A 106,680-nucleotide genomic window follows, 5' to 3' on the forward strand; every position below is an offset into this window, starting at 1 on the left:
AAGGGACTGTTCAAGATGAATGTAATGACTGTACTTCGCGAGTTTGAAAATAATAAAGTTAAAGCTTTGAATTATTTGGTTGAATGTTCTAATTTATGGCATACTAGATTAGGACATGTAAACTTCAACACTTTGAGAAAACTCGGAAAATTAAATTTTATTCCAAAGAATAAGATTGATTCAAACTACAAATGTGAAGTATGTGTTGAAGCTAAATTAACTAAAGTACCTTTTCACAAAGTGAAAAGAAGTACGATACCTCTAGAACTAATTCACACTGATATTTGTGATTTAAAGTTTGTACAAACTAGAGGTGGGAAAAAGTACTTTATTACATTCATTGATGATTGCACTAGATTCTGTTATGTGTTTCTGTTGAGAAGCAAAGATGAAGCTCTAGAAGTTTTTAAAACTTATAAAAATGAAGTTGAAAATTGTAGTAACCCAGATACCATTTTAAGATAATAATATGTTAAACATGATTAAGGGTTGGTATTTAACCAATTTCGGAGTGTTATTGGACTTCAGAAGTAAAATTTGGGCTTTTTAATTTTGGGCCGGATAGTAAGCTCCGATCCCAGATAGTAAGCTCCGATCCTGGATAGTAAGCTCCGATCGGAACGGAAGCTCCGATCCTGGAACGGAAGTTCCGATCCCCAGCTGCCAGAAATGATCGATGACTCAGTCGCGAGTTTTGACAAGTGTCGATCATAGAGCAGATCGGAAGCTCCGATCGTAGATCGGAAGTTCCGATCCTGGCATGGCAGACATGCACGCAATGAGCTGGATCGGAAGCTCCGATTCCGAAATCGGAAGTTCCGATCCTGGCCGAGAAATTTGGCTATAAATAGGGCCGTTCAGAGTTCATTTTCAATTACGAATTCTCGAGTTTCCTTCTTCAGTTATATAGTGTGAGATATACACTTGAGGGCCCTATCGGTTATAATCGAAGTTCTGGAATAACCAAGTTGTGGTTATAGTCATCCGGGACTAGCGTTTTCAAAGGGCTTACTTCGGACGAAGGTATGGTCCGGAAATAGATTTAAGTTTTGGGAGTACTTATTAGCTTAGTTAAGGCTTATAGAATTTATGTAGTGATACGGTGAACTTTTGAATATAGGCTTGGAACCTAGGATCCTACTATACTTGAACTAGCCTAGAGGTACTTACACATTGACTGAGATTGCCAGCGAGTATACATGTTTATATGTTGCATTTATTTGGCATTATTATATGGCATGATGTATGATTTACCGTTTTCTATACTCATATGTCATGTGCATATACACGTTGAGCCTATACCTTGTTATACCTGATTATAGAGCCGCTCAGCTCTATACTCGATAGTCTGTCACTGAGAGTATCGCGACGGTGGGGGCATTTATGTCTGTCTACTCTGGTGTACTAGACGAGTGTGGTTGCACCCAGAGGTTGATCCGTGCGGTGGCAGCACTCATGTGGCACCGGTTCTGAGCATGACTTTTCAGATGACCCTGTACCAGTCATCATGTTGCATGCATTATATACATATGTTTACTCATGTCTATGTACTGGGCGTTAGCGCTCACGTCCTAGTTGTTATCTTGGACACCCTATTCCATGGGGCAGGTCGCAGGATGGACGGAGCTGGTAGTTCAAGGCAGGACTAGGGAGCAGGAGCTTTGAAAGTTTTTTATACAGCATGATTTATTAGATGTATAATGTTTACTTTTAAGAATTTCGATATGGTTGTATCACTACAGATTTAAGCCTGGATTATATTACTAAGCTGATATGTAAATTATGGTTAAGTTTCCGCACGTTTTTACTCTGTAAGTATTTTGCTGTATTAAGTTTAATGCATGCTATTAGTTGCCAGTTAGTAGATGATTCCATGCAGGGTCACTACAAAAATCAACTTGGAAAACGAATCAAGAAAATTCGTAGTGATAGAGGAGGTGAATATGTTGCTCCGTTTGAAGAATTTTGCAATGAATCTGGCATTATTCATCAAACAACTGCTCCTTATTCACCACAATCTAATGGTGTTGCGGAAAAAAAAAATCGTACTCTTAAGGAGATGATGAATGTCATGCTAATAAGTTCTGGATTACCCCAAAACTTGTGGGGGGAAGCAATCCTTTCAGCAAATCATATTCTTAACAAAATTCCACATAAAAAGAAGAATGAAACTCCTTACGAATTGTGGAAAGGACATAAGCCCTCATACAAATACTTGAAAGTGTGGGGGTGTTTGGCGAAAGTAGAAATACCAAAGCCAAAACAAGTGAAGATTGGACCTAAGACTGTAGATTGCATCTTCATTGGATATGCAAACAACAGTAGTGCATATAGATTCCTAGTGCACAAGTCAGTGATTCCTGATATACATGAAAATACCATTATTGAATCGAGGAATGCTGCATTTTTTGAGAACGTCTTTCCTTCTAAAGAAGGAAAAGAAAAGAGCTCTTCCAAAAGAGTTCATGAATCCACTAATGAGGAAACTTATGAAAGTGAAGAACCAAGGCGTAGTAAGAGAGCTAAGATAGCTAAAACTTTTGGTCCTGATTTTCTTAGTTATGCAATAGAAAATGATCCAAGGAAATTAAACGAAGCGTTATCTAGTCCTGACGCCCCGCTTTGGAAAGAGGCCATAAACAGCGAAATAGATTCCATCATGCAAAATCATACTTGGGAATTAGTAGATCTCCCACCAGGAAGCAAACCTTTAGGATGCAAATGGATCCTAAAAAGAAAATACAAAGCTGATGGATCTGTTGAAAAATACAAAGCAAAGTTAGTGGCTGAAAGATTTAGACAAAAAGAAGGGTTGGATTTCTTCGATACATATTCACCTGTTACAAGAATAATGTCTATTCGAGCACTTATAGCAATTGCTGCTTTAAATAATCTCGAAATTCATCAAATGGATGTAAAGACGGCATTTTTAAATGGTGAGTTGGAAGAAGAAATATATATGGAACAACCTGAAGGTTTTATAGCTCCTGGTCAAGAAAAGAAAGTGTGCAAACTCATTAAATCATTGTATGGGCTAAAACAAGCTCCTAAACAATGGCATGAAAAGTTTGACAAAATAATGATGTCAAATGGATTCAAGATTAACGAGTGTGATAAATGTGTTTATATAAAGGGCACACCTAACTCATATGTAATTGTTTGTCTATATGTAGACGACATGCTTATTATGGGAAGTAGTCATGATGTCATCATGAATACTAAGAAAATGTTGACAAAACATTTTGACATGAAAGATATGGGAAATGCAGACGTTATCTTAGGAATTAAGATTGAAAAAACGTCTGAAGGAATTACCCTAACACAATCTCATTATATTGAGAAAGTACTTAGGAAATTCAATGCGTATGATGTTACGCCGGTAAGATCACCCGTGGATTTAAATTTACATTTATCTAAAAATCGTGGTGAATCCGTATCTCAACAGCAATATGCAAGGATTATTGAAAGTTTAATGTATATTACAAATTCTACTCGTCCTGATATTGCTTACTCAATAAATAAATTGAGTAGATTCACAAGTAATCCTAGTCGTGATCATTGGAAAGCATTGGAAAGAGTATTTAAATACTTAAAGTATTCAATGGACTATGGATTACATTATGCATCTCCTTCTGTACTTGAAGGATATTGTGATGCAAATTGGGTTTCAGACACAAAAGACTCGAAGTCCACAAGTGGATATGTGTTCACCACCGGTGGAGGAGCTGTGTCGTGGAAATCCTCTAAACAAACGTGTATAGCTCGTTCAACAATGGAATCGGAATTCATAGCCTTAGACAAAGCGGGAGAAGAAGCGGAATGGCTTCGTAATTTCCTAGAATATATTCCGTGTTGGACAAAACCAGTGCCAACAATAATGATACATTGCGATAGTCAGTCGGCTATAGGTAGGACACAAAGTAGTATGTATAATGGTAAGTCAAGACACATACGTCGAAGACATAATACCATTAGGCAGTTGATCTCAAATGGGGTTATCGCAGTTGATTATGTAAAATCAAAAGATAACTTAGTGGATCCGTTAACTTAGCGGATTATGTAAAATCAAAAGATAACTTCATTCTATTCTCATTCCTAGGATAAAAGTGCAACCTGTGTAAGTAGTGAGGTTAAGTTTTAACAAACTTTTAATGATTCATATATTTCTATAAGTAATAGAGTATGACAGGATACTCATATAATAGGAGGTCACCTATTTAAGTGTGAAGACGGGCCGCTTCAATGAAATACTTAAGAATCCAAGATGTTGTCCAGGGCCAAAACGGACAAAACCGTGAGAACAAATAAAGTGTGAGAAAAATTATTGTGTGAATACTGTTGTCTTGGTTTACATCAACAGCTGAATAGTTCAAGACATCACGTTCACTAGGCAGCCTAGTAAATCCGATAGTATTTCACTAAGAAAGGTTCAAAGCCGCAAGCTACCTCTCCCCATGCAATAATTTTTCGTAAGAAACTCTGTAGCATATGCATACATATTCGCATAAATCACATTCATGTGGGGGATTGTTGGAAAAATTGTTTGACAATTGTTGTTGGAATAAAGGTGGTGAATGAGATATTGATGCTCATAGTCTCACATTGGTAAAATATGACAATAAATGTCTACATATATAGCTTAAATTGAGACAATGGGTTGGGGTCCCAAGGGGTACCCATGTTTGTTAAAGGGAGCGGACCTAGACTATGCTAGGTTCGAACCATTAGCCACACGCGCGCGCGCTCCGCCGCCGCCGGCCAGCTCGGCACGTTACGAACATGGGCGTGGGCTGGGCTTTAACATGATATAACTTTTTTGGACAAAAATCAATTAAATATTTTATTTTTGCTTCTGAATCAGTGCAACCATTCAACCCGAAACAGTGCAACTTTTCACAAACGGACGCGACCTTTTGGTCTGAACCAGTGCGTCATTTCGGCTGAACGGGTGCGTCTCTTCAGACCGAACCATTGCGTCTCCTCGGCCATGTGTGCAGTGAAGCGGTGCGATTGTCCGAGGCAGCCTTCCAACGTCTATAAATAGACCCCATCTGCATTCATTCCAACTCGCTCATTTCTGATTCTTTTCTTTCCTCTTGCATACTCATACTTCTGAGTTTAGAGTCTGTGTTTCTAAAACACTTTGATAGTGCTACTAATCGAAGTTGGAGATAGCGTTCTATCTTGAAAGACACTTTGATCAACCCGTAAGCACCTAGGCGGGCAAATTTGTCTTAAAGATAGAGAGTCAAATTCTCGGTCCGCTATCGTCTCTGTTGCTGCGTGCATGCTGTTGAAAAGTTCGTAACAATTATCTATATATAATATAATATATAATATTATTTATAATATATATATATAATATTTTATATAATATATATTATATAAAATATATATTATATAAAGGTTCGCGAGCCGGCTCGCGAACGTTCGAACAAAATATTTTAGGCTCGAGTTCAGCTCGTATAATAGTTCGAGTTCGGCTCGAGTTCGGATAGAGTTCGAAAAATTCGAATCCGAATCGAATATATTTCGAGCCGGCTCGAAAAGTTCGCGAGCCAGCTCAGCTCGTTTACAGCTCTACTTACAATCGAATATATGATATCATAAGTCAAACGTTGTGATTGCACTGTACATAAATGAAATTAAAGATTGATTATCACAAAAGAGAGAAGTAACTCTGGAGGGAAAAGGAAACGGCATAATTAAGTGATTTTAAGTCAGACAGTTGCTTGTGCAGACAAAATTAATTATGTTAGTTTTCTCTTAAAACCTCAATTAATATTTTAAGTACAAGATGAACGGGTCTGTTCAGCCAATGTTTATGCTGATTTAATTACATTACTAGTACCGTATTTCAGTGCACACATTTCGTGCTCATACAATCCGTTTTTTTAACGAAAACAAAAATTAAAAATTAAAAATTAAAAATAATGTTTTCCTAAACAAATAGTCACAAAAACGTAATATATATATATATATATGGTTCATAATCGGAATGATGATCGAAACGATATATCTTACAAAATTGGTCCAACCAGTCGGACCGTTTTAAACATAAGGCCGTACCTAAAAATCGTTTATATAATATAATATAATGAATAATATATTTTAAATTTATAAAATCCAAAATATTAATTAATTAAAAAAATCTAGGATTATTAAAATAATATTTTTAATGAAGTATAAATTACAAATAATCATTTATATATATATATATACATATAAATATTAATTTAAAGCTTTAAAAAAATTTAAAATAAATTGTCGAAAAAATTCGCAAAACTGGTTCGACCAGTTCAACCGGTGGAATCGGTTTTGGCCGGTTCTAGCCGGTTTAACTGTTAAACTTTTTTTTTAGAATGTTCTGGACCGAATCTGTGACTGGTTCTCGATCGAATCAATCGGTCCGATTTGGAAAACATGAATATCAACTTTACAAGATGAGTGACATTTTTGTAAATAAAAAAAAAATAAAATGGCACAAAGTGATTGTCACTTTGATAAATAATAAAACATCTAATATTAAAAAAAAGAAAGCCATATAAAATGAGTATAATTTGTCTAATAGTTTTTTGTTTTATTGCAAATTAAGTTATGATAGAATGATAATTTTAATTCAAATTTCATCAACTAATTGAAAGTTAGATAGTTAATAAGAAGTATATTATTCATAAATTCTAATTAAATCCAATGCGTTAAACGAGATAAATTTAATGATTAATTAAAACTTCCTTCTTATCCCAACGATGGTCCCATAATTAGCATCATGATTGGTTACGTACATACTATGATTCTCTAAAAAGAAAAAAATACTATGATTCGATCCTCGTAATAATAATAATAATAATAATAATAATAATAATAATAATAATAGTAATAATAAACGAAAAGTATCCACTCAAGACTCAGATCAATCAAAAAATTTTGAGGGATCCTTTTAATCAAGTATCCACTCAAATCAATCAAAAAAAGTATATTTCTGTACCATTTTTATGCGTTTACATCCAATATTTCGAATCAATTTTTTTCTTATTCGCAGCAATATTTTAATCTTATTATTATTATTATTTCGTACTATTGGTTAAAATGGATCGATTTAAAATTACACAATATTCATCTCAACATGAAATCATTAGCTTAATCAATTACGATCTTACGAATGCCCACGAATAATATGTTTAATTATATTCTTGAAACCAATTTATTGAAGACAAACACATACATGCCAACATATACTTAGAATTTGTTTGATCCTTTTACAAATAAAATATGACCATTCAAAATGGTTCACTGTTGCTTGATATAAATTAAGATCTTATTTTCTTGGATAACATCAAGGTATTCATGCAAGAGATAGCATTATAGGACTTGTGACCAGATGAATCCCGTCACTCCAACTGTACGAACCGTATGCGTATGCAAACTCGCTGGCATTGGTTCCGGCCGTCACGGTGATACTGAAGCTCTGCTTTTCCCCAAGGCTACTGAAGTTTAAAGTTTGTGGGCTGATTTCAATCACGTAACCTGGTGGGGTGTTTAGTATGAGTGAGTAGGAAGAGTTTTGCGTGCCTACATTTGTGACACTTCTGGTGACAGATAAAGATCCAATATTGATGAGGTTGCTTATTGCTAGTGATGGGTAGTTTAAATTGCTTGGAGAAGGTACATCTTGCGGACAGGTGAAATCTCGATCGAATGTGTTGCTTCTATTGTTGCAGAGGAAGAGGAGATAATCGGTGTAAGAAGCATCGTAGACGAGTCCAGGATCTACTGCTTTTGATGGCTGGATGTGGCCTGACCCGTAGTCAAATGGGCTCGCTGGATCACCAAGTGAATCTGTTATTTCGTTGCCTAAGTTGTTGGTTACTTTTGCTGCAAAAAAAGTAGGAAGCATGCAAGAGTACTGTCACGTTAGTATATATATATATGTTCAAGAAATGTCTTGAATATCATATATCATGACCTAGTGCATGCTTATATGTGGGGATTAATTCTTTACCGGTCGTCATAAGCGCGGATCTTATCGCGGCGCTGCTCCAATCAGGATGTATGGCTTTAAGAAGTGCAGCTGCTGCTGAAACATGAGGGCAAGACATGGATGTTCCGGAATCTATTTGGAACTTAGCTACTCGATTATCGGAAGGCACGTTTAGAGGAGAAGCTGCCTCACTCCATGCTGCCAGTATATTCAGTCCTGGAGCTGTGATATCAGGCTGCAATATATATATCCAGTAAAGAATCGTAAACAGAGTCGTTAATTTGATTAATTAGAAGAATGTTTTAATTAATTAGCACCTTGAGGATATTGGGTTCAATCAAGTTAGGGCCTCTAGAACTGAAACTGGCGACGAATGGGGCGGGTGCAGTGCCGATTAAAGTCCTGGCTGGAATCAACGTTGCGGATGGATTTAGTTGAGATTCTGTGTAATTTAAAAGGCCGGCTGTTTCATTTGAAAGGATTACGGTTCCTGGGATCAAATAAGGTCTGCCAATCACTCCTATTCCATCGAAACTATTTCCAAGCACAGTTGCTACGCCACCTGCCCTTTGAACTTCTAATGTTGCCAAAGTATCTCCTCTCCAACAGAAAACCGCTCTTCCTTTTACAAGAGAAGGCGAAAGTGTACCATTGCCGCAAAGTCTGTATGTGCAATTAACCGTAGAGTACAAAATATATAAGACTAATTACAAAATTTTCTATATATTAATTATATATGCATGTGAGTCCAGGCCAATTAATTACCCGGTGCTTGTATCGGTTGTTGTGCCTGGAATCTCGACGTCTCCTGCATAAACGAGTGGATAGGTCCCCTTCTGAAACGGAGTAACTGATTGTCCCTGATATATTGTAATAAAGAATTTAGTTTTGTGTAAACTAAAATATATTATATATAAGCATTCAATATTGTTAATAACGACTAGCTAGCTAGGTACGTATATAAGTACCTCCAAAACCATGCCGTTTCCAATAACTAGAGGAGAGGAGAAAACTCGATCGATGCTACTGGCCCCAACAGTGAGGATCCATGGCGCCACATTAGTCACCGTAGACGTAGAAGGACCACTGTTTCCAGCGCTGCAAACTACCACAATGTCCCGTTTGGCCGCATGTAATGCTCCTATAGCAACCCCATCTTCATAGTATGGGACGGCAACGGACTTACCTAGGGACGCACTGATCACTTGTACTCCATCCGCTATCGCATCGTCGAACGCAGCTAGAACGTCGTCGTCCAGGCAGGTGTTGCCCTCTGCCGGGATTTGGCCGGGAACCAGCCAACATACTTTATAGATGGCCAATCGCACTAGTGGGGCTCCCCCTGAAGCCGTGCCATTGCCGAAACCTCCGACCGCGGCAGCATTGTCCACTCGACGTCCACCTATGGTCGATGATGTATGAGTTCCGTGGCCATATATGTCCCTAGGTGATGGCAAGTCATTTGTCTGGTTTATGGGCCCAAAATTTGCTTCGTAACCCTTCAAGTAGTAACGAGCTCCGATTAATTTTCTGCAAATAATTAAAAACCATATATATATTTCCTCATTATATATATAGCTAGGTACATTAATTAATTGGAAGTGTGCGAATTATATATATGGGGAAGAAAAATGTATATATAACGATCGATTAGCTTTAATACATGCATCACGTACCTATTGCAATGAGAAGAATTGAAGGCAACCCCTTCCACACAAGTCCCATTCCAGGATGCTGGCACAGGATCCATCCCTTCGTCGCTGAAACTAGCAGACTCGGGCCATACGCCTACGATGTGACATATATATACGTACATCTTATGTTATATGTTCATCCATTTTTAGTTGAAAATTTAAATACAAATTCGGAGATTTTTAACTCATAAACAGGCCCTTTTTTTAAAAAAAAAAAAAAAAAAACCTCATAAACATGCTAAAATTATGGGGAGTAACACAACATTTGTTAATCACACTTCAACCTACCTTTTGAATTCATTAAAAGACCAATATTATACGGTAAATACCACTTACTACTCTTATTAATTTTTGTAGCATATGCACCCAATACCCTCTATTAAATTTTCTTGTGTTTATTCATAAAATTACATAACATGAATTTTATTTCTTTCATTTACATTTCCCACCAATTTACTGTAATAAAAAATATTCTCTGCATCATGTTATTTTTATATAATACGTATAATTATTAAATGCTAATTAATACATTCATTCTAGTTAATTTTTTTAAAAAATGTTTTCTAATTTTTATTTAAATATTTTTTTTACTTTTTATTAGTTTTTGTGCCATTATTTCTCTAGTTTTTAATATAAATAGAATTATAGCTTTAAAAGTATAAAAGTTAAATTCAATTCATGAATAGAAAAAATTTCAAATAAATTCTAAAATTTATTAAGATGCAGCCTTTTTCAGAATAATTATATATAAATGCATGTATAGAATTTCAATTCAATATATTTTTATTTTAAATTAAAAAATTTTGAAACTCAATAAAAAATTAAATTAATTAATTGAAAAAACTTTTGAAAATATTATTTGGTTCCCATTAAAATTTTGAAAAGTTATGACACATGAGTTATTAAAAAAACAAATTAAGAGTTAAATAAATTATGAGACACAAATGACATTATTTTGTATTAAAAAGTAAAGTAAATATTGAATATGTTATCATGTAATAAAATTCCAAAATTTTGAAAAAACTTTTTAGTAAATTGAGAGAAAAGTAACTCAAATGAAACGAAAATTCATATTAATATGGAATTGTAATTGATTATAAAATGGAAAGTATTTACTACCATTTTTATTGGCTTTATTTATGTCAAAAACTTAATTAGAATGATAAAAGGTATATTATGGTCACCTCGTGAATTTATAAAACGGCAAGTTTGAGTGAGATTAACAAAATTTGGGGTCAAATTAAATAACCCTCCCCTAAAATTATATATGTTATTTGAAAACTTACTATAAATATATTTTGTTTTTTGTTTTCCTCTGACTTTTTTGATCAATTATTTTATTAATTATTTTTGTCATCTTTCTTGTTCTCTTAAGTTATTGACCCTTACAATATGTTATACAGAAATTTGATGACAACATATGAATATGGGATTCAGTAGCTAGGAATTAACAAGAAGCGAAGGAATATGAAATATGTATGTCTGAAATAAATTTACCGCTATCAAGTACCCCAACGATGACATCCTTTCCATAACCAGCACTAGTCAGAAATCCTTCTCCATTGACTTGTGTAGGATCCCAATCTGCTTCCAGCAAGTTAATGAAATCCCATGATCTTGTCGTGTGAAGCCTATTGTTTCTGGGGTGACTGCGAAACACCGATATTACCCCATCCATATCTGCTAGCCGTGTATATATAATTATCAGCATATATATATATATATATATATATGATCAAAAGCATGATTAATATATATATTAGAAACAATATTTATATAATTTAAATGAAATTGAGCTATGTATGATCGATGATGAACTGACCTGCTATCATCTCGGCTTCTTCGGGGTAGAGCAAGGCTGAGAAACCATTTATAACGTTCTTGTAGCTGTAAATTATACATTTTTTAGCTTCTTCTTTCGAACCCTTTACGCTTTGCAAGTACGAATGATGAATATCTTCAATTTCTTGAAAAGTTTTCGTGCCACTATGCTCTCCAAGGTACACTATATAGACCTGGAAGGTGGAAATCTATGAGAATATTAAAGAGAACTTACAAAAAAAAAAAAAAAAAAAAAAAGTTTAGACAATTTCTAATTAAATACCTGTCGTTCAGCACATGAAATGCATGAGACATGCAACAGTACTAGAAATATTGAGAAAACAACGAACGAATAATTATTCATTTTCATCGCAAGCTTCAATATATTTACTGTATATATATTCTTGCAGAGATGCTGATTTGTTCAGACCGATGATGTTCTCTTGCAGTTTATATAGAAGCAGATGATCTCTCCCCAGGTTAACTTTGTTAGCCATGTTTCAATAATGGTGGTGGAACTTTTATATTTTAATTTATTTAGGTTTGATTATATATATATATAACAAATGGGAGGACGAAGATTAAGAATGCATGAGAGTTTGATTTGTTCTCTAGCATATATATACAATATTGTTAATTCATTGTTTGACATTAACAACGTAAACTAATGGATATATATATATGAAATTATCAACAACAAAAAATGGATATACATGAGATCAGTTTGATTTGTTCCTTGCAACAATATGGTTTATGCCATCGAGGGGTGTCCTAGTTAGTGGAGTAAGTGAGCAATTGACCAAAACTCAAGATCTAGAGTTCGATTCTTCCTACCAACAATTTCTTGGAATACTATAGTTTGTCGTACAGGGCTAGCCTAGTACGTACGGTTTATCTGGCAAACACAGTTTGCAGACTATTGCATTAATCCGGAGATTTATATCCAATGCACACCAAAAAGTAACGACTTGGAATTTCCACGTCATATAATAATAATAATAATAATAATAATAATAATAATAATAATAATAATAATTTGGTTCTCCTAAGAATTACTAGTGACTATATATAATTAAATGATAAGTTAAGACACTACAATGCTTCATACGAAATTTTTATTTAGACTTTGGATCAACTTTTAGGAATTGAATAATGAAAACTCAGTAATCATAACTTTTAGTGCTTAATGAACCCTGATATGAAACAAATACTACAATATTCAGTTCACATTTTGTTTAAAAATAAAAATAAAAATAAAAATAAAAGAGCGGCGGAATATTCTCATTTAATGAATTTAATTTTTAGACCAAAACCTTATTCAAAATTTTAATTAATTAATTAATAGTGAAAATGAAGACTAATGTCGTTAATTAAATGACTTTCCTTTCTTAGTCAACGGTGATAAACAAATACGATTAGGTAAGATAAATTTTATTGAAAAATGTATATATATACTCAGTCAAGTAAAAAAATTTTTTTATCATCGAATCTTTTCTTTTTAAATTGAAGCATTCTACCCCGGCCAATATAATAATTAATCGGTTGCATTTTGTTTGTTTTCTTTTCTTTTCTTTTCTTTTTCCCCTCTTTTTTTTTTAAAAAAAATAAAATTACTTGATGAAATTATCAACCAAGTGCACATACAAGTAATTTTTAATGAAAATTTGTGGTCAATGCTACTTTTTCACATTGATATTATCACGCGGATCATGCCTCGTCTAGACCCACATAAGCACAAATTTACAATGAGTTTAATATAACTATTTTTTTTTTTTTTATCTCTTCTCATTTTATGAAAATGATTGACACAATAAATTTCTATAAAATTACATTACAAACACTTATAAATCTTATAAAATTTTATTAATTGGGACGGAAACAATCAACCTCTTAATACGATTTTCTAAAACAACGTATAGTTCCCAACTTCTTATATGAAAATATAATTACTATCTAGTTCATTCATTAATTGATAAATAACACCGTGACAAAAATGTTAAATCAAACATTTTTTGGCGGGCACGTACGTTTCACTTGTATCCAAGGACCAAGATACTAGTAATTATCATGGTCAAATTCAAGGCAATAAAATCTGAATATTATGAAGTTATTTTGCCTCTTTTTTCCCCTAAACATTTAACAATATTCCGTATTCGGACTTGTTTCATTTTTTGTATGAGGACTTTTCAGATACCCAACAATATTTTCTCACCTCGTTTCCTTAGTTGTTTTTTTTTATTTTTCGCATTACTAAAACACGGTACCGGGTTTTAGTGATCGGAGACGAGTTAAACATCATTGATCGGGCAACTGAAAATTTATATATATATATATATATATATTCAAAACAACTAAACAACTAAACAAGAAATGATCAAACAGCAGCTTAAAAAATATACAAACTTGCGCGACCGAGTTTGCATAGGTAAACAAGAACTGAAACAAATGGCAAATTGGAAATAAAATACTTTTTCAACTCAAAACAAAAAACAAAACAAATATTAATGGCATGTTTTATATATTTTATGGAGTGAAAGTGACGTTGTGTTTTTAATAAATAATACTCCTTTTATCTCAATTTTATAGGTTTCATTTTTTTTTCGATTATAGCAAATATGCAGTAGTTTTTTTTTCTTGTATTTAACTCATTAACTAATAAGTACTGGAAATTAAAGGTATAATAATCTTTTGAATAGATTAAATAAAATTGAAATAGGAAGATTGTTCATAAACTTTTTTACAATGATTTTATTAATTGCATGAAAAGCAAACAAATTTGTGTAGTTGAAATGAAATGAGTTATTAAAAATCTAAAAACATTAGTTTTCTTACACGCGTGATGTTTTAACTTTTATATATAAAACCAACGACATTTGTGCCTCATGACCTTGTCTAATTCTATCAGTCTAAAACTTGTGACAGGTGACAACCAAATCATGTTATTAATTACAAATTAAAGTCAAATAATTATCTGATTAAGTAATTAAATTCTTTTTTTAATGACACAATGCATTGATACAATACTCGGAAAAAATGGAATTTTTTTTAATGTGGAAATGGATTTTTTTTTAAAAAAATTTGGGCTTCTTTACTATCAAATTGCATTATTAGTCAGTTATTTTGTTTTTCTTATAATTTTATCATTTCAACGTAGGATCAATGTAGAGTCGACGTTATGTAGATAATTGACATGCATGTTCTGTGCAATATTCTAGTGGAACAAAAGATTTAAATTATCAAAAATTTAAAAATATATATATGACAAAAATTAAAATTTCATAATTTATTATTAAAATTTCAAAGAGCCAACTAAACAGCATGTGGGAAAAATTTATTATTTTCTTATTTTATAAAATAACCTCCTCATTATATGTGCGCACCTAGCTCAATGGTACCAGGGATGATAAGAACTTGTACTTAAGCCTGGAAGTGGAAGGTTCGATCCCTGGGGAAGACAAAAACTCACTACCAGGAGTGGGGAGGTCATGAGTGCGATGTTTGTCGAACCATGCGATCCGAGCCCATGCTATAGGCTGGGGAGGGATGCGGTGGAAGGACGTGAGTCGTTACATAAAAGGGCGCCCTTTTATGTAGAGACCTATGTCTCTCTCATGATCTTCTCCCCCTGATGGGGAGTTTTTGCCCTTCCCAGGATTCGAACATGCACCTCCAGGTCTTAAATGCAATGTTTCCTCAACAGGGGCGGCCCTAAGGTATTGCGGGCCGGGCAACCACCCACGGCCCTACCTTGATATGGGCCCCCGATTATTTTTAAAAAATTAGTTTTAAATAAATATTCAGCAGACGTAGTTATCCATGACAGTTGTCCATGTAATCGAAATTATATATATATATATAATAAAGCACGATGGTGTCTTAGTAACTACTGTTTGGTATTTTTATATGAACTTTCAAGATTAAATTAAAAAAAATATTATTTAACAGTTTTAATTTAAGTTCATGCAATTTTCTCACCATTTCATAGTTCAAGTTTAATATATTTTAATTTTAAAATTCAAAAATCAAATCTCACATATGTTTATCCTTTTGAGTTGGTTTCTTATTTTTTTTTAAATTAACAAATTTTATTTATAAATTATTTAATATGATAATTTGATAAGCAACTGCGTGTGCAAAATGCTACTATCATTTATAAACAATCATATGATTTCTTTCTTCTCCATTCCCGAACCTCCTAGGCTAGAGGTGTCAAAATATGCTCTCGTCACGCCATACAAAATTGGTGGATTGGGTTGACAATTTTCCAACTCGTCTAAAAGATGGGATGGGCCGTCCCGTCCCACCTAATGATGGGTTGTGGTAGGTTGCTGGTTGGCCCGCAAAAACTCGTCAATTTACACGTGAACCCGCCGGATTGACCCGCTCTGTCATCTAAAATAAGTGAGTTGGGTTGGTGTTTTCATAACCCACCTAAAATATGGGCCGCCCCGCCCCGCGTAATGGTGGGTTACGACGGGTTATGGGTCGGCCCGTCCCATTGGCCCGTTTTGACACCTTTATCCTAGGCCAAGGCTTCTATTGGCCTGTTTTGACACCGACGGGTTGTGAACCGGCCGCCCGTTTGGCCCGTTTTGCCAGAGGTTTATATTTCGAAGTTGGTTTCAGTATAATGGTAAGTACTCCGGTTATACATATTCCACGGCCATAAATGGCGGCTTCTCCGCCGCTGATTCTGTTCATTTCTATGCTTCTGCTATCTACTACGCTGTCTCATTCCTTATTATTCGCCAATTACCGCACCCTCGTGTCCCTTTCCCATTCCCTCGCTTCTCGCGTAGCTACCCTCAGAGCTGCTCGCGGCGACGTTGCTGGCGCGGCACGGGCCAGGAATTTGGCTCAGAATATCGAGCATGCGACGGGCCTTGGATTCTACAAGTTTGTTTTGAATACGGGATGGGATTTTCTAAAGAATTTCGCGTGGAGTGATCCTATGTCATTTGGAACCCTAGCCGCCGTTCTGCCGGATCTGAAGGAGTTGTTGGTGGCTGTAGGCGACTTTAATCGAATCAACTCGGACGCGGGGAGGGTGGCCTGGATAGGTCGAAATTACGGGAATATCTTACGGGTTTCGACGTCGATCTTCACACGTCTGCTGAAAGTTTTTGGTCAATCCGTATGTCTTTCTGGTTAACTTGTTCCTTTTCTCTTACTAATTGCAGTACTTCTTTAATGTTTAAAATAACTGCTGGGGGCTGGCTGTTTTGTCTGCCACGCAATTGCATTTTGATGAAATGAAATCTATCTTGGACGGGCATTTCGGAAATTGTTCCGTGTATTTGTGCATGCGCAAATATCTCAAAATTGCTGTATGGTCTGTAGTTCACAATGCCTAATTACCGATATGTTCATTTTCAGAATACCTGTATCGTCTATGATATCTTTTATATGGTGATAATTTAATTGTTGGGTAATGGTGTAATGCTGGTGAAATGACAGGGCTCGACACGAAAATGGTTGGAGGTGCTGCAGAAAGAAGTTGTGGAGGGTGATTTGCTGAAGGACTGCCTTGAGTTGGGTGCTAATGACCTCCAGGGCTTTATCCAAGTTTTCAAGGACATTGTTAGTCAATATGCCTATGCCTCAACGAAGACGGAGCTGTGAGAGAAGTTGTATTGTGTGGTGAAGAACCATTCAATACGACGAAAATGAATTTTGTGCTATGGCTTGAATGAACTTCTCTGAGCCATGTGGAGTGCACCTTTCAAACACTTTTGTTGCCTCACAGATATTTCTCTGGTGGAGGATATATTTTTTGTAGCGAAAGTGTCTGACTAGAGTTTTCCATTTCCCTTCACCCCATTGCCTGAGAAATGTGAGGACCACAGGATGAGCATTTTGTTGCAGCAAAGAGTTTTTGAGCTATGTCGCTGTTGTAATATCTGCACCGGGTATAACCTTATTATATGCTTATGTAAATGGTGTCATGATGATTGTGCATGAAATTTCTACTTTCTAGCTGAATGTAGTCTATTCAGAGTTTTTTTCTTAAGAGTGATTGTTTGGGTCCACGATTTTATTTTCTGGAGTATTGCTTCTTTCAAGGATAAATTGTTGAATGGCATCTTCTGGCCTTCAAAGCAGCTTGTTTTTGTTTAATCACATGATTTGTTTTCAAGCCTATAGTTGAATATCCTGTGTAGACGGAAGTGAGTTTCTATGATGCAAAAGTTATCTTGTTACCCATGGGTAGGCAACTGGAGCCACAAGTCTGTTCTTTGGAAAAGGGTTCAATTGCATTGCAACTGTAGCCACAAGTCTGTTCTCGAATCAGTGCTTGACTATCTTGATTAACCCTGCGTTCTCCAATTGGCCCGCTCCTGATTTCTAACTGGTAACATGCATGAACTGTTTATTTAGAAACTGTTTTTGTTATCTTTCATGATCTTTGATTGAGCACATATCGTTTAGTCGTTTCTCAAAATGGCATAGGACAAATTACAATTGAACTGACATCGCATTGGATTTCTATTTTGCTATATCCCTCCATTCGAATGAAGTAGACTTGCTTTTTCTTGTATGTGTTCCTAGCATATTACATTCATACAAGCACACACGAGAGTCCTCCGTGTTCAAATCGAGTTCCATCCAAATTGCCAGATTAGGCCAGGACTAAACGTTTACGTAATGAAGAAGCTTGAGGTACCCTACAAAAGAGCGTTGAAATTTGGGCGTGCGGTGCCGGTGATGGAGACCGGCATCCTCAGGCACTTGCTTGTGAACCTTTTTGAAGTATTGTTGCTTCAACTGCCTCATTTATTGAAACAACAGCACCAAAAACTTCAAAGCCTTTATCCCATGTCCATGTGCAATCAATGCATGTCATCCTATTAGTCAATGCAATCATAGCCTAATCCGTGGCGCTCCGTTTGCTGTTTATTAAATTTATATTCATATTGAATCATTTATCTGTGATTGGTGTTGCATTTTCTACCGCATTAATCGTTTCTCATAGCCGGAGAACTACTTTAAACTAGTTGACAATTTTGTATACCGTTGCCATGTGAAGAAGGGATGGGGAATTAATAGCTTTCACTTACATGTAAACACTGGTAAAACACAACACGTTACCACCCACGACTTAGTCCTTCACATTAAATTCAGTGGTTGCTTTGCTACCTAACTTAATTACTAATGGTGTGCTCATGATCATAGTATCAAGTTTCTACTAATGCACAAGCATTCTTTATCAAATTGAACTGCCCGATTTAGACCTGATCGTGGTTTTTATAGTTTAATTGTTGAAAAATTAGTTTGATTACCCCACTTATTTTATCATTGTTTTTCCTTTTCCAGTGAAAAAAGATAAAGAATAAATTTTGATTCTAATCGTTTATCTAAATAGTTTGGCTCGATTCTTCTGGCTGGATTTTCTTAAAGTTTTGATTTGCTTTGTTATGTTTCGCTAGTATTTTGTGAATTAAAGTCAGTAATAATCTGGATATATATGGTCGAGAGATGATATATGGTCAATGATTATTCATGGAACTTGAAACTAATCACAGTAAAGTTGAAATGATTTGTGGTATGTTTTTATTTAAACACATAAATCGAAATATCATTCCATACACGACAGAATTCATGCTAGCATAAAAATAGGATCCTAATGTTGAATCTAACTATCTAAAATTGATTTGAACATACGTAGTTTATAACATGTATATTGCACAACCAAATTAAAATTTAACATTTAGAATAGTAACCTTGTACAAAAGTTAAATATTTAATATATCAAATTTATTCATGCAAGATCACTTGAGCTTCCAAATATCTAAGTTACAAAGAATCGACATTACCATCGATCACCGTCGAAATCTCGCATCACGTCCGCGTGAAATCAATGCATCTATCTATCCAACCACATTTCTGTAAACTCCAAACCTTTCCCAAAATGTCAACCCCGTTCTGAAAATCTTGCATGTCCCCCATTCCCAATACTATATATATGTATGCTCTCAACCTTCATTCATGCCACAGAAACATTCTTCCTCTTAACATATTCACACTTACTAGAGCACACAAGAATTCGCCGTATATACGAAAATGGGTGGTGGGATTCAGAGATGGATGCTGGTGGTTATTGCGTTAGTAGCCGTTTTCGCTTTGAATCGGGCTGCGGCGGATCCTCAGGTCCCCTGTTACTTCATATTTGGTGATTCCTTAGTGGACAATGGTAACAACAATAACATTCAGTCACTGGCCAGAGCTAATTATTTGCCTTATGGGATTGATTTCCCTGCTGGCCCGACTGGGAGGTTTTCCAATGGTAAAACCACAGTCGATGTCATTGGTAAGCTATTTTTCTACTTCTCTCTTGCATACTTATTAATAATTTCATGACTAATGTGAAGGGATCATGTTCTACAGCTGAACAACTAGGCTTTGATGATTACATCCCGCCGTACGCCACCGCCCGTGGCCAGCAAATACTCAGGGGAGTGAACTATGCATCTGCTGCTGCCGGAATCAGACAGGAAACCGGCCGGCAATTGGTATGGCTTTAATAAAAAAAAGGCACGTGATGCTTCACAACACTAGCACAGAGTAATAATTCATACCAAAATCTTGTTAAACAGGGCGCCCGGATCGATTTCACGGGACAAATAAACAATTACAAGAACACAGTCTCTCAGATTGTGAACATACTCGGCGACGAAAACACTGCTGCAGATTATCTGAGCAAGTGCATTTTCTCCATTGGAATAGGCAGCAACGACTACCTTAACAACTATTTCATGCCTAACTATTACCCCACCAGCCGCCAATACACGCCTCAACAATATGCGGACGTTCTCATTCAACAGTATTCCCAGCAACTCACGGTAACAACCCCTGTCTCAAGTTTTTAATCCTTTGAATCTTGTTACTTTTCTTGGATGATTCTTGATCCTAATTATTTCATTTCTATTTCTTGTGTAGAGTTTGTATAACTTTGGAGCTAGGAAGTTTGCTTTGGTCGGAATAGGCCAAATCGGGTGCAGCCCAAATGCATTGGCACAAAACAGCCCCGATGGAACCACATGCGTGCAAAGAATCAACAGCGCAAACCAACTTTTCAACACTAAACTCAAGGGATTGGTTGGTAGCCTTAACCAGAATACAAGGGATGCTAAGTTTATCTACATCGACGCTTACGGAATATTTCAGGATTTGATTAGCAGTCCTGCGTCATTCGGTAAGCATGCATATACTGAACATCACAACATCAGATCATTCAGAGTTGCAAGATTCATTACAGGCTAACATTCTTGTTTTCCCATGTCAGGATTTAGGGTGACGAATGCTGGATGTTGTGGTGTGGGGAGGAACAATGGACAGATAACATGCCTCCCGTTTCAACCTTCGTGCCAAGACCGGAACCAGTATCTGTTCTGGGATGCATTCCATCCAACAGAAGCGGCGAATATCGTGGTCGGGCGGCGATCATATCGTGCTGCTAAGGCATCCGACGCATATCCCTACGATATCAGTCGCTTAGCTCAATCCTAAAAACAAAGAGAGATTTTGATAGTATTCGTATTTTTGTGTTTTGCTCTATTACTTACTGTTTTAATTCGATCGTATGTTTTGAGGAATTTATGTATGTGGTGACGAATTATGTCATTTATCGTAGGTAACAAGAATCAATGGAAATGGTCAATTATATATTACTATTCTGGGGTAGAATTCATTGGGATGAGTCCATTTACACTTCACATTAAATATTCATGGTTTACTGTTTGAGAGAGTGGAATCCAACCAACGCTTGCAGTAATAATTTTGGTTTATAAAAGTCATTTTATGCTCAGTTTAAAGAAAAATACATCTTAAAAATTCAAAATACCTTTTCAATTGAAAATAATAGACAATATAATTGTTCTCTAGTGAACCAGGAAAATGGGATTAAAAAACAAAAGCGTTATACACCCGCGGGCGTGCCAATGTTACTTATAGAGTCATATTTCATGGAACTTAGACACGACTAATGATTTTCTTTGAAAATAAAAATTAAGCACTCAAAAACATATCATTGCGAAATTGTTTGGACATGGCCAACGAACAAATATTACAATAAAATTACAGTTTCATTAAAATCACAAGAATGAGCAAAAAAAAAATACCATACCCAAAAAGAATAACACCAATATGGAAAAATCAGCATTAATGAAAAATACGAAGCATCGTAGCCAAAAGTCTAAATGCTTCCATCAGATCGAGAGGAATGACCAAAGCTATTATCTTCCTTCTGAAAGCATTTCAATGGTCCAACCTGTAAACATATCAATGCATTAGGCTGCAGGCTTAAAGAGCATGGCTTCTAGTGGCAAGAAAAGGATCATAGAAAACCTTCCACCGCCTTCTGTGTCCAAAGCTGTTATATATGGCCACCAGTCGAGGGATGATTTGTTTGAATGTCGGTCGATTTGCTGGATTCTCACTCCAACACTCCTCAATCAACCTGCAGGAAATTCATAGACTGTGTCTAATATTTTTCTTATTTGTTGCACTCGCAAGCCAATCTCAATGGTTATGAGAGAAGATCTCAGAAAGACTAAAATATCGATGTTAAATGCATTTGACATGCACAAGAGTGATGGGAACATGATATAATATTTCTCATGATTCATGAATATATACGCAAACAAAAGAAACGAACATTATTGAGTGAAAATACGTACTCTTTCAGCCCATGGGCATACAACTTCATTGAGGCTCTAAAAGGAGGGCGCTCATTTGCAGCATGAGATGCAGCCACTTCATGGTCTTGCTTCGAAGAGAATGGTGGGCATCCTTCAATCATCTAAGGTTAAGTGCATCACAAAGATAAATTTATCAAATCCTGTTTATAAGAAGGAAATTCGTCAAAGACACATCTTTGACCCAAAATGATCATAAACTCGTAAAAAAGAGATTTAAAAAGATGAAATTTTCTGAAAAAATCCACAAACGCAGGTGTGGCTCCAACCCAAATCTATGTCCTGAAACTACTGGCTCTACTATCTTGCACCATCAAAGTAATCATACTAAGCAGACCCAAGATTTTAGGCGAAGGAGGTTGAAACTAGGGGGGATACTGTATTTTTGGGCATTGAAACTTGAATTTTTGGAAAAAATCATACATTCAAATTCATTTTTTTATAGATCAAGGATAGTGACTGCCCCCGCTCATTCTTCCCTGGATCATACTCACCATCAATTCATCAAATCACCTCACATGTTTTTATGTATGGATCTCATACATGAACAAGAGCCAAAGTGAATGGATAGTGCAATGAGAAAATCATAAATGTTGCTGCAATACCTTAGGGCCTTTGGCATCAAAGTTCATTGCCCCAAAATATTTGCTATTGATCGTTTCAATTAGAATCATGTCACATACTAATAGTAACTTGGCATGAATGAAATAAAGTCACAGTAATATGTTCAGTTATCAAAATACAAAAGAGTGTAAATATAACAAAAAATCGTTAAACATTAGAACCCAAGAAGAGGAAAATGAAATCGGCTGATTATACACTGAAACGAGAGAGAACATCCCAAGGAAACTTAACAGAACAGTAGCATTCACCACACAAAAACATCACCTCTCACAGATTAAACTGCGTCGGATTTTTAAATAACTATCTATGCCACACAGCAAGAGAAAAAAGTGAAACAAATAGCTAATATCAATTTACGGCACATAAACGTCTCTGTAATCTAATAAATAAAATCATCTGTTCTTCTTGTTTTCTTATCATCGCTATAGTTCATCTAGCAAATGCACTTTCATCATCAACATATTGTTAGGAAAGATTAGAGAGTTTGATGTCTACACCTTCTTCGCGCAAACCATTAATGCCTACATCCATTACCTCTTGCAAGATTAATGCAAACGAGAAAACATCCACTTTAGTGTCATACTCTTCGTTTCTGAAAACCTCAGGAGCTACATAGCGACCTGTCCATATGCAGAAAATATGTGAAAGAATTAGCCACCAATCATATTTCTGGCAATCATGTCAATGGCCAGACGAACCCATAAGTGAATGTACAAATAAAATCTTTTCAACTACCCATAATCAGATGGATTCTCAGAGTCAAATTTTAAATGATCTCATCTGAAAAGCGCAACAAAACAGTATACTAGCTCTAGAGCAGAAAAAAGCTTACAAGTGTCCTGAGAAGTCAGAGGCGTGACTTCTTTAACTCTGTTGGCAACTTTGAGAAGCTTGCTAACCCCAAAGTCTGCAACTTTCAGGTGCCCAGAATCATCCCGCAGTATGTTTCTGTTATCTTAGTCAAATATAAGGAAAAGACAATACTTCGAGAAATTTTGCAGAAGAAAGAAAAGTTAACGAATTATGGAAGGATAAAAACTTACGAAGGTTGAAGATCATGGTGAATAATTGCTTCAGGTTTGAATTCGTGCAAATAATTCATTCCCCTGCAAGACCGATTCTATAGTGAGACAAAAATGGCTCTCGTCATCATTCAAATGATTGGGGAGTCCACAAATTTCTGCATCTATGACCTATTCATCGTTTCATTCAACTCCAAGCTAACTCCTCGATAAGAACAAGTTCCTATTTTTATTTTTAGTTTTCCAGGTCAGCAAAATCAAATCAGCTTAATAACAAATTTCATATAAATAGAATTGCTCAGCCAGTTTATATGCGGTGACTCACATTTTAAAATAAAAAAAGAGGATAGGATCCGAATTGAAATAATTATTAAACAGAGTAGGCCACCTATATCTAAAACAAATCTAAACAGCATTTAGCACACACTGACAAAAACATATTAACTGCCTAGATGAAACAAGAGGTGGTAGGAAAATCTTGCAACAGAAAAAAAATTTAAAATCAACTTAGTATAAATACTAGACCTGGCAATATCCATTGCGCATCTGAGTGCAGTAGCTGGCTTAATCGCACCTTTTCTTTTTAAATATTCACACAAGTCTCCCTGAAAAAGACCGAGGAGTGTAAACCAAATCACGTCACAAATTCATTTAACTAATATAACATGATATTAGCACAGCTATAAGACAAAATCACAAGTTCTACAGAGAAGATATGGGAAGATAACTGCCAAAATTGAAATAGACATTTAATGAGTAGCTAGTCTTCGCCCATTTAGTAATATCCCATTCCCGGTGAATCACTAAGTGGCTAAGAAACATATAGTTTTCTCAATGAAATTGATAGATCAGTAATATGTACCAAATGCAACCAATTATCCATCATCAAAATTTCTAAGAAAAATATGCAACAATATCACAACCATTATGAGAATCACTTCGCAGTATGTAAAAGAACATCAAACATGAATTTTGGAATTCCCTTGATAAAGCAAATGCCACTCTGACTAAAAAAATAACAAAATGACAGGTGTCTACCAACTTCCAAGCATTGTGAGAGCCATGTAAGAAGTACAAGAAGAAAATTGACCAAGTTCACAACATGATAATTTCCTTCTAATGTTGCCTCAGACATAATAAAATCCAATTTCAAAATACAAAATATGACGATTCCCATGCAAGAAAGGATTAAAGCGTAAGTTATCAAAACATAGAAAATTTCCATAGAAAACTCAAGCAATGTGCAATATCAACAGCCAATCAAATAATTACAAGCTACAAAAGTGAATGACATGAAATCAAAAGCATAGAATCGTCATCCAGAACTGCTTCCCGTGATGGAAACCTTAGATAAGTATTCAGTCACAATCATCATCGGACTACTTTGTGTCACAGCACCAAGAAATTGAACAACATTTGGATGTCTTATTTTCTGAAGCAAAGCAAGCTCATCCCCAAATGCCCTCCTGCAAAAATAGAGCAGGTAATACAACAAGATGTTGAAAAGGAGTGCAGATCCGTCAGCTCGTTTATAAAAATCTCACACTTTATCCTCATCAGCAACTTGTTCCCATAGTATTTTCACAGCAACTTGTATTCCACGCCATGAAGCTATTGTATAGGTTCCCTGGTAAAATACACAAACAATTTGTAAGTGTGGCATGACATCAAATATGGGTGTTTGGTTATACAAGAATGAAATTGGTAAAGTACCTTGGTTATTTCCACACTGTTTGTAAAATCAAGTTCTTTGGGATTAATCTCATATTCCGGTATCTCGAGGGCATTTTTGACATGCATGGGAGTCCTCTAAAGGAAAAAAAACATAGAAGACAATAAAGCTCCAGCATAGAAGAGACAATGAAAAAGAGACATTTTACCAGTCCCGGAACTTTCTCATAAAAAAGAAACTATGAGGCCCAGAAAGAATAATAGGAAACTCACAAAATGTTTTGCACCATGTTTCTCCAACAGTTTAATCACGTCATGTTTCTTATAATGCACGGCATCTGCAAGAGGCTGTTTACGCAATACCAGGTTAGATTTTAGAGCAAACAAACTACTAAATGAATCAAATGAGCACATTCAGGGACAATTGATGTTCGAAATAATCAAACTTTACGCTGGCAAGCTTTAATTCATCCATTAGTTTTTATTATAAATACATTCAAAATTCAATGAGTTATTCGGGCCAAAGTTTCAGCATTTGCTTAATGGAGGAACAATAATTAAGTTTGAGCCAAACTAATTGAGCTCAATTTCAAACCTTAAGACGACTGAAGTTGAACCCTTTCTTTTTTTCTTCTTTTTTTCTTTTGTTTAAAATAAATCGAGCAGCCTAACAAAAAAATCTAGCTCCACCTGGAGTATTAAAAATGGCAAGTATTCAGCAGTTAGTTTGCAATCCCTCATAGGTCTATCTAACGTAGCAAACAGCCAACAGAAAAAGAAAGCACAAATCCAAGAAATAACAATGATAGACAAAGCCATCTAATTTTGAAATTCGAGTCATACCGTGCTTCCCCACCGATCTCTGGCATCAATTTCTGCAGCATTTTCGAGCAACAACTCGGCTACATCAGCGTAACCTTGGCATGCGGAAACATGAAGTGCAGTCCGGTGATCAATATCCCGGAAATTAACATCAGCACCCTCGTCCAAAAGCTCCTTAATGCCATCCAAGTCTCCCTCATTCACCAAATACATTAGCTTCAAACCCGGATCAATATCATTCACATCATCAGATTCATGTTCTCCCACCAAATCATCAAAGACCCCGTGGTCCCGCTCAGGAGCCATGGACGATTGCTTCCACAATGTTAATCCCACAGGAGGGGGAATTTTCGAGTCCATTGAAGATTTCAATCAAGAAATGTCTAAAAATGGAGAATTTCCTTGGCGAGAAATCACCAGCTCTTCAAGAAATTTCACAAACACGAAACTCCAAGAAGACAGCACGAATTCTTACAGCAAAAGTCGTAAATTAAGAATTACTTTTTTCAGAAAAACCACAAATTCTTGAATTGGTAGTAAAAATCCTTTCTTGGTACAGCTTTTCCTTTTTTTTTTTTACTTACATTCAAAACGAAGAGAACAAAGAAATTAAATCCAAACAAAAACATTTACCCCCTAAATCCGAAGTTAAAACCCATAAATTCGAAAAACCAAGATTTCGAAGATCACGGAAAATACAACTATACAAGAGGAGGTCCCCCGCTAGTTCACGAGTACGATTTCTACAAGAGACCCAAAGAATCGGAGATAAAGTGGGAAAAACTTTTAAGAATGAAGCAAGAAATCTGTTGGAAAAAGTTGGAAAAGGACTGGTAAATATGTTAATGGTTTTATGACATGTCTTGTTTATCTTTTTTTATTTTATTTTTATCATACTATATAGTAGTTATTTCCCATAGGTAACAATTGACCAAATAATCACTCTAAAAAAAAAACAAAAACAATTGACCAAATAATTAATGCCAATAATGTTTCGACACGACTCACGAATGCTTTATTAATTAAAAATAAAAGTTACCAGACGCATGAGGTAAAAATTCTTCTTCCTCTTCTTTTTGTTTTGTTTTTACTATTTTCTTGATCAATAACACAATCCTCTATATTATAGAATAAATGTAAATGAGAGTTTATGTTTAATTCTAATATATATTTCTCATAATTTTCCAAAAAAATCATTGATGCATTAAATAAACTAATCAACCAAATGTATTTTAACTGAACGTTACAAGAAAAAAACTGTGGAAAAATATTGCATGTGTACAGGAGAAATGACTCGAATAAGAACTCGAAATTATAATTTATATTCTACTATATTATATATATATATATATATATATATTATGACGTGAGATTCTATTCTATTCTATTATTATTATTAAATAAAGTGGATTATAATAAGTACTTCGAGGTTGTGATATTTATTTTTTTATAAATAAAATATTCTCATCTTCTCAATTATAAAACATTCAATTTTTATTTAATGAAAATAACATAAAAACCAACTTAATAGATTTACATTACATATCATAATAAAATATTTTTTTTATCTTTATCTTATTTTTGACTTTTAAATGATCCGATCACCATAACATAAAATATTATTATTAAAAAAAATTAATTTTTTTTGATTTTAATGTAATCTTTACATTATTTATTGGCAATAAAGTTATTATTAGTTCATGTATAACTTATTCTACCAAATCTCGCGTTCTTCTCGTCATACTATTTATTAATCTATTAATTATTTATTTTACGTCAATCAAATCATTAATAATTAATCATACATCAATCAAATCATTGAATTTAAATTACTATATTACTCTTATAAATAATATTATTCATATTTTATTTATTCTTAAAAGGACAAAATAATAATTTATCATTTTTATATAAAATTTAATCCATCAAATCAAATAAGTTATAATATATTATTCAAATCAAATACTATATTAACTATAATTGATTATTTATTTTTTTATTACATTATATTAATTATCCATGTATTATTTATCCTATGACTCGAACCAAAATATACTTAATATTTGAGAGCACGCATTATATGTATATATGTATTGAGCATGACACAATACATAATATGAGCACGATACATGCTGGTATGGGTTAGATGTGCAGAAGAGTAAGTCCAATTAGTTCATCCAATAATTATTAATCTTGAGAATTCCCACAAACAAAACTCTACAGATTTGAATTTTGATGAAACACCAATGAAGACTTGGAATAGATACAACGTTCGTTCATCGATCCGACGTAGAAGAATCTTATATATCCTTGTTAATGATCATAATTCGTGAGAATCAAATATGTAGTCTTCTCTTCGGCCAGACAATTCCCATGGTTTCTGCAGCCATTTTATTCATGAATCTTATGCCCCCCTGAATCTTGAATATGCTTGTTCAAATATGCACTAGTCTTGTACAATCTGCAGCTCATGGACCCTGCTACTCTCATTTGCACTGTCGGGGCTCACTTTCCTGTACTTGTACCTACTTGAGACGAACAGGTAGATGCAAAAATTGAACAAGCTCAAGAAAGAAAGCAGCCAATAGAAGAGATTCAAATGGCCACGGTTGATGTTGTTTCCAGCCAGCCATCCCCCACTCCCGGTGATATTCTTTGTAGCACTGTTAACTATCCTCACAATTATGGTGCTAAGGAAGTAGCCAAGCGCCATTGAACTCCAAAGGAAACAGCTCGATAGTGATTTGAGATCTTTCGGGGCCTGGGAATAGAAGAACTCGAGGAGACCCACGTATGTAAACATGTCGGCTATCCCGAATATGAAGTACTGAAACGACAGCCAGAAAACGCTGATTGGGAGTGGCGGCTGAAGCAGGGGGATTGAATCAAGCATGTTGTTATCTCTTGCGACTCTTTTGCGCTTTACCTCCATTATGGCAGCTGCGGCCATTGACAGTGAGGATAGGATGAGACCTACTCCAACTCGTTGAAGATATGTTATGCCTGTGGGAATGCCAGTTAATTTTCGTGCAAATGGGACGAATATCCGATCGTACAGTGGAACGCCGATTATCAGAAACAAGACGGGGAGGACTGCTATCGATGCCGGCGGAGAATTGAAATTCTTGGTCATGCTTGTGTCCATTGTTATTCCCTGTTGGATGGAGAAGGTTTGAAGCTGAGCCAAGCAAAGGGTCATGATGGTGGTGCAGCAAAAGATGGGAACAATGTTTAGTATTATTTTTGCATTTTCGACTTGCGTCACTCGACAGAGTTTCCATGGATTCGGCCTTTCCGAGTTCTGTGTTGATGTAGTCAGGATAGCTGCTTTATCAAGAAACCTGGCAAAACAAAATCACCAGAAAATGTTATGTAAAAAAGAAGCAATTTATGTCATATACATATTTAAATTCCTTTGAAAATCAGCTTGGGAACCTGAAAGCATTGGTGTGTGGTAAAACTTCTGATTGATTCGCTGCTTCCCTGTTGTTATTGATCTCATACAAGTCATTAAAGTCATCAGGAAGGTCAAGCTTTCTGTTCCGGATGGCTGCAACATACACCTTTTCGGACAAACGAAAATTAAATCAACTTTACTCCATGCAAGAATAGGAAGCAAATATTATTTTTTCATTTACTATGTTCACCTGTACTATTTCAGAGAGGGCACTACTCCCATTTGTTACATGGATACGATACCGTGGAATCCCAGAAGCGAAGATTAGTAAGCCACAGAACATAGCCATCGTGCTCGCGAAGAAACCCCAATCCCACCCTTTATTGTCTTGGATCCAAACAAAAACAGTGAGACTAATAGCACCTCCCAAGCATCTTGCCAATAGCAACCAGTTAAAGAAACTCGACCTCTGTCCCTCCTCCTTCGGATCCTTATCTTCGAACTGGTCAGCACCATGTGATGGCAATGCAGCTTTTATTCCTCCAAATCCAATGGCTGCGGAGTAAAGGCCAACAAACAGGAGCACAGCTTTGGTTCCACTGACTTGAACACAATGAGAGTTTTTATCATATATGTTGCAGAGAGGTGGCTTCAGTTTTGGATAATGAGCTTGCAGAGCTAGTAGCCCAAGTCCCTACATGAAGGAAAAGTTTAGTGACTATAATGTTTTTGAGAAATGAAGCATCTGAATTCATAAAAAACTAACCAGAAACTCAACAGAAGCTGCTAAAAGAACTGCTTTGTATCTGCCAACATATGTGTCTGCTAGGAAGGCCACTGCAATGGTGATAATGTAACTAGTCCCTAATAAGTTTGTCAGTTGAGTCGCTGCATTGGCTATGCTAAAGTGCATCACCCCAGTATAGTATGTTATCAAGTTTACTGCCAAGCCGAAAGTAGCCATGTGCTCGAAAGCAAACATCCCTTTAAACAATGTCAACGAAAGCCAACGTTAGTACTTGACAGATCTTCTAAATTATGTTTTTGTATTGAAAGAGCTGTGGTGGTACCTAGAATTAGTGATGAGACACCCATTCCACCATGCTTATCTTTTCGAGCCGTATTTCCTCTCCAATCCACGTTCCCTTCAACAAATTTGACCTTTTCCTGCATATTTTTGAGTACTGGTAGTATCAGATGCATATGGAAAACCAAAAATACTAAGTTACAACTTATAGTGATGGAATATTTGATTAAGAATAGAGGTGTTGAGAGTACCATTAGCTGGTGTAATCTTTTTTAACCCTTTTGCTGAAGATCCCAAGTAGCGAAATTGCAAAGGCAAGAATCAACGAGGCTATAAAAATATATCTATGATTCTAGTGATCAGATTGATACGAAAACTATGTATTATTTTGTGCATATATACCACTTTTACCAAAGGTCGGAGCATTTTATATCAGCTGAGTTGGCCTAAAAGTGTAAAGAGACAAATAAGAATTAAAATCCTAGCATAATTAAATCAAATTAAATGGGAATGAGCGTATTCCCTCTCAACTAATCAGATTCTGAAAACTATTATTCTAATATCATATATCTCATAAATTAAAAATAAATACGCATGCTTTTCGTTGCATGCAAATGGATTGCTCGTATAAGATACATAAAATTGGTTATAACAACGTAGAACGATGACCAATATTTATGCAATAATAACATGTTTTACATCATTTGCATGACATATCTTCCTATTCTAAATAATCTCCAAGAAAAAACCTTAACCAAGTATTATCCAACTCTAATCTAAACCATTAAATCAAGTATACGAAAAACAAACGGTTAGGAATCCAAAAATCATTCTATCTTCAAGCATGCTGGAGGAAGCGGCAAACTTGACAAATCGTATCGGGAAACAGTTCCCTTCTTTCATGGATATTCTCGTGCATATTCCTGGAATTTTGCCGACTTGGGGGTATATATTCTGTCATCCAGGTCAACTGTTGCAATAAAAGGGAAAAAAAAGCCGCACATGATTTCGATGTTTTTGATAGTTTTCAGGTAACCAGAAACCAAAACATCAACGTCAAACTAAAGTTATGCTGTTAGATTTAAGGTTGCTTCTTGGACACTAACATATTTGGATGGTTTAGTTAACTTTTATGGGAGTATATTCTTGAGATTATCCACCCCATTGTTTTTTAAATTGATTTTCTGCTCTATTAGTAGAATGCAAATGGAAAACCACCAAATATTTATGTTTTATTTGTTTAAATTAATGTCAGACTCAGCTTAATTATCTTGACTTCATCTGATTATTTTCCAAACTTTTGAAATCAAGTTCGATCTGAATTCTAATCTTTTACAACTTGAAGATTGAAGTTTTACTACCAAAGAATAATTCTGATTTCTGGGCCAGATACCAAGTTCGACCTGATAAAATCAAAACCAAAAAAGCAGATGAATAAAAAGAAAAATTAACTTATGAGAAACCAAAATACAAAAAGAAATGCAGTTTTTTGCCCTTTAACAAGACAAGCATCAAGTATAATCTCAATAAATATTCAAGCACAATGAATGACTGACTACATTGACATATATAATGTACAGAAGAATAGAGTGGCAGATCGCCTGATCAAGAAATCTATCCTGCTAATGGAGGTACGTGAAGAATCCTAGCTAGCACAATCATACATCAGTAGTTCAACAGCGAGTACTTTACACGTAAAACAATTTTCCCTTTATCAACTCCAAGTTTGGCTCCGGTTACCAACCAGTGCCCTGGCATATCTTGGGGCCCTTTCAACATTTCCGTCATATCCACAATTTTTGTCAGTTTTCCAAGCATGCTGGAACCATCCCCTTTTTCGTTTGACAATGAAGTAGACGAGCCATCGAGTTTTTGTGCAGAAGATAAATTTGAGGGACTATGATCCCACACAGATCGCCTTAAAGTACATCCTGGTACTTTGGAAAAGAGGAGTTTAAGGTGAAGCACGCTTTTTGCCCCAAAATCCCACACACCTAGCTGAGCCCCGGTGACGATATGAACGCCAGAAAGATCTCCGATGCATGTATCTGTGAACTCTATTGGTGCAGTGCTTACATGCGAGAATTTTTTCCACTTAATTGGTTCAAACCATCTGCTATCCTGCTCTTCGGGTCCTTGCCACTTCGGTGCACCTATAGCCATGTGGGCATCCCAATGGGGTTGAAGTATTTTCGGGAGAGACACTAGGTGTTGCAGGTTTATAGAAAGACGGTTTTGCTTGCTACCATCTAGGCTGAGCTTGAGTCCTGTGACGGGCTTACGTCCTACAGTAACCTGTAACCTCGTAGAATATCCAAATTAAACACTGAAATAAATAGTGGAAACTCGACCATGAAATAACATTGTAGCAGTAGACTATGATACCTGATCGGGGCTTATATAAAGTTTAGGACCCATTAAACTGAACTGAAGAGATGAACACACGGGTCCCTTCCTTTGTAGGTTGTTCTGCTCAGGAGCCCAAACACGAGGAATTTGGAAATCCAAGAAGTACTGTAGATCCTCGATAGGCGGCTTATCTGAATAAAATGAAAAATTTTCACAGAGTTGAAGATGTAAGACAAAGAACTCTAAGACACATCATAATATAAACACGTTCTTTAGCCAAATCATCAATTTCCCAGAATTTTGAGCTGATAATTAGAAGAAAATTCTACATGATTTCCAAATTCCGTTTAGATTGAAACAACAGCATAAGATAAACTCTTACATTCCAAGTACAAGTCAATAGCTCGAGCTAAGTGTTTTATCCCAGGCACTCCTTCAAGCAAAGACACAATGGGCATAAACGTCATGTTGATAACATCAGGCGCTCCTTCCACGGTGCTGGCCCACTTGCCATAGCTCTGTTCAAGGTCATCTCCTCCTCTTCTTCTGAAAATGACGGTAACGTCCTGCATAAATGAGATAAATACCAAAAATCTGTAAAAAAAAAAAATTGATACGTAAATTACCTAAAAGTAATCAAGAGGAAAAAGTATGTTTGATCAGCACATAGTCAGCAATATGGTACAAACTCAAAGAATGCTGCTCCACATACCTTGTCCTTGTATTTTAAGGCACCAGAACTCGCATAACCCTTTGAATCTGAGAACCTATGCTCTCCAATGTCTTTCACGTATGTTTCAATATCTGACATTGATAATGGTGATGACTGGTGCTGTCTGATGTAGACGACATCCCTTCCTCCAATTGTCGCGGAGGTAACGATATGGGTGCCATAGTTTTCAATAAAGCTGACAGAATATTTTATATAAGAAAATCGACGAGCGTGTATATTTCATTCTCATGTTGTGGGAGTAACCAAAAATTATAACTTCAGATACACTTCATAAACCAAATAAACTTGGAAAGTTCATGCAATATCCAAAAAAAGGGTGATATATCAGTGAAATTCACATGCTAAGTCTTAAGACTTTCATAGATGCTACCTTGCCAAGGATGCAGGGTCCCAAGAATATGGGACAGCACTTTTGACTTCTTCGAGCAAAATTAAATTTGGATTTGTTAGTTTGACTGTGTATAAGGGGATAATGAATCCGACCATTGCAAGGGATTGCGTAGCTGCCGCATCAAGCTGCCAAGAGCCAGTGAAATTAAACATCGCATTGAAGCTTCCCAGCGGTACATCACCGGGTATATCTGATTTTTCATTGAAATACTTAGCCATCTGCAAATGCAAGTACCGGATAAATATAAGATGAATAGCTAGGAGAGGAGATTTAATTTTTAAAGCATACAAAGAAAAATAAATCATCCGTAGCAAATGCTCATTTCAGACTAAAGATGGGCATTGATATTTTCAAGTCCATAGGTCCTATAATAAAGGTTTAAGGGCACGGTCACATCAGGAAATAAAACATGTTGAAGACTCAACCAAGGGAAATGCTCATTCTATGTAGCATGTGATAATTATTTACGCATTTAGAGCCATGGCATCATGATTTAATGAAGATGAATGAAGAAGGAATATTTCGAGATTTATCACAATTTTACCTTAGTCCATGATCAAATGTGAAACAAAACATAATCTCAAACAAATGGAGCAACACAAAAATGGGTAAAATTGTGGGGCATGTGATCAAGCAATTTGCCTAGTGCCATTTAACTGTGATGATGCAACTAAACTCCCCAATAAACACCACATTCTAGAAATAGGCAAGCACAATTTGCATGTTGCGGCAGCAAAAGGTATTCTCGAATTTCATCTCTGACACCACTTCTTTCAATCATTTTAAATCTCCATAAAGGAGGTCATGCGCCAAACTCTGATGGAAGCATTTTTTCCCAACCCCTTTTTTCGGGGCATACCTATAAATCATTCATTCTATGGATCAGGTCTAGAACAAGAAGTAGTTTCCAATAGTGCTTATTAGAAAAGCTATGTTTTTTAAGCCTGCATATTTAGCATTGGTCACGCCTTTAAAAGTCAACCCTCACATCTGGAAACTTCAGTGACCTATCAACATTGGTCACATTCAACTCAATTCAATCCATAATATGAGCATTGATTACATTGCAGGCCCTTAAACAAAGATAACACTTTTCCAGGTAGCCCCCTCTGCTACGTTGATTCATTGAGGAGCACCAATATTAAGCTATATAAACCAAACCAAACCAAACCAAAAAATAATAAGTCTATCGAGTGAAAAACCAGCAAGCTTATAAATAGCCCGCTTAAAATGGAACAGAGAAAGAAGACAATGTTTCCATCCAACATATAACCCGGACGATCCGTTGTCATGAAATGAATCGTAATTTACAAAAAACGTACTTAATTCTGACAAAGACAATTCATTATCAGCATTTTCAGTTCGAGTGTTCATTAAAAAGCTAAAATCTTGCACAGTCCCACTCAAGATTCAATAACCAACCAAGAACGAATCATCATCATAACCTCAACAATACAAAAGATCTCAATCGAACAGAATTTAGTCGTCCGGGCTAGAAACAAACCTCGTGGAAGGTCAAAACATGGGTCTTTTCATGAGAGCTCTGGCCTTTGGAACACCCAATGTCAACAGAAACATCTCGGATTGAATGAGATTCAGAAATTTCAAGATCCTCGGTGTTTTCTTCATCGATATGCACTAACGTAGAGCCAGGGGCTCCTTTACAATAAAGCAACCTAATGTCAGAGGTGACGTCAAAACCCCGTCCCAGAGCTTGGATTGAGTTGCAGAGAGTGGTGATCAGTGAATTTTCCGGAACAGCGGGGCTTGTGCTGCTGATGCTCTCCTTCGGGAAATCCATGGAAGAGCAGAGATTCAAGAAAGTTTCATTCAGTTGATTAGAGAAGAAAAAGAATGAAGCTTGGGGGGAATTTTCTGCGTTATTTTCTTGGGAGGCTCGTTGGGACTTTGTCAAAGATTGGACTTTGAACTCTACAATGTTGTTTTTGTTGGATCAGATTCGGTGGTTGTCTATTCAACTCAAATTTAATCAAAGGGAGGAGAGGCTTTTTGACTGTATGTATAATAATGGCAAGAAACGCGTTGTCTTTGTGTGTGGATTATTTTGATTCTGACCCATCTTTTCTTCTTCTTCTCTTCCATCTTTGAATTCAACATTCTTGGCCTATTTTGCTCATCAAGCTTTTATTACATCTCCCACTCATCACAAGAACTCAAAACAGTACCTTGGCCCCAATATGTTTGCCTTTGCAATTAAAATGTAGAATAATCTAACATTTATTTTCCACATTTTACATTTCAAAAGATAAAGTCATTGGAAGCAAATTGCTACCAATATGCAATTGCTGTTATTTACTTGAAGTTAACCTCATTGAAATAAAATCACAATATAGTTTTTAGCGGAATATGTATTTTTTACAATTGGATTTGAATCTACCCTAAAGTCTACTGTGCTTTGGTACCAGATATACGTCATAATAGCATTTTAAGTACGTTCAATATTCATCTCTCTTGTTTCAACCACAGGGCCACTTAAATTATTTTCTATCACTACGTACGTGATTGGGCTTTCCAAGCATATATATATTGAGCTGTAGTTAAGAGAGAGATAATTGGGCTATTCTTCACAAAGAAGAAATTGGACCTTACATTGTTTTCCCTGCTGAATTTTTTTAGTCGGCCTGTATGGTAGATCCATATGCTAATGTAGTTGCTCCAAACTATCGCTGGGCCTAAGCTCCTTCAAAGCCCCTGAAATGGGCCTCCCCAACACAATCAAATGCTTTTAATTTTAATTAAATAAAAAAGGACAAGAAAATACAGTCGTTCGTCGTGGTTTTGGCATAACAATTGATTAATTAATAAAACTGCACTTACTTTTTTTAAAAAAAATTAAATGAAGGGTGGGGTCTTGTTATAAAGTGAGATTGTATGAATATTGTTTATTTATTGAGAGAGGTTTATGTCACTGTATGGCAAGAAAATCGTATTTTTATTTATTTGATAAATATATTTGATACTCCGATGAGGAAATCACCTCATCTCAAAGACGACCCTAAGATAAAGATCAATCCTTAGATAGACAGGATGGTCCAGGAGGTCGGCTCGGGAGATCCGTCAAGCTCCTCCACCACCATCACCCAGCTCGGGAGCTCGGGAGCTCAGTCAAGCTCCTCCACAACATCATCCAGTTCGGCTCGGGAGCTCGGGAGCTCGGGACCTCCTTCAAACTCCTCCACCATCATCTCCATCTTAGGTTGGGAGCTCTGGAATTCATCTCAGCCCCGATGTCAGTAGGGAATTAGCTCGGTAGAGGGGTTGGACAACCTTGATGAGCTAGCTAAGATGTTAGGATCAGTGCTCGGGTTGAGTTCAGGGGTTCAGCAATAGATCACTCATCCCTTTTTCATATGACCTCAGACAAGATTCGGGCGAGATCTCAGCCTAAATATTCGGGATTGTGATCCCGGGATTCGCGGATTCTTGATAAGGAAGGTAGGCGTTAAATCCGGAGCTCTCTCCTATAAATACCAGGTTCATTTTCATTATTTGCATCCTAATTCTTCACTCGTGGGCACACACCACTCTCTATATTTTCGCTATCCTAACATCTGACTTGAGCGTCGGAGGGGATACGCCGGAACACCTTCCGGCCTCCCTTAACATTCTTGTTAGTGGTTTCAGGTCAGCAGCAGTTCATCTCTTATTTGGAGGAGTTTCTTCAGCTCGTCCAAGGAGATCACTTTATTGAGGTATATCAATTGGCGCCGTCTGTGGGAACATCGAGCTAAGACGTAGATATGGCAGGAAGAGGAAGAGGAAGGGGAAGAGGAAATGTGGCGGATATGACTGTAGATCAGCTCAGTTCATCACTCAAACGGTGCAAGCGGCCATGGGTCACAATCCACCACCTCCTCCCGTGGGTCCCAAACCCAATGGATGCGGTGTGGGAAGAGATTAGGAGACTAGGTCGGCAAGTAGGAGGTCGGCCTGGGCCTATACAAAGGGAAAGTCCTTTTGCTCGGGCTATTCTAGATGAGGAACTCCCTGCAAATTTTAAGCAGCCTACTTTAGGGGAGTATGACGGGAGCTCAGATCCGGAGGAACACTTGGGGAGATTTGAAAATGCAGCCTTGTTGCATAGATATTCAGATGCAATTAAATGTCGGGTCTTCCTCACTACTTTGGTAAGGTCAGCCCAGCAATGGTTCAACCTTTTACAGCCTGGTAGTATTCAGAGTTTCAATGACTTCAGCTCAGCTTTTCTACACCAGTATGCGAGTAGCAAGAAATATTTGAAGACTTCTCTCAGTTTGTTCAATATGAAGCAATCTGAGGTGGAATCGTTGCGGGAGTATGTTAAGCGCTTCAACACAGCAGCTCTGGAAGTACCTGCTGCCACGGCGGACACCTTGGTCAACTCTTTCACTCAAGGGTTGAGAGAAGGGGAGTTTTTCAGATCCTTAGTCAAGAAGCCTCCTTTGACTTATGATGAGCTCCTTAGTAGAGCTGAGAAGTACGTGAATTTGGAGGATGCACAGAGGCAGAGGAGACAGGAAGGAACGTTTGGAAGTAAGCCTAGTGCCAAGGGGGGAGCAAAGGCCGAGGGGAAGACAGAAGGAGGAAGGAAGAGGGTGGCAGAAGAGATGAACAGGGCCAAAGGACCCTACCCCTATGTACCCCTATCGGTGAGCCTGGAGAAGGCAATGCAAGTATGTGAGGATAGGCGAGCACTTGTGAGGCCCCGCAATGCTGAGAAAGGCCCGCGGTTACCGCCATCTGACAAGTTTTGCGATTTTCATCAGGAAGTATGGGCATATCACCAATGATTGTCAGAGGCTAGGTGAGGAGGTTCAAAGGATCATGTATGATGACCCTCGAATCAGAGCTGAGCTGACTCGAAGAGCAAATCCTCCTCGCCAAGGCCGAGCTCCCCAATGGAGGAATCAAAGGAATGAAGATAGAGAGAATCAAAGTGATCATCAGGGAAGAGCTCCTCCAAACGGTCGAGGAGATAGGGTGCAGCAGATTGCAAATCATCCCGATCGGGGTTATCCATATGATCTCCGGGGGTAGTACGGATGGAGATTCGGGAAGGGCTCGCAAAGCTCACGGGCGTAGGTTGGAAAATTTTGAGGTAAGTTCGCAACTCAGCTGTCCCACTGACCCGAACATCAGTTTCGGAAGGGAAGATTTAAAGGATGTGGTGCTACCTCATAATGATCCCCTACTGGTCACCTTGACCATAGCCAATTATGACGTGGCTCGTATCTTTGTGGATACTGGGAGCTCAGTAAACATTATCTTTAAAGAAACTCTGGACCAAATGAAATTGGAAGGATTTGAATTGGATCCAATCACCACAGAGTTGTATGGGTTCACGGGTCATGCTCTGCAACCATTGGGATAGATAGTGCTCCCCTTGTCCCTTGGGAGTGGAGAGCAGAGAGTAACCAAAATGGCTTGCTTCACCGTGGTGGAGGCACCATCCTCTTTCAATGGAATATTGGGGCGCCCTGCCCTGAGTGATTTCCGAGCCGTGGCATCTACCTATCATCAGAAGTTGAAGTTCCCAAGTGGAAGAGAAGTGGGGGTTGTTCGGGGTGATCAAAAAGCAACTCGGTTATGCTATGTGAATGAGGTAAGGATTGATTCAAAGAAGAATAAGAGGGAGGTAGGAATGGTTTCAATAGGTCGAACATTGAAGGCACACGGACAGAAGGTGCTTCTGATGTCCGAAGAAGGTCATGAGAAGGTGGAATTAATCCCGGGAGCTCAGATTGTCAAATTAGCTGCTGATCTGAGCCCATCAGTGAAGCAAAATTTGGTTGGTTGCTTAAGGAAGAACAAAGATGTTTTTGCTTGGTCTGTATCGGAGCTCACAGGGGTCAGTGCAGAAATTATGGTTCATCGATTAAATATTCTTGCGGGAGTAAGACCGATAAAATAGAAGAAGAGACACTTTGGTCCAGACAAGGATAAGGTCATTAAAAAAGAGGTAGAGGAACTTCTTAAGGCAGGACACATTAGGGAAGTGCAATTCCCTACCTGGTTATCCAATGTGGTCCTCGTCCCTAAGAGTTCAGGCAAGTGGAGGATGTGTGTTGATTTCAGGGACCTAAATAAGGCATGCCCAAAGGATTGCTATCCCCTGCCTCGAATTGATCAATTGGTTGATTCAACGGCAGGTCATCAGTACTTGTGCTTCATGGATGCATATCAAGGGTATCATCAAATTCCTCTGGTGGTGGAAGATCAGGACAAAGTAAGTTTCACCACCTCCCATGGAACTTTTTGTTACAAAGTGATGCCTTTTGGTTTGAAGAATGCAGGGGCCACTTATCAAAGACTCATGGACAGAGTGTTTGCCTCCCAAATTGGCAGAAATGTGGAAGTTTATGTAGATGATATTCTGGTAAAGTCTCAGGATGATGTGGGGTTGTTGGCCGACCTAGAGGAGACTTTCTCGACTTTGAGGGCTTATCAGGTGAAGCTTAATCCAGAGAAGTGTGTGTTCGGAGTCAGGGGAGGTAAGTTTTTGGGGTATATGGTTACTGAGAGGGGCATAGAGGCCAATTCTGAGAAGGTGCAGGCTATTCGATCCATGTCTGCTCCCCGTAACTTGCAAGAAGTTCAAAGGTTGGCAGGAAAGATTGCAGCCTTGTCTCGATTTATATCAAGATCAGCCCATAGAAGTTTACCTTTCTTCAAGGTGCTTCGCAAAGCCAAGAAGTTTGAATGGGATGATGAATGCGGGAAGGCATTTGATGGCTTAAAAAGTTACCTAGCTGAGCTCCCTGTGTTGGCTAAGGCAATTCCTGGTGAACCATTATACATCTACTTATCAGCTTTGGAAGGGGCCGTTAGCTCAGTACTTATTAGGCAGGAGAGAACAGCTCAACACCCTATCTATTTCTTCTCACATGCCCTTAAGGGTGCAGAACTTCGGTATTCAGAGGTGGAAAAGTTAGCATTAGCCTTGGTTATGACAGCAAGGAAGCTCAGACCTTACTTTCTATCACATCCTATTGTGGTGCTAACCAACAGCCATATTGGGAGGATATTAACTCGAGTTGATATTTCGGGAAGGTTGGTAAAGTGGACTACGGAGCTCAGTGAGTATGATATCCAGTATGAACCAAGGACGGCCGTTAAGGCCCAGACGTTAGCTGATTTCCTTGCCAAAACGAGACATATGGAAGCAGATGATTTGTGGAAAGTATACGTTGACGGCTCTTCTAATAGTGAAGGATGTGGGGTGGGGGTGTTTTTGATCTCCCCTCGTGGAGATGAGATCAGATTAGCAGTTAGGTTGGATTTTCGAGCCTCTAATAACGAAGCAGAGTATGAGGCTGTGTTGATTGGCCTCCGAGCAGCTAAGCAAGCTGGGGCAGCTCGGGTGCACCTCTACTCTGATTCACAGTTAGTAGCCCAGCAGGTAAATGGAACGTATGAAGTCAAAAATGAAAAGCTGAAGGAATATATGAGGACGATAGAGGAAGCTAAGGGTTTCTTTGATGAGGTGTTGTTTGAACAAATTCCGAGGGAGGACAATGAAAAAGCAGATTATCTCGCCAAGATGGCTAGCTCACTTCATAGCTGGAAGACCAGGAAAGTTGTTGTGCAAGTGGAATTGACACCCTCTACTGAGCTCGCACCATTAGCTCAGGAAGAGAGTGACTGGAGAAAGGAGCTCTTGGATTACATAGAGAAGGGGGAGTTACCAAAGGATCCGAAGAAGGCATATCGGTTGAAACAGAGGAGTATCCGCTTTGTGATGATGGAGGGAGTTCTTTATAAGAGGTCATTTGCCGGACCTCTTCTCAAGTGTATAGGCCCCAAAGAAGCTCATTATGTCCTAAAGGAGATACACGATGGGTGTTGTGGTAATCATTTAGGGTCTTATTCTCTAGCTCGTAAGGTTCTCTTGGCGGGATATTTTTGGCCCACTATTCTGAAAGATGCCATAACTTTGGTGACTTCTTGTGATAGTTGTCAAAGACATAGTAGACTTCAACACCAACCAGCAGCGTTAATGAAAGGGATAGTAGCAGCATATCCTTTCGATCAATGGGGAATTGATATTGTGGTTCCTTTCCCTCCAGCCCCAGCTCAAAAGAAATTCTTATTGGTTGTCATTGATTACTTCTCTAAATGGGTTGAGGCCGAGGCTTTAGCTCGAATTACTGAAGGGGAAGTCTTGAAATTTCTGTGGAAGAATATTGTGTGCAGATTTGGAGTACCACGTAAGCTCATATCTGACAATGGGAGGCAGTTTCAAGGGGCTCGAGTGCAAGCTTGGTGTAAAGAAATGAAAATTCAGCAACACTTCACATCTGTCCATTATCCTCAGAGTAATGGTCAGGTGGAGGTGACTAATAGGTCTTTGGTGCAAAGCTTGAAGACGCGTTTAGGCCAAGCCCAGGGAAATTGGGTGGAAGAGCTCCCTAGTGTGTTATGGTCATATCGTACCACACCAAGAATTGGAACTGGAGAGACTCCATTTAGTATGGTGTATGGAAATGAGGCCGTCCTGCCAGTAGAAATTGGAGAGAAGTCAGTTCGGATCATTTTCTATGATGAAGAAAATGGAAAGAGAAGGAGGGAAGACTTAGACTTTTTGGGTGAAAAGAGAGAAGCTGTTGTTATCAGGATGGAGGCATACAAGAACAGGATAGCTCGGTCCTATAATCGTCGGGTGCGCAGGAAGGATTTCCAGGTAGGAGATTTGGTGCTGAGAAAAGTTCAGGAGGTGGCTGTAGGGAAGCTAGACCCTAAATGGGAAGGACCATACAAGGTGGTGATGAGGCTCAGTTCTGATGCTTACTACTTGGAGGATTCAAAAGGAAAGATGTTGAAGAGACCTTGGAGCGCTTACAATTTACGCAAATATTATTCTTAAATGTTGCAAGTTCAATTTTCCTTTAAGTTGTAATTTGTACAAGCTACTTTCTACGTTTATCTATAAGCAGTTATTTTTTCAGAAATATTGATGTAAATGTGCCTCAGCTCATCACCTTAGTCACGCTCCTTGAGCCCCTGACTTGGGTTCAACTCATCACCTTAGTCACGCTTCTTAAGCCCCTGACTTGGGTTCAGCTCATCACCTTAGTCACGCTCCTTGAGCCCCTGACTTTGGTTCAGCTCATCACCTTAGTCACGCCTCTTAGGCCCCTGACTTGGGTTCAGCTCATCACCTTAGTCACGCTTCTTAAGCCCCTGGCTTGGGTTCAGCTCATCACCTTAGTCACGCTCCTTGAGCCCCTGACTTTGGTTCAGCTCATCACCTTAGTCACGCCTCTTAAGCCCCTGACTTGGGTTCAGCTCATCACCTTAGTCACGCTCCTTGAGCCCCTGACTTGGGTTCAGCTCATCACCTTAGTCACGCCTCTTAGGCCCCTGACTTGGGTTCAGCTCATCACCTTAGTCACGCTTCTTAAGCCCCTGGCTTTGGTTCAGCTCATCACCTTAGTCACGCTTCTTAAGCCCCTGACTTGGGTTCAGCTCATCACCTTAGTCACGCTCCTTGAGCCCCTGACTTTGGTTCAACTCATCACCTTAGTCATGCCTCTTAGGCCCCTGACTTGGGTTCAGCTCATCACCTTAGTCACGCTCCTTGAGCCCCTGACTTGGGTTCAGCTCATCACCTTAGTCACGCCTCTTAGGCCCCTGACTTGGGTTCTGCTCATCACCTTAGTCACGCTTCTTAAGCCCCTGGCTTTGGTTCAGCTCATCACCTTAGTCACGCTTCTTAAGCCCCTGACTTGGGTTCAGCTCATCACCTTAGTCACGCTCCTTGAGCCCCTAACTTTGGTTCAGCTCATCACCTTAGTCACACTTCTTAAGCCCATGACTTTGGTTCAGCCCTTTGCCTTAGTCTAGTCACCTCGACCCTGATTTTCGGGCGCAGTTCAGTTGCGGGTCACTTCATAGTGGTCTCATGTAGATGAGCTGGCGGTTCAGGAATATTGGCTGGGGAGCTCGGGAGTCCAATTAGGCAATCTGAGAACACATTTTAGGTCAGCTCGGAAGTTTGGTTCCAGAGGCTCAGCTCGGCTTCGGCAGCTCAGCTCGGCTCCTGCAGCTCAGCTCAGATTTCGGGTGTTAGTTTATTTTTTAAAAAAAAAAAAAAAAAACAAGTACTTTGCTCCCCTTAAGGAGCTCAGCTCTGTTCAACGCCTCCGGGTGTTAGCTTATTTTAAGACAAGTACTTTGCTCCCCTTAAGGAGCTCAGCTCTGTTCAACGCCTCCGGGTGTTAGCTTATTTTAAGACAAGTACTTTGCTCCCCTTAAGGAGCTCAGCTCTGTTCAACGCCTCCGGGTGTTAGCTTATTTTAAGACAAGTACTTTGCTCCCCTTAAGGAGATCAGCTCTGTTCAACGCCTCCGGGTGTTAGCTTATTTTAAGACAAGTATTTTGCTCCCCTTAAGGAGCTCAGCTCTGTTCAACGCCTCCGGGTGTTAGTTTATTTTAAGACAAGTACTTTGCTCCCCTTAAGGAGCTCAGCTCTGTTCAGCGCCTCCGAATGTTAGTTTATTTGTAAATCCGTACTGTGCTCTCTCCGGGGAGCTCAGCTCAGCTCACCTTCGGGAGTTAGTTAATTTTTAAGCATCTATTTTGCCTCCCTTCAGGAGCTCAGCTCAGCTCACCTGCGGGAGTTAGTTAATTTTTAAGCATCTATTTTGCCTCCCTTCAGGAGCGCAGCTCGGCTCACCTTCGGGAGTTAGTTAATTTTTAAGTATCTATTTTGCCTCCCTTCAGGAGCTCAGATCAGCTCACCTTCGGGAGTTAGTTAATTTTTAAGTATCTATTTTGCCTCCCTTCAGGAGCTCAGATCAGCTCAGCTCACCTTCAGGAGTTAGTTAATTTTTAAGTATCTATTTTGCCTCCCTTCAGGAGCTCAGCTCAGCTCAGCTCACCTTCAGGAGTTGGTTAATTTTTAAGTATTTATCTTGCCTCCCTTTCAGGAGCTCGGCCACCTTAGGGAATTCGGCTCGGCCACCTAGAGGTAAGCTCAGCTCAATGCCTTTTGGGTGTTCGTTTATTTTTAAGTGTTAATTTTGCATCCCTCCAGGGAGCTCGGCTCAGCTCATTTTAAGGTGTTAGTAATCGCAACTCAAATTGTGATAACCTAAAAGAATAATAATAGAACTGAGTTTGCATAATCTGACAAAAATTTAAATGTTTACATCTCCAAAAACCCTAAATTAACTCTCATTCTCTCCCTCGCCCTCATCCTCACCCTGTTCATCTGCGCCCCCATCCTCTTTTGCTGCCTCTGCTGAGGTAAGGGAGAGGGCAAACCCGTCTAGGTCCAGGAAGTCCACAGGGGTCCCTTCAGGAGGATAGCCTGCCGCCCTGAACTGCTGAGTGCAGCCGTCGAACCCTTTGGCCAGATAACCATAGGCTTGAGCAGCCACCTTGTCCATATACTCATCAGACTTCAAGAATGCCTCCTTGAAGCCTTCAGCTCCCTTGGAAAGCTCAGCTCGGGAATCTTATAGTTCTTGAAGGGCCTGAGCAAGTTGATCATGGGACCCCTTGAGTTCGCCCCGAAGATTCTCCTTCTGCACCTCGGAAACCCGGAGGTCATTTTGATGCTTCAGCCGCTCAGTTTGGAAGCCCATCCTCATTTCCTCCATCTGGGCTCGGAGATTGGCTACCTCCTTCTCATAACCAAGCTTCGCCTCCTCCGCTAACTGGCTAAGCTCAGCAAAATGAGCTTCATAACCTCGAGCATCCTTAGAAAGTTGCTTTCGAGTCATGGAAGCTCGGAGGGACATCTCGGAGTTCAGGACAGCAGCCTAGGAAAGGAAAAGAACAATTAAAAGAGAATGCAAAAGAAGAACATAAAGTACTGAACAAAGGATGGTTACCTCAGCTGAGGCAGTGTTAGAACGTTGCATCAGCTCAGCCCATCCAAGGCTTTTCACATAATCGGCATCAGCCTGGGAAATCATATCCCGGAGGACTGACCCAGCCGTGGGAGTAGGCCCGACCCCCACAATGCGCAGGGCATTGTGGTACATTTCGAAGAAATTGGTCCTGCACCGGACCACGGGAGTCTGAGGCTTCTCCGCCCTGAACTGACGAAGGGGTGCCACCTCCGGAATAGAAGACTTCCCGGAGTCCAGCTCCACTACCTCCGGGTGAGGGCTTGACGGTGCCCGCCTTTTGGAGCCTTTGGACGGGGTGGCAGAAGGATCTGGCTTGTTGGTGGCCCGTGGTGAAGGGGCTTTAGATTTGGCTGAGCTCCCTGCAGCTCGGCTCCCTGATGGGGCAGTTGTTTTCTTATTCTCTAACATTCTCCTCATTGTTGAGTCCATAACCCTTTTTTCTGCACGAGACATAAGGAAGGTCAGGACAAGAAATGAGATAGCATAATATTAGTAAAGCGGAGCACGGGCGGGGGAAGGGCCGTACCTAAGTTTCCTCGAACGAAAACATCTGCCGAGCTGAGCCCATGGTGGCAGAGCAGGTCCTCTGCCAAAAGGGCAGAGACATCAAAGCACCTTCCCCCTATAGCCCTTTGGGCTCCAGTAAACAATTCCCCTTGACAAAAGCCCGGGGTGGGAACAGGTAGGAGGGGGAGAACATCCCTCCAGGCAGAACATATGTCCCAATCGTCGGAGGGACATACAAAAAAGAAGGCATTTTTCCAATTTTTATTGGAGCTGGGAGAACCCTTAAAAAATTTACAGTTGGGTCGGCAGGAAAAATAAAAGGGGCCCTCCTCAGAACGTTTGGGCAGCAGGAAGGTACAAATGGTAAAACAGTTAACTTCAAAGCCTAGAGTCCTAAAAAAAACTACAAAACTACAAAGAGTTCGGAAGGAGTTGGGGGTGAACTGTCCTAGGTGAAGCTCATAATATCGGCTGAGCTGTTGGAAAGTAAGGGGAGGGGAAATCTAAGACCTGCCTCCAGCTGATCTAAATAAAAAGTATAAAATCCTGGAGGAGGGTGGTTAGCTCGGTCTGTGGGGTCAGGAATGACAAACTTGTAATTTTTAGGGGCGTGGGATAGAGCTCTTATCTTCTCCTCATCCGAAGCATCCAGCTCGGAGGGGTATTGCTCATACCACGGCACCACAGGGGCTTCAGGGTCGTAGCCCAGGTCATCATCCTGAGCAGGGGATGATGCGAAAGCAGGATCCTGGCCTGTAGGCTCTCCTGCAGTAAGAGCGAGGGAATCAAATCGATCCACCTCAGCAAATACTTCGTCTGAGCTTCCAGAATAAGCTCGGGAAGAAGTAGCCATGAGGAGTGTTTACTTACTTAGGGAGCTCAGAAACTTTGAGAAGGGAAGAAAAGCAAAGGAGCTCGGAAACTTTGAGAAGGGAAGAAAAGCAAAGGAGCTCGGAAAAAGAAAGGAATTCAAGAGAGAATTCACAAAAACAAGAGACGAAGAAAGTAAAAATGAATTTTTTACAGTGAGGCCTATTTATAGAAGTTCGGATCAATCCAGGTCGTTGATCTTGGGACAGGTGGACGGCTCAGATCGAGTAGAATTCAAAAAAAAAAAAATTACCGTTACATAGTACTGGCCGGAATGACAGCTGGGCTCGGTGAGGCACCTTAGCTCGGTATTCACTTAGGGTCATCTCAACATAAAAACGAATTTCGAGTCTTTTACCTCAATTCGACTTTTAGGGGAGGGACTTGTGATACCCCGATGAGGAAATCACCTCAGCTCAAAGACGACCCTAAGATAAAGATCAATTCTTAGATAGACAGGATGGTCCAGGAGGTCGGCTCGGGAGATCCGTCAAGCTCCTCCACCACCATCACCCAGCTCGGGAGCTCAGTCAAGCTCCTCCACAACATCATCCAGTTCGGCTCGGGAGCTCAGCTCGGGAGCTCGGGACCTCCTTCAAACTCCTCCACCATCATCTCCATCTTAGGTTGGGAGCTCTGGAATTCATCTCAGCCCCGATGTCAGTAGGGAGTTAGCTCGGTAGAGGGGTTGGACAACCTTGATGAGCTAGCTAAGATGTTAGGATCAGTGCTCGGGTTGAGTTCAGGGGTTCAGCAATAGATCACTCATCCCTTTTCCATATGACCTCAGACAAGATTCGGGCGAGATCTCAGCCTAAATATTCGGGATTGTGATCCCGGGATTCGCGGATTCTTGATAAGGAAGGTAGGAGTTAAATCCGGAGCTCTCTCCTATAAATACCAGGTTCATTTTCATTATTTGCATCCTAATTCTTCACTCGTGGGCACACACCACTCTCTATATTTTCGCTATCCTAACATCTGACTTGAGCGTCGGAGGGGATACGCCGGAACACCTTCCGGCCCCCCTTAACATTCTTGTTAGTGGTTTCAGGTCAGCAGCAGTTCATCTCTTATTTGGAGGAGTTTCTTCAGCTCGTCCAAGGAGATCACTTTATTGAGGTATATCAATATTGATCTGCAAACATGACAATAAGCATTATGGTTGTCCCGATAGCAATACCAGCAAGTTCTCGGATCTACAAACGCATAGAATTTATCAAACAGTCGTACAAATATTTCCATTTCACATGAAAAAATTAAAGAAAGCTTCATACATAGGGGTGGGTTTTCGGTATACCGTATAAAAAATATTAGCATGAAAAAAATTCATACCGGTACCGATATCAAAATTATGAAATGTTGTTATGGAAAAAATCTATATTGGTACCATATAAATACCAAAAAAAAATTCAATATACCAAAAAAATGTCTATATTTCAAAAAAAGTTTGGTACGATATGCCAAAAAGTCGGTATTTTAGCTCGTTATCCCAGCCCTATCTATAATCATACATATAAAGACAAAGCCTTTTTTAAAGATTATAATACAAACATATACACTTGACTACACAAAAATTCAAAGAAATGAGTGATCATTCCACTGATTATAATGCACCCTGACCCTGGTAATAAAAATATTTGAACATTTTGAAATATATCATTTTGTGCATGTTTATATGGATCAGTAAAGATCGTAAGCAACTATCGAATTCACAAATGGAGCATCGTGAGCTGAATAATTAGTTGGGATACTGAGGTAAATTTTCAGTTGTCGGAGGGTTAAAAAGAAAAGGAGACTATTTATATAAATAAAAATTCAATGAATGTTGGCCCATGCAGGTCTCGAACCTGCGACCTTCGCGTTATTAGCACGACGCTCTAACCAACTGAGCTAATGGGCCTTTGTTCATTCCTGTGAAAGTTATTTAATTATTCAAAAATTAAATGGTAATCCTTCGATAGCTGAAAGAGAGAGGATTCTATAACACATGATCCAAGCCATCACGGCAGGAGTGGATTGGATCGGCGTCAACATCTTCGGAAGATTTGTTTTTCGAGTCGATCAGTTTTCAGGGGTCGATTGAGCTTGGCATCGAGTCTTTGATTTTCTGGTGGTTTGTATTCAATTGTTCTTCTGTGGAAGATTGACTTCGCTGTTTGATGGTATCCAATGGAATGGCATGAGCTATTAGAGTCGGATTTCCTCGTATCGAGTTTGATTAGCTTGTTCGTTCGATCGTAGTCCTATCAGTTGCCAATTTTTTTTTGTACTTTTAACTTGATTCTTTTACAGGTGAAGCCCGAATTTGTTTGCATGAGCGCTCTTTGATTTGTTCTGACTTTTGATCCACTCTCGGTCATCGGTTATGGTAGGTTCAGTTTTACCGTGCAAATATAGATTGTTCTGTGTTGAAGCACCAAGCAAAATTGGTTCAAAAACTTTCTGATTTCATTCTGCTTCTTGTTATCTGAATCTCCTGTTTTTAGGTTCGATTTTCTTTCTTTTTGTTTTTCCTTTATGCATAGAACTCACCGCTTTTTTATCAAGGAAGTAATGGATACCCATGAGAAATTTGATCATCAAGAATCCTCAGACTCCCTGGTAGTTGGACAATCCATTTCTAACTTTCCAATACCGAGCAAAAGCCCACCGAGTGATGCAAAAATTCGCCTTCAGAGCGAGCATGGCAAAGGGGAAAAGTATTGTGTCGATTTGTCTGAGAATGTAACCCAGGAAAACGTTATGGAGGAGGATTTAACTTACCAAATCACGTCTAAAGCTGAAGAGATTGGTTCTTGTTCCTCATTGGAAAATTTAGGGCATTCAACTAATGAAAGTAGTGCTTTTCACTGCCACTACCCACTCACTCATTCCGAGACTGATATAGACGGCCTACGTCCCCCTGAGGAGTGGAATGCCAAGCACCTAAATCGGCAGATACCTGTGATCAAGGAATGTGATTCTCCCTCAACTGAAAAGATTGACAAAAATAATGTGATTCATGATCCTCGAATTTCAATTAAAAGCCTTCCTAGAACACTACTTCAAAATGAAGAAACTAGTAGCTCCCAGAAGGAAATCTTGTGTGTAAGGGAGAGTCCAGAAGAGAAGTACTTTTATTATGAAAAGCCTCTTCATGAAGAAACTGGGATGTGGATACCTGTTTCCGTTCCTCCAATGTCAGAAAGTGAGCATGAAGAATGGACGAAAGGTGTTTGTTCAAATGGTGGATTTATGCCTGAAGGAGAATTGGGTTGGGATCAGACCATTGGGGCAGAAAAAGAACTGACCATGTGGGATGTGGTAGTTGAGATGCTACTTGTGGCACGCGGGAAAGTGACTGCTCTAGCTTCAGGGGATGCTACCCTAATTTCATGTATATCGGCCCACGTGATTGGGCAAGCTTGGAAAGAGATGGCTCAAACTCTCACAGAAGCTAATTTCAGTAATACTCAAGAAATTCTTGAATCTGAACCACCAAAATGGTTGCCAGATAGTGTAGCTTCTTCCTGTATGCTTTGTAGTGTGCGATTTCACCCAATCATGTGTACTAGGCATCACTGTCGGTTTTGTGGAGGAATCTTTTGCAGTGAGTGTACGAAAGGAAGGAGCTTATTACCTGAGAAGTTTCGCACCAGGGATCCCCAACGAGTGTGTGATGTATGTTGTGTGCGCCTAGAATATGTGCAGCCATACTTGATGGATCTTGTTAGTCGTGCTGCACAGCTGCCAACACATGATCTGACGGACTTAAGCACTTTAAGATCCTGGGTAAATTTTCCATGGGGACAGTCAATGGAGCATGAAATTTACAAGGCCACGAACACCATTCGCAGTTACAGTAAGGTGCTTGTTTGAGTCATATCTTTCTTTAAGTCATGCTGTGATTAATTTCGCTTTAATTTGAGTGGAAAAATATCTAAAAGGCATGTATTATCACCACAGACAAAACTAAATTCAGCAATTTGAAACATGGAATTTTAGGTGATAATGGAGCATGTGAGTATTTCACATGTAATTTTCCTCTTTATCGTCAAATCTTTTGGCCAAGAATATTCCTCCTAGCTCATAAATCAGACGAGGTATTTTGGCAAGTTGAAAACATTGATCTCCGTGAATATCCTAAAATAAGAAACGGAGCACTTGCTTATGCAGTTGGGAACTTTGGTTTTGTACGTTATGAATCTTCAAGCTGTGTGTCTAGTAATTTGACCGAGGGGAAGAAGGACTTCTCTTTCCAAAACATTCTCTCTAGTTAATGTTATTGTGCTCATTGTATTGATACCCTGAATATATTCTGTACTGTGTAATTTTGCCAGGTTGGTTCCTTGGGACCAGAGAAGAAAATTCCAGGATCCATATTGCAAGATGCTTTAGGTTTTGCAATAATTACAGTTGTGAAAGTTGGAATGATGGTTACATATAATATTGGAACGGGTCTGGTGATTGCTCGTCGGGAGGATGGCTTATGGTCACCACCATCTGCCATTTCTTCATTTGGTGTAGGATGGGGAGCTCAGGTGAAGTGGCGCTGTTTAGCTTTTACGGTCTTTTTATGTTTTTCCTTTTGTTTTATGGTAATTGCTGCAATAGTTTTTAACAATTTATGGATGGGAAATTATATGATCATTTTCTTACCAGTTCATAAACGGCTGTGTCAGTTTGTTCTTTGGAAGATTAGCAATTGCTTATAAATACCAGATGATTTAAGTTTGTGTGGTTTTACTTTATCATATTAAGTTTTAATGACGATAATGAAAGCTCTTAGAAATTCATAAGTTTTGTAACATATCGGTTGGGTTGTGATATCCTTTATTGATATTCCTTTGCAGGCTGGTGGAGAGTTGACGGACTTCATCATTGTACTGAGGACAAATGATGCTGTAAAAACCTTTTGTAGTGATACACATCTTTCAATTGGAGCTGGTCTGAGTGCAGCAGTAGGGATTATTGGGCGCACTGCAGAAGCTGATATAAGAGCTGGTCCTAGTGGACTTGCTGCTTGTTATACATATAGCTGTAGTAAAGGTTTTATTCTATCCACCTTATTTGTACGTCTCTAAAGTGTGCTGTATGGGATATGGATTTAAGCTCTCTCTTACTAAATGGATTGTTTCCTGTTTGCAAATTTGCTCTGTAGGTGCTTTTATCGGTTGTTCTTTGGAAGGGAGTGTTGTCACAACTCGTGCACGAGAAAATTCAAGGTTTTACGGTAACCAGTTTATAAATGCTTCGGAAATTCTTTGTGGTTCATTACCCCGACCACCTGCTGCCGCCACACTTTATCGTGCCTTAGATGAGATGTATACGCAGATTGGAAGGTGAGTTACATTATTAAGTAAATATATATTGCTAACCCAGTATCAAGGGATTTGGGTGTATTCTTCTCTGTGCAGAATTAGTTTGTGAATATTGATCTGGATTGGTTTCTCACAGTGATTCTTTCAGTCGTATATATATATACTCAAATTTGTACAGTATCTATGATTTATATTGGGAATTTATGCTTTGAAGTGCATAAAATATATACAAAATCCGTTATTGCAATTTACAGTATCTATTTTCACGCACCTCTCAAGTGTGAAAGGAGAATAAGGAACCACGTAGATTAAAGGGTTGAGCTTAATTTCTGGCTTTATTAAAGTTTCAGTCTTTGCTGTAACGTTTGAAATTACAAATACAAAAACTTGATTAAAGAGGAATAAATTAGCATGCAGTGACTACATATATAACTTGGTACGTATATATATACACCCAATAAGCCACGTCATTTTAGCAATATTTTCTGTTAAGTAAAGTTTGTTATTATGCAACTTTAGTTATTGGTTGATTACATTGGAGTGAGAGAATATAAAACAGTTCTCGTTATAAACTATCAAAATAAGTTATTTAACGTTTCATAATTCTAACTAGAGTTGGTCTATGTGAGACAATTTACGGAGCTTTACTCGTGAAACGAGCTATATTTTTGGCATAAAAAGTAATACATTATCATAGGTGATTCAATTAAAAAATTCGTCTCACAAGATTTACACGTAAAATTGTCTCACGAGAGTTTTATGTTCTGACTAAACGCGAAACTTGATTTGATTGAACTCATTTTTAAACTTGGGCCCATATTAAAATTCACAGAATATTGAATATTACATGTAAGAGAATTATCTCATGATAGATCTAAGAGTGGTCATTCATCAATACATGTGGACCTACATGTATTGATCTATGTCAACCGTTAGATGTATGTTAAGACAATGCTCTTACAGAGTTTAGTTCAACCTACCTTAAGGGTAGTACCCTAATAGGAGATTTAACAACCATGATTTGTCACGTCAACCCTATAATATTAATTATGCATATGTGTTGAGATCAGTGGCGAAGCCAGAATTTTTGGTCTACCAGGCTAAAACTTTAAGCTCCCGAATCTTTTAATATTTTCGATTGAGCTTCCCTGGCTAATATCAAATTAATCCAAAAGTTTTGAAAATTTATATATACAAAAATTTGAAAAAATTTCTGGCCACCCGGGCTGCAAGTGTGGCTCCACCCTTAATTTAGATGTAGACCATCAGATAAATGATTTGAATATTACACATATAATAAAATCTCACTTTTATAGATAGCATCTAACTAACCAAACTTCACCGGTGGACCCATCTCTTGAATTTTTTTTTTTTCATACTAAAAATTAAATTAGATTAAAATTAGAATAAATTTTTAGAGATTGAGAGTGGGAGGTGGGGCCGAATAGGGCTATCCAAATTGAAAGCAGGTGCACGTGCGCGAACGAGTGGGGGAATGGGACGTCCGATAATAAATCAATAAATCAACGCTATGGGAATATGAAAGTTGAGAGGCGTGGGATCAAGACTTACTCGTCCAGGTTTTCTTGCTTTGATTTTTTCTACAATTTCTTTTTAAAATGTCACGTCAATTTATTTAATTGTCGGATTTATTCGTTGGGACTTTAGGAAGGCGAAGTGTGAAAGGTTTGTTTGTTTTTCTTTTTTCTACCTTTCTGATGGAAACTTGATTTTTTTTTTTTATTGTTATTGAATTTTCTTCTTTTGAATTAAAAATAATTTCTAAACATAGTACCGAGTAAGATATTTCAATTTAAAATTCACCGGATATTTAATAAGCTTGTATTGAGTTGGCATTAATCATCTCATCTCTATTAAATGAGGTGTGGTTGAAAAACTTTTTAACAAATCAATACTTTGAGATTTTCTTCATTTCCATCATATGAAAAACGATAGCTCCAAAACAATTTTATAAAAAAATCGAGGACAGCATGAATCCCAATCAAAAAATAATTGAAGGGAAACTTATATAATTAAGGGGATAATTCCTAAATATATCCCTCTAGTTTCGTTGTTGAGTCAATTATATCCCTTTTGTTTTTCGTATCCTGAAAATATCCCTTTCAATTAAAAAGTGTCTCGAACATGTCCTTAAAACTAAATAATACCTATTCTGCCCTTTATTTTCCAATTTTATTAAAGTTATGCATAAGCCCATCATGCTTCCGTAAGATTAATTAAAATTAAATACCCCTTTGACCATAGTGTCGTCGGGTCATATCTGCCGAGTTTTATGAAGTGCTCCTCACACTCAACCACGCAGTCGCAATAGATGGTTTTTGCACAAGCTCCTTCAACGACACCCAGCACAACCTTAATTCGTTTTCTACCTTAAGGCGTATGATATATAAAATTAATTATAAAATATAAGCATGGATGAACAAGAGACTTAGGAAATTTATTCAGACAACATATTATTACATAAATCAACCTCCTTTGAAGAGGAGGAAATAACTAGTTTAGCTACTCATATTAGTCTTGTTCTTGAAATATATAAAACAAAGATTTAACACAAACTCAGAAAGAGAAATATTACAATAATTTTTATTTCGTAAGAAAACTGAAGGAAATGATCGATGTCTTCAGCTTCCTCAAAATCCTGTATTTATAGCCGAAGTTCCACTCGTTTCACCGAGAAACTTCAGGGAATCTTACAGCTGTCTTGAATTCTTTATGTCATTATTGATGACATCTTTTGCTAGTGGGAGAGTCACATGCCCGATGACATCTTTTACTAGTGGAGGAGTCACATGCTTGACTTTTTTTTTGGATTTATTCTCCTCACATGCCTTTTTTATTGTTGTCGGGGCATCTTTTGCTTTTGCAGTGGGCCCCTGGGAAAACGCGGTTTTGGTAGTCCCTGTCCACCTTTGCTTGTCTCGGAAAAATCTTTTCGATCCGTTCGGGGTTTGAAGGTTTTTCCGAATTCTGGCTCCTTCTGGTTTGGACATTCTGGGCAGATATTCTCTGACCATCTTCCGATATGAGCCATGTTACAAAATTTTCGGCGAGTTTCTTTACTCCTCGTCAGCTTGTTGTTCCACAAAAAGTTCCTCTTCTTTTCGAAGAGTTCTTCCGCAAAAGCCGTAGTTTTTCATGTCATTGTGTTTAACAAGAATGATCCGTTCACAGAATTTTGATAAAATTTGAACGGAAACTTGACCTTATCCATCTCGGTGAGACAAACCCAAATACCCCATGCCCTTATGGTTGAAATTTCATTTTCTCCAAAAGTGGACACCAATGGTATTTCTTCAGATATAAGATCCTTGATAAATCTTTGATTATTCATGTCAGGTCTCCTTAGCTTGATGAAATGAAAGGGCTCGTGTGATCCTTTCCCTGTTGGTTCTGGAGCTGCACTAAAAAAGTATAACTCGAGCACATCTCCTCTGGACAAATGATCATTATTTGCCCATGTTTCTTGGACTGCTTCCTGAATTCATTTTGGTAGTTGTGATATTTCCTGGAAGCCTGGTGAAGTTGTATAAACTGAGGCTAGAGCCCCAAATTCATGTCATAGCTTTACATCCTTAGGATTGACACTGTTTTTTAGCCAAACCCTTGGATATATTCCTGCAACATCAACCCTGCAAGTGCTCGGGTTGATTTCACTTCTTGTGCCTAATTTCTCCCATCTTTGTTGATAAACCTGAAATGGAGAAATGACAGCTGGGTTAGTATCGATCTTAGATTTGCCCTTGTCAGTGTGGGGCCTAAGATTGATCTCTTCCTCTTTTACCCAGAGGCGGAGGGTTGACTTGATGAGTTATCATCATCAATTGTTGCTTTATCTAGATCATCAAAAGCTGATGATAGATTAGCGCTTGTTTCTTGAGTATTAGAATCCTCAACATATTGTTTTACACCTGGTGGCTGTATTTCTTGTTCTTGTAAAACCAATGGTTTTAACATTTCTTGTTTTTGAGAAACCGGTGGTTTTTCTATGGCACACATAATTGGCCCTTGAATAGCAGCCCATAGTTGAGTTTGAGCTTGCATACATCCTATGATTCGATTGGATACTTTGATCCGATCAGCTTGTTGTAACCTGCCCGCCATATCGGAACTTAGGACAAGCTGGTTGAACTCGGTTTGAAGTAGCCCAAGGTGTTCCCTGAGATGCCTCTGCATTTTCATGATGGAATCTACGTCACTTCCTTCCATCTCTTGTTAAGAAATCTGCAAGAATATTTTCATGAGATTTAATAATAACATTATCAAAAATATAATTTTGACATAAAGCTTGCCATCTTAATAACCTAGCTTTCTCAGGTTTAGATTCAATCTTATTCCTTAGGAAAGCTTTTACCTGAGTGTTATCAATCTTCAAAGTGATTTTTTTAGCAAGTAAAAATAATGGCCATTTTTCGAAAGCCCTTTTAACTGCATAAAATTCTTTCTCGTTGATATGCCATCTGATAGCTTCAGATTCTGAAAAAAGACCGCTACAGTATCTGCATGGTATTTCTCCTTCCGAAGTGATCTTAGTAAGCACTGCTGCCCACCATTCATCATTAGCATCCATAAATAACACCAGATCATCTTCATCCACGGGTATAGCCATTTTTGGGAGATTCTTACATATCTCCTTTAATTGGTTCACCCCTTTAGTATGATCATCGGTCCATATAAATCTTGCATCATTTTTTAACAAAGGGTTGAACACCTTTCTGTACATTGCCAGATTGTTTATGAACATCCCTGCAAAATTAACTACTCCTAGAAAACTTTGGAGTTGTTTTACATCTTTGAGTTTATCTGGAAAATTCTTTACTTTTTCCACAATATAGGATTGTAGAATTATTCTAGTTTCATCAATCTCAATCCCAAGGAATTCAATTTTTCTTGTGGCTATGACTGCTTTTTTTTCAGATAAAACCAGTCTTTGTTTACAAATTTTAGAGAAAATCTCTAAATGTTTAACATGTTCATCTATGTTTTTTGATGCTATAAGAATATCATCAATATAAACAAACATGAAGTTGAAATAATCTTTAAAAAGATTATCCATTTTTCTTTGAAATATTTGGGGTGCATTAGCCAATCCCATAGGTATAACTTCCCAGATATAATGTCCTTGTGGTGTAGAGAAGGCTGTGAATTTCTTACTGCCTTCTTCCATTCGAATCTGGTAGAATCCAGACTTAAAATCAAATTTTGAGAACACTTTAGCATTTCGTACACAGCTAATTAAATGTTTTCTACTGGGTATGAAGTACCCATCAAACTCCAGGATTTTATTAATACCTTGGTAGTTAATAACTAACCTGGGTTTCCCTCTTTTTATTTCACCATGATTTCTGACCAGAAAACCTGGGCTGCTATATGGTGAAACTCCTTCTTTGATTAGACCAATGTCCAAATGTTCCTTGATAATCATTCTCATATTCCTTTGATCTGTTATGTTCATTGGGATAGGCTTATATCTGACAAATTTATACTCTTTGCCTTCCTTTAGAGTAAGACTGGCTTTGAGTTGATTTCTATCCCACCATGCCAAAGGATGCTCATTGTAACTTTCTTTGATCCTCTTTTTGACATCTTCAAGGGATACCTTATTTTCTAACTCTATATCTATGTGATTTAGAGTTACTTTTAGAAGCTCCATATCCTCTGTTTGGAGTTCTTGTTCTGTTGTTATTTTCAACATGATTTCTCCAAACCTTCTTGGATCTTTCATTTTTGGGTGAAAAGGTTGTCCTTTATCACCACGCTGGCTGCGAAATATTATCGGCAATTGTCGATAAAAAACAACCTTGAGTCTTTGAACGATAATTTTATGATCACAAATTGTAGTGAACATAAGTCTTCTTGACTCGTTGTCTTGTGTGTACTTCTTAAACATTTGTAAGAAGTTATTTTCTAACAGGATGTCTGCTCCTGTATCATGGAAATAGATTGGTGGTGTTTTAACCTTGTACCAGGGTGTTTGACCTGCTCCTCCCATAAGGATCTCTGCTTGTTTTATTCCTTTGCAAAGAATTAAAATTCTTCGAGAGAAATCTCGTCCAGCAATTTTTGACAATTCTTCTTCACATTCTTCAAGGAAGACTCCCTTTTTTGTTGTACAAATTTCTGCTCCTGAGTCAATATAAGCTGCAAAGTATTCAGCCTTATATTGTTCATACAACATACCAATCGGAATGTATATGGAGAAAGGACTTGTCGTCATTTTTTAAATGGATTACTAAATGGCCCCGCCATTTTTAACAGACTATGTTGTACCTTAGTAATCCGATTAAGACTATTCACCTTTAGTTTTCCTAAGGCTTCAGAAGGTAGAGTATGGTTACTCCTTTCTACTTCCTTAATGCGTGTTTAGTAAATCATGTTCATGACTTACTAATTTCAACAATTGCTTCTTCCTCTGTTTGTGAACAGAGTTTTCGAATCTGATTAAGGGATTGTCCCTTATCCAATTGTCTTGGTTTTCCATCTCGTAGAATTCTTATTGAATCCTCCAAGTTTTTTCTTTTGTCATAAAATCTATTCCTTTTTCAAGGCTTTTCCATGGTTTATGGTCCTCCAGAAACTCTAGGCCAAGAATGAGCTGATCCACTTCTTTTCCTGGAATTCCACAGATTTGAACTTCCAATTCTCCAATCACTACAACAAAAATGTTCAAACACAACACTTAAAAGACAACGCTTTTGGTAAAAAGCGTTGTCTTTTTTTAAATTACAACGCTTTTAAGGAAAAGCGTTGTCGTTATTTTTTTAAAATTCATAAAAGACAACGCTTTTTTTAAAAAGCGTTGTCTTTAAGCGTTTTTTTAGATCTAAGACAACGCTTTAAAAAGTGTTGTCTTTGAGCGTTATTTTTTATATGTACTACAACACTTTTTAAAAAGTGTTGTAGATAAACCAATTTTTTTAATATTAAATAATAAATAAAAATTGAAATTACTTGTGTTTTTTGCCTTAACATAAAAAACCCAAAAATTTCCAAACCCTTCATCGCGTCCCTCTTTAAACGTCTGAAAGATTAACCCTAAATCCCCAAGCCCTTCCATCGCGATTCCCTTTCTTGTTGAGCTCTTTGAATTCCAATTTGACAAACCGTTAATGGCGATTTCTCTGTCTTCTTCTGCTTTTCCATCATTCATCGATTGTTTCTGTTCTTGTAGTTGAAGAGCTTGCGAAGACTTCAGATCTACCTTGCTCTGTTTAAACTTGGGCGACGAGGGGGAGAAAGTGGCGGCTTGCTCGATCTGTTTAAATTCACGAGGAGCTGTAGGGGCTGGGCGTAAAAGCTGTAGGGGCTGGATTTACGCCTTGCAAATCATGGGGAGTTGACACGGCTCAGTGTACGTATTTTTATTCTAAGCAATATGGACCCATTACTTTCTGCTAATCTTCTATTGTCATCAATTCACCTGAAAACGAGTGATCGAATTAGTTCAGCATATGGTAGATATATATTTCTAGTTCCAACGTTCAGCTGCATATTTGTTTTTCCTGTCAAATTCCAAGCATCCTTCACTCATTTACACTGTTTCTGTAAAATATTTGTGTACTCTAAGCATTCTCGTCAAAGTTAGTTTGAAATTGTTCACTGTATTATTTATTTAGTTGTGTATCAGTGTACCTCATTAGTTTTAGCCTTAGTTCATTGGAGATTTCGTTAAAAGGAGATGACAGGTGTTCTCGTTCATTTAAAAAGAGCCATTCGAAAGGATTTGTTTACATTTTATTTCATTATTTGGAGTTGACTTTACTTTCAACCTTGTTTTGCCATTGCACAGGTCATTTTCTCTCATGTTTTTTATTTATTGTGCTATATGTATATATTGGTTCTTGATTTCCCACACTGCATTGCTTTTGAAATTGTGAAAGTGGTATTGAATTTGCTACGCGCAATTGTGCATCTCATTAGTTGCTTTCATTCTCAAATCACGGTTCTTCATTATGTTAAACTGGTAGCCATTGTTATTCTTGGCACAAAATAAGACAAATAGCATGATCAATGCCTGTCCCAAGAGTGCAGCAAATGTGGCAGGACCTAAGTATTGATAAAGTATAACTATAGCCACAGTAATCTGTAATGGCATTAGCCACAAAAAGTGAAGCTGCAGCATCATATCCGAGAGTTGTTGAGCATACACAGCCATGTAGTTTACAATTTGACCAACCCCATGTTCTTGTCTTGCGGAACCTGATAGCCTTAATCCCTTCTTGAATAAAGAAGTAATAAGTGTTGATCGAATATGCATACCAAGATTTGGGTATGGAAGTTAAATTGGTGAGAACTCAAAACTTCCAAGAACTTTGCAACCAGTAGGATACCCACAAGGTAATATCAATAAGAACTCCTCTCCCCTGCTGTGAACTGCTGTATGAGTACCGGACCAACATAAATGACACAAAGTCTTACAACTGCAAGAAAAGCAGTGAAAAAGAATTGTTTCCAGAAGCATCGAATTAATGTTCTAATAACAGGGTGCTTCGAGTTTTCCTCAGGCTTAGGCCAATTTCTCGCAAAGAGCTCCGACATTCGTTCGGCTATGTGTTCCGGTGAAAGGGAAGGTATGTCCTCAACCTTGAGAGGTGATTCGTAACCTTTCTTTAGAAGGGGATTCATCCAAATCCAAAAAGCTTTAGAAACACTAGAAGCTGAAGCATATACAGAAACATTTGATTTGTTCGCCTTTTGTGATGGCCTTTTCTTTTCTTGTCGCCAATTTTATAAAATTTATATTGATATCTATACTGTGACAACGAGCTTGCTTTCTTGCAGGCCTTGTATGCGATGCACTATCTGTTGACCCACTGTCTCGCTGTTGCACAGGAAAAGGAGATCAATTTTCTTGTCAGTGAGTTGGCTCTTTAAGTCTTCTAATAGAAAATTTCTACTCTGTCTCATTGTCATTATCATCTTGTTTGTTTTGGACATTCTTGACGTATTCCCCGCACATTTTAGCTTATAAAACAAAGAACATAAACACCTTACATAGAAATGGCAGGACCATTTTTTCCGTGATTTCTTGGTTGATTGCGTTTATTGAGTCTTCTGAAACTAGTGTTTCCAAATAAAATGCATGTCTTGTTTATTGTTCTTGAAGAAACAATTAAATTGAAATAACGTGTTTATGGTTATCTCAAATGGGCATCATCTTCATTTGCTTGAAGCTTTTTATAATGTTCTATTTATCTCTACTTCTGAATAAGCAGTGGATGCAATCTTGTTTCATAGTGTTGCAACTCATACGAGTATTGTGTTTCATGCTGCTTGAATCCAGCCTTGGTACTTTCACTCTTTTTTTTTTATTTTACTCTGCTTTTGTAACATGTTTTTATAAAAATGGTAATTTGCATTCTACTTGTTGCTTCAGACTGATAAAGAATTGGCACAAAAAATTCAAAATAGCCAAGTCTGTGACTGCTGGTAAATCTTAATTCAGATTGGAATTGACTATCAAGTATTAGTTGAGATGCTAAATCAGCTGCTCTTTTCACGATTTACTTTAGGTTAATAAAATTTTTTGAGTTAACTTTCATATCTTCTGGAGTATTCTCAATTGTGTGAGCCTTGGCTCATATTGATTCACATTCATTCTGAATAAACCTAAAGTCAGGAATTGCTGTTGTGAGGCCTCGATTTTAATCGTAAACTTAGAGTAAAGAAATTGATCAACACAATTAAACAATAAGGATTAAGACATCGAAATATCTTTTTTTTTTTTTTGAATAGTGTCCGCTCGATCTGTAAACTCTTACCGATCAAGCGGCCAAGGATTCCAAAGCCACTGTCCAGCAAAAACAGGACCCCCGCTCGATCGGTAAAATCTTACCGATCGAGCGGACACAAAAATGTCCAACTCTCTGATTTGGTACAGGGGTGCTCGCTCGATCGGTGAACTTCTACCGATCGAGCGAGATGCTCTGTACCAGAAATAAAACTGGTTTTTCCTAAAAAAATTCAACTCCAACTCTATCAAATACTTTCCAAACATCATAATCCCATTCAACAAGATATAAAAGTATTCGATTCTAGATGCATACAATCTTCAACAAAAATCATGCATAAGTTCCAACTAGTTCGACTTATACAAAACAACAGTTCAAAAATACATAAATGACTCCTAACATCTAAGCCTCATTTCTATCATCTCATTCCCGATTTAGCCATGAGGTCTCTGACTTGATCCTGCCCCACCAGTTGCCAAGTACACATACAAACAAAGACAACAGCTGGATAATCCGGTGAGAATAATATTCCCAATAAAAGAGACTAGCATACAATATCACATAATATATCAAAACATGGTATATAATCAAATTCCACATATACCTCAAGTAATTCATTCAATTGCGGAATTAAAATGATATGCATGACTTTAAAACTTCTGGATTATCAGACTCAGATAATCAAAAGGAATTCTTCTTTCTTTCTTCGGTTTGGGATCCCGAGGTTAAAATATTCAACAATCACACCGAGCTCCCATTTCGAGGTGGATGAGGTATATTTTAATTCTCTACACTCTAAGGCATTATAGTGAGTTGATCGACACTTGTAGTAAATCGCCTACCAAGGCCACTCAACTATAATCTCCAGATCGTCTAATTCAAAATGAATAATCAATCGGTTCAATATGAATGCATATGAAATCTCATGCATTCAAATATCAATTCAATCATAAGTTTAATAAGCATATAAACATGCAATATGTGATTTCTTCTAGGACACTCGAATCAATCCGGATTCAAGTTAATCGTCCTATTTCATTCCAAAGTAGTCTTATACCTCTTCTCATCGCTTCACACTCTTCAATCTGTAAAACAATAAATCCTCAATTCAATGTCAACTCAAGTTCATCAATCGATATAGAAAGACATCGATACTATACCAGCTCAACTCTTCCAAACTGACAAAAGCTGCAACTCTAGCAACTCCAAGGACTCCCAATCAATCTATCAGAAGAAGTCACAGATCAATATCGACATCAAAAACTCAATCAAACTCGATACGATCAAAACATCGAAACGATATCCAAAACTCAAACTAACGGCATAATGGCTGTAAACTGATCAAACCGAAATTGCGGACAGCAAAATATCAATTCCAAATACTCAAACCAATCATCTAAAATCATTTCCAAGTCAAACCCAACACATCTCAAAAATATAAGTTTTGAAAATCATAAGAAAAATCATATCAAATCCGATCGTCGATAAATCTCCGAACCGTCTTAGATATACTATCACAGCAACCTCAAGAACATCCTCTCCGAATATCAATCAATTCTAAAGACATCCAAAAATTCAAACCTCGTAGAAATTAGAGAAACTTACTTCCAAACGGAGCACTCGATGTTGTGATCGCAGATATCTACTTCAGATCAAATTCCAACGCACGGATCGAGTTAAAATTGAAATCACAAAAGCTTGGAAGCTTTTTGATCGCCTACAATGGTGAAGGAACGTTGTGGAGGGGATGATGGAGTGATGCAAAAGACTTAGTCAAAGTCCAATATATAACAAAGCTCAATTTTGCGTTTTAGTCTCTGAAATTTCCAAAATTTGCAAAAAGGTTCCTGATTAATAAAAATCGACTCTCGAATTCTGAAATCACTTAATATCTCAAATAACATCAATTAAGATAAAAACGGGGCGTTACAATTCTCCCCCTCTAAGAATAGATTTCGTCCTCGAAATCAGCAATATCAACTCGCAAGTAGATAATTAAGAATTCAAGAACAGAATTAAGAACACACATCAGATGAATAATTCAGGGAATCTCTGCCTCATGTCAGATTCTGTCTCCCAAGTCGCTTCTTCGACTCCGTGATGACTCTACTGAACTTTCACTAAAGGGATCGATTTGGTTCTGAGTTGTTTCTCATTTCTGTCAAGGATCTGAATCGGTCTCTCGAAATAACTCATAGTTTCATCAAGTTCGGCTTCGTCAGGTTGAAGAACATGAGAAGGATCGGGGTGATATTTCCTCAACATCGAGACGTGAAATACGTCGTGAATTCCAGATAAAGAAGGAGAAAGTGCTAATTTTTAGGCTAGATCACCTATCTTCTGCAAAATCTCATATGGACCGATGAATCTCGGTGACAACTTCCCTCTCTTCCCAAATCTAACAGTACCTCTAAACGGAGAAATCTTCAAGAATACTCGGTCTCCCTGATCGAAAGATAGAGGTCTGCGACGGATATTCGCATACTTCGCTTGTCGATCCTGAGCAGTCTTCATTCTCAATCGAATAATCTTCACCTGCTCAGCCATATCACGAATCATATCTGGTCCCAAGCCTGGGGACTCAGACATCTCATCCCAGTACATAGGAGATCTGCACTTTTTTTCGTACAACGCTTCGAATGGTGTCATTCCTATACTCGTCTGGAAGCTGTTGTTGTATGAAAACTCAACGAGAGGCAATGAATCTTGCCAAGTAGTGCCAAAGTCAAGCACCACTGCTCGTAACATATCCTCCAGAGTCTGAATCGTCCGTTCTGATTGACCGTCGGTCTGAGGATGGTATGCTGTACTCAAGTGCAAGCGAGTACCAAGAGCCTCCTGTAGACTGTGCCAAAAATGAGAAATAAACCGAGGATCTCGGTCTGAAACAATCGATCTCGGCACACCGTGAAATCTGACAATCTCTCTAACATACAACTCGGCCATCTGATCGTGACAATATGTCATCCGATACGAAATAAAACAAGTAGACTTTGTCAAACGATCAATCACTACCCAAATGGCATCGCATCCTCGAACAGATCGGGGTAGTTTCGTGACGAAATCCATCGAGATATGATCCCGCTTCTGTTCCGGAACAGATAAACTATGCAGAAGACCTCCCGACCTCTTTTTCTTGGCTTTCACCTGCTGACAGTTCAGACAACGTGATACAAACCTCGCAACATCACTCTTCATCTTCTTCCACCAAAACTGACTCTTCAGGTCGTTATACATCTTTTGGCCTCCTGTATGAACACTGAACCGACTGCAATGTGCCTTTCGCAGAATACTCTATCTCATCTCAACAATATCAGGCACGACAATACGATTATTCACAAATAAAACATCATCACTGATCTGAAACTCAGACTTGTGTCCAGATCTCACTTTCTCTATCGAATTCTGAATACTCTCATCGGATTTCTGTGCTTATCTGATCGACACAAACAACTCTAGCTCGGCCAGGATAGCACAAACTCTGATAGGACTCCTATCTGATTCAAACTCCAATCCAAAATTGCAACAGTCGTTAATCAAACGAGACACACCGATGGTCGAAAGAGATAAAGAACAAAGCTTGCGACTCAAAGCATCGGCAGCTGCATTCGACTTCCCCGGGTAATACTTAATCTCGCGGTCAAAGTCCTTCAATAAATCTAGCCATCTCCTCTGTCTCATATTCAACTCAGACTGTGAAAACAAGTATGTAAGACTCTTATGATCAAAAAAGATCTCAAAAGACTCACCGTACAAATAGTGACGCCAGATCTTCAAGGCAAAAACAATAGCAGTGAGTTCAAGATCGTGAACTGGATAGCAAGTCTCGTGCGGTTTCAACTGCCTCGACGCATACGCTATCACGTGCTTCCTCTGCATAAGAATACATCCAAGACCAAAATGGGAAGCATCGCAATACACTGTAAACCTCCAGAACCTGATGGAATAGAAAGTATCGGAGCACTAGTCAATCTCTTCTTCAACTCAATGAAACTGTTCTCACACTCTTCAGTCCAAACAAAAGGCGCGTTCTTCTGAGTCAGCTGGGTAATCGGCAGAAACACTGGATAAATCTGCGATAGTAACCAGCTAAACCCATAAAACTTCGAATCTCAGGCACAAAAGTCGGCCTACGCCAGTTCATAACTGCCTCGATCTTGCTGGGATCGACAGAAATCCCATCTCCCGAGATAATGTGACCAAGAAAAATGACTCGGTCCAACCAAAACTCGCACTTTGACAGTTTGGAAAACAACTGTTCGGTTCTCAAAATCTGCAAAACAATCCTCAGATGCCCTGCATTATCAGCACGACTCTTCGAATAGATCAGGATATCGTCAATGAAAATAATAACAAACTCATCTAGAAAACGCTGAAAGATTCGGTTCATCAACCCCATAAATACCGCTGGGGCGTTAGACAAACCGAACGACATGACAAAAAATTCAAAGTGGTCATACCTCGTTCGAAACGCAGTCTTAGGAACATCCTCTTCACGAACTCTCAGTTGATGATACCCAGACCTCAAATCTATCTTCGAATAGATACACGAACCCTGCAATTGGTCAAAAAGATCATCTATACGAGGTAAAGGATACCCGTTCTTAACCGTCGCCTGATTCAATTGGCGATAGTCAATGCAGAGACGCATAGAGCCATCTTTCTTTCTAATAAATAGAACAGGAGCACCCCAAGGCGATACACTAGGTCGAATGTATCCCTTGGCAATCAATTCTTCCAACTGCTCCTTCAATTCCTTCAATTCAATCGGAGCCATTCTATACGGAGCTTTAGAAATCGGCTAAGTACCTGACGTCAATTCGATGCCAAATTCAATCTCACGAATAGGCGGTAATCCCGGAATTTCATCTGAGAATACATCAGGAAACTCTCTAACCACTGGTATATCAATCAACTCAGTGCTAGACTTCAAAACATCGATCGCATAAATAAAAAATCCCTCGGATCCTTTCTGCAACAATCTAGTCATAGACAATACAGAAATCAAAGGAATTCTAGAACGAGAACCCTTACCAAAGAATCTCCACTCGTCTGACATCTCTGGTCTGAAACGGACTATCTTCTGAAAACAATCTACTGTAGCTCTGTACTTAGTCAAAACATCTATGCCAACTATGCAGTCAAAGTCAGACAAACCAAGTACAATACAGTGGAACTCGATCAAATTTCCTTCAAAACTCAATCCACAATTCCTAACAAAATTCCTCGAAACAATTCCTCCACCTAAAGGTGAAGTAACAGAAACTACAGAAGGTAATGGCTCAAAAGGCAAGGCATGCATCAACACAAATTTCTCAGATATGAAAGAGTGAGAAGCACCTGTATCTATCAAAATATTAGTAGGATAATCAAAGATCATACAATTACCTGCAATCACATCATCAGGTGCAGCCTGAGCCTGATCCTCATTCAGAGCATACACTCTCGCCTGCTGTCTAGGAGGTTGGTTCAAATTCTGGTTGCCTCCTTGACGATTCTGTTGTTGAGGTTGGAAAGAGTGAACTGCATTCAATTGCCTCTGAGGCTGAGATGACTGTAGAGAAGCATTTCCACTATGTGCTTGCTCAGAGCCCCGTTGAGGACAAAGTCTAGCATAATGCCCCGTCTGCTGACAAATATAGCAATTCCCAAAAATTTCCCTACACTGGTCACTGGAGTGACGACCTCCCACACTTGCTACAAGAAGTACCAAAGGAACCTGAACCTTGGCTATAACTGTTCTGTTTCGAGCCACCAGAACTTGAAGAACTGCTTCGCGAGTTCTTAAACTGCTTTCCTTTGGGACGAAAGTAATTCTTCTTATAACCTCCACTGCTAACACCTTCAGTCCTCGGTGGTTGATTCTGGTATTGGGACGGTTGGGCCTGAAACTGCATCTGTTGTTGCTGAGGGGCAAACTGATTCCCTCTCTGCCTTATCAGTCCAGCTTCCGCACCCTTGGCATGATCCATTGAATCAGAAGTTATTCGGCCTTCCGGTATTCACCAGAACAAAGATATCAGGGTTCAAACTGTTAATAAAGTGGTCAGCTTTCGCTTCCTCATTGTCAGAAATGTGTGGATCAAACCTCAATAGACTGTCAAATTTGGTAACATAATCTTCGATACTCAAATTTCCTTGCTTCAAATTTGCGAACTCGACATTCTTATCCTTACGGTACGAAACTAGGAAGAATCGTTTATAAAACTCAGTCTTGAACAGAATCCAGTTGATAAACGTACCTCTGTTCTCCATGGCTTTCTTAGTCGAGGTCCACCATTTCTTAGCCACTCCGTGCAGCTGATGAATAACCAATCTAATTCGCCGGTCATCGGAATAGTCGAGAGAATCAAAAAGCTGATCTATATCATCCAACCAGCCCTCGCAATCCACGAGATTCTCTGTACCTTTCAAGATCGGTGGTCGGAAAGACTGAAACCTCTTCAGTAAGGTTTCCATAGGGGTAGCCGTGGCATCCATCTGATTATCAACCGTATCGCCCTGGTCATTCTGAGAAGTCACTACAGGTGGAGTTTCAGTCGTAGGAAAAACTGGCGGAGTATTCAAGTTCAATCTTCTTCGAGTACCCATCTAAAATCAAAGGGATTAGGACACAGATATCTCAATCTCAAAATTCCAGTGTCCCACAACCTCTGATCTTCTAACACAATTCAAAAGATGGAACTCGGATCCAATGAAAGATTATAGTTCATATCTCAATCAATTCATGCTTTATAAATTAAATCACATAATCATGTAATTCAAATAATTCTCAATCAATAAAGCATGCTCGCATCGTATTTAATAAATCAATTAAATAACTCAAACACATGCGAGAAGCCAATACAAGCAGACTCGATCTACCCCGCTCTCTTCTAAATTCAGTCCAAGATCTTAACTCTCTCTGATACCACTTAATGTGAGGCCTCGATTTTAATCGTAAACTTAGAGTGAAGAAATTGATCAACACAATTAAACAATAAGAATTAAGACATTGAAATATCTTCTTCTTTTTTTGAATAGTTCCCGCTCGATCTGTAAATTCTTACCGATCGAGCGGCCAAGGATTCCAAATCCACTGTCCAGCAAAAACAGGACCCCCGCTCGATCGGTAAAATCTTTATATCGAGCGGACACAAAAATGTCCAACTCTCTGATCTGGTATAGGGGTGCTCGCTCGATCGGTGAACTTCTACCGATCGAGCGAGATGCTCTGTACCAGAAATAAAACTGGTTTTTCCTCAAAAATTCAACTCCAACTCTATCAAATACTTTCCAAACATCATAATCTCATTCAATAAGATATAAAAGTATTCGATTCTAGATGCATACAATCTTCAACAAAAATCATGCATAAGTTCCAACTAGTTCGACTTATACAAAACAACAGGAGTTCAAAAATACATAAATGACTCCTAACATTTAAGCCTCACTTCTATCATCTCATTCCCGATCTAGCCATGAGGTCTCTGACTTGATCCTGCCCCACCTGTTGCCAAGTACACATACAAACAAAGACAACAGCCGGATAATCCGGTGAGAATAATATTCCCAGTAAAAGAGACTAGCATACAATATCACATAATATATCAAAACATGGTATATAATCAAATTCCACATATACCTCAAGTAATTCATTCAATTGTGGAATTAAAATGATATGCATGACTTTGAAACTTCTGGATTATCAGACTCAGATAATCAAAAGGAATTCTTCTTTCTTTCTTCGGTTTGGGATCCCGAGGTTAAAATATTCAACAATCACATCGAGCTCCCCTTTCGAGGTGGATGAGGTATATTTTAATCCTTTAGACTCTAGGGCATTATAGTGAGTTAATCGACACTTGTAGTAAATCGCCTACCAAGGCCACGAAACTATAATCTCCAGATCGTCTAATTCAAAATGAATAATCAATCGGTTCAATATGAATACATATGAAATCTCATGCATTCAAATATCAATTCAATCATAAGTTTAATAAGCATATAAACATGCAATATGTGATTTCTTCTAGGACACTCGAATCAATCTGAATTCAAGTTAATCGTCCTATTTCATTCCAAAGTCGTCTTATACCTCTTCTCGTCGCTTCACACTCTTCAATCTGTAAAACAATAAATCCTCAATTCAATATCAACTCAAGTTCATCAATCGATATAGAAAGACATCGATACTATACCGGCTCAACTCTTCCAAACTGACAAAAGCTGCAACTCTAGCAACTCCAAGGACTCCCAATCAATCTATCAGAAGAAGTCACAGATCAATATCGACATCAAAAACTCAATCAAACTCGATACGATCAAAACATCGAAACGATATCCAAAACTCAAACTGACGGCATAACGGCTGTAAACTGATCAAACCGAAATTGCAGACAGCAGAATATCAATTCCAAATACTCAAACCAATCATCTAACATCATTTCCAAGTCAAACCCAACACATCTCAAAAATCTAAGTTTCGAAAATCATAAGAAAAATCATATCAAATCCGATCGTCGATAAATTTTCGAATCGTCTTAGATATAATATCACAGCAACCTCAAGACCATCCTCTCCGAATATCAATCAATTTTAAAGACATCCAAAAATTCAAACCTCGTAGAAATAAGAGAAACTTACTTCCAAACGGAGCACTCGATGCTGTGATCGCAGATATCTACTTCGGATCAAATTCCAACGGACGGATCGAGTTAAAATCGAAATCACAAAAGCTTGGAAGCTTTTTGATCGCCTACAATGGTGAAGGAACGTTGTGGAGGGGATGATGGAGTGGTGCAAAAGACTTAGTCAAAGTCCAATATATAACAAAGCTCAATTTTGCGTTTTAGTCCCTAAAATTTCTGAAATTTTCAAAAAGGTTCCTGATTAATAAAAATCGGCTCTCGAATTCTGAAATCACTTAATATCTCAAATAACATCAATTAAGATAAAAACGGGGCGTTACAGCTATCCTTTGACCATGTGATGCATTGTTGTAACGAACATTGCAGGCTTCTTATTGTGTGTATAAATTATTATCCTTTTTTTGAAATTGAGTTATGAGAAGATTTTGACTTTGATTTATGCCTCACGGGATTATATGGAAGTTTTTTTTTTTACTTTTGTGCTAGGAGATGTTGCCATAATTTTGAGAGTGTGGTATGTGTTCATTTGTGATTATTTGGGCTAGTTAACCATGTTGACTTTCCTGAAAGCAGTGATCTTTGGATTGTGTTGTAATAGTTACACTAAAAAGTGTGATCCTTTTGAATCTTGAGAGTCCGTAAACGGCTGCGGGATATAGGAATCTTTACCCGTGCTGGAATCTCCTTTTTACTGTTGTTTTTGTGGTTTTGTTTCCTATTACATTTAGTAGCATGTACAGTTTCTGTCATGAATAGTGTTAGCGGGAATATGGTGGGTCTGGGGATGGACCCGCGAGACAAAAGTGCGCTTTTTGAGGTTCATGTTGTTTTTTTATTGATGATTCTGATTTTTGGGGATTTTTTTTTGGAAGTGTTTCCTAAAAAAAGAAAGAAAAAGTTTATTTTGGTGATCTGAATCAACTAAAAAGTCTGATTTGAGCTGAGAGATTATGATGGAAGATAAGCCTTGGTAAGGAAATAATTTGGTACAAATAATTCTCGTATTTATGCTGATCAGTTTGGATTAAGGACTGTGCTTGTAGGTAGTAGAAGGCACATTTACTGATCAGTTTGGATTAAGGACTGTGATTGATATAGATTTATGAGCTTTGTTTAGGTAGTGTGAACTGTGTATTGGTGAATGGTGTCTTGAGATGCAGTTTATCTTGTTTTTGCTTTGGACGCAGTGAAAAAGTTTCCATCCAGGCTCTGAAGTCCAGCGACTGGCAACTTGAAGGAGAATTTGATATATTTTACAGCCAGCCCAAAATTAAGTCATTTGCTGACACTAGGCACTTAGAGAAGCACGACAATAGATACAAAGGTTTTCTTTTTGAGAACTTGCTAATGTGATTTCTGAGGGCATATAGCCTTTCTCCTTTCCCTTCTTGTTATTTGATTTATAAATTCAAATTCCATGGCATTCTTCTTGATTTCTCTTTTCCTTTGAATTGGGAAAGCATCTGAAGTCTAATTTATTGGACTATACAACAATTCTTGGTTACATTACTGCCTGCTTTTTAGCCTGAAACCTTGAGACACTTTGCCATGGTGTGCAGATACACATACTGATATGATATTGGCTGATGGAATCACTCTCCTGTGCAATGATATTCAGGTAGATTTTGCAACTGCTCACTTACAGGTTTTTGTTATCGTTTAGTAATTCCTATTCAGAGATTTGGGGATAAGCATCCTCCGACATCCTTGTGCCTTGTGGATTTTTTTGGATCACATTTTTTTCATCTCTAGTTTATATTTTTTTATGCCATTGAGTGTTATTTAAATATTCTTTGGATTTTTTTATTTGTCAAGTTGATCCTCAGGACATTGTCATGGTAAGTTCTAAAACCGTGTTTTCTGAACATCTAGCATAAGTTAACATTTTTATGTGGTTTTAATCAAATAACACGTTAAAAATAATGATAATAGGTCATACGTGGAGCCACAAAGGTGGCAACATTTTTTTAAGGGTTGTGCTGGTATTTACCCTTTTCTTTTTAAAATTAAATCTGAACCTGCAAACTGCTGCTCAAGAGAACTCCAGGATTTAGTGAAATGTCTACACTTTACAGCAATCAGTACCTAATTTGTTGTAACTGAGAATTTATGGATCGTCCTCTGCGATGTTCAAATTTTATTTTTTTTTTTGTGAAATAAAGGATTTTGAGTCATGGGAATTGGGAATAATATTCTTTAGCCATCTAACCTATCGATTGCAGATGCATCATATTTTTTTGTTTTGTCTATTTCTCTTAAAAATTTTCCTACCTTGTTTTGACCCATTGATCATAGACATAATTTATTTTATTCAACAAGTAAATTTTTAGATAAAAAAGAGTCTATACAACTACATTGGCGTGTCTAGGAAAAACAAAATTTCAAACTATTTACCAATTCATCCAAAAACAAAAGTGATGGAAAAACCGATTATAGAGATCTATAAACAACAAACTTAACATTGAAAATGATTGGATATATATGGGAATGGCCATAATCATGACATACGTTTATATTGGTTTGGACTGCAGCTGGTTGTTTCATGGCATATGAAGGCTGCCACAATGTGGGAGTTCTCAAAGCAGGAGTTTATTGGTGGATTGCAATCTCTTGGGTGAGTACAGGTCAATTTTTTTATTCTCTGTCAAGTTAAAACAATGGAAGCAACAACTAATGCATTATAAAGGATCAGTGCTTTGAGAATCTTTGTGTGACTTTATGTTTCCACTTGCAAAATTCTTACACCGGTGTAGATTTTGTCGGCCTCGTGTTGGTTTCGTCCCTGTACATTGGGGCCGTTTCTTTTTAATAAGGACAAATTTAAAAAAAAATATGCTAACCTATTTGAAATATTATGTCCTTAGGCTATCGTGTTGGAGTTTGATATGCTTCCACTGTGTTGTCATTTATAAATTTATGGTTATTTCATTCCATCTAATGCCTTTGCTTGAACCTGAATATATTCAAAGTATCTAAAAGGAATCTTCCTCAATTTCATTTGGTGGAAACTAAATGCACTCGTTTACTCGTTATCTGTGGCTTTCTTTAATGTTTTAACTGTAGATTCATGCTAGCATATTCTCTCCAGTTATTTTTTATGTGTTTATATGCGGCTCTGTTCTATCATTTGTTTTCTCCATAAATGCGCATAGTATGTTGTTTGCCACTCATATTTGATTTTCCTACCTTCTCAATTATTTCAAATTTTGTTTTCAGGCTGTGTTATATTTAACATGTGTTATCTAATGTCGTATTTCAGAAGTCTGGTTCTTACTGGTGGCGGAGATCATCGCTGACTGTGGTGGGCATTTCCTTGGGCCTCATCAACAGTTCCTTCTGTAGTCACTTGTTTCGTATTTATTCAGAGAGACTGCATTGTTAGGATTGACACACAGTCCACATGTTATGTGTAACGCCCCGAAATTATCTTAATGGACTTTATTTGAAAGAATCAGAGATTCTAGAAGTCGAGGGCCGATTCGATTTGGATCAGGGACTAGAATGCAATTTTTGGAAATTTCAAGGACTAAAACGCAAAATTAGATTTGTTATATTATTTGGTATTGGAATTCATTTGACCAAGTCTCCTTAGCCTTCTTCATCTCCTCCATCACGTTTCTCCTCATTGAAGCTTGGGAAACGTTTCTTCAAGCTTTCAGATTTGAGTTTCCGGTCGATCCGTCCGTTGGAATTTAATTCTGAAGACAGATTAGCAATCACAGCATATAGTGCTCCGTTTGGAAGTAAGTTTCTCTTATTTCTAAGAGGTTTGAATTTTTGGATGTCTTTAGAATTGATTGATATTCGGAGAGGATGATTATGAGTTTGCAGTGATCGTATATCTAAGACGGTTCAAAAATCTAACGACGATCGGAATTGTTATGATTTTCTTAGTGATTTTCAAAATCTTTGAATTTGAGATGTGTTGGGATTGGATTGGAAATTATATGTATTGATTGAAATGAGTTTATTGGATTGTTGAATTGCTGTCTGTGTTTCCGGTTGGATCAGTTTATAGCCATTATGCCGTCAGTTTGAGTTTTGGATATCATTTCTATGTTTTGATCGTATCGAGTTTGAGTGAGCTTTTGATGTCGATATTGATCCTTATGACTCCTTCTGATAGATTGAATTGAAGTCAGCAGAGTTGCGAGATAGCAGCTTTGGACAGTTTGGAAGATTGAAGTCGGTACAGTATCGATTTTTTTATTTATCGATCGAAGAAGTTTGATTGAGTTTTGAATGAATTTGATTGGATATTGATTATTATCCTTATTATTGATTTTTTTCAGATTGAAGTACCTTCGAAGCGAATAAGGTATAAGATGACTTTGAAATGGTATAGGACGATTAACTCGAATCCGGATTCATTCGAGTGTCCTAGAAGAAATCACATACTTGCATGTTGATATGCTTATATGAATTTATGATTGAATTTATATTTGAATGCATGAGATTACATATGCATTCATATTGAGACGATTGATTATTCATTTTGAATTAGACGATCTGGAGATTATAGCTGAGTGGCCTTGGTAGGCGATTTACTACAAGTGTCGATTAACTCACTATAATGCCCTAGAGTCTAGAGGATTAAAATATACCTCGTCCATCTCGAAAGGGGAGTTCGGTGTAATCGTTGGATATTTTAACCTCGGGATCCCAAACCGAAGAAAGAAAAAAAGAAGAATTTCATTTGATTATCTGAGTCTGATAATCCAGAAGTTTTAAAGTCATGCATATCATTTTAATTCCGCAATTTAATGAATTACTTGAGAAATATGTGGAATTTGATTTGATATCATGTTTTGATATATTTACATGTTATTATATGCTAGTCTCTTTTACTGGGAATATTATTCTCACCGGATTATCCGACTGTTGTCTTGTCTTTGTATGTGTGCTTGGCAACAGGTGGGGCAGGACAGAGTCAGAGATCGCATGGCTAGATGGTCGAGTTGATAGAGTGAGTCCTTGGTGTTTTAGAAGTCGATTATGTAATCGAACTTGTTTGTATTAGGATTGTAATAGCTAGAACCGATGCATGTTCTATCCTTTTGAGTATTGATCAACTCTAGAACTTCATGTCTTATTTGGAGAGATTGTGATTTAATGCATGATTATGTTTTGATGAAAATTTGGGAGTTGTATTGCTTGATTTCGGCTCTGTAATTGCTGAGGTTTTTCTGGTGTAGCAGAGCACGGACCCCGTGCCTCTTTTGTGTAAGGGTCTGTGCCTCCTCGCATTTCAGAATCTTGGTTTTTTTTGTGCATGCACGGACCCCGTGCCCTTCATGTGTAAGGGTCCATGTAGGCTGGCAGAAAATTGGCTATTTTTTATGTTTTGCACGGACCCCCTTCCGGACTTGACCCGGGGTCCGTGTGGTTTTGAAATTGTAGGCACGGACCCGTGCACGGATGTGTGCACGGGGGTCCGTGCATGTGTTGTATAAAAAAAAAATTCATTACTTGTAATCTTGTATGCTTTATTATTGTTTATCCTGAGATTAGATGATTAGAATCGAGGTCTCACATTATGGCACAAATATTACCAAGATTTTCAGTATTAAATGTGTTTTAGTGTGATTTAGATAAATATCTTGTTCTTTTTATGAGAATATTTCGTCCCACATCTTTGCACTTTCATATATTTTAATGATGTTATTTATATAGACATTTAAATTTGCAAAAAAAAAGTCGAAAACAACGTTTTTAACGACAACATTTTTTCACCCAAATTAACAAAGAAGCACAACGCTTTTTTAAGCTATCTCTAGAAAGCACAACGCTTTTTTACACTTAAAAAGCGTTGTCCTTGCTTAGATCTACAACTCTTTTTACGCGTTGTAATTTCTTGAAACAACAACGCTTTTAAGCGTTGTCTTTTCCGAATACCACAACGCTTTTTAAGCGTTGTATTTTCCGCATACCACAACGCTTTTAAAGCGTTGTCTTTTCCGAATATCATAACGCTTTTTTCGTGTTGTCTTTGACCGCGGTCTTTTACAACACTGCCTACGACAACGCTTTTTCTGGGACAACAACAACGCGTAAAAAGCGTTGTGGTTGGCCTTTTTTCTTGTAGTGAATATTTATTAATGTTTGGTAAGTTCCTGTTACCTGCTGCTCTAAATAGTAAATCGAGTTACAAGGAAATTGGTTCCTGTGACTTGTAATTTCGAATACTATTTTGACTTTTTTTCATCCTTCTGGAGATCTAAGTTTTCCTATTATCGAAAACTCTTTTTTTTCTGGTGGAATTTTCTGAATAGGAGATTTTTCCCACCTTCGACTTGTCATTCGGTCACCTTGAAAAGATAACCTACGGGGTTCTATTTTAAGATCTCTGTATAGAACCGATTTATCTTGTATTTGAATGTCTGTTTCTTGAATTAAAGAAGACTCGATTCTTTCCGGGTACATTGCTTGAGCAACTTTCCCAAAGATTTCTGGAATTTCAATAAACTCATTTCTAATAAATAATTCAGAATTATGAGTATTAGAAAGATCATATGAAATTTGATAAGTAATAGAATATGGTCCATTACCTTCCTTTATTAATCTTTTTTCTTGAAGTTTTGATGCAACGTCAAGGCTCGACTAAAGTCTCTGTCAGCTAAATTGTAGGCTATTCTTGGATAAATAACTCCTACAATTTTCCCTGCACATAGATTTCCTGAGATTGTACCCAGAACAGCATCTTGGATATTCCCCATTCTTTTATCACATACTACGATATCTATGGGTGAATCTATTCCTTCTTTAAAAGTTGCCTTGATCATTATTTGGATTGTTCCAATATGAATCCAAGACATCGTTCTTGCTACCTCACTTTTCAGCTTCTGCAATTCCTCTCTTACTTCTTCAAAAGGAATTAACTGTATCTCTATTTGATTACTTGTTAACTCCATAGGGATTGCCATTTCCCTTCTGGATACTTTGTAAATCAAATGATGTCTTCTTTGTCTAAGCCCTAGGTTGTCTAAGACTCTTTCTACTTGTCTTGCCAAAAATCTTTGGTACTTTTGTAATGTTGGATTTTTTCTCATAATCCTTTGGACCATATTATGAGATATCGTGGTTTGACTAAAAAACTCAGCCAAACTCTCATGTGTTTCGTGTCGAAACACTTCTTCTTTATTCTGATTCTGATTCTGATTCATCTTCAGATTCATCTTGGTTAAACAATATCTCTTCTTCGTATATACTTTCATCTGAGGGGATATCCTCAAACTGATATACTTAGACTAGATCTTGAAAGAAGACCGCATCATCCATATCTGGTGTTGCTTCAAAGAGTTTAACTCATTTTCTCTCGTTTTCTGGACAGTTTGTAGATATATGGCCTCTAGCTCCACATGTCCAGCAATTGCAATCCTTAAAACTTTCACTTGCTCTTGTATGAGTTCTTCTGAAAGTTCTTCTAGATTGTGTTCTTCCCCTGCTTTGTGATGAGTTTGTTGCTGGGGATGCTCGTGTAGGTCCACTTCTTCTACCTGATCTATAGGATCTGACCTTTTGTTTGGATCAAAATGTTCTTGGTTTCCAAGAACTTTTCATTCTTTTATTGTAGGGATTATTTCTGAATTTTTTCCTCTTAAATCCCTGTGATCTATTCCCTATAACCGTAGGAAGATCATTTTTTCTACAACATAGAGGAGTATGCTTATTAATACCCCTTATTTTCTTGTAGTTCTTCTGTAATGCTGCCATATGGCACCATTCCGCCAATTTACCTTTCAAAAAGGAGGCGCGTCTTGTCAATGTATCAAGATTACCTGAAACGTATTCTTTTATCAGCATTTCTCTCCAGGGGCTTGGCATTTTTGCGAAAAATAGCTGAATGGCTACATTTTCTTCAACTCCCGAATTCCATCTGTATTTGGTGAATAACATAATATATTCATCAACTAAATAGATATCATGTAACTCGAGGCTATACAGAGCTTGAGTATATCTTCTCTTTTTCTCTGTATCTTGATTATTGAAATAGTCTACCCCTATGAATTGTGCTTTAAAAAGGGTGGTCATTCTTCCTCCAATCTCGCTAAGTGATTCTCCTGCTAAGATTGATTCCTTGGTTTCTGGCATGGTCATTTCCCAAGCTATCTTGACATATCCCATTAGACTCATTTCCAGAAGTTTGATAAACTCTTCTTTATTGAGATCTAAAGTTCCTGCTGCTATTCTCATAGCTGATGTCCAATCATCTATAAGATCTTCTCTGTTTTTGAAGTCCAGAACATCCAGGTTTAACATAACCCCATAAGTATGTATCGGGTCTAAAATAGTTTTTTCATAAGGAGTTTGATGTATTGGTATATTACTCCTTCTTGATCTGGTTCCAGCTGGATGTGAATTTTCTCCAACATGGAAATCACTATGTGGTTCTTCTGTTTTAACCACATATCTAGGGGGATTCTCTATGGGTTGTTCACCCTCAGGGAAATTCATTTTTAGATCTACTACTTTGATATTCGCAAAAGAATCCGCAAGATCTTGTAGATCCTCGAGATTTAATCTTTCTAAAGTAGTCATCAGATAGTGTTTTTCTCTGATACTTCCTTTATAAGATTAATCATAATTTCATCATCAGTTAAAGGTTTTTGAACCATTTTGGTTTTACCTTTCTGATGTAACAGAGATTTGGTACCAAACGAGAGTGGTAACCTTCCTCCTGTATTTCCCTTTTTAGAATTAGAAGTGTGTTCTAGATTTATGATTTTGGTTTGAAGATCCTTTATAGTTACAAGAATTTCTTCTTGTTTCTTAAGGATTTCTCCAATCTGCTGAGGTATTTCATACATCTGATTACTGTAATATTGTACCGTCTTTTGAATTTCTCTAAGATCTCCGAAGAGTTTAAAGGAATCTGGTGTGATCTCTAGAAATTGAGAATTAGAAATCATATTTCTTAATCTCTTCAAAGAGTATATAAGACCTAAGTCTCTTTAAGTTTTGTAAAGAATCTATTTTAAATAGATTCACTTGTTTTTGGGATTTCATATAAATGAAATCCTTCTGGTTCAAACTCTCGTTTGAATCCATGGTTTGTTGAAAATCTCTTCCTCAACAAAGAAAAGTATGATTTAATGAATAATATAAAGTCTGAATAAAATTACCTAGGCTCTGATACCATTTTTAGCCATTGGGAAATGTTTATACAAAATATTAATATAAGGGTAGTATTAAAAATTTTTAGTTTGGAGAACATATCAGGAAAACTTTTTATAAAAAAGAGGGACGTAATTGGCCCCAAAAAAAATGTTAGTATATTTTTGAAAAAGTTAGAAAACTTTAGGGACATAATCATTAATTATCCCTATAATTAAGTCTATGATCCAAACATTATTCAAGATTCAGTCTCGATCAATGACACATACACTTAGTTTCAGCTCTTTTGAGCTCACATGTTTTTATTATTTCAGCTCACTGTCTTATTTTTTTCCTTTTGTCAAAAATAGGATAGTTACATATTGTCGGAATTGTGGCATAAGTTTACGAAATTTGGCCAGAATATGAACTTTAAATGGGTATATTGCTGATGATATACGTGAGATGCAAAAATTAAACACTAATTTTTGTGTAAATATCGTTGAAATTTTAGAATAAACGTTCAAAATTTAAAAACCAAGTGAATCAAATGAGATACGCAATTATAATTTCCAGGTACAAAATAGTATACTTTGTCGAGCGAATACAAGGACATATCATTGACACAATTGTACAAATGTATCCATATCAAGTACCAAATTTATCATTTTATTAAATTGAGTACGTAATTATAATTTTTGGGTACAAAATTAAATATCCGAAAAATTATTGTAGCACTCAAAATTATAAATGTGGGTAGAAAAAATTTAAATTAAAGTACAGTTGTGTGTAAGTCAATAGTATAATCAAATCGGTTCAAAATTGGGTATGTGAACTATGATTAATAGATTTTGTCAAATTTAAGAAGCTGGAATTGAAAAAAATAAAAATAAAAATACAAAAATGCGTGGAATGACGATGAAACTGAGACTAAGTTACTATGCCATGAGGACATAAACTTACCGTTGAATCCAATGGTCTCTAGCATAAGGGTTAATACTCTAACATTGATTAATCCAATGGTTCGAAATTGATTTAGATATGTGAGGTCGTACGTAAAAATACATGAATCCCATACAACCAAATTGAAATTAGATTATTGAATGTAGTGTAAATGTGTTGTATTTAATCTTTATGCTAGAATCTTATCAAACCGTGTTGGACTTGTACTGAAATACCAACGAACCCATAAATTAATGCCATAATCCACGGATAAATGTGCGGTGCGTGTGGGGGGCATGAAACATATCAGGCCTCATGATTTCACTACGTACGATGTTTGATTAGATATTTGTATTGCGAGGTCATATGAAACACGTTAGCGATATTACACGCTTTTCAGCAACGGCCTTTAATTTGCTTGTGGTAGGAATCAAATTATTAATCCTCCTCAAACGCTGAAACTAGCTAATTTTTTACGAATGCGTGGCCTGAAATTGTTATTATAATAGCAGATCGACGTTGTAGTGTTTAAGACCAAAGAGCTAGCACAACTTTTATTGGAAAGGGAACTTGCAAAGTTGCTAGAGAGCAATTAACACGTACGAGAGGTGATCAGTATATCCTAGCCATATAAACACAAGAATACAAGATGGAGATGCTGTTATCCAAAATATGCAAACTCAAAACGTGAATATTACAGAAATAATATTACAAGAAGAAAGAATGATCATATAAAAATTCAATAGTATAACGAATACACAAATACTGAAAAGTATAAAGCAAACAAGTAAGGAAATAGTCAAGCAAACCGAGGCCTGTAACTAGTACTGTGGGGCCTCGGGTTGATAATCTCAAATCTTAAAGGACAATTAATGAATAAGCATCGTTAATCGAATAAGGAAAGAATAAGGATCAAACAATTTTATTTTATTTTTTAAAAAAAGGGGGTGGGCTCGGGCGGTTAAAAACTACCGCCCGGGAGCCCCTGATCTTTTCCAAAACAGAAGGCTCGTGCTCGGGCTGCTAAAAACTGCAGTTCGGGCGCTTCCTGGGCAGAATTTCACCCTGTTTTTCAGCAGCTATTCTTGATCCTTTCCATCCATTCCAAGATTTCAAATTCAAGTCTAAAACATGTTATAAAATCTAAGAACATGCATACATTCATATACCAAGTTCCTAACATCAAATCATGCATTTATTACATCAAATAAATAGCTCAAAAGGCATGAAACTACAAGCTACACCAAGTCTCAAAAGTGAGCTTCTAAAACATAAGTTTCATGTCAAGTTTTTCAACTTAAAACCTGAGTCCACACTTGTTAAACCTCGCTCCCGAGCTATCAACGTCCTCTCAAACTAGCTCCTGCCCCATCTTTTGCAATGCACACATACAAAATAAAGCAACAGCCGGATAAACTCCGGTGAAAAATCATCTCAGTATAAGCAACATATCAAAAACGTTAAATAAATCATATCGACTCTATTTAACTCGACTCAACAAATAGAGTAAATAACGCTTCTTTCGATCGATCGAGAATTGATTCATTCAACTTCATTGCCATCAAGATTCGTATCCGATCTTGACATGAATATTCATCTAACGTAGCCATTCTGGGCTAGAAAATAAGGTTAACCGCAACCTTGGCATAGCATCAATTCAATATAGTCTCGTATCATAATCATATCGACTCAAATCAAAGATCCACTACCTGGAATGGATCGACAACATCAAAATCAAATCAAAACAATAAATATGTATGTGATTTTGGCGGGATAACTCAAGAATAGTCGTTCTTGAGTTTCAAAATCCCTGACTCGCGATGTCGTCATTATACCTTCGTATTTCTTCTGTTTTGAACGCTTCAAATCTGAAACAAAGCATCAAACATTCATATCAATCTTCATTCTATTCAATCATTTCAATATCGATTCAAAATCATCAATATGTCATCAATCATATCGCTTCAAACCTCAACGTCTTTTTCTTCGATACAACTCGGAGTCGTGAGTCGTTAGCCTTCGAAACTCATCTGAAACTGAGAAATAAAAATGCTATATCATCGATAACATTTCAAAGAAGGCCTTATCTCAGTCATTGGCTATCAAAACGGCTTCAAAACATCAATCGACGGCATAGCGATTAAATATCGGTAACCGACAAAATATCGAATTCGATGTTAACTTCTTTAATTTCATAAACGTGTGATATCTCCTCACTATAACCTCATACACCAGCATATTAAACACAATCAGCTGCTATAACTCTTTATATACATGCTGGAAATCATGACAAGTTCATTCAACATCAAATCGTCGATTCGGTTTCAATATCGGAATGAATGAACATGCATGAATACAAAACTAACATCAAGTTCTGATCTCTGCTCATAACTGATTTCTAAATCTATCAAACATATCATAATACTTACATCAAATTGAATTTCTCGTCGCAAGGATTCCAGAACATCTTTCGGAATTGAAATCGGACGAGCGGATCAAAAGTTACGGCGTTTTGAAAATCGAAAATCAAATGAAATTGAAAGGTTTCGAGCTCTGTTCTCAAAAGTCTGAATACAATCTTCAACACACACGTATTCATGCTGATAAATATGATTACAATCAGATATGTATTGAATATTTTCAATTTAATCCCTCAAGTCTTCAGTAATTGCAATTCAGTCATCGGCCTTCTTTTTAATTCAATTTCAATCCAAAATAATTTAAGAATATTAGAATTAAAATCGAAACTCTAAATATTCCCAAATTAAATATACTCGGACTAAAATTAATTAAATTTGGATGAATCAAATAATCCCGGCCTTTTGCATTTCAGCCCTTCAACTTCGATATTTGCAAATCAGTCTCTGACCGAGTTGTATCTTCAAAATTAATCTTCTTTAATTCCCGAAATATGGAATTTAATCTCAAATTCCATAAATATTCAAATCGAATATTTATTCTTTTAATTTAAGAATTCTCAGAATTTAATTCTCAAAATCCAGAAAATTTCAAATTAAATATTTTCGGCTCGAAAATTAAATCTATAATTTCTTTCACTTCTTAAATCCATATTAGCCCATAATATGGAATTAAATTCTCAAATCCCATAATTAATCATTTAATATTTTCGGGCCTTACAATTCCTCCCCTCTAAGGAATGATTTCGTCCTCGAAATCGTATTCAATCGAACTATTCAATCTGATAGGCTGAATGATTATCTGAATTTATTCTCACTTCAATCATATAACTCTGATCTTCATATCTCATCTCTTCATCTCATATCAGATTATTTCTTCAAATCTGTTTCTATTATTCAGTTATACTTCAAGTCATTGAAAAGAATTCGTTCTAAGTTGTTTCTTTCCTCAATCAAGGATCTGTCGACTAATCGACTTAACTCAGAATCTTTTCGATAGCTATTTCATCTAGTGACAGTACATAGGAAATAATCGAACTGACATTTCTTTATCTTAGATATGTGAAATGACTCGGATCCATCATATCAAACTGAAAATAATAAATCAGTCAATCCCATCATCAGATCGGTCCGACATCTCAGTCAATGAAATTCATATTCAGTGACGACTTGTTTCATTCTCTTTATCATTCTATGCTATGCATAGAAAATATATCAAGTCTACACTGTCATTCAGTTCATCGTTTCATATTGGTATGACGGTATTCTTCCTTTCCATAATTCATATGGACTTTTATCTTGCTTCTTTCGGGGTATCTTATTTAAAAGATAATTAGCTGTTAGAACAGCTTCTCCCCACATGTTTTGTGGTAAACCAGAACTCAGTAATAGTGCATTCATCATTTCTTTCAAAGTGCGATTCTTTCGCTCTGCGACACCATTTTGCTGCGGAGAGTAAGGTGCAATTCTTTCGTGTCTGATACCATGTTGAGCACAAAACTCAGCAAATGGTGATTCATACTCTACTCCACGATCACTTCTTAGCACCTTAATTTTCTTGCTAAGTTGGTTTTCAACTACACTTTTGTAGTGGAAAAACTTTTCAATAGCTTCATCTTTACTTTTAAAAAGATACACATAACAATATTTTGTGTTATCGTCAATAAAAGTAATGAAGTATTTGTTTCCACCACGTGTTTGTACTCCTTTTAAATCACATAGATCAGAGTGTATCAAATCAAGGGGTTCACATTTCCTTTCAACTGTTTGAAAAGATGATCTTGTTAGTTTTGCCTCAACACAAGTTTTGCATTTGTGTTGTGTATCAATTTTGAATGTAGGAATGTTTTTCAAGTTAATTAATCTACGAATCGTATCATAATTAACATGTCCTAGTCTACTATGCCACAAATTGTAAGACTCAAGCAAGTAAGCAGAGGATTTTATTTTATTGATCACAGGCTTAATAGCCATTACATTGAGTTTGAACAAACCATTACTTACATAGCCTTTTCCTACAAACATTCCACTCTTAGACAAAACAACTTTATCTGAATCAAACACAATGCGAAAACCATGCTTGTTAAGTTGCGACCCAGACACCAAGTTTTTACGGATGTCTGGCACATACAACACATTGTTTAAAGTCAGCTCTTTTCCAGAGGTCATCTTCAAAACCACTTTTCCTTGTCCCTTGATTTCAGAAGTTGCAGAATTCCCTATGAACAACATTTCCCCGTTCACGGATTCCTCAAGATTTGCAAACATCTCTTTGTCAGAGCAAACATGGCGAGTGAAACCAGTGTCAATCCACCACTCCTTTGGATTTGAACCAACCAGATTCACTTCAGAAATGACAGCACAGAGGTTCATGTTTGAAACCTCATGGGATATGTTCTCCACCATATTCACCTCTCGGTTTTTCTTTGGCTTCTTGCACTCAGAGGCCTTGTGACCAGTACCATCACAATTGAAGCATTTTCCGGAGAACTTCTTCTTCGTAATGTCTCCTTTTGGTCCCATCTTCATCCTTTTGTTCGAAGGATTGAAGTGTTTCTTTTCCGAGCTTTGACCATGCTCCACAACATTTTCTTTAGCAACAACTGGAGAAAACAGTCGTCTTTCAGAGCTCTTGTTTTCTTCCTCGATCCGAAGTCGAACAATGAGTTCTTCAACATTCATCTCCTTTTCGCTTGTGTTTCAAGTAGTTCTTGAAATCCTTTTGTAGTGACCCTTACCTGGATCACATACTAAACAGAACTTAGGCATGCAATTAACTTAATTAAACGGATATCAGAATAAAACTGCGGAAACCATAAACAATATACAATCCCAAGGTAAGGAATCTGTAATTTATCCAAATAATATACAACCAAATCGAATAGCTGTATCAACCTCAAAACAACAGAAATAAAAACTTAGACGAAGCTCCAGCTGGTCAACCACTAACTAGCCCCTCTTGGATCCACCCGCCTCGTCCAATCGCAAACCTGCCCCATGGAATAGGGTGTCCAGAAACACAGAGTACGAGACGTGAGCATAAAACGCTCAGTACGAGAGTATGAGTATACATGCATGCAAAGTGAACTCCCTATAAACTCGAGTTCAAGGATCAGATAACAGAGACAGACCGGGCCCTGGTATATAGCACGCTGTGCCGTCGCTTCAGGAGGTGGCTCCCATACCATAATACCAGTGGATATGCCGGACCCAAATCGATGGAAGTCCAACCACTAACAAGATAGGAAAAAACCCTACTAACAAACATCTCGAAGGAGATAGCTCAGTATGCAAATGAATGCAGCATAAATCAATGACATATAAACCATGCAGTCACATAATACATGCATACTCAGTCAAGATATCTCGAACAGTACTTTCGTACCTCAAATCAGTGCAAGCTCTACCAACTCTAGGTCCATGCCTATAGTCTGCTCTACACTGCCAAATGATACTACTATCATTATAGTGCTCTAAAAGCCTTAACTAAGCTATTGCATACTCCTAAATATTTATAGGAAGCAAAAGCTATACCTTCGTCCATCGTTAGCTCTTTGATGTCGATGCCTCCAGAACTTGGGCACAACTCCGCTATGACTATCGAACGTCTCGACGACTCCCGGGTCAAGCCTAGGAAGGCTAGAACAACTCAAATATGACTAGAGTAGAGAGGAAATCCGGAATTGGCAATTGAAAATGAATTCTCGACCTTCTATTTATAGACAGCGATCGGAGCCTCCGATCCTCGATCGGAACGTCCGAACCTCGATCGGAAGGTCCGATCCTGACATCGGAGCTTCCGAAGATCCTGATCTGCCACGTGTCAAAATATCACTTGTTGACTTCAGATAGGGGTGATCGGAGCTTCCGATCTAACCACACGTCATGGATGACGTAATATCATCGGTGCCTCCGATCGCTCATCGGAGCTTCTGATCCTGTTCGGAGCTTCCGATCGTGCCTTCGGAGCTTCCGATCCGTCTGATACCCAATTTATTTAATTAGCATTAATCATTTAATTACTCAATTAGGGTACGGGCTACTACATTCTCCCCCACTTAAGATATTTCGTCCTCGAAATCAGATCTTAAGTACTGAATGTAATACAGAAATCATAAACATTCTTTATTCAAATCAAATGTTTACAAAATTTTGCAGCTGAATACATCTAAAGAAAGAAATCAAAACAACTCAGGATGGTCTTCACGCATCCTGTCCTCAAATTCCCAAGTAGCTTCCTCAGTGCCTCGGCGCTGCCACTGAACTAAAACCAAAGGAATGACTTTGTTCCGCAAAATCTTATCCTTATAATCCAGGATACGGATAGGTTTCTCAGCATAAGTCAAATCCTTGCTCACCTGAACCTCAGACCGCTGCAGAATATGAGTTTCATTCGCCACATACCGTCGCAACAGAGATACGTGGAACACGTCGTGAATACTGAAAAGATACGGTGGCAAGGCCAGTCGATAAGCCAAATCGCCAATGCTCTCCAAGATCTCAAACGGACCGATAAACCTGGGAGACAACTTGCCCTTAAGGCCAAATCTGAGAATCTTTCGGAAAGGTGACACTCTCAGAAACACTTTCTCCCCGATATCAAACTGCAAAGGCCTACGCTTGGTATTAGCATAGCTGGCCTGACGATCCTGTGCAGTCTTAATCCGTTTCTTGATCTGATCAACAATGTCTATCGCCTGCTGGATAAACTCTGGTCCCTCAGCCTGTCTCTGGAGTACGACAACGTCGCCCATACAACGCCTCAAAAGGTTCCATCCCAATACTAGTATGATAGCTATTGTTGTACCCGAACTCGATCAATGGCAAATGATCCTGCCAGGCTGAACCAAAATCCATGACGCACGCTCTAAGAATATCCTCCAAAGTACGGATAGTGCGCTCTGACTGACCATCAGTCTTCGGATGATAGGCAGTACTCAAACTGAGAGTAGTACCCATCGCACGCTGAACACTCCCCCAGAATCTAGAAGTGAACCTGGGGTCCCGATCGCTGACAATGCTCACAGGCACTCCATGAAGTCGAACGATCTCCTGAATGTACAGCCGAGCCATACGATCCACATTGTACTCCCGGCTATAGGCAATGAAATGCGCTGACTTGGTGAGTCGGTCCACCACAACCCAGATGGCATCACAGTTCCTCGGGGATACCGGCAAATGGGTCACAAAGTCCATTGTGATAAACTCCCATTTCCATTCAGGAATAGGCAGACTGTGAAGCAATCCTCCAGGTCGTCGGTGCTCTGCCTTGACCTGCTGACACACCAAACATCTCGAAACAAACTGATAAACACTGCGTTTTATTCCTTTCCACCAGAAACGAGTACGTAGATCCTTGTACATCTTATTGCTCCCAGGATGAATACTCAACTTAGTGCGATGTGCCTGAGACAAAATATCCTCTCGCAACTCTTCATCCTGCGGAATCACAAGCCTACCAGACAAACACAGAAAGCCATCTGACTGATAATGAAATCCAGACGAGCTACCCTCGTTAGCTAAATGAGCTAAACGCTGGGTCTTTGAATCAAACATTTGAGCATCTCGAATCCGCGAATACAAAGCTGGCTCAGATAATATCGCAAACATCTGGATACTCTGCATACCTTTCTTATGCTTGAAGGTATAACCTGAAGTACAACAGTCACTGATCGCACTAGTCATCGAACAAGTTTGAAGTGCGGATAGTCGCACCTTGTGACTCAAAGCATCAGCGGTGAGATTAGCAGCTCTCGGATGGTACTTAATCTCGCAATCATAGTCCTTAAGCAAGTCCATCCAACGTCTCTGCCTCATGTTCAACTCCTCCTGAGTGAACAAATACTTGAGACTCTTATGGTCGGTGAAGATCTCAAATTTCTCGCCATACAGATAATGGCGCCAAATCTTCAAAGCGAACACAATGGCTGCTAACTCCAAATCATGGACTGGGTAGTTGTCCTCGTGAAGCTTCAGCTGTCTAGAAGCGTATGCGATCACATGCCCATTCTGAGTCAGAACACAACCTAATCCCTGAAGAGAAGCATCAGTGTATACCACATACCCTCCAGATCCTGACGGTAATGCCAACACTGGCGTAGAAGTCAACCGCCGTCAAAGCTCACAGAAATTTTCCTCACACTCGAAGGACCACTCGAAGTCCACACCCTTGCGGGTAAGCTGCGTCAAAGGTCGAGCTAACTGAGAGAAGTTCAGAATGAAGCGACAATAATACCCTGCTAGACCCAGAAAACTACGGATCTCCGCAACCGTCGTCGGACGCTACCAATTAAGTACCGCTTCAATCTTGCTTGGATCAATAGAAATCCCCTCCCTGGATATGATATGGCCAAGAAAGACCACTCGGTCCATCCAGAACTCACACTTGCTCAGCTTGGCGTACAACTGCTCATCTCGAAGAGTCTGCAGTACCAACCGCAAGTGAGAAACATGCTCTTCCGTATTACGCGAATACACCAAGATGTCGTCAATGAAGACCACGACAAACTTGTTCAAATACTCCTTGAAGACACGGTTCATCAGATCCATGAATATAGCCGGCGCATTAGTCAAACCAAATGGCATCACTAGAAACTCATAATGCCCATAGCGAGTACGGAATGCAGTCTTGGCTACGTCTTGATCACGGACTCTCAACTGATGATACCCAGATCTCAAGTCGATCTTGGAGTAAACTGACGTGCCCTGCAGCTGATCAAACAAGTCATCAATACGAGGCAACGGATACTTGTTCTTCACAGTGACTCGATTCAGCTGCCGATAGTCAATGCACAAATGCATAGACCTATCCTTCTTCTTTACAAAGAGAACAGGAGCTCCCCAAGGAGATACACTAGGACGAATGTACCCCTTGTCCAAAAGATCCTGTAGCTGATTCTTCAACTCGCGCATCTCTGACGGAGCTAGACGATACGGTGCTCGAGAAATAGGTGAAGTACCCGGCATCAACTCTATGCCAAACTCGACTTCTCTAGCTGGAGGAAAACCCGGAATCTCATCAGGGAAAACATCTGAAAATTCATCAACGATCGGAATGCTTTCTATCCCAATGCTCTCAGTGGACAAATCAACTGCATAGATAAGGTATCCTTCCCCGCCAGACTCTAGAGCTCGACAGGCTCTCAAAGCTGATACCAAAGGCATCGGGGGTCGCGCTCCCTTTCCATAGAAAAACTAGCTCTCACTCCCCTCCGGATGAAAGCGTACTAATCTTTGATAGCAGTCCACTGAAGCTCGATAGGTAGTCAACATATCTATTCCCAAAATGCAATCAAAATCATCCATCGCCAGGACCATAAGATTCACTAACAGAATGTTCCCTTCGAACTCTAAAGGGCAACCCATCACTAGACGCTTAGCCAAAATCAGATTGGCCCGTCAGAGTAGAAACAGACATCACTACGTCTAGTGCAATGCATGGTAACTTATGCCTCTTAACAAAACATGCAGAAATGAAGGAATGAGATGCACCAGTGTCAATAAGTACAAGAGCAGGTATACCATAAAGCATAAATGTACCTGCGATGACTTTCTCATTCTCCTCCACTGCCTGATCATGTCTTAGGGCAAACACCTGGCCAAAAGCTCGTGGCCTTAAATGAAAACTCCCAGCAGGCTGTTCCTGCGACCTCTGCTGAATGGTGGCCTGAGAACCAGATCCTGGACCAGAACCAGAACCACCTCCCCCAGATAGTGGACAGTCCCTCCGGATATGATCAGTCTCTTCACAACGGAAACAAGCTCCAGAAGCTCTACGGCACTTTTCGGATGGATGGTTCTTCCCACAGTGATCACACTTGTCCTTCTTACCAAAAACGGACAACACCAGCAGAGCCAGAGGAAGAAGAAGTAGATCCAGACTTCTTGAAAAATTGGGCACGGGGACCCAAAGAACTAGCAGGTCTCGACTGAGAGAAAGACCTGTTCCGCCGAATGCTGTCCTCCGTCTGGTGACAACGGCTCACCAAACCCTCGTAGGACATGTCATCACCAACCGCCACACGGTCATGGGTCTCAGGATTAAGGCCCTGAAGGAACAGATTATATTTCATCTCCGAGCTGTCAGCAAACTTGGGGCAATAGGATAGCAGATCAAAAAACTTTTGTTGATACTCATCAATAGACATGGCTCCCTGTCGCAGACTCAGTAGCTCGCCCGCTTTCGACTGACGGAGTGCAGGAGAAAAATACAGCTTCTGAAAAGCTGTGCGGAACTCGGCCCAGGTGGCCACTCCTCTCGCCGCAACAAAAGGTGCAGAAGTAAACCTCCACCACCTATGGGCTCGCCCATCCAGAAGATAGCCAAGGTTCTCCATATTCTGCTCCTTGGTGCAGTGGAAAGTCTGAAAAGTCGTCTCCATGCGATCTAACCAATTCTCCGCATTCTCCGGAGACTCACCTCCAACTAAGGGCTTAGGCCCCATCTGCAAGAATCGACGTACACTGAAACGGTCCTCATCTCGATGACGATGGCGGCGTTCCCGACGAGGCTCCCAGTCGGCATCACCCCAACGCCCAACAATACTGCCATGAGAACTCTGGTCGTCACGATCTGCCATCTACAAAATTAACCTAACCGTTACCTTATGCAGAGTCTAAATCCCAAGAATACTTTGCATGCTCTGATACCATAAATGTAGTGACCCTTACCTGGATCACCTACTAAACAGAACTTAGGCATGTAATTAACTTAATTAAATGGATATCAGAATAAAACTGCGGAAATCATAAACAATATATAATCCCAAGGTAAGGAATCTGTAATTTATCCAAATAATATACAACCAAATCGAATAGCTGTATCAACCTCAAAACAACAGAAATAAAAACCTAGACGAAGCTCCAGCTGGTCAACCACTGACTAGCCCCTCTTGGATCCACCCGCCTCGTCCAATCGCAAACCTGCCCCATGGAATATGGTGTCCAGAAACACAGAGTACGAGACGTGAGCATAAAACGCTCAGTACGAGAGTATGAGTATACATGCATGCAAAGTGAACTCCCTATAAACTCGAGGTCAAGGATCAGATAACAGAGACAGACCGGGCCCTGGTATGTAGCACGCTGTGCCGTCGCTTCAGGAGGTGGCTCCCATATCATAATACCAGTGGATATGCCGGACCTAAATCGATGGAAGTCCAATCACTAACAAGATAGGGAAAAACCCTACTAACAGACATCTCGAAGGAGATAGCTCAGTATGCAAATGACTGCAGCATAAATTAATGACATATAAACCATGCAGTCACATAATACATGCATACTCAGTCAAGATATCTCGAATAGTACTTTCGTACCTCAAATCAGTGCAAGCTCTACCAACTCTAGGTCCACGCCTATAGTCTGCTCTACACTGCCAAATGATACTACTATTATTATAGTGCTCTAAAAGCCTTAACTAAGCTATTGCATACTCCTAAATATTTATAGGAAGCAAAATCTATACCTTCGTCCGTCGTTAGCCCTTTGATGTTGATGCCTCCAGAACTTGGGCACAACTCCGCTACGACTATCGAACGCCTCGACGACTCCCGGGTCAAGCCTAGGAAGGCTAGAACAACTCAAATATGACTAGAGTAGAGAGGAAATCCGGAATTGGCAATTGAAAATGAATTCTTGGCCTTCTATTTATAAACAACGATCGGAGCCTCCGATCCTCGATCGGAATGTCCGAACCTCGATCGGAAGGTCCGATCCTGACATCGGAGCTTCCGAAGATCCTGATCTGCCACGTGTCAAAATATCACTTGTTGACTTCGGATAGGGGTGATCGGAGCTTCCGATCTAACCACACGTCATGGATGACGTAGTATCATCGGTGCCTCTGATCGCTCATCGGAGCTTCCGATCCTATTCGGAGCTTTCGATCGTGCCTTCGGAGCTTCCGATCCGTCCGATACCCAATTTATTTAATTAGCATTAATCCTTTAATTACTCAATTAGGGTACGGGCTACTACACCTTCCATGCCGGTGGTAGCTTCTCAACAATGGCCGCCACTTGGAAAGATTCGCTCAACGTCATCCCCTCAGAGTGAATCTCGTGAAGAATCACTTGGATCTATTGAACTTGGCTGATAACTGGCTTGGAATCCACCATCTTAAAATCCAGAAAGCGGCCTACAAGAAATTTCTTGGCCCCCGCATCCTCAATTTTGTACTTTCTGTCAAGGGATTCCCACAGCTCTTTGGCCGTTTTCTTTTCGCAATACACATTGTAGAGCGAATCTGCCAATCCGTTCAGTGCGTAATTTTGGCATAGGAAATCAGAATGATTCCATGCCTCCAAAGCACTGGCGGATTCAACATCTCACTTACCCTCCTTGAGCTTAGGAGCATCCTCCGAGAGGAATCTGGCGAGGTTCAACGTCGTCAAGTAGAAGAGCATTTTCTGCTGCCACCTCTTGAAGTCCGCACCAATGAACTTCTCAAGCTTTTCTCTGTGACTGTTAGGAATAGGAACGACAGCACCACGTGGGGCAACAGGAGGAACGACATGGTTTGGAACCGTGACAATAGGGGCAACCAGAGTAGTCTCACTTGAAGCAGAAGCCATTTCTGAAACAAATCACGTAATGAGTACAAAAATATGTTTTAAGTTTGTTATCCAAAATATGCAAACTCAAAACATGAATATTACAGAAATAATATTACAAGAAGAAAGAATGATCGTATAACAATTCAATAGTATAACGAATACACAAATACTGAAAAGTATAAAGCAAACAAGTAAGGAAATAGTCAAGCAAACCGAGGCCTGTAATTAGTATAGTTTCCTTAAAACATATTCGTCCACTCCACTAGATGCTTGAGAATCAACACGTACAGACGTCTGTTTCCCAGGATACAACGAAAAAACCAGTAGCAAACTAAGCACAAATTCACTACTTCGGCGAACTTGAATCGTACCTTCACTTTATCACCAAAATTTAACGGAGGCCAAAAAAAGAGCTAACAATATGAAATGCAAGAGAATTCTTGAGTGAGATCTTGAATAATGTGTGTGTAGAAATTGTTTTTCAAAAAATTGTGTGTATATGGATTGAGGAAATGAGCACACTATTTATAGGCTTCAAAAAGCACACCAAAAGTCATAAGATTAATTAACTCAATTAATCTTTCATTTAACTCAAGAATGTGGAGAGCCAAAAGCCTCAAATTAATTCAAGAATGTGGAGAGCCAAAAGACACTCTCACATTCATGATCCATTATTTTCATTCAAAATTTTATTTAAATATATTTCCAACAGATGCATTGACTAGCTCATTAATCTAATTATCTAATGGGTTGATATAAAATAATTAAGAAGGGATATATTATATAGCTTTTCACTACTTCTTGAGTTTTAGTGCATAAATATACAATATCTTTGGATCCATTTTAGAAATGTGAAAACTGCATGCATGATATAGTTTAGTAGCGTATATAAAAACTATTCCAGTCAAGGAAAAGTTTGTGGATCTGGCCCAATTCTCAATTCTAGAAGCATAGAGATGCATTTGTTACTTTTTTTCTCTGGAAGGAAGCCAGGAGACTGGACGATCGATTGGGAGGAAAATCATGCATCGATCACATGAATTGACCATTTTTAAAATCATTATTAATTGGGGTAAATTAAAGTTGTCACACTAATTCATGACCAAATTAAAGGAAGATACACATGCATGTTTCTGGAACGTTCCAGGTGAGTCGTGAGCTTGCATTTTCCAATTAGCTAGCTTCATCCACTTTTGGAATCTGAAACCCGAGAACCACGTTAAGATTCCATTCACACGCTTAATTGATCAATTAGATGTTATTTTTGGAGTAGTACTCAAATCATATATCCGATTTTTCATATTTCAAGGTATCAATACAATTAATTTTATAATACATATTGATGTAAGTATGTAACAACTAGAGTGGTCAAACGGGCCAACCCATGGCGGGGCGGGTCAATAGCGGGCCGACCCACCATCTTGGCGGGTTGGAAATCCTCAACCCAATCCAATCCAAGATGGGTTGCGGGTTAGGCGGACCGACCCGTGGATTGAATCACGACAAATAAAAATAAATTATAAATATTATAATTAATTATAAATATCATTTCATAAATAAATATTAATAGAAACATATTAATAAAAATTTTAATTATTGATTTCATGTGTTTAAATTTTATATAAAGTAATTAATACAAAAAAATTCACAATTTTTATTAAAAAATACATATATAACAATAAAAATAAAAATAAATTATTATTTTTCCAGACCTGCGGGCCAACCCGCGCGGGTCGCGGGCCTAGGCGGGTTGGCCCATCTAAGCCCACCTTTTGTTGGATTGAAAAAATTTCAACTCAACCCACTTAAATTGTGTGACAGGCCGGGCCTAACCCAAATTGACTCTAGTAACAACTCATGAATTATTAGATTTATTGTTGGGATAATACTTTATGATAAGTTAATCTCAGTCGGTTTAATTTTGAGTACACAAAGACACAGAGTGTATCACAAATTTCAGTACACCTAAGCAATGACGTTGGATAAGATAAAATTAATTAATGACACCTAATCAATAAACAGCACCTCTAGATAGATAGATAGATCCTATGCATGTATGATGCGGTAGTCATAAAATATTATTACCGCAACATCAGAATCATCATCCAACATGACGCTAATTAATATCTGGGCTCATAATTAAATTTAAATCAAAATTTAATTTACTTTAATTTTCGTGGATATGCATACATACACAATATAGTGACTAGCTAGACATATATATATATATATATATATATATATATTTGAAAATTCACGATCAATTTTATAATTTTAATTAATAATATACAGACCATATAATTATATATCTAGATTTTTTCAAAAAAAAAAAAAAAAATTACTATATATCTAGGTTCAAAGATCTTGGATCGTCACAGAAGTATCGTGATTACTTAATTACGACTATACAAATTAATGTCCATTTGATGTTCATTATTAATTAATTCTATGGCAAAATAGCGCTCTCATCCTCCAATTTGTAACATGTCACAATCCATGTGATACGATTGCTACGTATAATTTAGGGAGTATTTGCAAAAAATATGTTTTTATATAAGTGATTAAATTTATAAATTATAGAAAATTGAAGAAAAATCAAAATATTATAGTGATTTTTATCATTAATTTTTTGTTTAGTATAATAATTTTTGAAGAATAATAATCACCACATGATTAATTTTTAGATTTCAATTAAGTTAAGCAAAATCTAATACATAATTTTAATTTAAGAAACACACAAAATTAATTTTTTTTAAACCAAAATCCAACAATCATTTTTTTTCAAAAAGTAAGGGTGGATATGAGAATAAAAGTGCTTAGTCAATAACTTTATTATATCATAACTTATTACATGTAAATAATTATTCAGGGGCATATTTCAACATAACTAAAAAGTAAAGGGGTATTTTGAATTTAAGAAATTGTTTTTTTCTTTTTGGGAGAATTTAATATATAAGTACATGTTTGTTTGACAAGTAATTAGACAAATCTACGAAGGCCACTGGCACACATATACTTCGTAGATGTCAAAACCCTAAATTCACCACCCCTTCTTTATCCACTTGGATTGGATTCGTGTATCGATTATTTATAGGGGGGGACTCCAAAATTCCAAATGCAGACAAAGCCAACCGCAGACAATGAAATATTGAAAGCCGGTAGTTGTTGAGCCTTGTATGTCCATTTTTTTAAATGAAATGAAAATTATGACATGTCAATATAGGTATTGAATGTGTTTGATGTGTGTCTTGTGCTAAATTTGATGCCTTTGCTTGAAGATTCGGGTACCACTTTCCGATCTAACGGCCTTGACGTGGATGTAATTATGACTTTCTGAAAAAAAAGTTTTGATTTTGTTTTTTCTTGTGCACGATTGCAGCTAATATTTTGTGTGGTGTTGGGTTTAATCTCTGTACGGGCGTCATGACGAACGGATTGGGGGGATTCTGAGATTTCATGTGTGGTTGTGTAGGTGCGTGGAATTATGCAGCTGCAAAGAGAATCATTCTGCAGGTGTATTCTAATTAGGTGGGTCGAGTGACTGGGAATTTAAAGGAAACCCTAAGCGTGGAGGAGTGGCAAGAATTTGAAGAACTTCGTTGATTGAATTTGGATTCGATAATCTTGGGCGAAATTTTCGGGCACATGTGATTGGGGAGCGGATTTATGATGGATGAAGCTCCAAGCACCTCCAATTCACTGCCTCCTTTCCTTGCAAAGACTTATGAAATGGTGGATGATCCGTCGACAGATTCTCTTGTATCGTGGAGTCAAAATAATAAAAGCTTCGTCGTGCAGAATCCGCCGGAATTTGCTAGAGTCCTCTTGCCTAAATTCTTTAAGCACAGCAATTTCTCCAGCTTTATTAGGCAACTGAATACATATGTAATTGTTCTGTTTTTTCGGTTTTCCGCTATGGCTTTGATGGATTTTGGATATGCATAAATTATTGTATCTATGAGAGATTATAGGTTTTTTTTTTCTGTGTGTGCCCTCTTTTGCTCGCAGGGTTTCCGGAAAGTTGATCCTGAGCAGTGGGAATTTGCAAATGAGGATTTTGTCAGAGGCCAGTCACAACTTTTGCTGAATATCCATAGACGTAAACCAGTTCACAGTCATTCCACACCAAATGTGGCAACTTTACATCCACTAACTGAATTGGAAAGAAAAGGGTACGAGGATGATATTGAGTTGGTAAAGCGCGATAAAGAATCCCTTCAGTTGGAATTGCAGAGACGCACAGAAGAGCAACAAGGACTTAAATTGGAGATGAAGGCTTTGACAGAACGTGTGCAGAATATGGAACAAAGCCACAAAAATATGTTATCCTCTCTGGCCCGAGCGCTGCACGAACCAGCTGTTGCTCTTGATCTTATGCCACAAACTGAAGCTCATGATAGAAAAAGAAGATTTCCCGGAAATAGCTTCTTCAGTGATGAAAGGAGCACGGAGGATAACCAAGGGGTTTCTTCTCAGATTTCGTCGATGGAGGATATAGATGTTAATTCACTTTTAACTCTCAACATCGAAGTGTTGGACCAGCTAGATTCTTCTCTTATGTTGTGGGAAAAAATAGTGCTTGATGCCCGTGAAGGTTTAGGACAAAGTTATTCATCTTTGGAGTTGGATGAATCTACAGATTGTGCACCTAGCCCTACCATATCTTACACCCAACTAAATGTTGATGTTGAGTCCAGGACTTCTGAGATTGACATGAATTCTGAGCCTAATTCTGCTGTTGTTCCTGAGGAGCAACCTCCTATTGAAGAACAAACAGTTGGGACAGCTACGACTGCAAGAGTTGGGGTCAATGATGTTTTCTGGGAACAATTTCTTACTGAGAATCCCGGCTCAAATGATTCATCTGAAAGTCAGGCGAAGAGGAAAAATGAGGAGGGGAAGAGAAACGAACAAAAACCAATTGATCGTGGGATGTATTTGTGGAATATGAGTAGTGTAAATAGCCTTGCGCAGCAGTTGGGTCATCTTACTTCAGCGGAGAAAACTTGAAACCACTTGGTTATGTGTCGATTCTTTTTGGTTAATGTACTTTTCTAGGTGTATTGCTTTGATTATGCAAATATAGATATGGCTTGTGTGATCTTGCAGTAGATAAACATTTGTTGATGTATAAACTCCAGTTTATGTAAATATATTATGATGTTAGCTCGAGAATTTTCTAATGTCTTTTCCACTTTTGTCACTTAACATGGGACTGCCAAAAAACTCTGATTCTTTGCATTCCTGAACTTCAATTCATATACAAAGATTGATATTATCATTCATGTAAGATAATTATTTTACATTTTGATTATGTGAACATTAATACTAGGCTGCTAAAGTTCTTACATTATGCCCTTGGCCATTCTCTGCTTTCAGGGTCGACGTACACTCCCCCTGTTCAACTCAAACCATACTTGCCTGAAAACCTTGATTATGAGATCATGATATTCATCACAGTTAAAGGTCAAATAACAAGCCAAGAGTTCTTCAAGGTCTTCTGTTCGTTGAATTTCTTTCTCCATTATCATCTCAATCATTGAATCTCTGAAGTCCTGTTGCGGGTCAAATGAACTCTTCAACACTGCAAAGCCATCAAACATGGTTCCTCCCTCCACCACTTGCTTCCTCCTCGGCACCTTCTTCTTCATCATCTTTCTTGATTTCTTCATGTCCTCTAGTGCTTTGATTTTGCATTCTGTTCTTGGAGAATATGCCTTTACTTTGCTATTCTGCTTTGCTTTTCTGCTATGAGATTCCCTGCTTTTGTATGCAGACTCTTTTTGAGACTCATTTTTCAATCTTATTTTCTCAATCTTAACGTCTTCAAAATTCTGCCATTCCAAAATGGATACTCTTTCAGAAGCACAATCTTCCTCAATAGAGCTTAAACTCCAGTTGGGAAAAGAAACATTACGCTGCTTTCTTGGATTTGAAGCCACAGGCTCAGAACATTGCTCCTCCATTTGAACCACACTCTGTTCTATTTCAAATATATCCTGTTCTTCGTCCAACCTTTTTCCTAGCTCTTCCTCTTTCACCATCGAACTTCCATGACTCGATTCTCTTAACCATCGATCATTTATCATACCATTCCCCTCCTTCAGTTCTTTGTCTTTCATCTTCTTTATATCTAACACCATATCATTGAAATTCCACCTTTCTTCACTTTTCGGCACTTCCTTATCTCTAAACCGCAAGCTCTTGAAACTCGAAACCGGAACCCGAGACTCATCATCAGCGTCGTACCAAAGAGGGTTCATCAACCCCCCTGTACTTTTCCTTCCTTCGATCTTTTCTCCATTAAACGAAAGCCTCCAATAAGCATCATCTTCATCCATACTATAGAATCTCCCTTCCCTCCAACACGACGAATTCGGGGTCGGGAAATCCAACTTACCTCTCTGTTGTTCCTTAACTGAACTAGTCTCGAGATTCCCACCTCTTTTCTTGAACTTGTTAATCCAAGTAACTGGAATCACACGACCAAATATAGAAGCAGCAGTAGCAGTGGATGAAGAGGGTTCTGATTTCTTTCTAACCCAATTCATTTTGCATTCAAGAAGCCAGCCTATATGAATAATTGATCGAACAAGAAGCTGGAGGATGAATAATGGATGGGGTAGATTATGATTATTGCAAGTGTATCATGTATGTGTGCAGTTAGGAGATGGTTAGAGGATTAATAGGGACGTGGCTTTCATACTCTCTTATTTATTTCAAAAGAAAGCCCCGCCTTAGATCTTGTGACCACTTTACTCACTTTATCCCACTTTCTGGTTTGTACCTTGTCCACTTTTATAGAATAGCTGTTCTTAGTTGAGGGGACCTTTTTTTCAATATTATCTTTTTTTGTAATTGTAATGTAATATTTTCTTAGAGTAATAAAATCTTGTCGAATTGAAGTTTATTTTAAATTATACATTTTTTCCCTTCTTTTTTTTTCCTTTCCTTATCCTCCTCCCTCACTCTTTATTAATATGGCCGGCGGGCATGTAAAAACATTATTTTTTTCCAAATGCAAAAATCCCAAATGGGAAAAAAAACGGAAAGGAAAAAAGAAAAAGGAATTGTGATTTAGATATGGTCAATCAATCATTTGTTTATGTTTTTTATTATGTGCACCGTTGATGTAATAAATATCCTTACTTTAAAATTTAAATATTTCACTACAGTGAGTTATTAATTTTTAACAGTAAAGTCTACGCATGCTTCGTTTAATCTGAGAAATACATGAAAACTGATATGTTGCCTGTGCTGTCCCTTCAGCGATATATTTGCATCGGAGTCACCATTTCTGCTGCTCTGAATAATGAAAATACACCACTTTTTATGTGATAATTGTACAACTTGTATTTTTGTTTATTCACGTTTAATTGGAGTTTATTTCCCCAATTTACCCTGTCCTTCACTGTTGTTTTCACTAGCATGGTCTGCTTTGTTTGGTAGACGTACCGTTCCATTTAAATTTTAAACTTCCCTTCCCGTCAATTATTTGTGTGCATGTGTGTTTTATTATTGTTTCGACTCAAAATATATAAATAAATTGGAATCGTATGGCTGAAAATTTCTACAATTTGATTGTGTAAAAACTCATGTCAAAGTTTTTAACAATTCACAAAGAGGATCCAACTGCTTTTTTTTGTTCTTTGGCAGCTTATATAATTTTAGCGAATAAAAGAAAAAGGAAAAAAGGGAAAGTTTTTTTACTTTATCGGTTCAAATTGTCTCATTGATTTTCATGGGCCAATAGGTGAGTGACCCACTTATTGGCCAAGGCCCAATATTCTTCGCTGCTCTCGAAATGGGACTGGAACCCAGTTTCAAAGAGTTGGCCCATCAAATTTGGATCATGAACCACACACAGTGGCCAACCAACTCATACTTGGTGCCCGTGGCGGTGAGTACTTCTCAGTTCTCACTTCTTTTTATCGGATGATTATTTTGGCTTGTGTTTGCATTAATTACACTAGATGATAATTTTTGTAAATATTAAAAAAAAATTGTACTGGCATAAAAAAAAATTCATATAATACATATTTACAAAGTCATAATTCTAAAAACAATGAGAAAACTACCAGATAAACCAAAAATTAGTTGAGTCATTATTATATACACCAATACAAAAAAGTTACATCAGAAGGAACAAAAATGATTACTTAAATAGTTAAATATATACACATAAGAAAAGTTTTTCCAGTGTAGCATGATTTCTAGAATGGGACAAGCCTATGAGACATTTTGCATTCATTAAAGACAATATATTTCGCGGAAGCTATGCTCTTGCACAATATCTAATTTTTATTGTTCCAAATAACGAATATGAGTCTAATGGGATGTCCTAACAGAGGAAAAGTACATAAACAGAACCAACTGATAGCGCTGAGATCTACAACGAATCAATCTAGTACTTACCTTGAGGACCTACCAGAGAGACACCTTCCACAGGAGATTAACTTCAGTAAAGCATCTGGCCTCCTTTTTCTGATTCTCAGGTGCGAAAGCTGCATCGATGAGAATTCTTTTAATATACACTTTAAGGTCGTTTGCAGGGCGTGGATGTGGGGGAAAATATCAACCCCCCAAGATTAAATGCAAGTGGCAATAGCAGGATATTGTAATGACAAAAGACATTTTCCATTCCAATTCCGGCTATTTCAAGAAACCACACAGCAAGGTCAGTATATGGTAGATTTTTGTTAGAGAGCCGATTCGAGATGGCCGATCTCCTATCCAAGTAGAGAAGAGAAAAGAAGATAGCAGAGAGACTCGAGAGAAGGAGGAGTTATGTTTATATTCATGTCTAATGAGTTACATTGTATTGTTGTATTTATACATTTCTTCTACCTGCTTTACTAAACTACTAACTCCCTCTAAATTCCTTCTAACGACCACCCAAATGACGTCTATTGATATTTGGCTTCTTTTCTTTAATGCCGCTCTCCATTTTTTGTCGTATCAATTTTGGAGAACTTATTCGACCCCCTTTACATTCTTTAAGCTATGCCATGACAAAACACGACATTCGGTTTGACCCAACTGACAAAATAACTGAATGACCAGGTTTATATTGGCCGAATCTACAACATATACAATATCAACTATGATGATATGAAGATTAATTTTGACAGATACATAGTATGGTTATGTTTCTGGCAATGAATATCAACTATATTTCACTCAATGATATTTTTGATGACTTGATGTGTGGTTGCTTTGTTATATTCTGGTTCCACACGATTCATAATGTCTTGTGTCCGATCCATAACTGTTCTAAGACTAAAACATCATTCACCGAGTAATGCATGCAAATAGCTTATACAATTACTTAACATTTAGCATTTCCACTTTGTCGTGATATTCAAGATTTTTACCACGAGAATTGGTACGATAAAAAAATTATTATCTTTTAACAAGTATACCTTACGGCGGGAAACTCTCGGAGGGTTCCAGCAAAACAATCTCCTCGATCTTGGTTCTAGTTTCCTGTGAAGGGAAAAAAATATACCCTTTAGAAACTGTATCCTTGTTAGAGTTTATAGTCAACAAAAAAAAGCAATACAAAATTGATAGCAGAGGTTTTCCAAACAAAGAGCAGCACTCACAGGTTTTCTCGTTCAAGCTTTTCGGCAATGGAAACCCCTTTGCCTTTTGACCATCCACTACGTCGTGAACATACCTCTGCATGCCGAATTACATGAGCCAGGGAAACCTTACGTCTAACAAGGCTAAGACTTGGTTTTCTGTCTCCCATTTTCATGTTATCTGGAAATGAGGTTGTATAAGATGTCTTTTGTGATGTTACTCTTCTAGGAAAAGCTTCAGTTTCAAGAGTTTGGGTTGCACCCACTCCAGCAGATGAACTGTCTTTACCTCTCAGTTTGAGAACACGGTTGCTTTTTCCAAGAAGATTGTTTGTGTCCAGATGAGGTGGATCCTCAGATGTCGGTAATGAAATTTGACCCGTCCTAACATCTTTCTTTGAGTCACAGATAATCTCAATGGTCACTGAGGATCTCAGGACAGTTTCGAAAGCTTGTAAGATGTATGGAATAGACTTCTCAGCCTTAGATTTTGTCAGCTGAGAATTGAACAGCAATTGCACAGTTGGAGCTGCAAATAAGACCAACTGTTAAGATATGCAATTTGGTCATACAATAACAATAACAATTCGGTGGCATTAGAACATACGTATTGCAAGAAAATGGTACCTGCACCATAACTGAGTGAAATCAGTTTCCCATCCCGATACATCAACTCTTTTATGCTATGGATTGGGATCTTTTCCAGAACTTCCAACCAAATTTCATCAATTTCTTGACGAATTTTACCTTCAAATTGAACCTTATTTATGTTATCTTTACCATTTGACGCAGTGTAAACCTGTTGAGGAAACACCCCATCTTTAATACATCCTGTGCCATCCGAAATAATTCCTTTTAGCTTGGCATTACAATAAATATTTCCAGAACTTCCAATTTGAGCAGCATGAATGTCGGTATCAATTTTCCCTTGTTTCTGTTTGGAAGAGGCGTTATTTAAGATCAGTGGACCATGATTATGTCTAGTACGTGAAGAGGAACTGGGTAGCATATACTGTTGATCTGGAGCCAGTTGCAGAAGCGCGGCTGTCAGCCAAGTTATCCTGTCGTTTGATGCCCGCAGCTGTTTCTCTGCTTCAGATAACGTTTTAAGAGCTTGGCGCAGTTTTTCCATGTCTTCTTTTGCTACTGTAAAACAACAAACTTTTTCTGAGTCAGAGAGAGGAACACAAGATCAAGTCATGCTCCAAAACAAGACTCACATTCTTGCCGGTGAAAAAACTTTCTTGTAGGCCTTCCTTTCAGGAAATCATAGCTTCCCGCAAGAATATCAGTTATGAGAGTAGCAAGCTGTGACATTAATGCCAATGGCTCAACACCAGATTCCATGATGTGTCTAAGATTCTTCACTGTATTTACAGTGTCTGCAGACAGTGCTATATCAAGCAGGTCCACTAACTTTTCATCTGAAATGAGCCCAATCTGTAACTCATCAAAACAAATCCTCAATCATTTTACGTGTCTGGTTTACAAATGTAAATTACACACCCACACATGCAAAATAATGCTACGTAAGAATCATACCAGTTCCTGTACAAGGCAAACAGAAATTCTACGTCCAAGCAAACTTAATTGCTCCAATGTCATCTCAGCATCCCTAAGAGATCCATCTGACCTGGATGCAATAAGCTTCAGAGCATCCACATCAATATCTAATTCTTCTTTAGTTGCTATCGACTGCAAAGTATATATTATGTCTGCATCCTTCAACTTTGGGAAAAAAAATTTCTGGCACCTGGATATTATTATGTGAGGTAATACATCAAAACTTGAGCAAACAAGGAGACAAACTACATGCCTAGGGGCTCGATCGATGAACTTCAAGATTTCGTTCCAATGATCAGAAGAAAAGGTATCACATTCATCAAATATGAAGACTCTGTATCGACACTGAGGTTGTGAGGAAATCTTATTGTCGGGAACACCAATTATGCCTTCCAAGTCAATGTTACTAACTGGTCCTATCTCAATAATATTTTGGTTTTCTCCCATGTCATGTGCAGCACAAGAACTGCAAAATCCACAAGGTTTTGAATGCTTCAAAGACTGGCAATTCAAAGCTCTGGCAAATATACGGGCACAAGAGGTTTTACCAGTTCCATGAGGGCCATAAAACACGTAGAGCAAACCAACCTTCTGCTTTACAATCACATTTGAAAGAGCCTGCGCCACCAAGTTCTGGCCCACCAGATCGCTGAATGTTCTTGGCACATATCTTTGTGCAAGATTTTGATGCATGTCATTGCTGTTTTGCCTTTGAGATTTGTGTTTCTCAGCCGATCTATTTTGTGATGCAAAGTTGGAGCAAATCTCCTGCTTGAGCAGATTGTCGGCAAAAATGCGCAACTCTCCTGAATAATCATGTTCCCGAGCAGCATTGTCAACATTTCCTTGAGATCCAGAAGAAGTAAGCAACAGAGATAATGCTTCACCATCACATTTAGTAGATGAGCTTGAACACTCCGATATAGCAGGCATGTGAGGGATATCCCTCTCTTGAGAAATAGAATTACCTTTCTTTATCCTTGTCTCTGCTAAAGCGCAAGAGAGGCTTTGGCCTGCCAGGTCAAGAGACTTTCCTCTGTGATGAATGCTTGACCAATTCCAATAAATGCTATCTCTTGGAGCACCCAGAATAGTTTTCCCTGCATCAAACTCTTGGACCATTTCTTCTACATGATATTTCTGGGAATCTCTGCCTCTAGGAATAGAGGTCATTGAAATTTTACTTTGATTCTCAACTTCTCTGGTAGCAATACGAGGTCGGTTTCTTCTTGCACCTCGAAACCTGCGCCTTTTCACCATATTCATGCTATTAACATGGCTGTGGCTGCTTCCCCTTGCATCTTCAGCCATTTTGTTAACTCGTCTCTGCCTTACATTGTCAATATTTCGAGATGAAGCTCCATCATCACATTCAGCTGTAA

The 106,680-nt window shown here is 38.0% G+C and overlaps 13 protein-coding genes and 1 non-coding gene across 44 annotated transcripts in view; 7 read left to right on the plus strand and 7 right to left on the minus strand.

The window, feature by feature from the left end:
• Positions 1-7,345: 7,345 nt before the first annotated feature.
• LOC140867095 (subtilisin-like protease SBT5.6) lies at positions 7,346-11,897 on the minus strand. Its single transcript, XM_073272172.1, has 9 exons — positions 11,780-11,897; positions 11,498-11,690; positions 11,173-11,355; positions 9,658-9,769; positions 8,950-9,511; positions 8,747-8,841; positions 8,299-8,644; positions 8,003-8,216; positions 7,346-7,875 (listed from the first exon to the last, which is right to left on the minus strand). The coding sequence occupies exons 1-9, from the start codon at positions 11,864-11,866 to the stop codon at positions 7,346-7,348; spliced, it is 2,322 nt and encodes a 773-aa protein (XP_073128273.1). The 5' UTR covers positions 11,867-11,897.
• A 4,229-nt stretch (positions 11,898-16,126) lies between these two features.
• On the plus strand, positions 16,127-17,447 carry LOC140866603 (uncharacterized). Its single transcript, XM_073271630.1, has 2 exons — positions 16,127-16,630; positions 16,954-17,447. The coding sequence occupies exons 1-2, from the start codon at positions 16,166-16,168 to the stop codon at positions 17,116-17,118; spliced, it is 630 nt and encodes a 209-aa protein (XP_073127731.1). The 5' UTR covers positions 16,127-16,165; the 3' UTR covers positions 17,119-17,447.
• A 2,028-nt stretch (positions 17,448-19,475) lies between these two features.
• On the plus strand, positions 19,476-21,164 carry LOC140864572 (GDSL esterase/lipase At5g45670). The gene is made up of 5 exons (XM_073268836.1): positions 19,476-19,804; positions 19,882-20,006; positions 20,091-20,336; positions 20,434-20,689; positions 20,780-21,164. The coding sequence occupies exons 1-5, from the start codon at positions 19,558-19,560 to the stop codon at positions 21,001-21,003; spliced, it is 1,098 nt and encodes a 365-aa protein (XP_073124937.1). The 5' UTR covers positions 19,476-19,557; the 3' UTR covers positions 21,004-21,164.
• A 337-nt stretch (positions 21,165-21,501) lies between these two features.
• On the minus strand, positions 21,502-27,167 carry LOC140867438 (serine/threonine-protein kinase 12-like). 2 transcript variants are annotated; one of them, XM_073272511.1, is made up of 12 exons: positions 26,351-27,167; positions 25,781-25,855; positions 25,550-25,645; positions 25,381-25,463; positions 25,182-25,302; positions 24,362-24,441; positions 23,858-23,920; positions 23,647-23,762; positions 23,349-23,434; positions 22,173-22,294; positions 21,841-21,952; positions 21,502-21,763 (listed from the first exon to the last, which is right to left on the minus strand). In XM_073272511.1, exons 1-12 carry the CDS (start codon positions 26,687-26,689, stop codon positions 21,689-21,691), a joined length of 1,368 nt encoding a protein of 455 aa, XP_073128612.1. In that variant the 5' UTR covers positions 26,690-27,167; the 3' UTR covers positions 21,502-21,688. The 2 variants fall into 2 exon arrangements, 1 of the variants encoding a protein (XP_073128612.1); XR_012145145.1 differs by lacking the exon at positions 21,502-21,763 and having other exon boundaries at positions 21,926-21,952; positions 22,173-22,333.
• Positions 27,168-28,775: 1,608 nt separating this feature from the next.
• On the minus strand, positions 28,776-30,899 carry LOC140867535 (protein NRT1/ PTR FAMILY 4.5-like). The gene is made up of 5 exons (XM_073272606.1): positions 30,797-30,899; positions 30,493-30,710; positions 29,977-30,420; positions 29,765-29,892; positions 28,776-29,670 (listed from the first exon to the last, which is right to left on the minus strand). The coding sequence occupies exons 1-5, from the start codon at positions 30,897-30,899 to the stop codon at positions 28,776-28,778; spliced, it is 1,788 nt and encodes a 595-aa protein (XP_073128707.1).
• Positions 30,900-32,221: 1,322 nt separating this feature from the next.
• On the minus strand, positions 32,222-36,200 carry LOC140867437 (MACPF domain-containing protein CAD1). Its single transcript, XM_073272510.1, has 6 exons — positions 35,731-36,200; positions 34,206-34,444; positions 33,815-34,010; positions 33,485-33,668; positions 33,139-33,293; positions 32,222-33,048 (listed from the first exon to the last, which is right to left on the minus strand). Exons 1-6 carry the CDS (start codon positions 36,025-36,027, stop codon positions 32,419-32,421), a joined length of 1,701 nt encoding a protein of 566 aa, XP_073128611.1. The 5' UTR covers positions 36,028-36,200; the 3' UTR covers positions 32,222-32,418.
• Positions 36,201-37,987: 1,787 nt separating this feature from the next.
• Positions 37,988-39,016, plus strand: LOC140867541 (uncharacterized). The gene has a single exon (XM_073272609.1). It carries the CDS (start codon positions 37,988-37,990, stop codon positions 39,014-39,016), a length of 1,029 nt encoding a protein of 342 aa, XP_073128710.1.
• Positions 39,017-39,141: 125 nt separating this feature from the next.
• LOC140867548 (uncharacterized) lies at positions 39,142-39,597 on the plus strand. Its single transcript, XM_073272621.1, has one exon. It carries the CDS (start codon positions 39,142-39,144, stop codon positions 39,595-39,597), a length of 456 nt encoding a protein of 151 aa, XP_073128722.1.
• A 9,693-nt stretch (positions 39,598-49,290) lies between these two features.
• On the minus strand, positions 49,291-49,364 carry TRNAI-AAU (transfer RNA isoleucine (anticodon AAU)). The gene has a single exon. It is a non-coding gene; the product is annotated as a tRNA-Ile (tRNA).
• A 63-nt stretch (positions 49,365-49,427) lies between these two features.
• LOC140860103 (uncharacterized) lies at positions 49,428-52,964 on the plus strand. Of its 14 annotated transcripts, none has more exons than XM_073262889.1 (6): positions 49,428-49,689; positions 49,757-49,832; positions 49,990-51,310; positions 51,784-51,984; positions 52,297-52,492; positions 52,605-52,964. In XM_073262889.1, exons 3-6 carry the CDS (start codon positions 50,018-50,020, stop codon positions 52,787-52,789), a joined length of 1,875 nt encoding a protein of 624 aa, XP_073118990.1. In that variant the 5' UTR covers positions 49,428-49,689; positions 49,757-49,832; positions 49,990-50,017; the 3' UTR covers positions 52,790-52,964. The 14 variants fall into 14 exon arrangements, with proteins under 14 accessions (XP_073118990.1, XP_073118993.1, XP_073118991.1 ...); XM_073262892.1 differs by having other exon boundaries at positions 50,016-51,310; XM_073262890.1 differs by having other exon boundaries at positions 49,428-49,669.
• A 1,268-nt stretch (positions 52,965-54,232) lies between these two features.
• Positions 54,233-76,154, plus strand: LOC140867328 (uncharacterized). 3 transcript variants are annotated; one of them, XR_012145113.1, is made up of 10 exons: positions 54,233-54,344; positions 59,954-60,133; positions 61,564-61,639; positions 72,331-72,467; positions 72,703-72,761; positions 73,675-73,757; positions 74,403-74,886; positions 75,270-75,332; positions 75,436-75,543; positions 76,058-76,154. XR_012145113.1 is itself a non-coding variant. In XM_073272405.1 (4 exons), exons 1-3 carry the CDS (start codon positions 61,184-61,186, stop codon positions 62,057-62,059), a joined length of 303 nt encoding a protein of 100 aa, XP_073128506.1. In that variant the 5' UTR covers positions 61,173-61,183; the 3' UTR covers positions 62,060-62,070; positions 62,159-62,189. The 3 variants fall into 3 exon arrangements, 1 of the variants encoding a protein (XP_073128506.1); XR_012145112.1 differs by having other exon boundaries at positions 61,564-61,635; XM_073272405.1 differs by lacking the exons at positions 54,233-54,344; positions 59,954-60,133; positions 72,331-72,467; ... (4 more) ...; positions 75,436-75,543; positions 76,058-76,154 and adding exons at positions 61,173-61,352; positions 61,998-62,070; positions 62,159-62,189 and having other exon boundaries at positions 61,564-61,635.
• A 20,994-nt stretch (positions 76,155-97,148) lies between these two features.
• On the plus strand, positions 97,149-99,316 carry LOC140859979 (heat stress transcription factor A-4c-like). Of its 8 annotated transcripts, none has more exons than XM_073262687.1 (3): positions 97,149-97,470; positions 97,624-98,036; positions 98,160-99,316. In XM_073262687.1, the coding sequence occupies exons 2-3, from the start codon at positions 97,818-97,820 to the stop codon at positions 99,159-99,161; spliced, it is 1,221 nt and encodes a 406-aa protein (XP_073118788.1). In that variant the 5' UTR covers positions 97,149-97,470; positions 97,624-97,817; the 3' UTR covers positions 99,162-99,316. The 8 variants fall into 8 exon arrangements, with proteins under 8 accessions (XP_073118788.1, XP_073118789.1, XP_073118792.1 ...); XM_073262688.1 differs by having other exon boundaries at positions 97,149-97,435; positions 97,531-98,036; XM_073262691.1 differs by having other exon boundaries at positions 97,149-97,374; positions 97,531-98,036.
• Positions 99,317-99,496: 180 nt separating this feature from the next.
• On the minus strand, positions 99,497-100,987 carry LOC140864760 (uncharacterized). Its single transcript, XM_073269106.1, has one exon. It carries the CDS (start codon positions 100,700-100,702, stop codon positions 99,527-99,529), a length of 1,176 nt encoding a protein of 391 aa, XP_073125207.1. The 5' UTR covers positions 100,703-100,987; the 3' UTR covers positions 99,497-99,526.
• A 1,268-nt stretch (positions 100,988-102,255) lies between these two features.
• LOC140859969 (protein STICHEL-like 4) overlaps positions 102,256-106,680 on the minus strand; it is a 5,919-nt gene continuing 1,494 nt past the window's right edge. For 7 of the 8 annotated variants that reach the window (XM_073262652.1, XM_073262651.1, XM_073262650.1 and 4 more), the window contains 6 exons: positions 105,278-106,680; positions 104,956-105,175; positions 104,363-104,881; positions 103,757-104,264; positions 103,574-103,637; positions 102,256-102,655 (listed from right to left, as the gene is read on the minus strand). The exon at positions 105,278-106,680 is cut by the window's right edge. In XM_073262652.1, the coding sequence (XP_073118753.1) occupies positions 102,563-102,655; positions 103,574-103,637; positions 103,757-104,264; positions 104,363-104,881; positions 104,956-105,175; positions 105,278-106,680 (2,807 nt within the window). In that variant the 3' untranslated portion in view covers positions 102,256-102,562. The remainder of the gene's footprint in view (positions 102,656-103,573; positions 103,638-103,756; positions 104,265-104,362; positions 104,882-104,955; positions 105,176-105,277) is intronic. The other variant, XM_073262653.1, reaches the window with a different exon arrangement.

This window comes from Henckelia pumila, chromosome 4 (assembly GCF_033568475.1).
Source record: "Henckelia pumila isolate YLH828 chromosome 4, ASM3356847v2, whole genome shotgun sequence".
Lineage (NCBI taxonomy): Eukaryota > Viridiplantae > Streptophyta > Magnoliopsida > Lamiales > Gesneriaceae > Henckelia > Henckelia pumila.

Bases quoted from the DNA above. Each gene is read 5' to 3' on its own strand.
- LOC140867438 (XM_073272511.1), bottom strand. From the start codon at position 26,689: ATGGACTCGAAAATTCCCCCTCCTGTGGGATTAACATTGTGGAAGCAA. The intron at 21,953-22,172 runs GTACGTATTTTC...AATTTCCTGCAG, and splicing joins TATGCCCATGGGCTGAAAGA to GTTGATTGAGGAGTGTTGGA. The intron at 21,764-21,840 runs GTTTTCTATGAT...ATATGTTTACAG, and splicing joins GACACAGAAGGCGGTGGAAG to GTTGGACCATTGAAATGCTT.
- LOC140867095 (XM_073272172.1), bottom strand. From the start codon at position 11,866: ATGAAAATGAATAATTATTCGTTCGTTGTTTTCTCAATATTTCTAGTA. The intron at 8,217-8,298 runs GTGCTAATTAAT...TATATATTGCAG, and splicing joins TTGAACCCAATATCCTCAAG to CCTGATATCACAGCTCCAGG. The intron at 7,876-8,002 runs GTAAAGAATTAA...CTTTTTTTGCAG, and splicing joins ATCCGCGCTTATGACGACCG to CAAAAGTAACCAACAACTTA.
- LOC140867548 (XM_073272621.1), top strand. From the start codon at position 39,142: ATGAAGATAGAGAGAATCAAAGTGATCATCAGGGAAGAGCTCCTCCAA.
- LOC140867535 (XM_073272606.1), bottom strand. From the start codon at position 30,899: ATGCAGGAAAAGGTCAAATTTGTTGAAGGGAACGTGGATTGGAGAGGA. The intron at 29,893-29,976 runs GTGAACATAGTA...TTGTCCGAAAAG, and splicing joins CCCTCTCTGAAATAGTACAG to GTGTATGTTGCAGCCATCCG. The intron at 29,671-29,764 runs GTTCCCAAGCTG...TTGTTTTGCCAG, and splicing joins CCACACACCAATGCTTTCAG to GTTTCTTGATAAAGCAGCTA.
- LOC140867328 (XM_073272405.1), top strand. From the start codon at position 61,184: ATGACACAAAGTCTTACAACTGCAAGAAAAGCAGTGAAAAAGAATTGT. The intron at 61,353-61,563 runs GTATGTCCTCAA...GCTTTCTTGCAG, and splicing joins GTGTTCCGGTGAAAGGGAAG to GCCTTGTATGCGATGCACTA. The intron at 61,636-61,997 runs GTCAGTGAGTTG...CTGAATAAGCAG, and splicing joins AAAAGGAGATCAATTTTCTT to TGGATGCAATCTTGTTTCAT.
- LOC140859979 (XM_073262687.1), top strand. From the start codon at position 97,818: ATGATGGATGAAGCTCCAAGCACCTCCAATTCACTGCCTCCTTTCCTT. The intron at 98,037-98,159 runs GTAATTGTTCTG...TTTTGCTCGCAG, and splicing joins TTAGGCAACTGAATACATAT to GGTTTCCGGAAAGTTGATCC.
- LOC140864760 (XM_073269106.1), bottom strand. From the start codon at position 100,702: ATGAATTGGGTTAGAAAGAAATCAGAACCCTCTTCATCCACTGCTACT.
- LOC140864572 (XM_073268836.1), top strand. From the start codon at position 19,558: ATGGGTGGTGGGATTCAGAGATGGATGCTGGTGGTTATTGCGTTAGTA. The intron at 19,805-19,881 runs GTAAGCTATTTT...CATGTTCTACAG, and splicing joins AACCACAGTCGATGTCATTG to CTGAACAACTAGGCTTTGAT. The intron at 20,690-20,779 runs GTAAGCATGCAT...TTCCCATGTCAG, and splicing joins TAGCAGTCCTGCGTCATTCG to GATTTAGGGTGACGAATGCT.
- LOC140867437 (XM_073272510.1), bottom strand. From the start codon at position 36,027: ATGGATTTCCCGAAGGAGAGCATCAGCAGCACAAGCCCCGCTGTTCCG. The intron at 33,294-33,484 runs GTAAGAGTTTAT...CATTTTATTCAG, and splicing joins TATTGACTTGTACTTGGAAT to ATAAGCCGCCTATCGAGGAT. The intron at 33,049-33,138 runs GTATCATAGTCT...ACGAGGTTACAG, and splicing joins TTTATATAAGCCCCGATCAG to GTTACTGTAGGACGTAAGCC.
- LOC140866603 (XM_073271630.1), top strand. From the start codon at position 16,166: ATGGCGGCTTCTCCGCCGCTGATTCTGTTCATTTCTATGCTTCTGCTA. The intron at 16,631-16,953 runs GTATGTCTTTCT...GTGAAATGACAG, and splicing joins TGAAAGTTTTTGGTCAATCC to GGCTCGACACGAAAATGGTT.
- LOC140867541 (XM_073272609.1), top strand. From the start codon at position 37,988: ATGGCAGGAAGAGGAAGAGGAAGGGGAAGAGGAAATGTGGCGGATATG.
- LOC140860103 (XM_073262883.1), top strand. From the start codon at position 49,982: ATGCATAGAACTCACCGCTTTTTTATCAAGGAAGTAATGGATACCCAT. The intron at 51,985-52,296 runs GTGAAGTGGCGC...ATTCCTTTGCAG, and splicing joins GTGTAGGATGGGGAGCTCAG to GCTGGTGGAGAGTTGACGGA. The intron at 52,493-52,604 runs GTTTTATTCTAT...TTTGCTCTGTAG, and splicing joins TACATATAGCTGTAGTAAAG to GTGCTTTTATCGGTTGTTCT.